Source organism: Natator depressus, chromosome 20 (assembly GCF_965152275.1).
Source record: "Natator depressus isolate rNatDep1 chromosome 20, rNatDep2.hap1, whole genome shotgun sequence".
In the NCBI taxonomy this organism is placed as follows: Eukaryota; Metazoa; Chordata; order Testudines; family Cheloniidae; genus Natator; species Natator depressus.
In genome coordinates this window covers 12,977,839-13,088,335 of record NC_134253.1, presented here as the reverse complement: position 1 = coordinate 13,088,335, position 110,497 = coordinate 12,977,839, and the positions used below count along the sequence as shown (strand labels likewise).

Here is a 110,497-nt window from a genome sequence, read left to right as displayed (position 1 = left end):
GCCTCCTGTGCGGTTCCAGACTGAGCCCTGTCAGCCCGGTGGAGAGACCTGGCGACACGGCCAGTCTGGAGGCCGGCCTAGCCCGAGCCTGGTGTCCCTCGCACACCCGCTTTACTCTAAGCACGCGCCCCGCCCCCTTGCCTTTGTTTGTCACATGAAGCACGTGCCTCAGTCTTTGTGGGATCGGGGCCCGAGGTGACCTGAATATGCCAGCACATTTTCCCTTTTCCCCAGTGATGTTGCATGTGGCAGGAGGAGCAGCGGCCGCCGCCGTGAGTGACTTGTGCTGTTTGCTGCACAGCCCACCCTGCTCCAGGAGATGGGGGCCGAGGTGAGATGAGTTTGGTAGGTCTCGTGTCCACATCACTAGTGAGGATGTGCCCTGCTGCAGGGGCTCTGAGACAGGCGAGGAGAATGAGCTGAGGCCTGAAAAAGCTCCCATGTGGCGAGAGATTGAGAAGGCTGGGATTATTCTCCCCCAGCGGGGAAAGAAAGAAGAGGGGCTGGAGTGCAGGCCGTAATGACAGGCCGAGGGAGGGGAGCTTCTGTCCTCCCTGACTCCCAGCATGAGAAGGAGAGCACACACGATGAAACATAAAGAACTGATCCAGGGGAAAACTTTCCTCCCAAGGTGGGATTAATCTGTGGAACTCACTGCCACAGGGAGACTCAGAGGTCAAGAACTGAGCAAGATTCAAGGAGGGACTGGCCTTTTCTGTGGATACGACTGTAGAGAGTTGGAAGACGAGTTCTGTGTAGCTAGAAAGCTGGTCTCTCTCACCAACAGAAGCTGGTCCAGGGGTAGATATTACCTCCCCCACCTTGTCTCTCAAAGTTGGACTAGCTGATCCTAGCAAAAATGTGGGAAGGGATATTAAACCTCAGGCTTGGCTCCTGGTGCTTACAGTGGGGGAGGTTTTCCGAGTGTCTCTCCTCTCTCAGGACCTGCATTTTGTTCTATTTACTCCTTAGTGCTAAGAGATGGGGGGGGGAGGTTAGCACAGACTGTCCCCCCCAAACCTGCAGGGACCCAGAGATACCAGGATGGCTCCTTAGTGACTGAGTAAATGTGGCTGGAGAGGGGTGTGTGTTTGGAAGTGTGGGACTGACTCTTGGGAGGATTGGGGGGGGGGCTGAGTCTCCAGGGGTTGTGATGGGCTGAGGCTTGGGGTGTGTGTGTGTGGAATCCAGCACCTTCTCCCAGTGCTAATATTAAAAAAAACAAACCAAACAAAGAAACCTAAATCAAATCTGGCCGGGAAGTGCAAAGGGGGGGGGAAGGGCGGGGGAGGGAACAATGGGCAGGTGGCGGGGGGGGGGGGGGAAGGGAAGGTGGAATGACTCAGTGAGTGCTGGACCCAGCAGCTACTTTATAAAGAGGGAAGGAGGTGAGCTGCCACACGCACGCGCACACACACACACACACACAGAGTCACATTCACACAGTCCCCCCATACACAAACAGGTATACGTGCACACACGGTTACATCTGCACAACCATTTGCAACCCCCTGCCCTGCATGTACACACACACCCTTAAACAGGCACCGAAAGAATCACACAACCATCTGCATACAGGTGCACTCACACTTGTCCGATTGTACCCCATTAATTGAGAACCCCTGGGACACATACAGGTGTGCACGCTCACACCCACTCGTGTTTTAACACAGTTACAGTCACGACTATAAACATGCAAATGTATACACACCCAACCCAACCATACAAACACAACACACTGCTATGACACACATACAGAGTCCTTCCTAAACACAGGACAACATGAACACCTATGTGCACACACAGGCATTGACACATCTGCACACACGGTCTCTAGCCATGCACACAAATGTATTCAGACACACATCCTGCACACACACACCCTTACCTCTCCATGACCCCAGTGCGCCCCCAGCCCAGCCCTGCCAGCGGCTGCGGCCCCCCCAAGGCCCTGCCCCGCGCCTCTCCTGGGGCCGTTATTGATTTCCCAGGACAGCTGCCGCATGAAGCTCCCGCGCCTCCAATGTGCTGAGACAGATCAGAGCTGGTGGCTGCTGTTAGTATTCCAGGCACTCACCAGTGGCTCGGGTCTGGAGGGAAGGCCCTGCTATGGGGGAGGACAGCCCAGGTCACCCTCGCTCTGCATACCCCAACCCCCCGCACTCCTCATGCCCCGACCCCCGACACACACGCTCCTCATACCCCAACCTTCCCCACTCCTCATACCCCAACCCCTCACACACACACGCTCCTCATACCCTGACCTCCCCCACTTCTCATACCCCAACCCCTCAGACACACACACACTCCTCATACCCCAACCCCCCGCACTCCTCATGCCTCGACCCCCAACACACACGCTCCTCATACCCCAACCTCCCCCACTCCTCATACCCCAACCCCTCACACACACACACACACACTCCTCATACCCCAACCCCCTGCACTCATCATACCCCAACCCCCTGCACTCCTCATACCCCAACCCCTCACACACACACTCCTCATACCCCAAACTCCCCCACTCCTCATACCCCAACCCCCTGCACTCCTCGTGCCCCGATCCCCGACACACACACTCCTCATACCCCAACCCCCGCACTCCTCATACCCCAACCCCTCACACACACACACACACACACTCCTCATACCCCAACCTCCGCATTCCTCATACTCTGACCCCAACACACACACACACACTCCTCATACCCCAACCCCCTGCACTCCTCATACCCCAACCCCCACCACTCCTCATACCCCAACCTCCCCCACTCCTCATACCCCAACCCCCTGCACTCCTCATACCCCAATCTCTCTCTCTCTCTCACACACACACACACTCCTCGTACTCCAACCCCCTGCACACCTCAGACCCGAACCCCCAACCACCAACACACACCCCCCCACTCCTCATACCCCAACTCTCCCCTGCTCCCCATACCCCAGCATGCATCCCCCCACTCTGCATACCCCAACATACCCAAACCCCAACCTGCTCCTCGTACCGCAACCCCAACCCCACCCCCAAACCGCTCTGTGAACCCCAACCTTCCCCCACTCCTCGTACCCCAACCCCAAAACACACACCCTTGCTCCGCATACCCCAACACCTCACACTCCTCACACCCCAACCCCCTTCTACTCCTTATTCCCCCAAATCCCCTCCACTCTGTGTACCCCAAACCTCCCCCAACCCTCCCCCACTCCTCATACCCCCACCCCCAACACACACACCCCAACCCACTCTCATACCCCAACCCCCAACACACACCCTCCTCATACCCCAACCCACCACCCCACTCCTCAGACCCCAACTCCCCAACCTGCGCTGCATACCCCAACCCCCCACCCCCATACCCCAACCCACCAACCCGCTCCTCATACTGCAACCCCAACCCATCAACCCCCCAACCTGCTCCTCATATCGCAACCCCCAACACACCCCTCACTCCTCATACCCCAACCCAACCCATCAACCCCCCAACCTGCTCCTCATATCGCAACCCCCAACACACACACCCACTCCTCATACCCCAACCCTCCCCCACTCCTCATACCCCAAATCCCCAACACACCAACCCTCCAACTTCACCTCATACCTCATCCTCCACCCGACACACCAACCCCCCCCCCCCATACATTCTCCGCGCCTATACACCATCCCACTGAATACTCCAGACACTCCAGCTCAGGGACTTGAGATTCGCTCAATACATCCTGGGTATCCGGGGACTCTGGCCTGACCTGGGGATGGGTCAGATGGGGGCAAACAAAGCATGAAGCTTTTTGTGTGTGCCTGAAAGGGGGTGGCAAACTGGGGAGCCTGACGGACAGCGTGTGTGTCAGTGTGTGTCTATCTGTCTCAACATAGCTGTCTGTGTGGGGGGGGGAAGGGGGGCTGTCTCTCAGTGTGTGTGTGTATAGTTGGACGTCCCACAGTGTGTGTGTGGTGGGGGGGGGGGTTGTCTTTGAATGTGTGTGTGTGTGACTGTCTCTCAGAGTGTGTGTGACTGTCCTGCAGTGTGTGTCTGTCCTTCAGCATGCGTTTGTCTGTCTCTCAGTGTGTGGCTGTCTGTCCCGCAGTGGGTGTGTATCTGTCACACAGTGTGTGTGTGTGTGTCTGTCTGTTCCGCAGTGGGTGTCAGTCGGCTGGCGGGGGGCAGGTCTCCGCCAGCCCGGCCCGGCCCGGCGCGGCAAGGTGCGCTCGCTCACCTGGGCCCTGCCGGGTAACGCAGCCCTGGGCGGCCCGGCCCCCACCGCTCGCTGGCTGCTCCTTTCGCTCTGGCCGCTGCCATTGGCTCTGGAGTTGGCAGCACAGCCAATCGCGGGCCGGGCAGGCGAGTCGCCCCGGGGGTCCCTGCCCAGGAGCCGCGCTGCCTGCTCCGGGCTCACATTGTTGGTGCTGCGGCTTCGGCTTCTCTGTGCACGGACCCCGCTGCCCATCTCCGCGCCCGGCCCGGGGAGCCCCTCACCGCCCCCCCGACCGCTGGGGCTGCCTGACCCCCCACCCCGGATCTCTGGGCTGCTCGCCCCGCTCCTCAGGATCGCTGGGACTGGCCGACCCCCCCCCTACACCTGGATCGCTGGGGCTGCCTGACCCCCCCCGCACACACACACACACCTGGATCGCTGGGGCTGCCTGACCCCCTACCCCGGATCGCTGGGCTGCCCGCCCCGCTCCTCTGGATCGCTGGGACTGGCCGACCCCCCCCATACACCTGGATCGCTGGGGCTGCCTGACCCCCCCACACACACACACACACTCACCTGGATCGCTGGGGCTGGCCGACCCCCCCCCACACACACCTGGATCGCTGGGGCTGCGCCCGGAGCCCGCGGGATGATTCTGGGTGAGTGGATGTTCTGTCCGTCCGTCCGTGTGCCGGCGACCCCCTCCCCAGCTCTCTGATCCGGCCCGATTCGTGACTCCCTAGCCTGGGGGTTGGACCGGCTGCGCCTGTCGGACCGCTGTGCTGGGGGAAGGGGGCAGTATCGCCCCCGGGATGGTGCTGATCGGACGGGCCTGAAACTTCCCTGGGAGGGGGGCAGTTTACACAGAGCTGGGGGGGGGGGAGGGCGACAGTTGTGCGGAATTCGCCTGGACGCCCACTCCTTCCCCTACCCCACTGCCTGTCCCCTCCTCTGCCCCCATTATCTAAACCCCTCCTCCTCCGGACTCCCACTCTACCACCTACCCCATCTCTCCTGCTCCATACCCCTCCCCTTTGCTCCCTCCTTCCCACCCCCCCACCCCCCGGCCTCCTACCTCATCCCCCACCCCCGCCTTAGCCCTCCGGGGCACAATATGGAACTTTTTGTCATTTCAGACCAGTTCTGCTTCCAGTGTGTGTGTGTGACTGGGGGCGGGGGGGGCGGGGGATATCGGGGCTGGAGAGAGGGCACTGGAGGAGTGGGGAGTGTGGGCGGGGCACAAGGGGATAGGGGCGGTCAGACCGATCTGATCTCCAAGGCTATTACTTAACACGATCCTGCCTTTCCTCCTCGCTCCCCCGGGCCAGGCTCTGGCAGCTGTGCCGGTGCGGGGGGGAGGGGGGGTCCCTTGGCTGCCGTGACCCGCCGGGGGCTGCTGGTTCTGCGGGGGGGGGGGGTGCTCGGCGGATTGTGCCCCTCATGGCTGAAGCTTGAAGCATCATCTCTGACCTAGATCCTGGCTCCATCCTCCCTGTCCCTGCACAGCCCCCCCTCCCGTGACCTCAGGATCGGGATCCCCAAAGCAGCCTCCACCCAGAGATGCTGTCACCTCTGGAGGGAGGCAGAAGTGGGGGAGGGGTGGAAGATGCTCTTCTCCAGCCTTGTGGGTGGCTGGGCTACAGGCTCCATCGCTCTCTAGTCCTGGGAGCGGGGGGGGGGCCAGGCCTGGAGCTTGGCCTGCAGGAGCAGCGCCCCAGATGAAGTTCAAAGCAGTCGGGAGTGAGAAGCAAAGGAGCCGCTGAAGTGTGGAGCTGCTGACTCTGTCCCGTCCCCGTGCCCCCCAGTACCCCCATCCCATCCCTTTGCCCCCTGGCACCCCCTGTCGCATTCCTCTGCACCGATCCCATCCCCCTACCCCCAGTACCCCCATCCCATCCCCCTGCCCCCCGGTACCCCCATCCCATCCCTCTGCCCCCTGTCATGTCCCTCTGCCCCCCGGCAGCCCCCTGTCATGTCCCTCTGCCCTGTCCTGTCCCGTCCCTCTGCCCCCTGTCATGTCCCTCTGCCCCCCAGCATTTCCTGTTGCATCCCTCTGCCCCTGTCCCATCTCTCTGCCACCGTCCCATCCCTCTCCCCCCAGCACCTACCATCCCATCCGTCTGCCCCCCGGCACCCCATCCCTCTGCCCCTGCTCTGTCCCTCTTTCCCCTGACACCCCTGTGCCATCCCCGTGCCCCATCCTGTTCCTCTCCCCCCGACACGTCCCATCCCTCTGCCCCCATCCTGTCCCTCTGCCCCCCGTCATCCCCCTCTCCCCATAAGTTCAGTCAGAACGAGGGCCAGAGCAGGCAGGTGATAAACCAGCATCACCCACCCACCCAGCTCTGCTGGTGCCCCTCAGTCCCGACCTGCAGCCCCCTGTTATCCCAGCCCTGGGTTCCCCCCATCCCCTGAGCTCAGCCAGTGCCCCTCAGTCCCGCTGTATCTCACGTCGGTTGTGGGGAGGTTTGGGAGGGGGTGGAAGTGGCCCTTGCGGATGACAAAGCCCCCCCAAGTCCTTTGCTGGGGGTTGGCTTACTGGTCTCTAGATGTTATGGGGGCTGCTGGAAGGGGGCGTTCAGGGAGTCTGTAACCTCCACCCCTGGAAGCAGGCACTGCCCTCGCTGCTGAGTCTGTGTTCACCCCTGCCCTGGCTGTGTCAAAAGCCGTTACTTGTGAGGAGCCCGGGCGGGGGGATGGGCCCCCCCAGGCTCCCAAAGACTCTTAGGTCAGCCCCCTGACCCATGGCTCTATTGGGCCCCAACCTCCCCCATCTTCCCCTTGGCTCTAATGGTGTCAGTGGGGTCCCCTGCTCTGGATGGCTGGGGTGGCCACGCCGGGAGAAATGCCCTGTTGGCAGCTCTGGTCTTGGCTGGAACCAACCCAGAAAGACTGCGGTGGGGAGGGGACCAGGGCCCCCAACATGGAGGTGGAGGAGGACCACAGCGCCTGATTCAGCTGAGGTGGACCCCTGGGCCGAGACTTCTCTCAGCTCGCTCCGAGAGCCCTGCAGTAGCACTTGGGCTGGGAATGGGTCTGCCCGGGGGTCTGGAGCTGTCCATGCCCGGGGCTGTCCCTATGCCTGGGGCTGTCTGTCTGGGCTCATCTCTTGCTCGCTCGCTCTCTCCCACCTCCTGTCACCCTCCCTCTCTTTCAGTGCTTGGTCTCATGCCTCTGACTCCCTTGTGTGTGTGACATGGACTCAGGCAGAGCCCCAGATATTTCCCAGGTAGGTGCCAGAGACACTCCCAGGATCCTGTTTGGCAGCAGCGCCCGGGGGGTCCCGTGGCAGGGCGGCGCTCGGCGGCAGCGCCCGGGGTGTCCCGTGGCGGGGCGACGCTCGGCGGCAGCACCTGGGGGGTTCCGTGGTGGGGCGGCGCTCGGCGATAGCGCCGGGGGGTCCTGTGTTGGGGCGGCACTCGGCAGCAGCGCCTGGGGGGTCCCGTGGCAGGGCGGCGCTCGGCGGCAGCGCCCGGGGGGTCCCGTGGCAGGGCGGCACTTGGCGATAGCGCCGGGGGAGTCCCGTGGTGGGGTGGCACTCGGTGGCAGCGCCCGGAGGGTCCCCTGGCGGGACGGCGCTCGGCGATAGCGCCCGGGGGGGTCCCGTGGTGGGGAGGCGCTTGGCGGCAGCGCCCGGGGGTCCCGTGGCAGGGAGGCGCTCAGCGGCAGTGCCTGGGGGTCCCGTGGCAGGGAGGCGCTCAGCGGCAGCGCCCTGGGGGTCCCTTGGCAGGGAGGCGCTCGGCAGCAGCACCCGGGGGGTCCCGTGGCAGGGAGGCGCTCGGCGGCAGCACCCGGGGGGTCCCGTGGCAGGGAGGCGCTCGGCGGCAGCGCCCGGGGGGTCCCGTGGCAGGGAGGCGCTCGGCGGCAGCTCCCGGGGGGTCCCGTGGCGGGACGGCGCTCGGCGGCAGCACCTGGGGGGTTCCGTGGTGGGGCGGCGCTCGGCGATAGCGCCGGGGGGTCCCGTGTTGGGGCGGCACTCGGCAGCAGCGCCTGGGGGGTCCCGTGGCAGGGCGGCGCTCGGCGGCAGCGCCCGGGGGGTCCCGTGGCAGGGCGGCACTTGGCGATAGCGCCGGGGGAGTCCCGTGGTGGGGTGGCACTCGGTGGCAGCGCCCGGAGGGTCCCCTGGCGGGACGGCGCTCGGCGATAGCGCCCGGGGGGGTCCCGTGGTGGGGAGGCGCTTGGCGGCAGCGCCCGGGGGTCCCGTGGCAGGGAGGCGCTCAGCGGCAGCGCCCTGGGGGTCCCTTGGCAGGGAGGCGCTCGGCAGCAGCACCCGGGGGGTCCCGTGGCAGGGAGGCGCTCGGCGGCAGCACCCGGGGGGTCCCGTGGCAGGGAGGCGCTCGGCGGCAGCGCCCGGGGGGTCCCGTGGCAGGGAGGCGCTCGGCGGCAGCTCCCGGGGGGTCCCGTGGCGGGACGGCGCTCGGTGGCAGCGCCTGGGGGGTCCCGTAGTGGGGAGGTGCTCGGTGGCAGCGCCCGGGGGGTCCTGTCATGGGCCGGCGCTCTGCGGCAGCGCCAGGAGGTCTCATCGCAGGATGGTGCTCAGTGGCTCTGGTGGGGGGTCCCGTCGTGGGGTGGCGATGGTGGCAGCACCGCGGCATCCTGTTGCAGGGCAGCGATTGGTAGCAGTGCCGGAGGGTCCCGTCACAGGGCGGCTCTTGGTGGCTGTGGGGGGGGGTACCGTTGGGGGGCAGCGCTTGGTGGCAGTGTCGGTGGGTCTTGTTGCTGGGTGATGTTCTGTGCCAGTGCCAGGGGGTCCCATTGCAGGGCAGTGCTCGGCGGCAGTGCAGGGGGTGCCATCACAGGGCGACTCTCGGTGGTGGTGCCCGGCAGGGGTTTGGACTATGATCTTTCCCAGCCCTCTCCCCCATCAGTCTAGGCAGGTGCACAAAGCCCAAGGAGAAGGGCTCAGCTCTGGCATGGCTGTGGGGCTGCAGTGAGGGGATCCCCCCAGTTCCACCCCACTTCTGGCTCCTGCCTGTGACTCTGTCGCAGGCCTTGCTCCAGGGGCAGACCCAGGGAACCCCCAGGTCCTGCCCAGCTGACACCAAGGTTCCAGCATGGTGCCAGGGAGCATAATACTGCAGGAACCAGGGTGGGGGGGTTGCAGGGGCACCATGCTGTGGGGATGGGGACAGGGGCCTGGTGGGGGCCTCGTGCTGCAGGGACCAGGGTGGGGGTGGCAGGATAGGGTAGGGTGACCAGACAGCAAGTGTGAAAAATCAGGACCGGGGTGGGGGGTAATAGGCGGCTATATAAGACAAAGCCCCAAATATTGGGACTGTCCCTATAAAATCGGGACATCTGGTCACCCTAGGATAGGGGCATGGTGGGGGCCTCATGCTGCAGGGATCAGGGCGGGGGCATAGCAGGGGGCCTGGTGAGAGAACCAGCTTTCTGATGAGATGTGAAACTCGGGCGTCCGTGGCCCGTGCTGCTCCCGCAGCACCTTGCCCAGAGCTGGCGTTCCTGGCGTGTCCTGGCCTGTCCCGGGAGCGTTCCGCCCCCTGCCATGCCAGCCGTTCTGCTGTTGGACATGGGACCATGCTAAACTGCTGCGTTGGGCTCACTGTACCGCCCCCGCCCCGCCCGGAGGCGTGTGTGACTGTTGGGGCTCAGCAGCGTCCCCCATGGTGGGTGCTGACCGTGGTGGGCAACCCGGTTTCAGCCCCAAGCGTACTCGCTAGGGAAACCTAGAGAATCGCTCCTGTTGGCAGGCTTTGGGGGGGTGTCTCTGTCTGAGGCCGAGCGTGGTAACAGAACCAGGGCTGGCGCCCGCGGGAGCTGAAAGAAGGGCCAGTGCCCCGTCCTTCAGCTGCCCTGTGCCAGGGTGGGAGACACATGGCAGGGCCCCTCCCACAACCAGAGGGGGTGCTGGGCCCCGGACGAGGAGCTGGGCATGCAGCAAGTCATGGAGTGGCACCCCCGCCTCCCCCGGCTCCCTCTGCTGAGCAGGCTGAGGGGGGGACTGCCCCTGCTAACCCTGAGACCCCGCCTGTCCCAGGGTCTGAGGGATCCCAGCCCAATTCCCCGGCCATGCTGCCCTGGCTGCACCATAACACCCTCCCCCAACTCTGCAGACCAGCACCCATCCCCAGGGCCCCATAATGGGGAGGGAGCCCAAGGCTCGCAGGGCCGTGTTCATCTCATCAGCATCTGGGATTGATAGCATGGGGCAAGGGGAGCTACCCAAGGAATTACCTGCATGCAGACACCCAGCTGGGCAGAGAACAGCGGCTGAGCCAGGCAGAAGGAGCTGGGCACGGCAGGGTCGGGATTGAGGGGCACTGGCAGACCTGGGGGGGGATGGGGAAAGCCCAGGGCTGGGCAAGCAGGGTGCTGCGGGTCAGGATTGAGGGGGTGAGGCCGTATTAGATTGTCCAGCACAGGGTATCGAATATGTCAGTTGGTGTGGAAGAACTCCGTGTGAATTAGCAGAGTGTGTGTGTGTGTGTGCGTGTGCGTGCATGTCAGCATGTGTATGTGTCAGTGTATCAACATGTCTGTGTGTGTGTGAGTGTCTGTCTATGTTCATGTGTATGAGCAGGGTCCCCCGCACGGCGGGGCCAGCTTGGCTAGCAGGAGGGAGAGGGGGGCAGAACTGGTACATTGTTGGCAGGGGGTGCGCAGGAGGAGTGAATTTGGGGAGATGTAGCGTATTGGGGTGAGACCAAACAAAGCCGTGGGGGGCAGCAGGCTGGGAACCCCAGCAGGTTAGAACAAGAACAAACAACCGTGCTCTTTCCTGCCTGTCTGGTGCCTGGGGGCGTTGGCAGCAGGGGCAGGGTGCGGAGAGCTCCCTGTGGAGTGCTGGGGCTGGGACATGGTGGGGGAGGACACCCCTGGGGGAGGGTGGGGACCTGCACCAAACACTGCACCGCCCCACATGAGTGCTTCCCCTGGCTGCCAGCCATTGCCCATTGTGATGTCAGCTGGGCAGGGACCACGGGACCCCTCGCTCAGCAGGTGTCATGGTCGCTTCAGTGCTCAGTGGGCAGAGCGGAAGCGGGGAGTACAGGGCACGTGGGTGGAGGGAGACGGGCCCCGGGCTGGTTTTGGGGGCTAAAGGCCTTGGCTGTGTGCCCACCTCCAGTCACTGTAAACAGACCGCCTATTGGGTTCAGCGTCCTGGGGGCACGTCTCTGCTCCAAGGGTCCAGCAGGGGGTGCTGCAGGGCAAGACGGGGGCACTTCAGTGGAAATATGTGGTGTGGGGGGACCATGAGTGAGTAAGTGGGTGGCCTTGGCAGAGCCACTTTGGGGAGGCCCAGAACTGGCACATTAGGGGGGCTGTGGGTCAGGACTGAGGGGCACCGGCAGAGCTCTGTGCAGGAGCGGGAGGAAGCCCACAGCTGGGCTAGCAGGCGGCGGCAGGTGGGAACTGAGGGACACCGGCAGAGCTCTGTGATGGGGAAAGGGAGAGCCCTGGGCTGTGCTGGCAGGGGGCCGTGGATCGGAGAACTGGAGGGAGCTGTGCCTGGTTACCTTGACTCTGCCCATTTTCCCATCTCTACGGTTCCACGGTTTCGTGACCCTGGGGCATTACAGGGGCACTTGGGGTTTGCAACCTCCCGACAAACTCGTCTTTTTCCCTGCACAGTGAAATCTCCCTGCCGGGCCGTGCTGTACTCCGTGTATTTGGCTCGGCCCGGGGCTGCAGCCCCCTCACCAGGCTCCGCGTGGCAGGCAAGCCTGATCTAGGCTACACTCACTGGGCACTTAAGTGGCTGTCACAACCTAGGTTTGTTTTGGTAGGGTGCTCAGTGGGTGTCACACACTGGATTGTGTTGGTAAGGTGCTCCGTCAATGTCAGACACTGCATTGTTTTGGTAGGGTGCTCAGTGGGTGTCTCACACTGGATTGTGTTGGTAGGGTTCTCAGTGGGTGTCTCACACTGGATTGTGTTGGTAAGGTGCTCCGTCGATGTCAGACACTGCATTGTTTTGGTAGGGTGCTCAGTGGGTGTCACACACTGGATTGTGTTGGTAAGGTGCTCAGTGGGTGTCACACACTGGATTCAGAGTAACAGCCATGTTAGTCTGTATTCGCAAAAAGAAAAGGAGTACTTGTGGCACCTTAGAGACTAACCAATTTATTTGAGCATAAGCTTTCGTGAGCTACAGCTCACTTCATATGCATCCGATGAAGTGAGCTGTAGCTCACGAAAGCTTATGCTCAAATAAATTGGTTAGTCTCTAAGGTGCCACAAGTACTCCTTTTCTTTTTACACACTGGATTGTTATGGTAGGGTTCTCAGAGGGTGTCACACACTGGATTGTTTTGGTAGGGTGCCAGACACTGCATTATTATGGTAGGGTTCTCAGTGGGTGTCTCACACTGGATTGTCTCGGCGAGGTGCTCAGTGGGTGTGTCATGGGGCGAGACTCACCCCTGTGGCGCCTCCTGCTGGTCTCTCAGGGAATTAGCTCCTCCAGAGCACCTTCTGCAGGCTGGTGTCCCACTTGTCGCTGGCCCCCGTGTCCCTCCCAGACCCTGGTGCCCCTTTTTCCCAGGGTGCTGCCCCTTGGCAGTACCCCCACAGTCTCTGGGTCTTCCCTCCCCACAGAACCCCCACCCACTATCCCCACCTCGCTTCAGTCTTTGGCTACTGCCAGTCACCACTGAGCCCCCGCACACGGGGGTGGACTGCAGTGTGTAAGCCAGTCATCACAGGCAAGGGGGGTTTGGACCTGCTGCCTCAGCCTACCCATGGGCTGCCCTGTTGCAACCCCGGTACCTATCTCAGGCCATCTGCCAGGCCTGCAGGTTTTCCAGTCTGGGCCTCCCAGCTCCTCTGGCCTTCCCCAGCCCCGCTTCACCTCAGGTACCCTGGTCCGCTCCCCAGCAGCCAGGCCCATCTCACTCAACAGCTAGAGGAGACTCTCTGCTCCTGGCCCACGGCCCTCTTATAAGGGCCAGCTGAGCCCTGACTGGGGTGTGGCCACAGCTGAGCCTGCTTCCCCCAGTCAGCCTGGGAACTGCTTGCTCCCAGCCATAGCCCTCTCCTGGGCTGTTTTAAGGCCGGAGCGGGTGACCACCCCGCTACAGGGTGTTACACCCTGGATTATTTTGGTAGGGTGTTCTGTGGGTATCACACACTAGATTGTTACGATAGCGTTCTCAGTGAGTGTCTCACACTAGATTCTTATTGTAGGGTGCTGAGTGGGTGTCACTCACTGGATAGTTTTGGTAGGGTGCTCAGTGGGCCGTGTGCACTGCAATGTTATTGTAGGATTGCTAGATATTTGATGTGGCGTTGAAGTCGGTAAGCAGTGCTGTGGGGAGTGGGAACTGAGGGACCTTGGCTTGGTTGTTGAGTCTGTCCCCTCCCCCTTCTTCCCACCCCCAACTGGAGGCCGGTTGCTCTTGGCTGTACCGCGACACCCGCCGGCCTTTATATAAGCAGGTTGTTGTGGCTTAACGGGTTATTTTTATCTCTGAGCAGAGTCGTGCTGATGGGTTCCCTTTTCAGTTCCTTCCTCCACTGTCAGCAGCCAGAAGGCCAGCCTGGCTGGGCTGAGCTGGGCCCACCTTGGTACTTGGGGAGAGCTTGGTTCCCGGTGGCTGACTGCGGTGCCCTCCCATCCTCACTTGCACCAAATCATCAGTGCCGTGCCAGGGCCGTGATCTTGAGCCTGGCAGTTCGCCCTGCAGCACGGCTGCCCCTTTGCCACAATGCCTGCGGCTCTGGGGCCGGGCCAGCCCTGCCACTTCCAGAAGGGATGGCACTGAACCCCAGATCTCACCTCCCCGTGGGAGGCTCCCATCCCCGGGTGCCAGCCCCCTGTGCTCAGGACCCGCCCTGCACCACAGATTCCTAGCTGCTGTTAATGGCCTCAATGGCTCGCTGCCCCCAAGTCCCTCACCGCCAGGGTGACCCAGCTTGTCTCTTGGGGGTGCCCTGGCTCATCACAGACAATGCCAGAGAAAGCGCTGGCAGGGAGGAGCTGACGGAGGAGAAGGGAGCGTCATTTCCCTGCAGGCAGCGGCTCAGGGCCTGAATCCGTGGGGCCATGCCCCAGGGTCCACGTTGGACTGGGCCATTCGACCTCCCCTGCCCAGGGAGGGGCGTGAATCTGAATGAATGGCCCCTGCTGGTGTCTGCGGGGCCTGAAGCAGGAGGGCCAGGAGCCACCAGCTGCCCCCGCACCAGAGCCGTTCGCCAGAGGCCACCAGTGAGACACAGCCCGCAGCAAGGGGGCGCCTGGCTCAGTTTTGCCCCAGCTTTGTGGGCGGTAGCTCAGCCATGGCCTATCGGGGGGCACCATGCTCCTTAGCCAGGTCACCCAGCACTGCCTGCCTGGAGCCGGAAGGGGCAGCCCCTCTCCCATGGGGAGAGCTGGGAGCTTGTCTCTCTGGTGTAGGGGCCATGGCATTGGGGCACAGGAGGGCTGGGGACATGATAGGTCAGGGCACCAGGCCTCCCACAAGGTGGTTGGCACAGCTCCATGCAAGGCCACCTGGGAAGGCTGCTTGTGATCTGGGCAGGAGAGTGCCCCCTGCAGGGGATACATGGTGCTGCTTGTTACCCACCTGAGGTTTGCAAGTGTGTCAGCATCACTAACCCTTATGGCAAAAAGGGAGAAACTGAGTCACACGGTGGCAGGAGTCTGGGCTTGGGATAGAACCCAGGAATCCTGGCTTCCAACCCCAGTTGTTGCTTCCTCTCACCCCACCCCTGCTCTTGCCCCCTCCGCCCCCGGGGCATGGTGCTGCCATCTGGTGGGTGCTGACTCCCCACCCCAGAATGGGGCCTTTGTGGTGAGGGGCTGGTTTGGGTGGCAGGCGAGGCAGGGCCTTCCCTGGGCCAGGTATGTGTGTTTGTGTGGGCGGCGGGGGGCTGATCTGGGGAGTGGAACTGCTGAGGGATTGTGTGCCTTGGGGCTGCATGGCTGTGCAGTGATCCTGAGGGGGTGGGAGGGATGGGGATTGGGGTTGTGCGGGCAGTGGGGGAATGGCTGGGGAAGGGAGGTGCTGAGATCTTCAGAGGGTTGGGGGGTCTCTGGGAGTGGCTGGGGGAGCGGCTGGGGGAGGGTGGGAGTGGGAGTCTGTCACAGACTCCCCAGGCGATGCTCTGGAACTGCTCCCTACGTAGCCAGGCAGGACTCTGGGGAAGTCTCCTTTCTGTGAGCAGACTGTCTGCAGGACACAGAGCTCACACAGCTTCCACCTTCCTGGGTCTGACCTCGGAGCATTCAGCATCCTCTCTCCCCTCCGTGTGCTTCCCACAGCGAATCTGCCCAGGTGGGGTCCTGGGAAGCCAGAGGGTCCTGCACCCCAACTCCGCAGTCAGACGTGACTCTCAGCCAGCCAGTAAAACAGAGGTTTATTAGACGACAGGAACATGGTCTAAAACAGAGCTTGTAGGTGCAGAGAACAGGACCCCTCAGCTGGGTCCATTTGGGGGGCAGTGAGCCAGACAACCCCATCTGCACTTCACTCCTTATCCCCAGCCAGCCCCAACTGAAAACTCTCTCCAGCCTCTTCTCCTCTGGGCTTTGTCCCTTTCCCGGGCCAGGATGTCACCTGATTCCTTTGTTCTCCAACCCTTTAGCTCTCACCTTGCAGGGGGGAAGGGCCAGGCCATGGGCTGCCAGGAAACAGGGTGTTGGCCATTCTCTGTGTCCAGACCCCTGCACACACCTGCCCTCTAGGGCTCATACACCCTTATCCCACCACCTAGATACTTAAGAACTGCATAGGGGAAACTGAGGCACCCCCACAATATTCAGAGGCAACATGAAGAACAGTCCCACTTTGTCACATCTCTCCCCCCTTCGAGACTGAACTGAGCAGGGTCACTTTAGCCGGTGACCTGGGGAAGTTCAAAGCCACCAACGTTCCCATGGATGCCCCAGCATCTCTCCTGTTCCTTGGTGGGAGTTACACCAGGCTCTTCCAGTTTCACGCCCTCCCTTAGGTTGGGGGTGGTCAATAGCACTCGCATGCCGCATGTGGGAAGGTTTATGCGGCCCGTGTCCTTTTGCCACCCCAAAACCCCTGGGGGTCAAACTGGGATCGGGTCTTCTCCCAGCGCTCCAGTCTGGAGGCCTGCAATTCGGGCTCTCTTGGTTAAGAGCCCCCATCTTGACCTGGGCCACATACTGTTCACTTACAGAACTAGCATGGAGACATCCCTTTCTCAACAACCTTGTCTCCCGAACAAGCTGGCCAAACACAGCCACTTGGTTATAGGACTGTTTAACTTTCTTAACAGCTTTCACTCCATCTGAGACCTTCTCAAAGCTATCCACACTGGATCTTTCAACAGGGAAGTCAGTGGCTTCAGTCACAACAGAAAATTTCTGGCTGTTAGGAACTGAAACTTTCTTGATTAAATCCCTTTCACACCCTTCAGTTGCTTGCAAAGACTACCATGAGGATTCCTTTCCCTAGGGGCTTTTCTATGCAACAATTCACTCTTCACAGAAATTCTGCCCTTACCCTCTTCACCTAGGGCTTGCTCTAGAGGAACACTTTCCTGAGCAACAACAGACTCTTTCTGGGTCTCCCTTACATCCAGAATTACCTCTGGCCCATCCGGCAGATTCCTACACAATCCCCTTTCAGGCAAACTGACAGACTCCCTAGATAAAAGGTTAGAAGCATTCTCCTTCCCTTTGCCACACACAAGTTCAGGAATCTTTTCCTTCTTGCCAAAGGTTTGCACACCCTCAGTAGGTAACACAATCACATCACCTTTATGCTCTCCTTGTGCCCTGGCTAGGATCTCACCCTGATTAGACAGGGTTGCTACACCCTTTCCCAGCAACACACTAGCAACAGGCAAAATACAAGCACCAGAATTGTCTGGTCTCTGGGAATTTACATAGACACTGATTGGATGGGACCTAGTTGCAGGGCCATTCTCCTGAGCAGACACAAACTTAAGACCATTCCCTTCCTGGGCTTTAGCTGAATCCAGAACCAACTCTGAGACAACTGCACTATCCTCAACCATCACAGGCTGAAAGGCCCCTTCTGTCTGCTCCACAGACAAAGAGCCAGAGACACATTCTCCTTTCCCAGACACACAGCTTGGGATCTCATTCCCCTGGTCCCAGCACACAAGGCTGTTCACAGACAACTGCTTGGAGACCGGGGTAGCTCCCTCCATAGGCAAGTCAATACCCCTGACAGACACAGGCACATTTCCTTCACTGTCACAATTCTCCACCCAGCTAACACGTAAGGTACAGGTTTCAGAGTAACAGCCATGTTAGTCTGTATTCGCAAAAAGAAAAGGAGTACTTGTGGCACCTTAGAGACTAACCAATTTATTTGAGCATAAGCTTTCGTGAGCTACAGCTCACTTCATCGGATGCATACTGTGGAAAGTACAGAAGATCTTTTTATACATACAAACCATGAAAAAATGGGTGTTTACCACTACAAAAGGTTTTCTCTCCCCCCACCCCACTCTCCTGCTGGTAATAGCTTATCTAAAGTGATCACTCTCCTTACAATGTGTATGATAATCAAGGTGGGCCATTTCCAGCACAAATCCAGGGTTTAACAAGAACCTTAACAAGGTAAGGTACAGGGACGCTCATCTTCCACTCTCCTCGTCTTCCCACACTGCTGACTAGACACAGCCATCAGCTCACAAGGCTGCCTAGACTCATCCAGACTTTCCTTACCAAGCACCTTGCCACTCCCAACAGATCCCCTGCCCTGCCCTGCCTGTGTCTCCCCCCACTCAGCTGGGGTCTCAGCTCCCACTGTGCTCAGCGCTGCCCTTGCTGTCCCAGTGGGATAGGCAGTGAGCTCGCTGCTTTCCTCACTGCATCAGAGCCAGCGTGAGCCCCCTTTCCGGTGTGCAAGGGGGCGGGGAGCATCTCTCTGTCCCACCCAGCCCCAGGGGTCTCGTCACAGGCAGGCAGGTACCCTGAGCGTAGCGGCTCCTCCCCCCTGCCAGCCAGGTCACCTGCATTTTCACTGACCATTTCCCTCTCCACCGATTGGTTCCCTGGATACAAATTCAAACCCTCCGCAGTTACAGGAGCAGGGTCTGGATCCTGTCCCAAAGAGAGACAGTCACCCTACAACAGGGTCTCACAGCTGGTATCCTGGAGAACCCCAACAACCAGCCAGCCCCACCCCTCCTGGGTCTGCACAGGGATCTGGACCATAGGGAGGACGAGGGGCTTCATCCCTGGGTCCCTCACACAGCCCCTCAGCATCTGAGGCTGCACCACCCAGGGCCTGACAACAATTCTCTCTGTCCCAGGATCTCGCCACCCCAGGAATGTCTCCCCATTGACCATCACCTTCTGCTCCCACTGGGGGTCTGAGGGGCCTGGCCCCAGGAAACTCCACACAGACATATGTTGGGACCAGGAGTGGGAGCCTGACCACCTCCCCACCCATCTGGCTGACGGAGTCTATGGCCTCGGGACACAGCAAGGGAGCTAGACACCAGGGCTTTTCCGCAGGGTCTTCCTCGTTCAAATCACCAGACTGCTCAAAGGCAGTGAGGTGGGCATCCACATCCCCCCCTCCTTAACCAGGGGCAACAATTTAGTCTCGAGGTTCCCTGCGGAACTGGCACCCCGGGGTCTGTTCCCACTCACCCCTGGGAGGTCCCCTATGACTCTCCGCTCCACCATCGCCAGTTCATGCTGCTGCTGCTTCTGCAGCTCTTTCTTGGACTCTCGCTGACTCTCACAGTCCTCTTGCTCTCTCGGACTCAGCTCCAATCCAGTCTGTCTCCGATCCCCCGATGGGGCACCCGATTGTGAAGACCCTCGTCTGGTCAGGGACAGGAGTCTAGGGGATGCCTGGCTCGCACTCCAGCTGCTCCCAGATCCTGCTATAGCCCCATTGGGGTCAGGAATCTGTTCCTTAGGGTGGTCATCCTCCTCCAGCTGCACGATTAACTGTGCTTTGGTGAACTTTCCAATGTGCAACCCTCTCTTTCTGCACAGGGTTACAATGTCCTTCTTAAGGAGATGGTGACAGGCCATCACTCCGCTCTTCCCAAGTTGTTGTGAACTCACAGGCCTGTGTGCTCTCAGCTCCCCGCGGTTTCCAGGGAGAACCTCTAGTGTGCCAGCCCTTCTCGAGGTCACCACCTCTTTGCCAGGGTCGAGCTGCAGACTCCTCTGCCCCTGGGATTGCTTGCTACAATCCCCAAGGGAACCATGTTACTACTAAAGTCCTTCTCTCTCCCAGGGCCAAGTCGCAGGCTCCTCCGCCCCTGAGACTGCTCACTGCAGTCCCCAGGGGGACCCCATTACTGCACAGTCCTTATCGCTGGTCACACACTCCCAGGGGTTAACCGCCCCCCGAAACCGCTCCTCTCTGAGCCTTCAGCATGCCTGGTCCTCGTCAATCCCCCTTCGTTTTACTGCTCCCCAGTCACTTACTGCAGGAAGCGCCATCCACGGGGTGCAGTAGATCCCACCTCTGCCACCAGTTGTCACGGAGTCCCTGGGCGATGCTCTGGAACTGCTCCCCATGAAGCCAGTCAGGACTCTGGGGAAGTCTCCTTTCTGTGAGCTGATTATCTGCAGGACACACAGCTCAAACAGCTTCCACCTTCCTGGGTCTGACCTCGGAGCATTCAGCATCCTCTCTGCCCCTCTGTGCACTTCCCACAGCGAGTCCGCCCAGGCGGGGTCCTGGGGAAGCCAGAGGGCCCTGCACTCCAACTCCACAGTCAGACGTGACTCTCAGCCAGCCAGTAAAACAGAGGTTTATTAGATGACAGGAACATGGTCTAACACAGAGCTTGTAGGTGCAGAGAACAGGACCCCTCAGCTGGGTCTATTTTGTGGGGCAGTGAGCCAGACAACCACGTCTGCACTTCACTCCTTGTCACCAGCCAGCCCCAAACTGAAAACTCTCTCCAGCCCCTCCTCCTCTGGGCTTTGTCCCTTTCCGGGCCAGGATGTCACCTGATTCCTTTGTTCTCCAACCCTTTAGCTCTCACCTTGCAGGGGGGAAGGGCCCAGGCCATCAGTTGCCAGGAAACAAGGTGTCGGCCATTCTCTGTGTCCAGACCCCTGCACACACCTGCCCTCTAGGGCTCTGCAACGATGATACACCCTTATCCCACCACCTAGATACTTAAGAACTGCATAGGGGAAACTGAGGCACCCCCACAATATTCAGATGAAACATAAAGAACAGTCCCACTTCGTCACAGAGTCTTTGGGGGTCTTCTGGGCAGGGGGGAGGGGGACTGGTTAATCCTGCTTCTTCTGGTGGGTGCCTGGCGGTGGGGCAGGGAAGCGGCTCTGCCTCCAGCAACACCAAGGCAGTAGTGGGCACTAGGCCTGGCCCCGGGGCAGCTCTGCCGGATGGGTCCTGCTGACTCCTCATGGCACCGCTGCCTGGGCCATTGGCGCCATTCCGGGGATCCTGGCTGGACAGAGGCCAAGCTCTGGTGCATCCCCAAGCCGCTGCCTGGCACCTGCACCACGGGGGAAGTGAACCTGCTGCCCCCCAGCCTCCTGCGCCGCCCCTCAGGCTACAGGAGCAACTCCATTGGCTGGCAGCAGCAGCGGACAGTTATCTTCTAGTGGGTCAGAAGAGAGGTGGCACATGGTTTGCTAGAGAGTTATGCTGGCATCTGCAGGGGTGCCAGGGGGCACTGGAGATGTTGGGGCATTGGCAGGGGTGCTGGGAATTTGGGGGGCACAGGGATGCGAGGGGACATGGCTGTACTGGAGCTGGTGGGGGAAGGTGGGGTGTTGGAGGAGGCTGAGTTCTGGAGTGGGGGGATGTGCATTGTCCTAGGGCAGGATCCCCATTCCAGCCCCACAGGATGGGGTGCCCAGCGCTCACCCCACACTGGCGCTGCAAGACACAGTTCCAGGCAGGCTGATGGCACAGCCAGTAGCGGTGCCAGCCTGGGGGTACTGAGCAGGCCCAGCCGGGTGAGGGTCACCTTCCTCCAGGCACTTGGCATCATCTGCTGCCTTGGCAACCCTTCTGAGACCTTCCCAATTAGCACCTGGCTCAGCTGGATTTGGTCCCTCTGGGCCTCGCTGTGTGGAGGGTCCAAGAGGGGATTAGGGCTCAAGCACTGGCCAAACACCTGCCCTGGAATTGTGGCCCTGCTGGGATCCTGAGGAAATCAGAACGGACCCCTTATCCTACACACACAGCCCTCAAGAGCCCCAGCCCCCCAAGGACTCCATCCCCCCAAGGGCTCCCACACCAGGCCCCCAAGAGCCCCAGCCCCTGCCCTCCACCCCCAGCCTGGCTCAAGGCCTGAGGAAGTTGCAGGAACTTAGCTGGGAACTTTCTCTTTTGCAGGATCTCCTGCACCACGTTGCTCTCCCCCTCCCCTCAGCGGGCAGTGCCAGATGCCCCAGTGAGTGAGTCTCTCACCGGGCCCTGGGGGCTCCGGCCCTGGCTGGGCAGGCGTCAGATCTGGGAAGTTGCCCAGCTGCCGGTGGCTGTGCCTGACTATGGGCGGGGGAGACCCGTGGCCCTGTGGCAGAGACGCAGGCTCAGGACTTGCTGGGGCAGGGCAGTCGGCTTCCAGGGCTCCGGTATCCCCCCAGGGCATTAGGGACAGGGAGACCCTGCCCCGTCATGGGTCTGCTGCCCTCAGCCCCCACAGCAGCAACTGCTCCCAGCCGCACTGGTGCAGGGTCGGACACCCATCTGCCAGGGCCACATTGTCCTGGGCACTGGCCAGGGGGCAATTCAAAACTTGGGGTTCCCCTGGCACCTTCCCCTGAGAAACACCCAGCCGTTCATAGGCAGGGATATCAACAGCCCCCAAGGGGCAGCTGGATATCACCCCACAGTCGAGAGGAGAAACTGAGGCACAGAGAGGGGAAGAATGCACCCAAGTTCACAGAGCCATAAATAGAACCCAGGAGTCCTGACACCCTGCCCCCCTGCTCTGACCACTAAACCCCACTCCCCTTGCAGAGCTGGGGATAGAACCCAGGGCTGATCCCTGGGATAGCCCCGCAGCTCCGTGGGGCACAGGGGTGGTCAGACTCCAGCAGGTGACTGTGAAATGAGTTTGCCAGGCCTCAGGCCTGTCTGTCGTGTGAGAGAAGGGATGAGACAGAGCCCCCCAGGATGGATAGCCAGGGGCCTGCTCCCCCAATTCCCCCTCCCTGGGGTCTGGACAGCAAGCAGAGCTCTGGTGGGGCTTGGGGGGGATTCTGCCTCCTGCCCCAAGGGGGGACAGAACTGGGGCTGCCACTCCTGGGACTGGCCCTGATGGGGATTTGTGCTGGGAGCAGGATTCCGTTGTCCCCTTGCTGGCTTGGGGAGAGGAGCAGTAGTCAGGACTCCTGGGTTCAGTATCCCCTGGGTGTTGCCTGGGGTCCAAGTCTCCTGGCAGATCGCAGGTCTCTCTGGTTGTGTGGGCCTGAGGGGGCAATGGCACCCGAGTGGTGGGGTGGGCGGGTAATGAGGCCTTGCGGTGCCAGCGAGCCATGCCCTGGGCGGAGCAGGCCAGGGAGGGGGCAGCATTACTGACTTCAGGGCCAGCCTTGTGTCCCCAGGGTATAACCGGGGCTCGGTCTGGGTGTGGGGAGCCGTCATTGCCGGCCTAGGGAGGCATTCGCTCTGGGCCCAGTGCTGGAACCAGGCTGAGGCCTGCTAACCCCCGCAGCCTTCAGCCCCACCATGGCACACGCCCCCTCACCCAGGGCCTACGAGACCCCATGGAAGAGCCTGGCTGAGGGGGTTGCCCCAATGCTGACGTTCAGACGGGGCGGCGGGATTGATGCCAAGGAGAGGGCTCCTCCGGGAGAAGTTGGGGGGCTCACATGGGGGGCTGGGCAACAGGCTTATCTGGGAGAGTCTCCAATTCGAGCGGCTCTCCCACCCCATCCCGCTGCCCGCTGGGTGCCCGCTCAACCCCCCATGGTGATGGAGCTGCTCCTGCTCTTCTCAGCCACGCTCCCAGCCCCTGCCAGCTGCCGTGCTGGCAGCGGAGAAATGGGGCCAGTTTGTCAGGAACAATCAGGGTCTTTTCCGCCCGGCTGCTCCCAGGCTGCGCAGAGACGGGCCTAGCCGGATGGGCAAGGGGGGCCAGCAGGCTCTCGGCGGCCAGCGCACCAGGGCGGGGGGTGGGTGGGGGGCGTGCACCAGAGCTCGCACCAGAGCCCACCCTGCTATGTGGAAGGGCCAGGGGTTCACTGAGCCAGGGCCAAATCTGCTGGCACGCTTGGGGGGAAGGGGGCGTGAGTGAGCTGGGGCTGGCTGCTGCACAGGGTCCCCCAAAGTGCTATGTACCCCACACCCTGTGGGCATCATGCCCAGCCAGGCAGCCCTGGGGCCTGGGCCCTGCCGCACATCACTCAATCCAGACTGGGCATCCCCAGACCGCAGGGGTAGGAGTCCCACTCCCAGCCCCCCATCCCAGCCTCGTGCATGCCCAGAGGCTGCGGTTTAGGGGAGGGGGCATTGCGGGTGGGCAGCAGGGCTGGCCTTGGGCTCGCACATAAGGGGCGGCAGGGCCAGGCCGGTCCTCACTCCACCCCACCACAGTGGGCACCAGTTCCCACCCTCCACTGTGCACCACCAAGTGCCTAGGCTGGCTCCGGGGGGACGGTTCCTGGTCCTCCCCCCACGCCTCCTGTGCCCATCGGCCAGCCACAGGGCTGTTCACCCAGCCCTAAATACAGTGATGCGCCCAAGGCCGGGGCATGTGCTGGGTGGGTGCTGAGACCCCTCCTCCCCACCTGCCTGGCTCATAGGGGTGCAGTGGGTCAGGCCCAGAGATCTGATCGGAACTAATGGGGGAGGGGGGCTGGACCCAGGGATTTCTTCTGGGCCTCTCCAGTGACTCCACAGCCCCCCGGCTTCTCCCCTCGCTCTTAATATGCATGGTGCCCCATTGCATCCTGGGACTTCTGTTTCTGACTGGCAGTGGGGCCCTGACAGCCCCTCCCCCCATCATGGGGGTTGTGGTTGGGGAGCGGGGGAGAACCACAGACACTGGCCCTTCATTCAGCACCTTTTGCCAGTCAGGGAGAGACCGGGTGGCAGGGGAGCAAAGTGGCACTGCCAGCCTTAGCATGTGACTGGTGCACATGGCTGCACTGCCATGGGGAGGGTCTTGGGGGAGAGCAGCAAAAAGGGGAATGTGATAGTCTGGGGTTAAAGCAGGGGGCTGGGAGCCAGGACACGTGGGTTCTGACCCTGGGAGGGGAGCAGAGTCTAGTGGTTAGAGCAGGGGGGCTGGGAGCCAGGACGCCTGGGTTCTTCCTAAGCTCCAGTGGCTGAAAGTTGATCAGACAGAAACTGACGTGTGAGTTTCCCCCAGGGAGGGGAATTTCCCTTGGGCTGTGAAGGAGTCGCTGGTGCTGGCCATGCTCCCGTGTAGCCGGGATGTTTTTTTTCTAAGATCTGCTGTGGGTGCAGCAGGAATCCCCTGGGTGCAGCCCTGGGGCCTCTGCCAGCAGGGCCCTTGGGCTAGGAGCCTCGGGTCCCAGCTGAGGGGGGCTCCAGCTGTTGCCCTGGTCTAGCGGGCTCTGCCCCTGGGAGTCAGGTCCCACGCCCTATGTCCAGGCTGGCACCTCTCCGACCGGAGCTGTTTCAGGCGCAGACAGGGCTGTGCACACCCCAGGCTGGGCCCTGTGGTGGGTCGTGGCACCACAGGGAGGCGAGAGGGCACTGGGCCCAGACTGCGCTGGCCTGGTTGGTGGGCGGGGGCCTGGCACAGGCAGGGTCGGGGGTTCTCCTATAGTCAGGGCAGCACCACACAGGCTGGGGAGTCCTGCCAGCTCTGGAGCAGGGCCAGGGGAAGCTGGGGACTCAGGAGGGGTGCACAGGAGCTGTACGCAGCCCCCCAGGACACAAGGACACGCTGAGTGCAGGACCCTGGCTCTGGGTGGGGGGTGAATGTGCCTTTTTCCCTGCTGTGGAGCCCCCTGCCTTTCATCTCCGCCTCACTGCCCCCATAGCAGGGTCTGCACCGTCCCCCTCCACCCACTCCAGGGCGCATGAAGCATGGGAGGCAAACACAGGAGACCTGGCACCGCAACTGCTCAGAGGGGCTGTGGGGGGATCATTGGGGAGAAGGCCACAGATTCCCCCCCGAAAGCAGGTTCTACTCTAGCCGGGCTGGGAGATGACTTTCAAGCCCCCCTCTGTATTTGGGGAGGGGAATGTGGGGGGCTCCGCTGGGGAGGGGCCAGTCCCCCTGGAGCCCTTGGGAATCTGGTCTTTAAGTTCCATGGGATCAGGGACCAGAGTATGACCCTGCTGGCAACTGTCCCAGAGACAGAGTGCTGCGAGCGCTGGGCTGGGGGCCAGGATGCCTGGGTTCCATGCCCAGCTCTGGGAGGGGAGTGGGATCTGGTGGGTTAGAACGGAGGGTGGGGGGCTGGGAGTCAAGATTCCTGGGTTCCGTGCCCAGCTCTGAGAGGGGAGTGGAATTAGAACCGGGGATGGGGGGTGTCTGTGATTCAGGACTCCTGGGTTCTGTTCCTGACTCGCTGTTACCGTGGGTAACCTCCCACCCCCTCCATGCCTCAGTATCCCCAGCCATGTAATGGGCCTGCCTCCCAGGGAGGGGTGTCTGGAGAGCTCCTATGGGGGCAGCTGGTGCTGTGCAGAGTCCCCAGACTTATATCGCTCCACCTGCCCCCTGGCGGGCTCTGTTCCTGCCGCAGACCCAGCCCTGTCACCCTGAATGGGTCTCCTCTTTGCTGGAGCAGGCTGTGTGGGCAGGGCCCAGAATGCCCACCCCAGAGACTCTCCCCGGGGTGGGATCAGGGGTGACTCCACCGTCAACACCTGTCTCTTGGACCAAAAGGGCTGGGACAGCAGGGCCTGCGGGTCAGGATTGAGGAGCCCTGGCAGAGGTGTGGTGGGGAGCCCAGGGGGCTGTGGGTTGGGATTAGGGGCACCCGCAGAGCTAGGGGTGAAGAGCCCAGGTGTCTGCGGGTCGGGATTGAGGGGCATTGGCAGAGGAGTGGTGCGGGGAGCCCATGGGGCTGTGAGTCGGGATTATGGGGCATTGGCAGAGCTGGGGGGAGCCCATGGGCTTGTGAGTCGGGATTGAGGGGCATTGGCAGAGCTGGGGGGAGCCCTGGGGGCTGTGGGTCGGGATTGAGGGGCATTGGCAGAGCTAGGGGGGAGCCCTGGGGCTGTGAGTCGGGATTGAGGGGCATTGGCAGAGCTGGGGGGAGCCCATGGGGCTGTGGGTCAGGATTGAGGGGCATTGGCAGAGCTGGGGGGAGCCCTGGGGGCTGCGGGTCTGGATTGAGGGGCATTGGCAGAGGAGTAGTGGGGGGGAGCCCATGGGGCTGTATGTCGGGATTGAGGGGCATTGGCAGAGGAGTGGTGGGGGTGCTCTGGGGGCTGTGGGTCAGGATTGAGGGCATTGGCAGAGCTGGGGGGAGCCCTGGGGGCTGTGAGTCGGGATTGAGGGGCATTGGCAGAGCTGGGGGGAGCCCATGGGGCTGTGGGTCGGGATTGAGGGGCATTGGCAGAGCTGGGGGAGCCCGGGGGGCTGTGGGTTGGGATTGAGGGCAGAGCTGAGCAGTGCAGGAGCCATTCGCCACCCCAGCTCCTCGTCCATCCTCACCCCCAGGCCCTGCGTCCCAGCAGGCGTCATACCCGGCAGCCTGGCCTGGTGCCTGTGTCCTCCTCACCCCACCCTGGGCGCACCCTGCATCCCCACCAGCTGCCCCACCCAGAGACATGCAGGTCATGGGTGAGCTGGGGGGCAGGGCTTGGGGGGCAGAACTGGGGTGAACTGGGGGAGGTGGCTGGGGGGGCAGAGCTGTAGGTCAGCTGGGGGGCAGCTTCGCAGGCTCCTCTGGGCAAGGCCATGCAGGTCGCCATGGTTACGATTCCCTAGGATGTTCCCCACCCTTGGAAGTAAAATTACAACTAGGGTGTGTCCAGGAGCTCCACTGCCCCCTGCTGGCGGGATTCACATCTGCTGAGTGTCATAGGCCCTGTACACCCAGTAGCAATGGGGATTCCTCTGTCACCTGGTCTGTGGGAGCAGGAGGATCCTGGCTCTGACCCGCCTGTCACTGGGAAGCTCCGAGGTGCGGTGGGTGGCATAAGGTACAAACGTGAGGGCCCGAATGAGCCTGCATGTGTTACAGGTGGTCCCATTTCCTTGCCCCCAAAGGGTCCCAAAGCACTTACTGGATAAGGCACAAACACACTGGCAAACTGCAGCCACCTCTGGGATGATATAGAGCAGCAATTTAATGTTCACAACATCTCTGAACAGCTGCTTAGGACTGGACAGGGCGGAGAGAATGCAGTGAACCAAGGGGGGCTATGGGTCTGGATTGAGGAGTGTTGGCAGAGCTGGGGGGGGGAGCTCACGGCTGGGGTACTGAGGGGCTGTGGGTAGGGAATGAGGAGCTCTGGCAGAGCTGAGGGGGGTAGCCCAGGGCTGGGATAATGGGGGGCTGCTGGTCGGGATTGAGGAGTGCCTGTAGAGCTGTGCTGTAGCCAGGAATTTGAGTACACCATGTTTGGCCACAAAATGCAATTGAAGAACGTAGCAAGTGCACAGCCCTGCTGTGGGGAGTGGGGGGGGGGAATGTGGGGGGCCATGGGGGAAGCGGGGAGGGGTGGGGGGCACAGATTCCCACAAAACGGGTACTTAGAGAAACCCAAGAACCAGAGTCCTTCAGGCCCGCAATCTGCAGAGAGCCCGCACGGGGGAGGGGCTGATAGGAGCTGGGTGTGAGCCTGGACGGGCCACAGAGCTCGAAGTAGAGACTCCCAGGGCAAAGCTGGCCACTGCACAGAGCAGGGTGGGGGCTCAGCAGGGGGCGCTCTCCCCTGGCAGTCAGTGGGGCACTAGGGGGCGCTGTGCTGCAGGGAGCAGGGTTGGGGGCTCCGCAGGGGGCGCTCTCCCCTGGCAGTCAGTAGGGCACTTGGGGGCTGTGCTGCAGGGAGCGGGATCAGCAGGGGGCACTCTCCCCGGCGCTCTCCCCTGGCATTAGGACTCTGGCAAGGGGGCCGTGCTGTGTGGTTGGGGCTTGTTCAGCCCCACAGGATCTATGGCCGTTCCTGGCAGGAGCTGGGACCCCTGGGCTCTGGCCTGACTCCGCAATTCTCCTGCCCCTCCCTCCACTCCGGGAAGTCTGGTCCCAGGGGCAGCGCCGCGCAGATTCAGGAGGTTCGAGCAGCTGGCTGGACGGGGATCGCTCCCATCCCTTGCCCCTGCAAGCTCTGTCTGCCCTGAGCAACCGCAAGTGTCCCCCCACGGCCCTGCCTGAGTGGGGCAGGAGCAGGAGAAGGGAGGCCTCTGGGGTGGGGGAGGGGCAGGCTCTGCAAAAGGTCATGAACTGAACTTGCTTCCCACACATTGGTGAGGCCTCTCCGGAATATCAACCACGGAGATGCAGAGCAGGAGCTGTGGAGAGAACCCAGGAGTCCTGGCTCCTGTTCCAACCCCCCGCTGTAACCACTAGACCCCACTTCCCTCTCAGAGCCAGGGAGAGAGCCCAGGAGTCCTGGCTCCCAGCCCCCGACTCTGCCCCTGGCTCTCCAGTTGATCCCCTCGATGTCCGTGCTGTGTGGGGCTTGGGCAGCAATGGAATCAGTGCCCCCCACCCCCGCGTGTCCATGCCAGGCTGCCCGCTGGGCCGTGGGAGCCGGCATGCAGGCAGCTGTGGGGCGAGGGAACCGAGCTGTCATCTCCCGTCACGCCTCTCCTAAGCCGGGCTCCCCGCCCCCCCCACCCCCCCGCCGCACGCCTGCCCCACTTTTGAGCGCCTTTAATTGGCTGCTGTTCCCAAAGCCCGTTAGCGACCGGGGAGGAGGGGCGGCTGCGGGCGGGCGGGAGAAGGGGACACTGGGTTCTGTCCCCAGCCGAGCCCTGTCCAGACCCAGCGCCGGGGGCAGCAGCAGGGACCCGGCCTGCGCAGGTAAGCGCTCGGTGCCTGGCCCGGGAGCAGGCAGATTAGCTGGACAATGGGCGTCTGGAGTCTCCTGTCATGCCTGTCAGGGTTGCTCAGCTCAGCACCCGCCACGCTTGGTAGCTGGACCTAGGCTGACTCCCTCAGCCTGGCCCCCCCACAGCACCGCTTTGCTTGGAGCCGCCGCAACGATGATTGGAGGGGCAGGCAGGGCGGGGGCTGGGAGGCGGAGGTCACCCCAGGGCACTGGCCGGGACCAGGGCTCTAGCTTGAGCAGTCGGAGCTCTGGGCAGGAGGGAGGGGAGGTGCTGTGGGGGAGGGGTGATCAGGCCTCTCCCACCCCCATGCTGCTTTTTGACCCCTCCCTGGTGGCTGGGGGGCTGTTTACTGTGTCTGGGCTGTGGAGGGAGGGGAGCCTGGTCTCCACAGTGCCCCCTAGGGTAACACGCTGGCACTGAGCATGGGAGAAGGGACCCCTGTCACCCTCTAGTGGCAGGGCCCATGCAGGGGGCCAGGGCCCTGGGGAAGCGCGTCTCCTGGCTGGGGGGTGTGGGGCAGCCGGTCCCAGGGTCTTGGCCCAGCTGGGGGTCACCTGGTTGCAGGGGTTACAGGGCATTGGGGCATAGACGTGCCTCAGTGACAGCTCCCTGATGACCAGTGCCAGGGAGCCCGGCATCCGGGTAGGGCCGAGTCCCTGCAACGGAGTCTTGCTAGGAGAACTGATGAATGGCTCCTCGATACCCAGGGCAGGGGCAGCACCAGCCTGGAGCCTCGTCACTGATCCAAGGGGAGTGACCCCCAGGGGTGGGGATGACCCAGCTTAGACACGGGCCTGGAGATGCTGGGGCACTTGTGGCTTAGCCTGAGGGGCATTGGCAGAGCTGGGGGGACAGAGTTGGGATGGCAAGGGGCTGCAGGTCAGGATTGAGGGACAATGGCAGAGCTGGGGGGCAGGGCTGGGATGGCAGGGGGCTATGGGTCGGGATTGAGGAGCAACAGCAGAGCTGGGGGCAGGGCTGGGATGACAGGGGGCTGCAGGTCGGGTTCTGCAGACTCGTCTCCGATGCAGACTGGGGGTCACAGATTGCGCCCCCTGCACTGAGGTATCTGGCACTGTCAGGTTCACAGGCTTGGGTGGTACCCAGTGTGTGGGGAACTGGTGCTGGTGCAGCGGATGCATGTGTCAGCGTGACGGGGTCTCTGCCCGGGGAGGTAGGAGATGGTTTCAGCCCCTTTTGCAAGGGGCACTTGTTGCCAGCGGTGGGAGAAGAAGCAGTGAACAGCAACAATGGGGCCCTTCACAGCATCTTCCAGCTGGGCCATTGCATCAGAGGGGAAATTGAGGCACAGGGAGGGGCAGGGATGTGCCTAGCACATTTTACAGCTGGGGACAAAACCCAGGAGTCCTGACTGTCAGCACCCCTGCTCTAGCCACTAGACCCCACTCCCCTCCCAGAGCCGGGGATAGAACCCAGGAGTCCCACCCACCCCTTCAGTCTCTGCCCATCCTTGGGACTTGGGGACAGCCCTGCCCATCACACCCACCCTCACCTTCTGGGGAGCTAACAGCCTGGAGACCCGTCCCAAGCCCCAGCTTTGCTCCCTCACCGCCGAGACCCTGTCAGAGCTGCCACCCCCCACCCCCACCCCCGCCCCCTTGGGAATTGTGGTGTCATTTTTTATTAACGCATTGAGCAGCCTTGTTAGGGGAGCTGGTCTCATTAGCTGCCCCACCCCCAGAGGGGAACCCTCGGTGGCTTTGCCTGGGGGTCTGGACAGGGCTCATGTGCCAGCCCCCTCCTGCCTCCCCGAGTGGCATTGTGGGGCAGAGCCACAGCTGCATTTGGGCCCTGTGCTGGTGCAGGGCTCTGAGCTGGGCGGGGGGCGCTTGGGGGGGTGGTGGGGCTGAGAACTGTCTCAGAGGGGGCCCTGGATCAGTATCTGCTCCCCTCCCCGGCTGTGTCCCAGGCCCTCAGTCCCCCAGGCATCTCGCCAACGTGCCACCCCCAGGAGCCGCAGAGCTGCTCTGAGCCATGGCAGCCGCTGGCACCCAACCTGATCGAGGAGGGGGCTGTGCTGCCCCTTTGGCAGCTCCCCCGGCCAGAGCCCAACACACTGGATTGACCCAGCAGACTGTAAGGGGCCCAGCCAGTAGGGGGCTCAGCAGGGGGCGCTGTGCTGCAGGGAGTGAGGGGCTCAGCAGGGGGCGCTGTGCAGCAGGGAGCGAGGGGCTCAGCAGGGGGTACTGTTCTGTAGGGAGCAGGGCAGGGGTGAGCAGGGGGCACTGTGCTGCGGGGAGTGGGGTGGGGGCTCAGTAGAGGGCATGGTGCTGCAGGGAGCAGGGCGGGGGTCAGCAGGGGGCGCTGTGCTGTATAGAGTGGGGTCGGGGATCAGCAGGGATCAGTTCTCCTAAGAGATACCCAAGGGCCGTGTTCCCCAGCTGTGGTGATGCCAGAGCACCAGGTCCTCCCAAGAGCAGCTGTTCCTGTGCCCAGCCACGTTCGAAGTGCCCTGCTAGGGAGGGCCCCTGGTTCAGGGTAGAAGAACGTCCCCCATGTCTCTGCCTCTCATGCTCAGCCATTGAGGCCAAGGGTGACTTGCACTGTGCATGGATCCCGACAGCACAGGGTGGGGTGGCCCTGTGTGGGGTGGGAGGGAGCTGCTCCCCCTGCCCCCAGCAAACGAAGCTCCGAATGTCACCCAGGCCTTTGGGGTTGCGTCTGCACCGTGTGCCGGCACCTCGCCTGGGCTAAGGAACTCTGCACCGTGACGGCCACCGCACACTCCCACACTACTGCCGCAGGAGCTGCATCTATGGGGGATGGGCAACCCCCTCAGGCACGGGGCTCCGAGTCCTGGTCCCTGCCCGCTCTCATGAGGTGCCTTCAAAGGGAAGCAGCTGGTGCAGATTCCATCTCTGGCTATTGCACCCCTGGCTCTGTCCCTGCAGAGTGTTGCTGCGGATGGATCAGTGGCTGTCATGCTCCGCCCCAGAGGGGGCTGAAAAATAGTGTAGATCCCTGAGTGGAATGTGCTTTGGGGTGGAGAAAGGTCGTTACCTTAAGGACAGGGACTAATTAGCGCCCATTGATGAGGGAGGGAGCCCCCTGCTCTGTGTATGCCCTGGCTGCACATCGAGGGGGCCACCCATGAGCACAGCTCAGCCCCCACCGCTGTGCTCATTGGGAGGTGCTGTGCAGAGGCGGGGGCCGGGGGGAGTCAGTTCCCCTTTGTGGGCAGCAGGAGCTGAGCTGTGAGTAGGAGCTGGAGGGAAGCAGCATCTCTCAGGCCTGCAAAAGCGGATCCAACCCTGCTGTGCCCAGCCCAGGGGCTGGGAGGTTACATGGGCTCTGGCGTTTGCTGTTGGGGCTGAGAAGCGAGTGCTCAGGGGAGGCATGTGGCTGGCTGTTGGGGTGGCTGTGATGCCCAGGGTGAGTGTAACCTGCTGTCATTGGCTGCGCTTGAATCTGGGTGCTGGGCTAGAAGCAAGGGCTCTGTTGTTGGAGCTGCAGGAGTGGCTCTGTTAGCTGGCAGCAGCGGCAGTGGCAGTAGGTTGTTATCTTTGCTTGGCCCAGCCACTGAAGGAGGAGATTTTACAAGCTTGTTGTGGGGTAACCAGCCAGTGAGATTTCGCAGGCTGAAAACAGTGCGGATGAGAGAGGCAGGTTGGGCTTGTGCTGGGCTCGGGGGACTGGGCCCAGGAAGTCACCGAATCTCTCTAGGGCTTGGTTTGCACTGAAAGGTTACCTCGGCCAAGCTCCCAGTGAAAACCCACCCCCGGCCCACTGGGCTTGGCCGACCTCCCCCCACTGGAGACGCAGCCGAAGAGCCGCATGGCGAGGGGGGCACAGAGCTCCCTGGCTGCCCTGAGGGGGAATTAGGGAGAATGGTGTTCCTTCGTTCATCTTGTCTATCCAGACCCTGAGCTCAGTGGGTGGGATTGTCGGGGGGAAGGGGGCACACTGCAGCCAGGTGCTAATAGCAGCAGCAGCCCCTCCAATAACAGGTGGCTCAATTCCCCTCCCCCCTCCCAACCCGATTTTCAGATCCGAAGTTCTCAAAACTTAACACTTAGGCCCCTGGTCAGGTTCAGCTGGCTCGGAGCTAAAGCAGCAGCCACACCAGCTGGCTGGAGGCTCCAGCTGCTTCCCAGCCCCGATTTCACCCCCAGCCCAGCCCAGCAATGTGCGGGATTATGAAGGCTTTGCCATTAACTGCCATCACCCAGCTCTGCTGCGTGGCCTCCTCCCTGAACACCCGCTTCTCTCCAATCCCAGACCTGGCCATCCCGTCGCACTGTGTGGTGCTACCACAGAGCCGGGGGCTGGAGCCCCCGTTACTGGAGGGGCTGCTGCTCTTAGCGCCTGGCTGTGGGATGCTTCATGCCCCCCACCCCCGAGGGAGCTCGCAGCTGCCCACTCTGCAGCACCCCGCCACATCAGGAAACTGCCTTAGGCTTGGCACTCTGCCTCCCCCGCGGCCTCCCAGCGTAGGGTGGCCACTTCCCTTTGGGTTAACCTGCAGGATGTTCTCGTACCTGCCCCCCCTACCCAGCAGCATAGGGTCAGCGTGGCACTCAGGTAGTTCGGGGCGCTTTATGACACGATGACCTGGATGCAAATACAGGGAGCCATTCAGTGTCCCCATTTACCTATAGGGGAGCCAGAGAGCAGCATATGCAGATTAGCTGGCCAGCAGGTAGGCGCATGGGCGCACGCCGCCTCCACTTTACCTGCAGAGGGTGCCAGGAGTGTCTGTTCCCCCAGGCTGGCTAGCGGTGGTGTGGACATCCAGCGCCCGCACAGGCGTCCACTCACAGACCCCAGCAGGGTTTGCTGCAGGGACCTCGGTGCCTGGGTCTGCAGCATGTTCAGTCCGGGCCAGGTCACTCCAGCCCCGTCACGTTTCACAACCCATCAGTCTCGCGGCCAAACCCCGGGGGACAGGGAGGGGTTTGCAGGGACAGGGGGCGAGAGTGCTGGGGTGGGAATTCAGATCAGCCTTGGGGCCTTTCTCCCTCTCGCCCCTCCCCCCCGACCTTGGGGACTTTCTCCCGACCCCTATTGTCTCGGGGACTTTTCTCCTGACCTCCACCCCGAGGCTCTCGTGCTCAGTCCCTCAGGTCTCTGCTGACTCCGGCGCCCCCGAGATGGGGGATCAGAAACCAGGTCATTGTCTAGCTCCGTGACTGAACTGGGGCAGGGCGGTGGGGGTTGCACCCTGTACCAGAGCCAGCATGGACTCGCTGGGGCCGTGCTCGAGTGGGGAGGGGCAGGGCGCAGGGGAGGGGAGGACTCCGGGTTAGGTGGGCCCATTGCTGGCATGGGCATGGCATGGGCATGGCAGGCAGGGGAGCAGTGGGTACTCAGGGAGAAGGATCTGATCTGTGGCATTAGTGGTGGAAGGGAAATACTGGGCTATTGGGCCCATGGGGCTGGTGGGGTATGGTTGGGCGGGGGAGGAGGGGGCTAGTGGGCTAAATGAGCCCCTGGGTTTGATTTGGGGGGCAGGGGGACATGGGGCTCAAGGCACCATGCTCTGCACCCGCTGAGCTCCAGCTCCAGCCCATCCTCTGCCCCCTTTTCCTCGGCTGCGCTGGGTTCCCCGCTTGTGTCCCCGACCCCTCCCTGCTGCTCAGGATTGGCCGGGGCTGTTAGCCAGGCCGTGCTAACAGGTGGGCCAGGGGATTTCCCATCTGCTCTGATGGGGCTGGTGCTCACATGGGTAAGGTGCCGGGCTGGGGGCAGGACTCCTGGGTTCTCTGCTGTGTGAGATGCTGCCCCCACCTGAGTGTCCCAGTAGAACAATGGGGGTAATAATGCTCCTTCCCCCTTCCCCTTGTAGGGAGCCATGGGAGCTATGATGTGGGGCAGGGCCCAGCAGCTGGCCTGAGTCTGTCGTGGGGGGGGGTGGGCAGACCCTCGTGCAGGACTCCTGGGGGCTCCCCTAGAGGTGCTGGGCTAGCCCTGTGGGTGTGCTTCCCCCGGCACAGTGGGACCCGTCCCTCCAGCCCCATGTCATAGGGCAGCCTGGCCTTGGCCCTCAGATCAGCCTGGTGCTGCTCAGGACCGTGTGACTCTTGGGGCTGCAGGGGGATCGCGCCTGCGCTGCTAGTCCGGGCGGTTCTGACCAGAGGAAACATGGTCCCGGAGCCCCCCATGGTGCTGGGAGCCCAGCGCCAGCTGCAACTGTCCAGGGAAGGGAAGCAAAACTGACCGTGATGGTTTGGCTCTTGCTGGCAGATCCCAGGCCTTGCCAGGGTGTGGGGGGCTCTCTGGTGATGCTAGGGTGTGGGAGGGGAGGGGATGCCCCCGAGACAGAGACACCACCCTGAGCCTGGGACTCCGGGGTGAGAGCGGGGGGAGAGTTGCAAAGGGCTTTGCAGCTCTAATCTCGCTGCACTGGGGCAGGCATTTCTCCTGCACGGCGGCTGCCTGAGCAGCACAGCCCGCTCGACCCAGCCCGGACCAAGGGGGCTGCCCACCCCCATCCCACCTCCCCAGACACATTCAGCTAGCTGTGCTGCCAGGGGCACTGCCAGCCACTCCTCTGCCCCCCAGGGCCTGGGCTCCCAGCAGTAATCGCTGCAGGACCCTTTGGCCTGCCAGCCAGGACCTGCCCACAGGGGTTGGCAATGCCAGGAGGCCCTGCAGCCTCTCTGCCTTGGTGCCCCCGTTCTCTGCCAGGTAACTGGTAAGACAAGCTCAGAGATACCCTCTGGGGCTGCGCTCAGGGGCAGGCCCAGCTGCCCTCCCAAGGTGCACAGGTGCGACTGAGCCAAAGTGCAGAGCACCTGCAGAGCTGTAGGGCAGCTACCTCCCCTCCACCGGGCCCCTTTGCTGCATGGGGCTGTTGCTGGGGTGTGGTGCGTGTGACGGGCTGGATCACAGAAACACCCTGGGGGTTGCCAATTGATGTACTAAGACTACTTCTGCCACTGCTTTCCTGCCCTGGTAGTGCCCTGCCTGGTCAGAGCCATCCCTGCTAGCCTGCTGCAAACCCAGACCCAGGTCTGAGCCACGTCCCCTAACAGCTGTAGGCTTAACTGAAAGCAGCTTACAGAAGCGTTCCTGTCTTTGACACTCATATGCCCAACTCCTAATGGGGTCCAAACCCCAAATAAATCCATTTTACCTGTATAAAGCTTATACAGGGTAAACTCAGAAATTGTTTGCCCTCTATAAGACTGATCGAGAGATATGCACAGCTGTTTGCCCTCCCCCCCCAAGTATTAATACACACCCTGGGTTAATTAAGAAGTAAAAAGTGATTTTATTAAATACAGAAAGTAGGATTTAAGTGGTTCTAAGTAGTAACAGACAGAACAAAGTGAATTACCAAGCAAAATAAAATAAAACCCGCAAATCTATGTCTAATCAAACTGAATACAGATAAAAATGTCACCATTAGAGATGTTTCAATAAGTTTCTTTCACAGACTGGACGCCTTCCTAGTCTGGGCACAATTCTTTCCCCTGGTACAGCCCTTGTTCCAGCTCAGGTGGTAGCTAGGGGATTTCTCATGATTGCAGCCCCCTTTGTTCTGTTCCACCCCCTTATACATCTTTGGCACAAGGCAGGAATCCTTTGTCCCTCTGGGTTCCCACCTCTCCTTCTCAATGAAAAAACACCAGGTTAAAGATGGATTCCAGTTCAGGTGACATGATCCCAAGCCGTCGTTCCTCCCAGCCTGACTCACAGGAAGGCCGTCCTGCAAACAGAGCCATCCACAGTCAATTGTCCTGGCTGATGGGAGCCATCAAATTCCAAACCACCATTAATGGCTCACTCTTTGCATAATTACAATAGGTCCTCAGAGTTATATTTCATATTTCTAATTTCAGATACAAGAGTGATACATTTATACAAATAGGATGCCCACACTCAGTAGATTATAAGCTTTGTAATGATACCTTACAAGCGACCTTTTGCTTGAAGCATATTTTAGTTACATCATAGAATCATAGGTTTCAGAGTAACAGCCGTGTTAGTCTGTATTCGCAAAAAGAAGGTGCCACAATTTATTTGAGCATAAGCTTTCGTGAGCTACAGCTCACCTCATCGGATGTGTGAGCTGTAGCTCACGAAAGCTTATGCTCAAATAAATTGGTTAGTCTCTAAGGTGCCACAAGTACTCCTTTTCTTTTTTCATAGAATCATAGAATATCAGGGTTGGAAGGGACCTCAGGAGGTCATCTAGTCCAACCCGCTTCTCAAAGCAGGACCGATCTCCAACTAAATCATCCCAGCCAGGGCTTTGTCAAGCCAGGCCTTAAAAATATTTAAGGAAGGAGATTCCACCACCTCCCTAGGTAACGCATTCCAGTGTTTCACCACCCTCCTAGTGAAAAGGTTTTTCCTAATATCCAACCTAAACCTCCCCCACTGCAACTTGAGACCATTACTCCTTGTTCTGTTATCAGCTACCACTGAGAACAGTGTATATCATATTCACACTCATCAGCATACTTTCATAAAATCATATAGAATCAACGTCACAGTGTGTGCCAGAGCACACAGTTGCGCGGGGGGGCCGTCGAGCGTCACGTGTGCAAGGGGGGCCCGTCGTGTGTCAGGGGTGCATGGCCATGCATGTGGGAGCATGCGTACAGCGTGGCAGGCCTGCTGCAGTACATTCTGGGAGATCATTCCACTGGCCCGTGACCTGAGGTGCATGTCCCTCGCCCTCTGCCCTACCAGACTCCCAGCACAGCCTCAGCCAGAGCAGCCCCTGCCCTTATCAGCAGGCATGAGCAGGACTGCACTGCCCTGTCCCACCACCAGGGGGCACCATGCCACCAAGACAGGAAGTGGGGATCGGAGCCTAGAGCCCTGCGGTGTCTGTGCAGAGTAGGGGAGGGGATTAAAGAGCTCGGCTCCACGGGGCCTTTCTGGAGATGAAGAGACCTGGACAGACCCAGACAGGCCTCTCACCCGGCCCTACCCAGACGGGCGCCTCTCAACCGGCCACACCCTGACGAGTGCCACTTGCCCTGGCCCTCCCAGACTGTGCTGCACGCAGATGGGCATGTGTCCCCCGCCACACATGCTAACATGGAACCCCCACTCATGTTCACCTGCAAGTGGAAAAATATGCACGCTTACACACGTGTGTGCACTGTCCCCCGAGTGCTGCTCAGCCCCATCCCATAGTCCCCTGTTATCCCAGCCCTGGGGTCCCCCACACCCAGCTCTGCTGGTGCCCCTCAGTCCCGACTCGCAGCCTGTTTGGCTTGCTGTGAAAGCCCAGCATGTTCTCTGGTCTCTTGGTCTCTGAGTCCCTTTAGGGCTGGGCCAGGCTCTGCCCGCTGGTGGGGGAGTGAGGAGCACTCGCCTGCACCCAGAGGGCTGGCCCCAGCCCTGTGGCCAATGTACCTGGGTGCTGCAATCAGGGAGCCGCTCCCAGGCCTGGCACAGACTGGCCCAGGAGGCTGGAGACTGGCCTGCGGGGCTCAGGCCTGGATCCTGCCTGGGCCAACCAGGCCAGAGTCCCTTGCCCCGTCCTGGGGGCTCCCTCCGCAGGCGGGTCAGGCCAGGGGGGCTGCGAACCGTTGAACCAAACCGTAAACCCTGGCTAGGATGGAAACCACTTTGAGCCTGGTGTGTGGCCACCCCCCTCCCCCCAGTTCCAGCACCTATGGGCCAGGCCATCACCCCAGGGTGAGCTTGTGCCCCAGGCTGTTTAGCATGTGTGGGAGCCTGGCACTCCCTGGTGTCAGCTGCAGGTTGCAGCTGCTGCTCCCAGGGCCTGTGGTTTGGGAGCTGAACGTTGGATCCCTGCGGATGATGGGAATCCCCCCCACACACACACACTGCAGACGTGGCTCCCGCCGGTCCCCCCCATGCTGCTCCTAACACTCTCTCCTTGTCTCTTGTCTAGGGAGCCTGAGCCGGGCAGCCCCGCTCCCCACCATGCTGCGCGCGCCCCCCGCCATGATCCAGCCACCACTGGACATCAAGCACTTCCTGCCCTTCCCCATGGAGGCGCAGCCAGCCGTGGGCCTGTTCCCGGGATTCAGCACGGTAAGGCCCTGGCTGCCACCATGCCCTGCCCTGCAGGCTCGGGTAGGACTCTGCCTCACTTCTCCACTTTCCCCTCCCCCTGTCCGGGTAGGCGAGGGCTGGGGGAACCCCCGGCAGCAGGGGAGATGGGGATGCACCTGGGGGGAGCGGGGAGGGACAGGGTGCCCCTGCAGGGATCCTGACCCGGGGCAGGGCTGGGGGCTCTGAGAGTTACAGCTGGGGGGAGTGTTAGAGCATAGATCCCCGCCAAGCCCTGCCCAGGCCTCATGGACAGACAGGGATGGATTTACCAAGGGCTTTAGGTGCCCATGCCCCATGCATCCCCCCCAGGTGGTGCCCATACCCCACACAACCCCTCCCCCATCAGAGTGTTCATGCCCCACATGTCCTCTGCCCCAGGGGTGCCATACCCTATACATCCCCTGCACCAGGGGTGCCCATACCTTGACATCCCCTGCCCCCCAGGGGGTGCTGTTGTATTACTTTAAATGGAATATATGGGTTCAATGAGTGCAAGGGGTCATCATGCCCCAGTCTGTGTCCAGCATCAGACACGGTTCGGGGTTTGGTTATCAGAGCTCTCAGCTGGGCAGTGCCATGGCAAACGCCCCCAGAACAGCCCGGGAAGTCTGTACGAAAGCCCAGGGGAAGAAGAAAAGCCAGTGAAAGCCTTTGAGCTGTAAGGTATTAAAGGCTTTTCTCAGACCAGCGCCCCTTGATGCCCGGCCCTGGCCCTTCAGCGAGGCGGGTGACAAGAAAATCCGTGTCTGACTGCCAGACTCCTGGATGGACCAGCCATGGGAGTAACTGGCCTTGGAGGGGAAGCTGGGGGGATGGATGGAGCCGCTGGCTGAGCTGGGCTGGAGCTGCTGATGCTGTTGTTAAAGTCCATCCCGTTTCCCTGCAGACAAAACAAAACAAACGCCCACAGAGGGGAAGGAGACCAGCAGCGTCTCTCTCCTTTGCAGTGTTACGCCCTGGCCCACGGGCTGATGAGCCAAGCCGAGACCCGTCAAACTTGGGACATTGCTCCTCTCTTCCCCTGGGCTCAGGCTTGCAGCCGTGTTGCAAAATATAACGTCTTGGCAGCGAAGCCAGACTCTGATGAGCCAGACAGTAAACAGGGAGGTGAGAAAAGAGGAGCAGTATAATGGGGAAGGGAAAGAGACACATGGCAGCGGGTGTGCGGGGGTGGGGTGGGGGGGGACACACAAAGTCTCATGTCCCATGTGGTGTTTGGGATTTAGCTGGAGGTGTTGATGGCAGTGGGTCCCCCTCTGGGCAGGTCCATGAGCCCTGGCCCGGGCAGACAGGCAGGGGGTCCCTCTCTGGGTGTGTCCACGAGCCCCTGGCCCGGGCAGAAAGGCAGGGGGTCCCTCTCTGGGTGTGTCCACGAGCCCCTGGCCCGGGCAGACAGGCAGGGAGTCCCTCTCTGGGTGTGTCCACGAGCCCCCGGCCCGGGCAGATCCACTTGCGCTGGCGCGTGAACGAGCAGGGTGGACAGAGACTCAGGCCAGCCACCCGAGCTCAGACTCACGGGCTGGGAGGGGTCAGGAGCCTGAAGTGCCGCCCGCCCACTGTCCGCCTGCCTGTGTTTAGCGCACACGAGAGCAGGGCTGCTGGGGGCGTCTGTCAGGGTCAGCAGGGTGCTGGTGGGTCCCATGGCAGCCAGGATGGCACCGCTCTCCCCTTCCCCTCCTTTCAGCCAGCTCTTGGTGCGGTCACATCCATCCGGCTGCTCCTCCGGCCCCACCCCCGGCCTCCAAAGGCTCTTCCTTTAAAGAGCCCAACACTAGGGAGTGGTGGGGGGACTCACTGGTGCTCCCATTCATTTGTCCACCACTTAGGCCTAATTTCCGACACGCCAGTGCTGCGGGGCTGGTTTCCAGGCCACGCGACTCCGGGTCCCAGGCGGGATCTTCACAAGCCCTGGAGTTCGATCCGTGTCGCGGTCGCCCTTGTTCAGCCTTTCCCATGACTGGGATGGTTATGGGCATTCATCTCACTGGCCTGCTCTGCGGGGAGCCCTGTCCGCACAGCCCAGCCAGGCTTGGCCCATAGACCTGGCCTCAGCTGGGGGCCCAGCTGCACCCCCTTGGCAGAGACTCACCCAGGCCCCCAGACTCCAGCTGTGGTGAAGGTGCTGCTGGCACCGCATGCCCTGGGCTGGGCTCAGGGTAGGGCCCCTCACCCAGGCCCCCAGAGCTTTGCAGTGGCACATACCCAGTGCTGGGCTGATGGGAAATCGCTGGGTCACGCTCCGCTCATGACACCCATTAACTGGAGCCAGGCTCCCCACAGCGCTGTTGTCCCCAGGCTCAGCCCCACGGGGAGGGGGCAGCCGACAGTAGGAAAAGGTCCCCTCCCTGGGATAACGCTGGCCTAGAACCCTGAAGGGCCTGGGAAGCCATGGCCAGGGCCTACTAGCCACCCTGGCATTTTATAGCCACAGGAGGCAGCCAGTGTCTGTCTGTCTAACTGTCTGTGTCAGTGCTGGGGAGATGAGTGCCCTTCGGAGCAGCGGGGCTAGGGCTGTGTGCCCACCATACCTGGCTGGCCTCGCCCCTCTGTCCTAGAGTAGCTTGGGGCTGGGGTTGACCCTCACAGCTCTCTCTCTGCCAGCCCCAGGGTGCCCTTGCCCGCCAGCCTGGTCCAGGTCTGTGGGGCAAGGTGATCCCAGGAGGGCGCAGTGTCAGCCATAGGACACCAAACAAGCATTCTCCTTTCGGTGGAGCGCTGGCACTTTATATCATGCCCGCCATCTGGAAATTAGCTCTTTAGAGATATGAGGGCCCAGATGCTGTGGTGATGGGCAACTCAGGGAGAAGGGATTTTGGCAATCTGGCTTCCCCTTCAGATACCCTGTTTGAAGATGGGCAAAAAATATCCAACACGTTTGTTAGACAGCTGGAGAGCACTGGAGAGTAGGACACCTTGGTTCTATCTGTGGGCAGGGAGTGGGGGCTAGTGGGTTAGAGCAGGGGGGCTTGGCATTAGGACTCCTAGGTCCTTTTCCTGGCTCTGGGTGGGGAGTGTGGGTTAAAGCGGGGTGGGGGGGGGACTCCTGGGTTCAATCAGTGGCTCTGGGAGAGCAGTGGAGTCTAGTAGGTTAGAGCAGGGGGGCTGGGAGCCAGGACTCCTGGGTTCTATCCCTTGCTCTGGAAGAGGAGAGTGCTTTACTGATTAGAGGTGGGATAACTGAAGCAGGTATGTTTGGCACAGTTAATCTGAAAGGTGATGGGGCTGAGTGGATAAGACTTGTGTCTGCTGTAATAAGAGACTCAGATTCGGTTACCAGTTGGCTTAAACTCACCTTGTGTAACCTCACTATGAGCATCTCTGTAAAATGGGGGTCTAATACTTGGGGGAGAAGGTGCTGGTGAATATTGAGAACTGTTAAATGTGCAGAAGAATCCCTAGGAGTCAGTAGAGGTGAGACCATAACTGAGGCCATCTGGCTCCCAGCTTAGTGCACCTGGGGCAGTGTCTGGCTCAGTGTGTGCAGAGCCCTGCTTGGTACTGGGGCAGAACATCCACTGCTGAGTATTTTACAAAGCCCAGTTCCCTTGAGGGCTCCAGCCAGGACTGGAATAGTTGAGGTGGGGGCTGCGGTTCAGGAGTGAGGGGCACTGGCAGGCCTGGGGACATTGTGCTGGATCTGTTGCTAGGGTCCCCACTAAGCAGAAGGCCCTGCCGTGCTCTCCAAACTGGCTGCAGAACTTACTCAGCCTGAGGGCTTGGGCCTGCTGTTGCCCATCACCCTTGTCTCTGGGCATCTTTCTTCCACACCATACAGATCAGCAGCAGCTAGGGCACCTTACTGGGTCTGTCTCTCCTTTTTGGGGGGCTGCTTGGGGTGGGTCTTGGAGTGTTTGTCTGTGTTCTGGGGTCATTTGGGTTTGGTTTTAAAAGTTTTAAAGGTAGTTCCCAAAGCGACCAGTTCAGGTCTGTCCCTTTCCCTTTGGACTCTGCTGGCCTTTCCATAGCTTACATCCAGCCACCACTGAAATGCAGCCACCTCTGGGGTGAGTGTGGCACAGGCAATGTTCAGCAGACACAAATGGTGGGTCTGGCATCCATTTGGAACCCCAGGTAAGTGGGAAGGCAGAAGGGAGCCCGGGCCCCAGGCGAACACTGAGCTGTGGATCTGTGACATGGCCCAGCTTCAGAGCAGGGATGTGAGGTGGCTGTGTTGGGTGGCCGAGGCCCAGGGATCGGAGGCTGCTGGTTGTCTGCCCATAGGGTTAGTGCAGAGAGCTGAGCGCACCCAAGCCCACTGCTGACACCATAACCATGCAGCAGCTGCTGCTCTGCTAGGCACAGGAGCCCCTGCCACAGGACTGCAGCATGGGGAGGGGCCACTGGGACTCCTGCAGCTGGGGACGGGAGCGTCCTGCTGTCCCTGGCTGCCAAGCTTAGGGCAGCTCCCTGGGCAACATTTTATGTAAGGAGAACGTTTGTATATTTGCACCTAACTTGCATATGGGCATAAATGGGGAGCGTCTCCTGCAGGGGACCAGGTCTGGGGCAGTTCTGCCTCCCTGATGGCCCCAGCAGCTCCCGGCTGAGTTGGTCCATTAGTTCAAAGCATTAGGGGGAGTTTGTGATGTAGGAGCTGGAGCTGAGACCCTCCCCAAGCCCACCTTGTTGCCGAACGTCCCTCAATAATCCCTGCTGCGCTGGGCTGATCCAGGCAGTGACCAGCAGGCCTGGGGCTCTGTGGCTTACTAGCAACGCCCCAAGGCAGCTGGTCCCCCTCAGCGGTGACCTCCCCCATGCACAGAGCTGGCTCTCAGGGAAGACACATTTATTAAACCTGGTTCTGCTCTCTGGGGAGCTGGCCCAGGCCGGGCTTTCTGATCCCTGTCTCCTCCCAGCAAACGGCTAAGGAGGGGCCCCTCCCTCTTCTGAACGAGTTGGCGCCCATTAACCAAAACACTCAGAATACACCAGTAAAACAAACAGTGACCTCACCTCTGAACACAACCTTCCCCAAAGCACAGCCACTTCACAGGCACCGTTCTTACATCTGTCTCCCCTGAATGGGCACCCTTCCCTGGCCCAGCCCCGCGGGCTGCCACCTTCCGGAGGGGAATCGCTGCAGACAGCTGGGTGCTGGGATCAGAGAGGAGGATCATCCTAGAGAAGGCGACAAACCACACGGCACCCCAGCTGCACACAGGTATTTGTGACCAGGCTGGGGCCGAGGCTGCCCGGCTTTGGCAGCAGGGTGCAGCCTACTGGTTAAAGGCTCCATAGCCGAGTGTAACAATGGGACTGGGTCCTCTGCAAAGCACGAGCCTGGGCTCTCTGGCACTAAAAGCTCAAGCCACTGCCACTCAACTTAAAGGACAACTCCCTGCGGCAGATTCCTAAACCTCTCCATGCGATCTGGCCAGTGGAAAGGGACGGAAACCCATCTGTCGTCACGTGGGGTAGACAAGCACATAATGTGGCAGCTGCCCCTGAAAGGCAGCGTGGCAAAGTGGGTGCAGCTGTTTTAGAGTGCTGGGCTGTCTCCCAGCTCTGCCTGAAGTTCCCTTGTCCAGCCCCTCAGCTGTCTTGGGGAAGCGAGCTGCCTCCGTCGCAGAGGGGGGCTCTGGGGCCTTGGTGGTGAAGGGTGCAGAAGACTCGAGCACAGTCTGTAGAAGGGCTGGGAGTTGGCTGCTCTGCTCCAGGCTAGGGGCTGTGCGGAGCAGTGGTGTAGCTAGGACAGGAAATCTGGGTGGGCCCTGACTTTCAGGTGGGTAGGCAATGAAGGGGAGCAGGAGGGATGGGGGGCTCGCCTCCCCACACCCCCTCTAGCAGGTCCTTACCGCTTAGCAGGCACCAGAAGATGAGGCTGCCCAGGGCACACAGGCTGCGGGGTGCACCCACCGGGGTTTGAGCTCCAGCCACCCCTCCCGACCCTGGCTCGGTGTTCGTCCGCCCAGCTGGCCGCATCCCTCTCTTGCCAGCACTGTGCGCTGGTGCTCCGGTCTCCGGCCCCAGCACTAGCCCTGCCCAGACCCACCCTGACGCGGCACCCCCCCACCTGGGACGACTCCCTCCCCCACAGTCTGTGGATTCGGGGGGCTTTCGCCCTGTTTTGGGTGGGTCTGGATGCTAAGTGAGTGGGCCACGGACCACCCAGGCCCACCCGTGGCTACGGTCCTGGTGCAGAGAAGGACTCTCCATCTGTAAGCACTTCACTGGGCCTGCACAACAGCCCTTGACTGATGCACGAGTGTCATGAGCGCTGCCGGGCTGTGGCTGACCAGCAGGGAGCCTCGACAGCTGTGTGCCATGGGAAAATGCTGAATTAGGCTTTTTACAGTTTGTGAAAAAAGAGAAACCTCTGAACCCTGTTTAACGAGTCTCCATCAGCTGGCTCCCTGTATTCACTGAACTGGGGCTCACAGCCTGACTCTGGGCAACAGGACTTGGGCCGACAGCCCTGGGTGGCAGGGTTTGGGCCATGGGCAGCTCGGTTTGGGCTGTGGCTGTCAGGTGAAGCCCGAGCCCTGCCACGCAAGGCTAACAGCAGGAGCCCCGTGGCCCAGGGTTGAAGTTCTCCGGATCATCCAAATTTTTGATTATCCGATCTGGGCCCTGTCCCCTTAGATCAGACAAATGGGGTTCATGGGGTTCCACTGGTCCCTCCCCATATTGTGGTAGGGAAAGTAAAGTTCCGTGTTTCATTTTAATTGCAGAAAAACACAGATTTTTATGGGGGTTTTTAATGGGAGAATTTTTGGGGTTTTTTATCATGGAAAACTGGATTCCCTGCTGGTCAGCGAGCATGTAAGTGTGGGAGGAGAGGGTGCCCATTAGATGGCCCTGGGGATGGCTCAGCCACCTGAGAGCAGGACCTGCCTGTTGCTAACTCCCCTATCCCCACAGTGTCAGTGGTCTGCCAGGTAGCAGGGTGCTGCCGAGTTCCTGACTCAGCTGGGGATGGGGCAGCTCAGCTCGGCAGCTTTAGGCAGCGAGGACCCTTCCTGTCTCTCTCACTTGCGCTGGGGCCTGGGAGCCCCTGGCTCGGTGTGGGGAACCAGCCAGCCCTGCACAGGGAGGGCTGGGAGAAGCATGTGTTCATCAGGCCTCAGCCCACAGGAGGGACTGCTGTTGCTGTAGATCAGAGGCCCATTACATTAGCGGTTATGTATAGATTACAATAATATATGAGCTGTTGGTGGAGCAGACGCCTGGCTTCCACAAGGGCCTGATTAGATCATTATGGCACCCAGCCGGCTCCCCGCCCAGCTGCGCTAGCTACACCTGGGCTCCCCCACTCCATGCACCCCAGCAGGAGTGGCCTGCACCCACGCAGCAGAGGGGTCCTGTTCTAGCGCATTGGGGGGAGCTCAGGGCCCCCTGCTGTCTCTGGCTGCTGCATGGCAGGGGGGTCCCCGTGTGGGTCAGCGGTGGGGGGGAGAGTGTAGGGAGCAGGAACTTTGGCTCTTCCAGCCTGAAGGAACGAGGTCCTTGGGGGCTGGCGCTGCCCAGGCTGGGCGAAGGCCAGAGGCGAAGTGTTCAGGGAAATGGGTTGAGCCATCTAGGACCCTGCTGCCATGGGCACCAGTCCCGACCCCACAGTTAACCCAAGTCCCGCCTGGCAGGTAGGGCTCAGCCGCCATCTGGGGCAGGGCCAGGGGCGTTGCGTCTCTCAGGCCCCCAGCGGTGCAGAGAGACCAGGGGCCGGTTCAAATGCGGCCGGGGCAGTTGGGTCATTTGCCTCCCCAGCCAGCGCAACTCCGGGGGGGCGGATGGAAGTGCCCGGCCCCGCCGGACTGTGCCCCTGGGGCTGTACCGGGCTGAGCGCTCACCGCCCTGCCCCCAGGTGCCCCCCCCCGGGCTGAGCGCACGGCCCGGGCCGGCTCCCAGGGCGGAGCGGAGCTTGGCGGCGCGCCGGGGTGGGCGCCTCTTGCTCGCTCCGCCCCGGGCCGGCGGCTCCGCCCGCTGCCGGGCTGCGCCGGGGACTCGGCCGGGATCAGCGCCGCGGCTGGGGGAGCGTGGCGTCGCCCCCGCCGGGCGGGGTAAGGGAGCGTGACGCGTTGCGGGACCGGCTCGCCGGAGGCTGCCCCGGGGGGCGGCAGGTGTCTCGGACGGGGGGTGCGGACCGTCCGGCTCCCGATCCCCCCCACTGTGCGTTCATCCCCCAGGGTCCCTGCCCAGCCCCGCAAGGCCGGACGGTCGGACCCCCGCGCCCTTCTCCGGCCCCCGCTCCGTCCTCCCCGGCTCCCCGCATCCACCTGCACTCCTTTCCGCGTCCCGCAGCCCCCCCGCACCCCTCCCCGCAGCACACTGCACTCCGCTTGCCTCGCTGCAGCGCCCCCTGGCTCCCCGCAGCCCCCCTGCACCCCCTTCCCTGGCTCCCGCAGCCCCCCCCCCTTTCCTGATGGTGATTTTGCTAATGTATTTTTGAGACGCAGAACGTGTTTCCCGTCTCCTCTGTGCTTGGGTCCCCGGGAGTGTCACCGCCCCACACCCTGCTCGGGCTCCCTCCATGGGGACCTCCAAGCGCCAGACAGGCCCTCCTGCACCAGCGCTGCAGACTGCCCTGAGCGGAGCGCCCCACTTCCACAGAGAGGTAGGGATCCCCCCGTGGCTGAGCCACCCCAGCTCCCATCACAGCATCCAGCAGCTGGTCCCTAGCTGTATCTGGGACCAGCCCAGCGGTTTGATGTCTGCTCAGCCAAAGGCGGGTGGCTGGGTGGTGGGAGGTACCTTTGACTCCCAGGAAGCCCCAGGGGGTGCTCTCTTGTTCCACTTTCCTTGCAGCGCCCTCTGTGGGTTTTCACTGCCTACCAGGAACCAGGGGCTGTGGGAGGTTTGGAAACATGCGGTGACTCGCTTTGCTTTGCAGCCCCCAGGCAGATGGAGAATTGCCCCTGTTTTACAGCTAGGGAAACTGAGGCACAGAGATGGACTCACCCGAGGTCACTCAGCTGATACTGGCCTGTCAGGGATGCTGAGCCCACAAGATCCCAGCTACAAGGGGGCTCAACCTCTCTGGAAATCCATCCCTGGGACCCCCTGAGCATAGTGATCCCCTGCCCTAGCTACTGAACCCCACTCCTCTCTCAGAGCTGGGAACAGAACCCAGGAGTCCTGACTCCCAGTTCCTTCCCTAACCACTAGACCCCACTCCCCTTCCCCATAGGTGAAACTAGAACCCAGGCATCCTGGCTCCCAGCCTCCTGCTCCGTACAGTGACAGAAGCTCTCGGAGGTGAGTGCGTGAGGAACGTGCTGGGGGGGGGGACTGTGTGTGAAAGCGGAACCGCAGGGGTCTTGTGGGGAGCACTTGCCAAGAGGGGCCTTTCCCAGGCAGCCGTGCAAGCCTATCTGGGCGAAGAGCCCTCTGCTAGCCGGGTGTCTCTGCTAAAGCTCTCGAGAGTTGGCAGCTCTGGAGGTAATTCCCCTCCCCACCCCCAGAGGGGATGGCTCATGGCCCTCAGCCGGGGGCTGTGTGGGGAACTCAGCAGACCCCCCCAGTTCCACACACCCCCTGAAGGAACCATTATAAACCAGCCCTTTCTCTTTTGCCCCGTCCAGCTAGGGCCTAGTCCCTGCTTGCTGGCAGCAATTCCCCCGACTCTGGCTCCTGAGAACCCGAACGCTGCATGACTGGTAATTGAGCTCCAAATGCTTCAGCCTGCTGGCTCCTCGTTGCTGCGCCTGCTTTTAGAGGTGGGGTGAACTGAAGCAGAGAGAGGGGAAGGGACTGGCCAGGAAAAGAACCCAGGAGTCCGGGCTCCCAGGTCCGCCTCTCGCTGCTCCCGCACTGTGGTTTCACGCTGCCTGTTACCCAGGCTCCTGTCCAGGCAGCGCTGTTAGGATATGCCTGGACAGACGGCCAGGGGAAGAGGTGAGAAGGCAGAGCGATGCAGAGCCGCAGCTCTGGAGCTGCAGTGGAGGATGCTCTTGCGCCGAGAGGGGCTGGGGACAGAAGCAGACAGAGAAGGCAGAGTGCAGCAGTGCCAAGTCCTTGGGCTGGTTTCTTTGGAACAGGGGCAGGGGATGACTCGGGCAGGGCCATTAGCACATCTAATCGTGGCCAGGAACATGAAAGAAGCTGCCCCATTCCGGTCTGGGAGACGGGTCAGCGCCGGGGGAGCTATTCCTGACTCTGGGTTTATTCCAAGCCATTATGTACTAGCCCTGGGGAGTTGCTTGCTGGCTGTCGGTGACAAGATGTAGCTACATCCCCTTCCTGGTGGGCCAGCACCGTGCTTTATAGGCTGTGTGATGCCTGCGGATGCCACTGGCCTCCATTCTGCTGCCCCCATTCCCAGGGCTGGCTTTCTGCTGGGCGGGAGTGTGGGAGGAGGGGAATTGTCACACGCTTCCAGGACCCTGTGGATCTTGCTGAGCTGTGGAAGCCCAAGGGCTGCCAATAATGAGATGGGCTGGTTTAATGTGCCTGTGAAATCTTGCCAGAGCCCAAGGGTCTCGTGGCTCTTTGCGCCCCAGTGAAATGCAGCCACCTCTGGGGTGGAGCTCTGCAGGCAGCAGCGAGGAGAGGGGGAGCCTCTGGGAGAGCAGGCAGGAGCAGGATTCAAAGGGGGCCTCCCAGGCATGCCATGATTCTACCAGCCTGTGCCACTGTGTGGAATTGTATTTTGCTAATCCACTCGGGGTGCCCACACCAGGCACTGACCGAGAAAGACAGGCCTGGCGATGTGGGGGAAACTAGCCAATGATAGCGCATTCAAATATTACCCCTGGGGAGCTCTTAGCTCAGCCTCACTCCTTTAAAGCAAGTGAACCCAGTCCTCCCTCCCATGCCAGCCTGTCTCTTCCCACTGCCCAGGAAGCCTTATCTGATGGCTAGAGCACAGGACTGGGAGTCAGGACTCCTGGGTTCTATCGCCAGCTCTGGGAGGAGGGTGGGGTCTAGTGGTTAGAGCAGGGGGCTGGGAGTCAGGATTCCTGGGGCCTGTTCCTGGCTCATGCTGTGACCGTGGGCTCATCCCTTCATGTGCCTCAGTTTCCTCATCTGTCCCAAGAGGGTAGTGGAGCCTCCTGGCATCAGAGTACAGGGCTTTGTTTCCCCATTTGCAAAGTGCTGTGAGGGCCTGTCCCGGATCCCAGGATCAGTGCTACACCCCAGCTGTGGGATAGGCCTTTGGAGGGACCCCTTTGATGTGCCGGACATCTCACTTCCTCCAGGGCAGCCATAGGGCCTTCCAGCCTCCTGAGACGGACTGTCAGGGCTCTAGCCCTCCTGCCCTCTGAGCTCTGCTCAGAGACTCCACCTGAGCCAGGCTCCTGGTGCAGCCGGGTCCCCACCTCAGGGCCGGACGCCCCTCCATCGCCTCCCCCAGCCCAACTGTGTCCCCTGGAGCCCAGCACTGTAGTCCTCAGCCAGGGGCCCCACCAAGCTGTAGGTCAGGCTCTGTCTGTCAGTCTGCCCTCCTTGGTGAGAGCCTCAACTCCTTCCAGCAGCCAACTCTTATCCACACACCTTTGCTGTCCTTTGTTCTCTGCTGGGTCTGTGCCCAGCTTCCCTGGGGTGAGGGGGGGGAATCCATTTCCCTGGGGTGCTGGGAGTCAGCGTCCTGGTGTTTGGCTTTGCCATTGTCTTCACAGATTCATCATTGATGAGGGGTCGCCTCGGCCAGTCCTTTTTAATGACCCATCCCAACTCAGGCCGCCAGTGACATTGGTCTCCCCGCCAGCCCTGAGAGCAAACAGTCCCTTCCCCCACTCAGTAGCCATGTGAAATACAGGGGAAACTGAGGCACACAGGGCTTCCTAAAAACATTATTAAAATTCCCCCTTGGCGCTCTGGGCCAGGCGGGGAGGGGGTTTGAGCCCAGCCATAGGGCTGTGTGCGGGACTTGGGCCATGCTGCTGGGCTAGGCGGGGAGATGGGGGGACAGCAAGGCCGGCAGGATGGCACGGGCCAGCTCTTGTGCCCATCCAGTGAGGTTTGAAAGTCTTTGGCTGCTAATCGAGACGTGGCAGGAGGCTCTCCCCTGGGAGCGAGTCCAGGACTGGGCCGCCGTGGCTAGAGAGAGGAGGGACCCTCTGATCCCTAGGCTGGATTTCACTGTCACGGAAGGACATGGCAGGGCTGTGGGAGCTGGCTGCCCCTGTGATACTAGAATCCAAGGGACTGCCCCCGGCTGGGCCATTGACACATCCTGCCAATGATGGGAACAGCCCAGCCCTGGTGGGTCTGTGCAGGACCCAGTGGTAGGGTCCCTGTGATATCCCAGCTTGTGTATGTAGGAGATGTGCTGCCCCCTAGAGGCTGGGCCTGCTACTGCTGCTGTGTTGTGGAGCTGGAGGGCTTGGGTTCTAGTCCCAGCTTGGGGCTGGTAATGCCTGGGTGTGGCCTGGAGCATGCAGGACAGTTATAGGTCAAGGGGGCTGAGACTCTCGGTAAGCCCCTCGTCTGCCCAGGGGAGGGGGCTGTGACCCAGTGGCTTAGGGCAGAACTGACTACGGGGCGGGGATTAGTTCCATGCTGCAGGACGGACCAAGAAGAGCGGCTGAGCCTTCCCAGGGTGGATGGGAGCTCGGCACCCCTTGGCTGGCCTCGGCCCTGGGAAGGGGCACAGCGGGAACAGCGTGTCCCCGCGCTGCTGGCCAGGCTGGCGAGGCACCAAGGCTCCTGGACCCAGTTCTGTTCCAGCGTGGGCTGGCGGTGAGGACAGGGGCCATGTCAGGACTCTTTCCTGTCTCTGCCACTGGCTTTGTGTGACCCTGGACTGTGCTTGGACTGGAAGGTGGAGGACATGGGCATAGTCCCCTCTTACCAGGGTTCCCTCACCCTGGCCGAAGGGGATGTTGGTCTGGGAGCAGCAGGGCCAGGGCCCCCAGTGGAGGGAGCTGGTGCTGGGCTTGGTGCAGCCGAGGGGCCAGAAGCTGTGTGGGGAGCTCGGCCCTGGGGGTGCGGGCTAGCAGGGATCCCCACCCAGAGGCTGCAGTCGGTGTGAAAGGGCCCTGGCAGCCCCAGAGCTTGCTCCCTTCCCTGCATTGCAGGTCTGGGGCCTCCAGGCTTTGCTGCCACACATGCATCCTTCTCCCTCAGCAGCCAGTGGGCATCCCTCCACCAGGGCCAGATCCTCTCACCCCTGAGCGGCCCCACTGCAGGGGCTGGATCTGCAGGCTCCCAAAGTCACCTTTCCAGGCTGCACTGGACTGACAGTGCATCTCCCTCCTCCAGTGCAGGTGACTCTGGCAGAGGCCTTAGTGCTCCTGGGGTCGGGGGAACAAAGCTGGGGCTCCACAGGGCACGGTAGGTGGGGCGAACAGATCCAGGGCTCGGCGGGGTGGGGGGAAGCAGGTCTGGGGTTCCGTGGGGCAGGGGGGAGCGGAGCTGGGGCTCTGTGGGGTGCAGCAGAGCAGAGCCAAAGATCCATTGCAGGGAACATACAAGGCTCATTACTGTGGCTGCTGCCCTCCCCGCACCAGCTCTCTCTGTTTTAGCCTGGGCTGTGGCTGGCTGGGGGGGGGACAGGGGCCAGCTTGGTGGGTGGGGGCACAGGGGGCGCTTAGTTGGCTCAACTCACAGGCTAGATGAGGTGGAGGCAGAAATCCCTGCCCCCCACCCCAAATAGCACCCTGTAGTGGGGGTGCTGGGAGGGGCGATCCATGGGAGCTGGCTGTGTCGGGGAGGGTGGGCTGGGTGGGGCCTCTGACCAGATAAACCCCCTAATCCCCTGGGAGGGAGTGTGCAGATGTTCGCTCTGGCCCTGTGCCCCGTGGCTCAGCGCCCCCTAGTCTGCTGTGGGAGCCCCGTGCCGGATTAGCTGAGTGGAAATCCGCCTGCCGTGGTTAACCCTCAGTGCTCCTGGCTCTGCCCGTCAGCAGGACCTGAGGAGGGCTGGGGGCAATTAAATATTAGGAGACAGGTGGCCAGGGAGCCAAGGGGGCATGTGCAAATTACCGCCCAGGGCTGCATGGAGCTGGGAGGGAGATGTGCCCGTAGGCAGCAGCCTGGGCTCAGGACAGCAGGAGCCTGCAGCGAGACGGCCTCTGGGTCCTGGCGCAGAGAGTGCCAGGCCCATACCCAGGCTCTGTTGTGGGGGCTTGTGGAGGCTGCCCTGCAGCTCCCCTTGTGCTCCCCTCGGAGAGGAAGGGTGGCCTTGTGTCTAGCGCGCTCCTCTGTCCGTTTAGGAGACCTGGGTCAGTTCCCTGGTTTGCCACAGACGTTCTCTTTGAGTTTGGCCAAATCCAACCCGTTGCTCCTTTCCAGAGTCAGCCGCCCCATGGGGCCCTGCAGCCAGCACCCAGGGTCACACAACGGGGCAGTGGCAAGAAGGGAACCCAGGAGTCCTGACTCATCCCTGCTCTAACAACAAAGCTGCGCTCCCTCCCCTGCTGGGCATGGAATAGAACCCAGGGTCCTGGCTCCTTGCCTGCCTCCCTGCCCTAGTTAATAGGTCTCTGGGTCGCAGCTGCTTATCTGGTTACAAGGAACATTGGTGGGGTTGGTGGGATGTGTTGGGGAGGATCTGGGCTGCGAGGGTCCCAGTGTGGGGTGGGGTGTGAGCATGAGGGTGTGCCCAGCGTGGGTTGGGGCCGGGGGCATTGTCCTCCATACAGTACAGAATCGTGCTTTGTTCAGTTCTGTCTTACTTATGGCCCCTGTCACTGTGGCATCTGGATGCATCACAGGCTTTATCCCCAAACTCTCCTGTGAGGTTGGGCTGGGCAGGACCTGAGCTGGGCAGGGCAGGATAGGGCTGGGCTACGCTGGCCAGGGCTGTCATCCTCATGTCCCAGAGGGGAGCCGGGGCCCAGAGGGGCTGCCTGAGTCTCCAGGGCCACCAGGGCAGTCGGTGGCAGATCAGGAAGTTGAACCCGTTGTCCCACAGCCCAGGCAAGCCCTCTAACCACTGGGCCAGCCTTTCCCCATTCCCCTTTGTCTGCACCTTGTCCTGAGGCTGGATCCCCGGGTTCATGGCCAGATCTGGGGGCTGAGCGGGAGCTCAGAGGGGTGCTGGTGACCCAGCCAGGCCAACCCCAGCCCACCACTTGGGGCTGCAGCTGAGACTTAAATCCCCAACTCTGGTTGTGCAGACACGGGTGCTGCTGGTCCCCCTCCCCAGCGCTGGGGTGTGAACCCCGGGGAGAGGCTGGACTCCAGCTCTGAGAGCAGCACTCCGCCCCCATCCTCCCGGCTGGCTCCGGAACCTCTTCACTTCCTGTCCTAAAGTGGGCGGGGGCACTGTTGGGAGCTGTTTGAACAGCTGCCCTGTGAAACAAGTCCAGCTCCCAGGGGCTGGGGAGGAGAGGAGCCAGGCCGGCCACGGTTCTGCCCCGAAAGCCGGGGCTGGCCCTGAGTTCCAGCCCTCGCCGCACGTGAGCAGCAGAGCAGCCCCTCTCCTCCCGGGCTGCTGGGAAGGGCAGGACAGGGCCAAGGAGGGAAATTCCTCTCGCGCTAGCGAATGCTGGAACAGCTGCCGGGCTTGGCTGGGAGCGCGATGGCTCAGCTGCCCTGGTGACCTTCCAGCGCTCAGCATGGGGGAGATTGCGACTGCAGGGAGCCGAATGCATCGCCTGCCCCAGCCCCTCCAGCTCCTGGGGCCACTCAGCCTCCACGGGCAGCTCATGAGCTAAGCAGGGCACCTGGCATCCCTGCCTGCATGGGAGAGCTAGGAAAACCCATCTGCTGGGGGCTCAGCAGGGGGCGCTCTCTCCTCACTCAGAGCTGAACATGGTGAGGTGCTAGGGGGCGCTGTGCTGCAGGGGGCTGGATGGGGGGGCTCAGCAGGGGGCGCTGTGCTGCAGAGAGCAGGGCAGAGGCTCAGCAGGGGGCGCTGTGCTGAAGGGGTCCAGACAGGGGCTCAGCAGGGGGCGCTCTCACCTCCCAATCAGGGCTGAACCCAGTATAGTCTTGGGGGGCGCTGTGCTGCATGGAGTGTGGTGGGGGCTCAGCAGGGGGGCGCTCTCCCATTGTAGTCAGTTCTGAACCTTGCACAGCTCTATGGCCGCTGTGCTGCAGGCAATGGGTAGGGGCCTCAGCAGGGGGCGCTGGGCTGCAGGCAGCAGGGCAGGGGCTCAGCAGGGGGCGCTGTGCCCTCACAGTCGGGACTGAACCCAGTGTCCCAGTATGGGGCTCAGGGCTGCTATTTGTCAAATGAGTTGTCAAAGCGGGGCACCAGTCACCTCTGGCCATTGCAGATCCCCTGTGTGTTCCCGAACGAGCTGGGTGGGTACATCCCATCTCCCCCTGTGTTTTCAGTTAGGTACGTCACTATCCTTCATGTCCTGCCCTAGTCTGTTGTGCAGCGATGCTGTGTGTGGTTCACGCTGGCTGTGCCCCACCGCTGAAACAGATGCATTTCAGCATGGGGTTAAGGGGGGGTTGAGGTAGCTAGTACTGTGGAAGTCCATTAAAATCAATTCGGGGGGGTGTATGTAGAGGGACCCCTCCTTCCCCATGGAGTGGATCAGGGAGAGTCAGGCGCAGGAGGGGGGTAAGCAGGCAGTTGAGAAGGTGAGGGGCAGAGGGGGAGCAAGGAACAGGCTGGGGTGGGTCAGAAGTGCTGGGTGAGAGCCGTGGGGCGAAAGCTGTGGTGTAGGCTGGGGGAGAGGCAGGCTGGGGTGTGCTGGACAGAGGAGGTTTATGTGGGCAGGACAGGTCCATGCCTGCAGGGGGGTGGGGGAAGATAGGCCTGTGTGTGCTCAGAAGTGGGGGGGACAGGGCTATGTGTGCAGGAAGGAGGGTTGGGGGGCTGGCCTAGTCATGCTGGGAGGGGATGTAACCTCTGGCCCCCAGGGGGTTGGGGGTCCCTGTCACAGAACGCTGGATGGTAGCGCTGGAGATGGCTGGAGGTGTAGAATCATAGAATAATAGTATCATAGAATATCAGGGTTGGAAGGGACCTCAGGAGGTCATCTAGTCCAACCCGCTTCTCAAAGCAGGACCGATCCCCAATTAAATCATCCCAGCCAGGGCTTTGTCAAGCCTGACCTTAAAAACTTCTAAGGAAGGAGATTCCACCACCTCCCTAGGTAACGCATTCCAGTGTTTCACCACCCTCCTAGTGAAAAAGTTTTTCCTAATATCCAACCTAAATCTCCCCCACTGCAACTTGAGACCATTACTCCTTGTCCTGTCATCTGCTACCACTGAGAACAGTCTAGAGCCATCCTCTTTGGAACCCCCTTTCAGGTAGTTGAAAGCAGCTATCAAATCCCCCCTCATTCTTCTCTTCCACAGACTAAACAATCCCAGTTCCCTCAGCCTCTCCTCATAACTCATGTGTTCCAGTCCCCTAATCATTTTTGGGACATTTCAAGAGTCCACTGGACTCTTTCCAATCTTTCCACATCCTTCTTGTAGTGTGAGGCCCAAAACTAGACACAGTACTCCAGATGAGGCCTCACCAATGTCGAATAGAGGGGAACAATCACGTCCCTCGATCTGCTGACAATGCCCCTACTTATACATCCCAAAATGCCATTGGCCTTCTTGGCAACAAGGGCACGCTGTTGACTCATATCCAGCTTCTCGTCCACTGTCACCCCTAGGTCCTTTTCTGCAGAACTGCTCCCTAGCCATTCGGTCCCTAGTCTGTAGCGGTGCATGGGATTCTTCCATCCTAAATGCAGGACTCTGCACTTGTCCTTGTTGAACCTCGTCAGATTTCTTTTGGCCCAATCCTCCAATTTGTCTGGGTCCCTCTGTATCCTATCCCTACGCTCCAGAACATCTACCTGTAGCACAAGGTGCCCCCCACCCCCGGCTCCGTGGGGGTGTCAGAGCTGGGCTCCATGGGGGTGGTAGTGCCAGGCTCGGGGTGGGGGGGATGGTGGGGCCGGGCTCTGGGGGTGGGGTGGTAGGGCTGGGCTCCGGGGGAGGGGTGTGGTAGGACTGGGCTCTGGGGGGTGGTAGCGCCAGGCTCTGGTGGGTGGGGGGTGGTAGGACTGCGCTCTGGAGGGTGGTAGGACTGGGCTCGGGGGCGGGGGATGGTAGGGCCAGGCTCTGTAAGGGTGGTAGGGCCGGCCTCTGGGGGGGGCAGGATGGTAGCGCTGGTCTCAGGGAGGAGGGAGGGGATGGTAGCGCCAGGCTCTGGGGTGGGGGGTGGTAGGACCAGGCTCTGTAGGGGTGGTAGCGCTGGGCTCTGGGGGCGGGTGGGGTGGTAGGGCCGAGCTCTTGGGGGGGGTGGGATGGTAGCGCCGGGCTCTGGCGTGGGGGGTGGTAGGACCAGGCTCTGTAGGGGTGGTAGCGCTGGGCTCTGGGGGGGGGGCTTGGCCAGCCAGTTAGCGCCGCACGGCTTTGTCACCACCCAATCAGAGCGCTGCGTTCGCTAATCATTCGGGGTAAAAGCTGGAATAAACAAAATACAGCCAATGGGAAAGTGGCGCGTTCAGTGTGCGGCGATGTGGGGCTGAAGCAATGGGTCTCGGGGAGGCCTAGTGGACAGAACAGAGGGCTGGGAGTCAGGATTGCTGGGCTCTATCCCAGCTCTGGGAGGGGAGTGGGGTCTAATGGTCAGAGCAGAGGATGTGGGTGGTGGGGGGGAGGATGCCTGAGTTCTATTCCTAGTTGTACCTCTGACCGACTGTGCGACCCATCCTCCCTCTGGGGCAGCCGGTATCGTGGCACCCAACAGAGTGTGTTGGGAGGAGTCTGACCTGCAAGCAGGGCCCAGACTCCTGGGTGGCAGCACATCCTGGGGTGTCAGTGGGGGACTAGGGCAGTGATGGGCCCCGGGGCAGGTGATGGGGGACTAGGGCAGGTGAGGGGCCCAGGGGCAAGTGATTGGGGACTAGGGTGGGTGAGGGGCCTCAGGGTGGGTGATGGGAGACTTGGGGGGTGAGGGGCCCAGGGGCAGGTGGTGGGGGACGAGGGCAGGTGATGGGCCGTGGGGTGGGTGATGGGGGACGAGGGCAGGTGAGGAGCCCCCATGGCGGGTGATGGGGGACTAGGGATGGTGATGGGCCCTGGGGCGGTGAGGGGCCTTAGGGCGGGTGTTGGGGGACTAGGGCAGGTGATGGGCCCTGGGGCGGATGATGGGGGATTAGGGCAGGTGATGGGACCTGGGGCAGGTGATGGGACCTGGGGCAGGTGATGGGGGACAAGGGCGGGTGATGAGGGACTAATGTGGGTGATGAGGGACTAGGGCAGTGATGGGCCCTAGAGCAGGTGAGGGCTCCCGGGGCAGGGGAGCCTGCCTGGGATGCTGGAGCAAGGGAAGTGGCCCGCAGGATCTGTGGGGACACCCTGCAAGTCCGGCCTCCCATCAGACACAGCCTGGAGCTGGATCCAGCCCCTGCCAGCTCCTCCAGGGCTGGGGCGGCTGCATGTTCCCTGCCCGTTCTCTGCCCGGCGACCCTGCTTCCCAGAGGGGACTGAGCCAACCCAGGCCTTCTCCTGAGCTCCCTTCCCGGACTTCAGCATCAGGAGCTGCAGGCTGCCCCGGGGTGGGGGTGAGATAGCGGGGTCCCTGCAGGGGCCTATATCTCGGCAGCCAGCCCCCCGGTTCTGGCACATCCCTGTTCCCAGCACCCGCAACTGGCGCCCGCCCCCGCTCCCTGCAATCATAGGATGTGTTTGCAGCTGGAATTTTAATATGCTCCAGTTACTGCAGCAAATGGAAAGTGGTGGGACTGGGGGAAGCGCAGGTGGCAGGGCTGGTGGCACTGGGGATCAGCAGGGGCAGAGCTGGGCCCTTGGGGGGTGCTGGGGCGGGCAAGGTGCTAGGTTGGAGGTTTTGGGGAGGGCAGGGTGCTAGTGTGTGTATCTTGGTGGGAAGGAGGAGCCCCCAGAGTGTGTATCGGAGGCAGGAGAGCCATGGTTGTGGGGAGGCGGAGCTACCAGCATGTGTATTGGGGGAGGGCAGGGGGACTGTGGCTGGGGGGGAGGGGCAGCTGCCAATGTGTATTGGGGTAGGGGGGCAGTGGCTGGGGGAAAGGGAAGCTGCGAGCGAGCAAGCATGTGTACCAGGGGAGCAGCCAGCGGGGGCTGTGGTTGGAGGGAGGGTGAACTGCCAGCTCCCCCAGGAGCAAGGGAGGGGCCCAAGGTGCTGTTTGGAGCTGGATCGCGGCGGGGCTGTTTGGATCTAGGGGCTGGGCTGGCCCATTACAGAGACTCCATGCATCCCTGTCGGGGGAGCGCTGGGCTGTACGCTGCTCAGGGGGCAGGGGAGCCCAACATGGGCAGGGGAGGGAGCAGTCTGTCTGCAGATGATGAATGGACCTGCTGGCTGAGTACCATGTCTTCTAATGTTTAGGCAGGTAACAGCCTACTGCTTCTGCCAGCTAATGGAGTGACCCCTGGAGCTCCTGTGGTGGGAGGGGTCGGGGGGAGTGCCCCTTGGCCCATTCCCTCCATGCATTGGTCTGCTGGCTGCATCCCCTGCTCCACTACCACCCTGCCCCATGGACACTGGCAGAGCTGGGAGGTGGGGCCAGGGGTAGCTGGGGTGGGTCACTGAGCTCCCTCTATGAATGGTCAGCGGGGCCCCAGTTGGTGATGTTTCTTGTTGGAGAGAGAGACCCACCCATGGGAGTTTAGTCCAGCTTCCCTGGGAGCAGTTCCCCCAGTCGCTGCAGGAGGAGACCCCCCAGGGTGGGGCAGGCAGAGCCCCCAAAGTTATGCCCAGGGCTCTGTGGGTGCCCAGTTCCCCGTGGCTCCTCACAGCATCACTCTCCCCACAGATGGATCCAGTGCAGAAGGCGGTGATTAACCACACCTTCGGGGCACCCCTCAGCAAGGCCCGGCGCCCCGTCATCTCCTGCAACGTCTGCCAGATCCGCTTCAACTCAGAGGTGAGTCCCCTGCTGCATCAGCTCCTGGCAAAGGCCCCCCGCCCCATGAGCCGGGATCGCCAGCCCCAAGGCAGCTGGACCCAGAACCTATCGCAGATCCACAGCTGGGTGCTGCGGCCCCAGCTTTGGACCAGTCTCCGGGAGGCCCCCTTCAGTAACCCAGACCCCTAGGGTGTCATTCTTCCCCCAGGGCAAGCCACACGGCTTCACTGAGGACCTCGGGGCCTTCACCCTGTGGGCCAGCACCACAGGGATGCCCGGCCGGCGCAGCCACACACTTGGCTCACTTGGACCGGGGTCCTTGGCTAGCAGAGTCCATCGTGGGCAGCCCAAGCCCCTCTGAACCCCCTGAACCCCCCACTCCTGCAGCAGCCAGCACTTAGCCCCAGCCTGGGCTCCCGAGTGGGAGGGGCTCAGCCCCCTCTGCAGAGGCCTGAGTCCGTATCTCTCTGGGGCCTTGCTTGCTAGGTGGCCATGTCTTGGCGATTGGGTTTGCCCTGAGGTGGGGATCAAGGCCCAGACAGCTTGGTGATACCCACCTGCATCTTAGCCTGCCCCGAGAGCACACAGGCCTCCCCCCATCACTAGGGAGCAGTGTTGCACATAGGGGAAACTGAGGCACAGCTCAGCTTCTTAAAAATATTACCCAAACTTCCCGCTTGGTCACAGGGCCGATGAGGGCTAGGCTCTGCTTGGACCCCAGGGACGTGACCCAAGGTGGGGGATGGCAGAGTTGGTCTGGGTCCCACAGGAGGGGCGGGCCAGGCTAAGCTGCGCCAGGCCAGGAAGGGGACTGTTCAGACCAGGCTGGCTCCTCGACCACCAATGGACGTGGGAGCTGCTGAGAGCTCGTCTGTCTGTCCTGTGTGTTCCCTGGTGGGTGGGATGGGGTCAGACCCTTTCCCCTCCCCCCGCAGCCTGGCCCCTGTCTGACACTGACCTTCCCCCTGGGGCTCACTCTAGCTCCTTGTTCCTTTGGCCCTGTTGATCCCTCCCTCATTCCAGGGGGTAAATTGAGTCACAGAGTGAGTGGCTGGTGTGTGAGCACATAGAAATTCAGTGACAGAACAAGGATAGGACCAGGAGTCTTGGCTCACCTCACCCGCTCTAACCACTCAGCTCCACCTCCTCAGACTCCAGCAGGGTGGTGGGAGGTTGGGAGGGGAACGCTGGCTGGTGGAAGCTTGAGGGTTAGGACACCGGGGTTCTCTTCCCAGCTCTCCCGCTGGCTCAGCATGACCTTGGCTGGTGCTGGCCCCGCGCTGGGCCTGATGTTCCCTGCCTGTAACGGATCCACAGTCACCCTGCCCTGCCCAGGAGCGTTGTGGGACCATGCGGAAAGTGCTGTCCGGCAGGCAGTGTGCGTGTGCGTGGGGGTGGGGGGGGCGGGGGGTGCATGCAGGGAGCAGTCAGGGCGCGGTCCAGGGGTCAGCACTGACCGGGAGGGGAGAGCCCCTGACCGAGCCCTGCACCACTCCCCCCAGCACAGTGCCCCCTTGCGCCGGGTTCAGCACTGACCGGGAGGGGAGACCCCCGACGAGCCCCCTCCCGCCAGCACAGCACCTCCTAGCACCATGGTCAGCACTAACCAGGAGGGGAAAGCCCCCAAGGAGCCCCCTCCCCCCAGCACAGCACCCCCTAGCACCAGGGTCAGCACTAACCGGGAGGGGAGAGCCCCCGACGAGCCCCCTCCCCCCAGCACAGTGCCCCCTTGCGCCGGGTTCAGCACTGACCGGGAGGGGAGACCCCCGACGAGCCCCCTCCCCCCAGCACAGCACCCCATTGTCAGCACTGACAGGGAGAGGAGTGCCCCCGACTGAGCCTACCCTCCACTCCCTCCAGCACAGTGCCCCCTAGTGCCAGGGTCAGCCCTGACCAGGAGGGGAGAGTCCCTGACGAGCCTTCTCCCCCCAGCACAGTGCCCCCTAGCGCCAGGGTCAGCCCTGACCGGGAGGGGAGAGCCCCCGACAAGCCCCCTCCCCCCAGCACAGCACCCCGGGGTCAGCACTGACTGGGAGGGGAAAGCGCGCCTTGCTGAGCCCCCCCACCCCTCCGAGCACCCCTGGGCTCTGTTCGGTCGCCCAGCCCTGCCCCGGCTCCGCTCCCCACTGCGTCAGGCCCTTGGCCCTGGGGCCAGGGTCTCGGGGGCGGGGTTATTTGCTGCTCTGTGGTTCGAGCTGGGCTGGAGTGGGTTGGCGGTGGGGCCCAGCTGGGGCGAGGCATGTCCGAGGCTGGGCCCCTTGGGCAGAGCCCAGGGAATGGGGTACCAGGGGCTAGCAGTGCCCCCTGCAGGCTGGGCACCACTTTACCTGCATTGCCCCAGGCCAGCTGTGCAGAGCTAGTTCAGCAGGAGAGATTTCGCCCCCCCTCCCCCCCGCAGCATTGTCCTGCGTCAGTGCAGCTGTTATTCCTGTCTGCTCCGGCAACCAGGCCAGGATCTGCTCCCAGCCCCTGGCTGGCCGCTCCAGAGGTGGTGTGGGAGGGGGATCTCCTCCCCCCAGGATGCACTTAGAGCCCCCCGGCCCTCGGGGGTGCAGTTTGGGGCCAGTGGGTATCCACCAGAGCGAAGGGTGCCAGTCCTAGTGGGGGATGGGGGCGGCTGCTGCCACAGCTGTCCTTTGGCACAAGGCACTGAAAGTTTAAACCCTCGGAAACATGTCCCGAAAACGGGTGACATCTCCCCACGGGCACCAACGCCCCACAGCCAGTCCCACGGCCAGCCCCACGGCCTGCCAGCAGCACCAGGGCACCGGCAGATCTGGGGGGAGCCCAGGGCTGAGATAGCAGGGGCTGCGGGTCGGGATTGAGGGGCACCGGCAGAGCTGGGGCGGGAGCCCAGGGCTGAGATAGCAGGGACTGCGGGTCGGGATTGAGGGGCACCAGCAGAGCTGGGGTGGGGGGCAGAGCCCAGGGCTGCGATAGCAGGGGCTGCGGGTCAGGATTGAGGGGCACCGGCAGAGCTGGGGTGGGGGGCGGAGCCCAGGGCTGCGATAGCAGGGGCTGCGGGTCGGGATTGAGGGGCACCGGCAGAGCCCCAGGGTTCGTCCCTCTCCCAGCAGCAACCAGGGGCTGTGGACCCGCAGCGCTGTCCTCACGCCTCGCTGCATGCTGGGGGGGGGGGGGGAGGGGCTGCGCCAGGGGCCCTTGGCCCGTGGCTGGGGATTAGCTGAGCTGTGGTTTGTTGTTGTCTCCCAGCTGTGGGGCTGCAGCCACATCTCAGGCTGTGACCCCAGGTGGAGCGGAGGCGCCGAGTCCTGGGATAAATAAACAAGGCTGAGTGCGGCTAGAAGCAGCCTCCGCCGGGGCGGCTACAGCCAGGTGTTCCCCCCAGCGCCCTCTCTGGGCAGGGTACAGCCCAGCGCTTCCCCCCAGCGCTCCCTCCGGGCGGCGTTCAACCCAGCGCTCCCCCCTCAGCAACCCCTCCGGGCAGGGTACAGCTCAGTGCTGCCCCGCAGAGCCCCCTCCGGGCGGCATTCAGCCCAGCGCTCCCCCCCAGCGCCCCCTCTGCGGCGTTCAGCCCAGCGCTTCCCCCCAGCACCCCCTCCGAGCAGTGTACAGCCCAGCGCCCCCTTCGGGCTGCGTACAGCCCAGCGCTCCCCTCCAGCGCCCCACACTCCCAGCTCTCTGCCCCATGCCCAGGACAGTCCCATCTCTGCCCCTGGGTGGCCTCTGCCGGCTCTGGTAGCCAATGTGGCTGGGGAGGGCCATGTCTCTCCAGCTGGGCAGGGTGGGGTTCAGGGGATCTCCCAGGGCGCCCCGGGAGCAAGCCCCAGAACAATGAGACTCGTTAGGCGCAGAAGAGAATCCAAACTGGGCGTGGCTGCAGCAAGAGCCTCTGCCATGTGGGGGTGCTGTGAAGGCAGCACATCCACCCCAGGGCGTTAGCAGCACCCCAGTCATTCCCTCTCATGGCTCCCACCGCCCTGCTCTAACCAGTGGGCCCCTCACCTTCCCAGAGCAGAGCATGGAACCCAGGAGTCCTGGCTCCCAGCCCCCCTTTCTATCCACTAGATCCCGAGGCTCTCCCCTCTGGCCCAGTTGCTGAGTGCTCCAGGCCCTAGTGGGGAGCTGCATGGGGGCAGGAGCCGCTCTGGCTGCAATGTGCTGGACCCTCCCCTGCCTCAGGCTGTCAGAGCTCCCAGCTGGGATCTTTCATGGGAGGGTCTTGCCAGCAATGACTGGGAGAGGGAATTGTGTACCCCTCCCCCCCAGCCGGCCTCACTTCCAGTTACTGGGGAGGGACCCTGAGCTAGGGTAGTGGGGGGCTGCGGGTCGGGATTGAGGGGCACCATAGAGCTGGCAGGGGGAGCCCAGGGATGGGAAAGCAGGGGGCTGCAGGTCAGGATTGAGGGGCACCATAGAATTGGCGGGGGAGCCCAGGACTGGGGTAGTGGGGGGCTCTGTGTTGTGTGGATTCTCTGGCCCTTTTCCAGGAGCCTTGGGGGGCTACTCCCAATGCTCCCCTCTGGCCTGTGGCTCTGGAAGCACCGCCCTGTCTGTGTGTCCTTGGGGGTCTGGGCTCTGACAGTGGGTCCCTGCCCCCCCCTCCGCACACTGCCCGGCTGGCGGAGGTGGCAGGCGGGCAGGCGCGTCTGGGTCACACACACTCAGGGCTGGGTGGGGCAGAGCTGACCCAGGGCCCCCTCCCGCGCCTCCGCAGCCCCGTGCTGTGTTGCCTGCAGGCCAGGGGCTGCTCCCCCATGGTGCTGAGCCAGGCCCTAGGCGCTGAGCTGGCTGGAGCTCAGGATGGGGTGTGGCCAGCTGGGAGCATTTGGGGCCCATTCTGCCCCAAGGGGCCCACGGGTCTGTGCTGGCTGCAGGGAGGGCCCCCCGGACTCCTCACCTCCCCCACACACACACACACACACTCTGGCCCCTGGGGGGATGTGCATGAAGTGAGATGGGGTGTGATAGTGGTGCCAGCCCCGATCTCCATGGGAGGGGGTTAATGGAGGGGGAGAACTTGTCAGCCGTCATGGGGGTGAGGGGGCCAAGCAACTGGGGGGGGGTGTTGTAGGCAGCATTGGGGGGCTGCTGAAGGGAAGGGTAGGTCAGGGAGCTATGGGGGGAAGGTCAGGGGTTGATGTGGGGGGGCCGCACTGTGGGGGAAGTGTCAGGTCGGGGGTTGGTGTTGGGGGGGCCACACTGTGGGGGAGCGTCGGGGGTTGATTTGGGGGGGCCGTACTCTGGGGGGAGGGTCAGGGGTTTATGGGGGGGCTGCACTGTGGGGGAAGTGTCAGGTTGGGGATTGATGTGGGGGGCTGCACTGTGGGGGGAGGATTGGGGTTGATGTAGGGGGCCGCACTGTGGGAGAAGTGTCAGGTCACAGATTGATGCGGGGGGCCACAGTGTGGGGGAAGAATCGGAGGTTGATATGAGGGGCCACATTGTGGGGGGAGGGACAGGGGTTGGCGTGGGGGGGCCACACTGTAAGAGGGAGGGTCGGGGGTTGATGTGGTGGGGCTGTGCTGTGGGGGAGGGTCGGGGGTTGGTGTAGGGGGCCACACTCTGGGGGGAGGGTCAGGGGTTTATGCGGGGACCGCACTGTGGAGGAAGTGTCAGGTGGGGGGTTGATGTGGGGGACTGCCCTGGGAGCTTGGGGAGGTTGGAGGGCAGGGCAAGGGAGGATGGGGGCAGGGTGGGGGCCGTTCTGCCGGGGTTTCCCAGGGCGCCCTGACCCCCCTCTCCCCGCAGAGCCAGGCCGAGGCGCACTACAAGGGGAACCGACACGCCCGGCGCGTCAAGGGCATGGAGGCGGCCAAGACGCGGCAGAAGGAGTCGGGGCCCCGTGAGGGCAACAAGCAGGGACCCGTGGGCAGCCCCATGTCCAGCATCAGTGAGAGCGACTCGGACAAGCCAGGTGATCCCTGCCCCCCGCCCCCACGGGCCTTTCCCACTTCCCCCCTGGGGCCTCGGCAACCATGTCCCCACCAGCCGGCGGGGGGGATGGGAGCTTTGATCACACACGGCGCTAACCCTCCCCTTAGCACCTTCCCCACCCTCTTGGTCTTGTGCTGGTGCCGGAGGGGATAATGGGGCACCCCTGGGGTTGGGGGGCTGGGGGATCCTGCCCCAGGCAGCAGTAGTGCCTCAGGGAGGACCCATTCTCGGCACAGGGCTGGGGGCAGTCCCAGCAGTGCCCTGCGCGGCAGCCGCCAGCCTGCACTGACGGGCGGAAATGAGGCTGGTTCTGGGGTGGGACGTCGGCGGCTCAGTGGTGCCCAGCAACGGTGCCCTGGGAGCAGGGAGCAATTCCATCCCATCCCCAACCGCACACAGGCCAGCCCCGGCCCATCCTCCAAGTCCAGCTCTGGGGCAGCTCCCTCTGCAGTGGAAACCCAAGCTGGCTCGTCAGCCGAGCCAGGCGGCTAATTAAATAGCATCAAATTAAAAATTGATTGCAGTTGCAACAGGCGGGTAATGGAGCTGCGTGGCGCCCGGAAGCCAGGTGGCTCTGCAGAGCCTGGCGCTGCGGTGCTACCGGATAATGAACTCGTGCCCTCCCCCCCACACCCCTGCCCATCCCCATACCACTGCCAAGGCCGAGGTCACGGCTTGCACCTGCAGCTGGCGCCGTGTTCATGGGGGCGGCAGGGAGGGGACAGACTGGATCCAGATCCTGTTCTCCCCTGGGCATCCCATCCTTAGAGCCAACAGCAAACTAGGCTGCAACAGAGGGGCCCGGGGGCATCAGGTTTGGCGGGCACTGGCAGAGCTGGGAGCAGGAAGCCCAGGGCTGCAATGGCAGGGGGCTGGGGGGCACTGGCAGAGCTGGGGGGGCAGGGGACTGTGGGGCACTGGCAGAGCTGGAGGGCAGAAAGGCCAGGCCAGGACTGGGATGGCAGGGAGCTGGGGGGCACTGGCAGAGCTGGGGGCAGGAAGCCCAGGGCTGGGATGGTAGGGGACTGGGGGGCACTGGCAGAGCTGCGGGGCAGGAAGGGCAGGGCCGTGGGGCAGGTGCTCTCATGTCTGCCCTGGTTTGGGGCCATCCTGGATGGAGGGGAGGGCACCCCCTGTGGAGTCACTCTCCTCCCTCCTGGCAGCACCCCAGTGTTAGCAGATCTCCCCCCAAACCTCTGCCCACCCCCCATAACCTGGCGTGGGAGCCCAGACAGGGCCCAGCCCCCTCTCCATTCTGCCCTAGCTCCTTGCACAGGGAGGCTGGGGGGAGGAGGGATCACCCCCTGCTGCTAGTGCCCCAGTTGTGGGACCCCAGTGGGCCCATGGGTGCTTCCAGCCGGCTCCAAGCTCTGCCCCCCCCCCCCATGTGAGCTGGTTACCGGAGCCGTGCTACCCTGCGTGCCCTGGGTCTGGAAGCTTTCCTCATGAGTGGAACTGGGGCCGGGGGGAAGTTTAGTGGGGCCCCATGAATTATAGAGCAGAAATCGCACTCTGGGCCTTGTGCTCGGGAGGGGGGGCGGGAAGGGCAGCTCTGGGGGGGAGTGTATGGGGTGGCTGGGTGAGGTGGGGAAGGAGGGTGACATGGGCTGGGCCAGTGTGGGAGGAGGCTAGGTATGGGGAGGGTCATACGGGGGGCTGGGCTGAGGGGAAAGGAGACTGGGCCAGCGTGGGAGGAGGCTAGGTGTGTGTGTGTGGGGGGGGAGGCTAGGTGTGGGGGGCTGGGCCAGTGCAGGGGGGAGGCTAGGTGTGTGGGGGGGCTGGGCTGGGGGGGAAGGAGACTGGGCCAGCGCGGGAGGGGAGGCTAGGTGGGGGGGGGGCTGTATTTGTGGCAACCTGGGCCCAGGAGAGCCGGGAGAGCCCGTCTGAAGGCGCCGTGGGCTCTGCCACGGCCTGGGCAGGTTCGTTCTCGGAGCCGATCGATGGCATTACCCAGCCGTGCTAAGTGATAGATCCCTCCCTCTGCGGCGTGGGGCAGGCACGCGGCCAGGCTGAGCGGGGGCAGGGCTGGCACGGGAGCCCACCACAAAACACTACAGGGTCTGCAGGGAGCAGTGGGGGGCTCAGTAGGGGGCGCTCTCCACTCGCAGGCAGGGCTGACCCCAGTGTGGCGCTCAGGGGCGCTGGGCTGCAGGGAGCGGGGAGGAGGGGCTCAGCAGGGGCGCTCTGCCTCAGGCAGGGCTGATCCCAGCATGGCGCTAGGGGGCACTGGGCTGCAGAAGGCGCCATCCTTGGGATGAGCTGTAGTGTCCTGACTGCTCGGGGCCATGATAGATTCCCTGGCTCTCTTCAGAGTCCCCCCTGTCTTGGCCAGATTCCAGTGTCTCTTCAGCCCGTCTCATCCGAGCCCCCCGCACTTCCCTGTGGATGCCAGCATCCGTCCTCACTTCCTGGCAGCCTGTTGTGCACTGTTAGCCAGCTGCCATGCCCCACCCCAGAGGTGGCTGCATTTCAGTGCGGGGGAAGCTCTGGGAGGTAAAGCCCTAGAGCGCTGGCAGCCTCTGCTGGACCCTGCTGGTCTGGAGGCAGCAGGTCGGCCCCTGGCGGAGGAGCGAGGAAGGCGGACGTCTGCGCTGCTGCTACTGGGCCCTGCCCTTGGCACCGGCTCCTGCTCAGCGTCTGTCTGTCTCGCTCAGTCCCAGACCTGATCCGCCGTCGCCATGGCTCTTGACCCTCCACCCCACCCCGGCCATGCTGGGCACCGCCCCACCCCCCTCCCATGGCAGCCCTGCCTGGAGCGGGGTGGGCAGCTCCCAGTCTTTCTGAGCCGCTGGGGGCTAGGAGGGGCTGAACCCCCAAGGAGGCCCTGTTCCCCACAGCCCTGGCACCCAGCATGGGGAACGTGTGTGAGCAGAGCTGGCTGGGCCCAATGTCTGTCCGCTCTCACTGTAAAGGGTTCCCAGGGGTCCCCTCCTCCCGGCACCAAGGGGTCTGTGCCCTCCAGGCCCCTAGGCTGGGGACGTCACCTTGGGCTTTGCTTTGGGGCTGATCTCTGTGCCCGGACAATCACTGGGCCTGTCGCCACGGGCAGCACGACAGTGGGATGTCTGTGTGCCCCAGTGCCGGCTGGGAAACCTGGGCATTTCCCCAGTGCACCCGGGAGCATGGGCATGGAGCAATGCATGCTGGGATTCATGGACACAGCCTGCTGGGAGGAGGGGACCGGCCAGGCCAGGCCCACGGGCTTGGTCCTGGGGTCCCAGCTCCTCGGGGCCGGGTACAGGAACCACCCCTGAGCCAGGCTGGCCCTTGGAGGGAAGTGGGGTCTTAGAAAGTGCTTAGAATGGGGGCGGTGGTGGGGTTCTATCCCTGCCTCTGGGAGGGGAATGGGGTCTAGTGGTTAGCGGCGGGGGGGAGCCAAGAGAGCCAGGACTTCTGGGTTTTGTTCCTAGCTCTGCTCCTGCCTGACTTCCCTTCTCCTTGCCTCAGTTTCCTCCTCTGCAGAGCAGAGACGATGCTCCTGACCCACTTCCTAGGGTGCCCCTGGATGCCAGTGAGGGCAGAGGGTTCATCCCCTTCCTCTTAGCATGCCCCCATGCAGGGGTTCCAGTTGGGGGGCAGAGACCCACATGGATGCAATGGGTCCAGGGCCCTGTGCCCCAGTGGTGGACCGAGTTCCTCCCACCCCTACCGCTGGCAGCTCTTCCACATGGCTGCCCTGAGCTCATTCCTGGCCACCAGACTTCACAGCTGCTTTGCCAGGGCCCAGGCATGGCCCCGCTGGCCCCTGAGGGCTGTGGGATGGGGAGGGGGAGGCCCATGGCTGGGGGGACAGGACTAGCAGCTGGGCTGCCCTGGAGCCCCTCAGCATGTACGTGTCTCTTCTCCCTTTTTTCCCTCCAAGCTAAGGTGCCTGGCACAGCGAGGGCACCGGGAGCCCAGGCTCGGACATGTATGGTCCAGCCTGGTGCCCCAGAACCTGTCCTGCACCCAACCCCAGCTGGCCCCTCATGGGCAGTCAATGGGGGAGGGCCCTGGGCTCCTGTCGGGCCCCATGGGAGCTGCTCCCCCATGGTGCTCACGCAGAGTTCAGCCCATGCCCCTGGCTCAGTTGGCATGACCTGGTGGCCCAGCCGGGCTGGTTTGGGTAGAGAAGGTGATGCCCCTCAGGCCCAACCCACAGCCCCCAGCCTGGGGCTACACCACACACAGCTGTGCCGAGGCCCCTGAATCCCAGCCCCAGTGCCCCTCTACAGGCCGCCCCTTTGCCAGCCCGACTCCTGCCAGCCTCTGCTCCTCCCCATGCTGCCCCGGGGGATGAGCAGCAAGTGCTAATGGTGCCACTGGTCACCCACACTGCAACAGCGGGGCATGCGCTGGTCCGGACCCAAGATTATGCCCTCCGCAGGCACCGTGGGGGGCAGCCTCCCCCTGCTAGCTGGCTGGGCTCCCCCTGGCTGGCCAGCTGGTGGCTCCACTGCACCTGGGGGGCAGGGGGACCTGTGGGGTGTTCAGGGATTGGCAGGATGCAGGGGGCAGAGGTTGCAGCCAGTCCTCTCCCTGCCGCACAGCTGCTGAGCCTGTCCTGGTCCCCATCTCGCATCCAGGCATCCCAACGGGCTGACCCCTTCTACCGTGGGGCACAGACCCCAAGGATCCAGCTGTGCCTACAATCCTGCCTGGCTCCCCACCCCACACAAGCTCTGAATTTTCTCTTCTCTCCTGCAGCTGAGCAGCAGAACGGGCTGGGGGTGACAGTGCCCTCGGCGCCCACCTCGCCCTTCAAGCCCCCCTACCTGGCGTCTCCGGTCCCGGCCGTGCCGCCCTACCAGGCCTCCTTTGCCGAAGCGAGCCAGGAGCCCAGGGGCACGCTGGCCAAGGGGGATGTGGCATCAGCGCCCGCTGACACCTGTGTGCCCAGCAGCAACAGCAGCGTGGGGCCAGGGGCGGCCTCCAAGTCAGACGAGGAGAAGGCCAAGAAGCTGCTGTACTGTGCCCTCTGCAAGGTGGCTGTGAACTCCCTGTCGCAGCTGGAGGCTCACAACAAAGGTACAGGGCCGGGGGGCAGGCAGCCCTGCTGTGGAACAGGGGCTCCACCCTGGGCTGTGCCAGCAGGGGCCATGTGGCGCCTCGTCCTGCGGGGGCTGTTCTGCCGGGTGCTGCCAGGCCCAACAATGCTGCCGTGTTTTTAGAGACTAAAATAACCATGTCCTTGCCCCAGGGCTGGGCCCTGCACGGTGCTGCGCAGCAAAGTTCAGGTCCTTTCTGAAACAGCTCCAAGGTTCCACAATCAGGGATGTGAGCAGGGTGGTACAGGGCAGCACCGGGCCAGCAGGGGAACCTGGGCATTTCCCAGACCAGGGGCAGCACCGGGGCACATGCCCTAGGGCAGAACTCTATGTAATTATGTGGCTCCCCCAGCCCTGGGCTCCACCTCCCCCAGCTCTGCCAATGCCCCCAATCCCAACCCACAGCCACCTGGTAGCCCAGCCCTGGGCTCCCCTCAGCTCTGCCAGTGCCCCCAATCCCGACCCGCAACCCCCTACTAGCCCAACCCTGGGCTCCACCCCCTAGCTCTGCCAGTGCCCCCAATCCCAACCCGCAGCCCCTGCTAGCCCAGCCCTGGGCTCCACCCCCCAGCTTTGCCAGTGTCCCCAATCCAAACCTGCAACCCCTGCTAGCCCAGCCCTGGGCTCCCCTCAGCTCTGCCAGTGCCCCCAATCCTGACCCGCAGCCTCCTGCTAGCCCAACCCTGGGCTCCACCCCCCAGCTCTGCCGGTGCCCCCAATCCTGACCCGCAACCCCCTGCTAGCCCAGCCCTGGGCTCCATCCCCCAGCTCTGCCAGTGCCCCTCAATTCCAACCCGCAGCCCCCTGCTAGTCCAGCCCTGGGCTCCCCCCAATCCCCAGCTCTGCCAGTGCCCCTCAATCCCAACCCCCCCAGCATTCTCCCTGAGTCCTGCAACCCCAGCCCTTCTTTACCAGTTTGGAATTTCCCAGCATGCCCAGCTGCTGGGGCTCAGCCCAGGGAGCCTCTAATTTGCAGAAGCAGCCGGGGCTGGGCCTCCAGAGCCTGGCAGAGAGACGGGCCTGGGCCCTGGCCTGAGCTCCCGGCGCCCCTCCCCGGGGACCCGCATTTCCTGCCCCGCGCCAGCTCCCAGCCCTGGAAAAACAGAGCAAGGGCCACAGTGAGCCCAGCCGACCCCGCCCTGCGGCTGCAACGTGCTTCCCGTCCAGCCACCCCCCCGGCTCCTCCGGCCACCCCTCCCAAGCTCATCCAGCCCCCCCGCTCGCTTAGCCCCATCCAGCCACACCCCGCTCATCCAGCCCCCCTGGCTTGTCTAGCCCCCACCACCCCCAACTCTTCCAGCCACACCCTGCTCATCCAGCTACGCCCCGGCTCATCTAGCCCCCCACAGCTCGTCCAGCCCACCCCCCAGCTCATCCAGCTATGCCCCAGCTCGTCTAGCCCCCCCCAGCTCATCCAGCCGCACCCCGCTCATCCAGCCCCCCGGCTCTTCTAGCCCCCACCGCCCTCAGCTCTTCCAGCCACACCCTGCTCATACAGCTACCCCCCAGCTCATCTAGCCCCCCCCAGCTCATCCAGCCACACCCCGCTCGTCCAGCCACCTCCCAGTTGTGCAGCTAGCCCCCCACATCAGCTCATCCAGCCGCCCCCTCACAGCCATACCCCGCCCCCATCTGTCCTGCGGGCACACCAACTAGTAAGGGTCTCTGTGGGTTGAGACTGAGCGACATTGACTGAGCTGTGTGAGGGAGGCCAGGGCTACAGTAGCAGGGGGCTGTGGGTCGGGATTGGGGGGCATGGGCACAACTGTGTGTGTGGGGAGCCAGGGCTGGGACAGCAGAGTGGGGTGAGCTGTGGATTGGGGCAAGTGAGCTGGGCAGGGGACGTTTGTGACCAGCTTCCCGCCCCTCAGGGAGTGCCCAGGGAATTCCCCACGTGCCCCCTGCCGGTAGCCCGGTCTGTACTGGGCGTGCGAGGGGCGGCAGCCAGGCTTCTGAGCAGGGACTTTCTGTGGGGAGCATCCGTGCTGCGCCAAGCAGCCCTAGCCCCAGGGACTTGCCCTGGCCTGGGCCACTGGCTGTGACTGAGCTGAGCACGGGGCCAAGACGGGGGGGGGAGGGGGCTTCTGCCCTCGGATTGGTCCAGCAAAGAGCCAGCAAACTCAGTCCATCCAAAGTGAAATTAATCAAGGCTCCAGCCTCTCCAGCAGGGGGCACTGTGGAGAGCAGGACGGGAGCGCTGGCTGTCCAAGGAGCTTCCGGCTCCTCCAGCCCCAGCCATTCCCAGCAGAGGGCGCTGTGGGGAGTGGGGTGGGAGCACTGGTCATAGGGCCAGGTTGCTCCCACCACTGTCCCCCCTCACTCCCCCCCCCCCCCCAGGTACCAAGCACAAAACCATCCTGGAGGCGCGCAGCGGACTGGGGCCCATCAAGGCATACCCACGGCTGAGCCCCACGGCCAGCGGGGAGCCAGGCAGCCAGGACCCCAATGCTCAGGAGCGCACCTTCCACTGTGAGATCTGCAACGTCAAGGTCAACTCGGAGATCCAGCTCAAACAGGTGGGGCACTGCTGGGGACCCCCATATCCTCCCAGCCTCCCCACCCCACCATCACTCCTCCCCCTTAGCCCCTACCCCCAGGGCATGTGGGGTGGTGGCAGGCCGGTCTCCCATGTCTGGGCAGGGAGCAGGGTCTAGTGGTTGGAGCAAGGGGCTGGGGCCAGGACTCCTGGGTTCCATGCCCAGCTCTGGGAGGGGAACAGGGTCTAGTGGTTGGAGCAGAGGACTGGGGCCAGGACTCCTGGGTTCCATGCCCAGCTCGGGGAGGGGAGCAGGGTCTAGTGGTTGGAGCAGGGGGCTGTGGCCAGGACTCCTGGGTTCTATGCCCAGCTCGGGGAGGGGAGCAGGGTCTAGTGGTTGGATCAGGGGACTGAGGCCAGGACTCCTGGGTTCCATGCCCAGCTCTGGGAGGGGAGCAGGGTCTAGCAGCTCAAGGCAGGGCTCTGACTCTCTCCTCTCCCCCCACAGCACATTTCCAGCCGGAGACACCGGGATGGGGTAGCCGGGAAGCCCAACCCCCTGCTGAGCCGGCACAAGAAGCAGCGCAGCTCAGCCGAGCTGGGGGTGAGCGGAGAGGCGGGGGTTAGGGAAAGTGGGTGAGGTGAGCTGAGAGGCAGGGGGGTGGGGGTGGGGTGAGCTGAAAGGCGGGGGTGAGCGGAGAGGCGGGGGTGGGGTGAGCTGAGAGGTGGGGGTGGGGGACAGCTTAGAGGCTGGGGGGTGGGAGTGGGGGTGAGCTGAGAGGCTGGGGGGTGCTCCCTTCACCTTGCTGGGCCCAACTGCATAGAGAATTGGGGCTAGTCACGAGGGGGGCTGGAGCTTCCTAGGAGTGCAGGGGCCGAGGGGGCAGGAGCACTGCAGCAAGGGCGTTAGTTGGAGGTAGAGATTCCATGGACAGATGGATGGACGGATGGGTATTCTGCAAGCCATGGACACGGATGGGTGCCATAGACGGATGGATGCAGTGGGCAGGCAGCTGGAGGGTGGCTGACAAATATGGCCCCCTGTACGCCCTGGCCTGTCCTGGCCGGCCCCCATGGGTGGTCACCCCACCCACCCAGTGCTCTGTCTGTGGGCACCCCCCAGCCCGGTGTTGTGTCTGTGGGTGCCCCTCCCCCCCATGCCTAGCACTCTCTGTGGGTGCCCCCTCAGCCCAGCACTCTCTGTGCCCCCCCATACTCGGCGCTCTCTGTGGGCGCCCCCTGAGCCCGCCTCTCTCTCTCTTGCAGGGCCCCCTGGCCTTCCCCAAGGACCTGCCGAAGTCGCTGGCGGCCGGACTCCTGCCCAGCCCCTTAGCCATGGCGGCCGCGATGGCAGCCGCGGCCTCTGCCCCCCTGACTCTGCGTCCAACGCCCCCACTCCTGCAAGGGCCCCCCCTGACGCACCCGCTGCTGCGTCCGGCCCCGGGGCCCATCAGAACTGCTCACGGGCCCATCCTCTTCTCACCGTACTGACGCCCGCCGCTGTGCCCCTCGATGCCCACCTCCGCTGGACCCGCCTGGTGCTCGCCCAAGCTCCCGGGGGCTGGGCAGGGGCTGGGCGGGGCTTGGGGCCTTTCGTTTGTGGCTTTTTAACTGGAATTCGGATCCTTTTTCCCCAGAAGAAAAGGGACAAGCCCATCCCCCGCCTGCCCCCCCAGCTCCATCCCCCCAGACCCAGCCAACTCTGCACAAGTGCTGGGCCCCCCGGGGAAGTGGCCGAGGGGACCCCCACAGGCCCCTTCATTGCTCTTTTCTCCCTAGTACCAAGGGTGGGGGGGGATCTGAATCTTGGGAGAAGGACAGGGGAAGGGAGAAGCCCCCCCGTCAGACTCCATGGAGTGTCAGGTTGGGGGGTGACCCCAGATTGGGGGGAAGGTCCCCCTGTACCTCAGGGAACTGATCGCAAGCAATCTCTTTTGTATCTCTCTGCGGGGAGGCGCCCCCGTCCCTCCCAGAGCTGGGGGGCTCCCTACAGCCCCCAAGCAGGATCCATGCGGGGGCAGGGAGCCCCCCAGACACACAAGCCATGTCCACTTGCACTGAGAGGCACAAAGCTGGGAGCCCAGGGATGCCCTTCCACCCCGGGCTCGCGGCCCGTCCGGCCCGCCAGGAGAATGGACACCATTGCAATAACGTTGGGGCCTGGGCCACCCCATGTACATAGCGCCCCCCCCGTGCTTCCTCCCACTGCCCACCGCGGCCCCCGGCCAGCAGCCTGCGGCCCACACTGTGCCCCCACACCCGCCCCTCTGCCCTTCGGAGCAGGAGCTTTGTGTCTAGAGGTAGCGCCCTCCCCCCCGGAGCCACTGGCTGGGCCTGGCCTGAGCCCCCTGCTTTGGGGCCAGGAGTGGGCGATGTGAGCGCAGCCTTTGAGGAGAAGCCCTTAGCTTGGGTGATTTTATCAGCTGTGCTGAGAATGAGGGGGGTCTCTCAGCTGGCAGGGTGGGGGGCTGGGGCTGGCCGCCCTGTGGGGTAGGACTAGATGGGGGTCCCTCCAAGCAGCACGCTATGGGGCACCTGCTCGGATGCTGCAGGGGCGGAGCCCCGGCTGGACCCTGGAGGTCTGATCCAAGTGAAGCAGGGGAACCCAGCCTGGGTGGCTTGGGTACCCGGCTCTCACCTCCCTGGGGCTGCAGCCCACGCTAGGCCTTGGCCATGCCCCCGTCCCATGGCCTGAGGGGCTCAGCCCAGGTAATGGGCACAAGCTGAATCACCCTTTGCCCTGCCGTGGGGCCCCTGCTACCCCAACAGGGAGTGGGGGTGGGGGTCCCTGTGCCAGGGAGCAGGTGGCGCCCCAAGTTCCAACCAGGACACCTCCCCTCCTACCCCCCATGTTAGGGGATCTGCTGGCCAGACCCTAGCTCAAATACATGGGATGGAGAGGCTGGGGTTAGGGTGTGCAGGGGATAGGGGGTGCCCCTTGAAGGCCAGGGGAAGGGATGGGGTGCCCATCAGGTGCCAGGGGAAAGGATAGGGTGCAGACGGGCCACAGGAGGAGATGGGGGCACATTGGGGGGACAGGGGCACATCAGGGAAAGGGATGTGTGGGGTGCCCCTCGTGGGGGCAGGGGAAGGGATGGGATGGGAGGTGCCCGTCGGGGGGCAGGGGAAGGGATAGAGTGCCCAGGAGAGGGGTGGGGGGTGCCCAGGGGAGCTCCAAGTGCCACTGGAAAACTGCTGCCCCAGACGCAGACTTGCACAGGGCTGTTGTGATGCCGTTACCATGGTGGCCGCCCCCCAGCACCCCCGCACCCCCCCATGGGGCCACCGGAAGCCATTCAGAGGGGGGCTGTGAGCCAGCAGCCTGACCAGGGCGGAAGCCTTAGCGAGAGAGGCCAGGTCATTTCCGGGAGATTAACCAGGCCTCCTCCCCTCCCCCGCTAGGCCCCCCAGCCATTAAATCCCAGACACTTGTTAAATGCCTGGGGCTGGCAGTGCCAGGTGGGGGGGGGTAATACCAAAACAGCCCCTCATCCTTACCCCCGGCCTGGTCCCCATGGTTGCCCCTTTGGTGCCTAGTGGTCTCCCAGCAAAGGGCTTGTGTGACAGGCTAGCACCCCCCGCTGGGTGACAGTCACTGCCCCCAAAGCCCTGGCTGCCAGAGGAGAATTGCTCTCCGCCCCCAGCAGTGCAGGGCCCATGACTCCTCGGCAGGCCACTTGCCCAAATACAGCCTCTGATTGTCTGGAGAGATTCAGCTCCCATGGCCCCCTTGACCCTGTGGGATGCTGGTCTCCACTGACGCAGGGGACGCTGATCTGAGCTGTGGGGCCAGGGATGTCCGCTCCAGGCCCAGGGTGGGGGCTCGAACCAGCTTCCACCACCAAGGGGTTGGCTGGGGGCTGATCTTGCCCTTGGGCCACGCCCTGCATGGTCAGGGACAAGGGGTCCTGCCCCTCTATCTCCTTAGCTGTGGGGCAGGCACTTGATGGGGCTGACTGCTGCCTGCACGCCCCCCTCCCCTCCAGCCCACAGTTTGTGGGGGGGAGGAATGCCTCAGAGCTCAGCACCCTGGGACAATTGGGGCGGGGGGGGGCTGGGGTTAGGCTCCTGGCCAGACACCTGCTCCTGCCCCCACCGGCTCAGAGCTCAGCATCAGAGCCCCCCGAGCTTGCACCTGCGGTTCCCAACCCTGCCAGCAAAACTGTGATAAAGCAAAAGCAATAGACAAGGTGGGGGGCCCTAGGCCTGATGAGCGCCTCTGCTGGGGTGGGGTGGGGTCCAGGGCACATGCTCCCTGCATTACCTCAGCCAAGCACTGTCCTCCGCGGGGCGCTCGGGTGAGATCCTGCACGCCCCCCACCGCCCTCCCAGGCTTTACCTCCACCCCGAACGTCTCTCTGTCCGTCCTGTGCTGGATTCTTGCCGTGACACTGATGTGTTTCTGCTCGAGCCCCCTGCACCCTGACAACAATAAAGTTCAAGGTTTGACTCCACAATACCCAGGTTAGCTGTGTGTGTCTGTCGCTGCGCTGGCCCCTGTGCCCTATAGCGCCCACCCCGGCACTCCACCCCACCCCCACTCAGCTCCCTGGGACTCTACAGGCTGCACCCACCCAGGGCTAGAACCCAGGAGCCCCCCAGCCCCAGTACAGGAGGTGAAGGAGTAACCCACGCACTGGGAGCCACAAGACAAATTTGGCCCAGGCCCCACGGCCCCCAGCGAGGAGCCTGCACTGCACCGGGCAGGGCCAGGACGCTGGGGTCTGGTCTGGGCCTTGAGCCCGGTTCAGCTCTTGCTGGCTCTGTGGGGCAATGCCCGATCCCCCGAGGCAAGGAGCAGAGGAGCTGGCCCGTAGCATCCCCACAAGCACAGCAGCCCCAGGCAGTAAAGTGGGAGCATTAATCTTGGTTAAGGGGGCATGGAGAAAGCCTGAGACTGGGCCAAGGATAAGTGGCAGAGCTGGGGCCAGTCCCCAGGAATCCTGGCTCCCAGCCCCTCTCCCTCCAACCACCCACTTGCTTTTGCCCCCTAGGTTCCACATCCCTCCCAGAGCTGGGGCTAGAACCCAGGAGTCCTGACTCCCAGCCTCCCCTGCTCTAACCACTAGCCCCCACTCCCCTCCCACAAGCAGGGTTGTGAGTGGCTGGTGCCCTGGTCTAAATGGTGCTTGCTGGTTGGCTCTGAGCTCTGCCTTGTGTACACAGATCCCTGCCCATGGCACGGCCGGTCCCTGCATCCATTGAGCGCCAGACATGTGGGCACATTGCGCCCATGCTCAGCTCCAAGGCCAGACCCGGCCTGTGGGGGAAGGAATGTGACTCAGGCCTGGCAGGATCACCTGGCCCTAGAGGGTGCTGAGGCCACAGTGGGTTGTGCCTAGGGGCAGGGGTGCAGCTGGGCAGGTGCCTAGGGCATTTGGTCACAACCCCCCAGAGAGGCTGCAGAGAGACACTGGCCCCTGGCAGCCTCCTAGCTCCACTGACTGGTTGGGGAGCAGGGGGACAGCAATGCCCCCCCTCTGGGGGGCACACGGTGGAGCCCAGGAGATACAAGCCGGAGGCCCAGCTGGAGAGGAGCCGACAGACTGGGGCCCTGAGTCCCGGGGAGAGCCTGGCAGAGTCCTGTTGGGGCTCCTCTGTGCCCAGGGCATGATGGGAGTGAGGCACCCAGGGGAAGGGTGGCCCTGGTGCCAGCTCTGGGGCCATGCCATGTCCCACTCAGGGCATGTGCAACCGCTGACCTCATCCATTTTATCCTCAGTTTTCCGGGGGGGGCATGACCCTGGCACTCAGGGGACGGACGACGCTCAGCAGCCAAGGATGGCAGCAGAGCCCTGGGGGGTGGAGGCTGGGACTGACTCTGAGACCCTCCCCCCCCCCAAGGAGCCTAGGGAGTGAGACCAGGAAGACAGGGCAGGGATTGATCCCGCCAGGCTGCCGCCAGAGTAACCAGATGCCCCACACTGGAGGTCTCTTGGGAAGTGCCCACCTCCCCATGCCCCCCCTTCCCTCCCATTTATGCCCCAGTCGGGTGCTGGCCCCTTTGCCCTGATTCTAAGGGCCACGCAAAGACATGGGCACCTGGTGGCTTCTGCCCTAAAAGCCGGGCCCTGCATTCATGCACCCTCCAGCAGGTGGCGCTGCTGCCCTATACAACATTGACAGCAGTGCCTGGGGTGGCACTAATACCCCAAGGCGCAGGGGCAGTGTCGCCCCCAGTGACCGCACTAGGGAGGAAGGAGCCTGGAAGAGTGGTTAGAGCAGTGGGCAGAGACCGGACTCCTGGGTTCTTCCCCAGTGCTTAGGGCAGGAAGTGGAGTTTACTGGGTTAGAGTGTGGCGGAAGTGGGGGGAGGGCGGCGGAAGTGGGGGGAGGGCTGTGAGCTCGGACTCCTGGGTTCTGCAGTGATAGCCCCCAGAGCAGGGACAGGACCCTGGGGAACCGCCCTCCCACACAGGCCAAGAACCAGGTGGCACCAGCGCCTGCAGGGAAAAGAGTGCCCCCTACCCCCAGCTCTCAGGGCTTGTGAGACCCCTCGCCCCACCCCAGGTCAAAACCAGAACTGTCCCCCTCCCGCTATCACAGTGTTACAGACAATACCCCCAGCGCCCCCCCAACCCCTTCCCCCACAGTACACACGACGTCCCCTGCCCCTCCCCACCTTCATAGCCAGGCCCCTCCAGGGCTCCCCCTCCCACCACGGTCCTGGGGGATGGGCCCAGGGGCTGAGTCCTCCCCGCCCAGTCATGGGAGAACATGGGTGGGTGCCCTCAGTGCCCCACCCAGGTCTGAGTGGGGGCAGCTCCCCAGCCCAGCCCCAGAGGGAGTGAAGGGGCCTGGACACATGTGCCACAGCCTGGACCCAGCAATGGGCCATGAGTGCCACCTGGTGATACTCGGCTGCCCTGGGGCCTGTGGGCACAACAGCCCCAGTCTTCCCTCATGCCCTGCCCTGCCCTGCTGGGAACCACCCGGGGATCCCACCCCCGGCTCAGCCAGGCCTTGGCCTCTCGGCAGTGGGTGATTAGTGCCGGGAGGGGCCCCTGTCTCATCAGGAGCTGGGCTGAGGCCCTCGCACTCGACTCACGCCAAGCGGGCATCACGTGGGAGCAGCTGTTGTTGGTCTTTCCTGTGGGGAGAGGCCTGGCCTGCTCCTGCCCCCCACCCGACTCCAGTTTCTGAGCCCACAAACCCAGCATCAGCATCTCCCCAGCCCCTGCCCCCTGTGATCAAAGCCCTGCATCTCCAGCCAGCTGTGTGGGTCTCTCAGGGCATATGGAGCGCATAGGCCCTTCCCTGTGTCTCCAAGCCACAGTGGGGCCATGCGCCAGCCCCTCTCCCCCTCCCCTTTCCCCCACCCATGGCTGGGTCAGGGCCTGTCAGCCAGCCTGCCCCTGCTCATTTGCTTTGTAAATTGTGTGTACTGGCATCTGGTGGAGACGCCGGATCTATAGGCCCCATCAATCACTCATTTCAGCTGCATGCCCGGGCAGCCTGCCCACCCTGGGACCGGAGGAGCACTGGGCTTCCATGCCAGGTCCAGCATTCACACAGATGAATTACATCCCACTGGCTGGGGGGAGGAGTAGGGGCTAGTGGTTTGAACAGGGGAGTTAGGAACCAGGACACCTGGGTTCTATTCTGGGTTCTGGGAAGTGAGTGGGTCTAATGGTTAGAGAAGTAGGGGCTTGGAAGCCAGGATTTCTGGGTTCTCATCTCAGCTGTGTGGCCATCCCCTCTCTGTGCTTCAGTTTCCCGATTGGTACAATGGAGCTAATGATGCTTATTTACCCAGCTCCCAGGCCTGGTTCTGTTCTAGCCTCCCTGGCTCTGATGTCCGTCTGGAATGCCTCCATGGAGCCCTGGCCCCTCTGAGGCAGACTCAGGTCCTGCCTCTCCAACCCCTCGACCCTTCGATTGGGAGAACTATTAACCCTTGTGGGTTCGATTTGTGCCAATGTAAAGGAACAAAAAGCCACAAGCAGCTCACGGGGCGGGAGGAGCGGAGCTGTCATTCAGCCTGACTGGAGAGCACCCACAGTCCCCCAGGTGTTGCACAGCCGGTTTCAGAGATCACGTGCTCAAATGCAGCAGAACAGGCATCCCTCTTGCCAAGCGAGGCCCCAGCAATGCCCTCCAATTAGAGGGATCCCAGGAGCTGCCCCCACCCCAGAAGCAGCCGCTTTCCAGCAGAAGTCCCGTGTACATACAGTTTGCGACACTCTTGGGGGTGTCATTCCCCAATCCAAGGTCACTGAGGAGTAGATGTTCCTGCCCCGGTGTCTTCAGCTCAAGACTGCACAGCTCTTTCTAAAGAACACACTCTAGCTCGACCATCAGATCAGGGCTGGGAGCAGGAATTGCTGGGGGAAGGTCCCTGCCCTGGGTGTCCCAGCTCTCTTCTTCCTGACACCACCACCCAGATCTGGTCACTTAGGTTGTGGCAAACAGGCCAGTCTGCATGAAGGCTGGCTCCCAGAGCCTGGGCTGGCTGCATTTCCTGAGTCGAACTCTGCGGCACAGGGCAGGGCCTGGGCTGGGCTGCATTACGAGGGGCACTGCCATGGCACTATGACAGGGGCTGTGGCAACACAGTGATGGGAACCTGGGAGGCAGTGACCATGAGATGGTCGAGTTCAGGATCCTGACACAAGGAAGAAAGGAGAGCAGCAGAATACGGACCCTGGACTTCAGAACAGCAGACTTTGACTCCCTCAGGGAACTGATGGGCAGGATCCCCTGGGAGAATAACATGAGGGGGAAAGGAGTCCAGGAGAGCTGGCTGTATTTTAAAGAATCCTTATTGAGGTTGCAGGAACAAACCATCCTGACGTGTAGAAAGAATAATAAATATGGCAGGCGACCAGCTTGGCTTAACAGTGAAATCCTTGCTGATCTTAAACCATAAAAGAAGCTTACAAGAAGTGGAAGCTTGGACAAATGACCAGGGAGGAGTATAAAAGTATTGCTCGGGGATGTAGGAGTGAAATCAGGAAGGCCAAATCACCCTTGGAGTTGCAGCTTGCAAGGGATGTTAAGAGTAACAAGAAGGGTTTCTACAGGTATGTGAGCAACAAGAAGAAGGTCAAGGAAAGTGTGGGCCCCTTACTGAATGAGGGAGGCAACCTAGTGACAGAGGATGTGGAAAAAGCGAATGTACTCAATGCTTTTTTTGCCTCTGTCTTCACGAACAAGGTCAGCTCCCAGACTACTGCACTAGGCAGCACAGCATGGGGAGGAGGTGACCAGCCCTCTGTGGAGAAAGAAGTGGTTCGGGGCTATTAGAAAAGCTGGGCGAGCACAAGTCCATGGGGCCAGATGCGTTGCATCCGAGAGTGCTAAAGGAGTTGGCGGATGTGATTGCAGAGCCATTGGCCATTCTCTTTGAAAACTCATGGCGATCGGGGGAAGTCCCGGAGGACTGGAAAAAGGCTAATGTAGTGCCCATCTTTAAAAAAGGGAAGAAGGAGGATCCGGGGAACTACAGGCCAGTCAGCCTCACCTCAGTCCCTGGAAAAATCATGGAGCAGGTCCTCAAGGAATCAATTCTGATGCACTTAGAGGAGAGGAAAGTGATCAGGAACAGTCAGCATGGATTCACCAAGGGCAAGTCATGCCTGACTAATCTATGATGAGATAACTGGCTCTGTGGATGAGGGGAAAGCAGTGGACGTATTATTTCTGGATTTTAGCAAAGCTTTTGACACGGTCTCCCACAGTATTCTTGCCAGCAAGTTAAAGAAGTATGGGCTGGATGAATGCACTATAAGGTGGGTAGAAAGCTGGCTAGATTGTTGGGCTCAACGGGTAGTGATCAATGGCTCCATGTCTAGTTGGCAGCCGGTATCAAGTGGAGTGCCCCAAGGGTCGGTCCTGGGGCCGGTTTTGTTCAATGTCTTCATTAATGATCTGGAGGATGGCGTGGATGGCACCCTCAGCAAGTTTGCAGATGACACTAAACTGGGAGGAGAGGTAGATACACTGGAGGGTGGGGATAGGATACAGAGGGACCTAGACAAGTTGGAGGATTGGGCCAAAAGAAATCTGATGAGGTTCAACAAGGACAAGTGCAGAGTCCTGCACTTAGGACGGAAGAATCCAATGCACCGCTACAGACTAGGGACCGAATGGCTCGGCAGCAGTTCTGCAGAAAAGGACCTAGGGGTTACAGTGGACGAGAAGCTGGATATGAGTCAACAGTGTGCCCTTGTTGCCAAGAAGGCTAACGGCATTTTGGGCTGTATAAGTAGGAACACTGTCAGCAGATCAAGGGATGTGATCATTCCCCTCTATCTGGCATTGGTGAAGCCTCATCTGGAGTACTGTGTCCAGTTTTGGGCCCCACACTACAAGAAGGACGTGGAAAAATTGGAGAAAGTCCAGCGAAGGGCAACAAAAATTGTTAGGAGACTGGAGCACATGACTTACGAGGAGAGACTGAGGGAACTGGGATTGTTTAGTCTGCAGAAGAGAAGAATGAGGGGGGATTTGATAGCTGCTTTCAACTACCTGAAAGGGGGTTCCAAAGAGGATGGATCTAGACTGTTCTTAGTGGTACCAGATGACAGAACGAAAGAGTAATGGTCTTAAGTTGCAGTGAGGAAGGTTTAGGTTGGATACTAGGAAAAACTTTTTCACTAGGAGGGTGGTGAAGCACTGGAATGGGTTATCTAGGGAGGTTGTGGAATCTCTTTCCTTAGAGGTTTTTAAGGCCCGGCTTGACAAAGCTCTGGCTGGCATGATTTAGTTGGGGACGGGTCCTGCTTTGAGCAGCGGGTTGGATTAGGTGACCCCCTAGGTCTCTTCCAACCCTGATATTCTATGATTCTATGAACACCACCGATCCAGCCAGACAGAGCCACTAGGCTGGACCGTCACTAGGTCATTTATTTAAAGGGCCCTGCCAGAGAAAGACAGTGGGGTTTGGGCCCCGTTTGGGTGGCTTCATGATGAGGCAGAATTATAATAACAACCTGGAGCTCTTGTCTCAATGTGCTTTCCAAGTGGGACACACAATCATTATCCCCACTGTACAGCTGGAGAAACTGAGGCACGCGGAATGGAAGTGACGTTCAAGCTCCCCATGCAGGCCAGTGCTAGAGCCAGGACTAGAACCCAGTGTCCTGAGCCCCAGTCCATTGCTTTAGCCACTGGGCCAGTGTTTCTCAAACGTGGCCACCAGAGGATTTTTTTTGCTGTCAAGACAGCCTCCAAAACATGGGGAGAATTGGGGTCGATTGAAGAGCATTGCCCCCCAAAACCATATACGTTGATAGTAGAGAGCACAATTTAAAGGTTCGACCGCCCCCCAAAGATCTCAAGTCACGCACGCCCCCCACAAATAGGAGAGCCCTCCCCCTTACGCTCGATCTCCCCTCCCAGAAAACAGCAGCCCCTCCCTGCAGTGCCCAGCTGTCGCTCCTGAATTGCTGTTACCAAGGGCAGTGAGATGTGCTGCCCTGGTGTTTGCACTGGCATGGCCAGCAGGGATCAGCGCCCTGCACCGCGCAGCCTTCTCGGGAGCAGCGCCTCGGAAGACAGATGGGGCCAGTGTGCCCGGCGCCGGAGGCACCTCGTCAGTGGAGGCAGCTGCGGCCTTCAGTCACCAAGATGCTCCCTTGTCCAGCAACCACGCTCCTGCCTAGCCCAGGGCACCAGGACCTTGGGGATCCGCAGGAGGCTGGTGTGCTCCCTGCCCACCTTCTCGGTGCAGGCTCCTGCTGAAGGGCCGTGGGAGGCAGAGACAGAGCCGGGAACATATCTGTGGATATTTATTTGTTTTTCCTAAATTTAATTCAATATTGCAGGAAAAATTGTCAGCGCGGCCCCAGCAAGAGTTGGTGGTCGCACTCTGAGGCCACCCCTGCACTAGGCTACACTGCCAGGCCTGGATGTTTTCCCCACGCGGCTCTCCTTTTCTGCCCATATTGAACGCTAGCAATGACTCGGTCTTTGCTTGGGCAGGGGCTCTGGGGTGGGCCCTGTGATGAAGGCCCGTGGCATGCCCCACTCTTCGGTGACTTTATCAAAGAGATCTTTTCTCCCACTGTGCACTGGACGTTTGAGTTAAATCACAGCCGACACTGCACAGCTCCTGAACAGAGCAGAACAGCTGACGCTGAGTGAAACCTGCCCACCCTGGCTCCTGCTGCCCCAGGGCCAGAACCCCGCCCGTTCTCCAGCCGTCCCCAGACAGTCCTGGGAAAACAAGGAGCTAGATTTATTGGGTGAAAAGCCAAGCAAAAAAAAAGCCACAACCTGTGGCCTCTGTCCCATAAAGAGGCAAGAAAGCCGGCTCACCCTCTGCAGAATGGGAAGTGCCTGGTCCCAGCCCCACCTACCAGGGGCCGGGCAGGGCTCCTAGCTGGGAGGTGCCCCGGGTTCCAATTAAACCTAGAACCGAGCTGGGCATGGCAAGCCCACGGGGTGGTTTTTCCAGTTCTGCCAGAACCTGTCCCCTCCCCCGCCACACCCCTCGCTGGCTGAGATTGGTGCGAGCAGCCACCACAGCACCGTGCCTGCCATCGGGTCATCTCAGCCCCGCGCTGTGGGGCACAGAGGGGAGGCCCAGTGCTGGGACTGGAGGTGCTTTCCTAGGCGGCACCTGCAGGGGGCACCCATGCTGTCATCGGAGGCAAATGCCCCAGCTGGATGGTGAGTGCTGCTCATTGTAGGCTGTCCTGTGGCCCATCGCTGTAGCATCTGGGCACTGGGCTGAACTCATGCTCAGTTGCTCCTGGTGTGAAGTGGCTGGACAGGGGTCAAGCAGGAAGCATGTGACACAGACAGAAATAGAGCCCAGGTCCCCTGATTTCCGGCCCTAACCACAGGAGTGTTCTTCCTGTGGGCTTGCGAGCTCTGCTCAGGGGTGTGGGGCACTGGCCACAGCCTGAGATTCAGCTGATGGGTCGAGGCCGGAGGGGGAGCGAGGCTGACAGCCCCAGGTGAGGTGCGGCTCACCCCAGCCCTCTGCAGAGACACCACTCGGAGGGCTGGGCTAGCATGGAGTCTGGCTCCACCAGAGGCCCCAGGCTCTCAGCTGGCATGTGGGGGTAAAGCTCTGACTGTGGGGGGGCCCCGAAAGGACAGGGCAGGCAGCCGGCAGCGCTCCGGGAACAGGCAGGCGTCGGCACATGCAGGGTCCCTGGGGTTGTGCCAGCCTCAGCCGGGGATGGGCACAAGGAAACACTGTTCCCTGCGGTTCTGAAGCGCTGGCTCGCTCAGCTCCTCACGGCCCAAATGCTCCCAGTGCGAATGGTTTGTATCCCCGTTCCCATTCCGGTTCTCCTGGGGAGTCCTAGCTGTCACACGCCGGATGATCGGATTCATTAGCCGAGATGTTACCCGTAGAAATGGGAGAAGAATCCCTGATCTCCGTGGGCAGCGTGTCCTGCCCGGGGAACGGCTGGTCCCTGGTTCCTGCGCTAATGGTTTGACGGTATCAAAACCAAAAGCTTCCACTAGCTCCAACCTGCTGGTTCTGATCTGGGACAGACCCACGGTGGGATTCCCAGCTCGGCCTGTCACTAGGGCCATCACCAGAGAGCCTGGCGGCCCACTCAGTCCTGGCATCTCTGCCAGCCAGGCCCCAGGACCTGCCTGATGCCCTGGTGGCTTGGAACTGGCCTGAGGCACCCCGCTCCCCCATTCCTTACTGCTGAGTGGCCATCAGATGGGAACCACTCTCAGGGACCAGGGCTGCCTTCTACCTCATGTCTCAGCCTGTGGCCGGGCAAGTCCCCTCCACCATAGCTGGGCATGGGGCCATGTGGGCTGGGGGTCATTGCAGGGCAGGAGCAGTGTGAGATGGGGTAGGGGCAGCTCAGGGCACAGCATGTGGGCAGATGGGGCAGTGGGGAGAGCTAGGGTCTGCTCTTATTGGCCAGGCCTTTGCGTGGTCACCCCAAGGGCCTTGCCACCATTGCCAGCAATCTCAGCTTGTCCTTTTCCAGGCTGTAGCTTGGGGGAGCCGGAGCTGTTTGGGGGAAGGGAGTGAAAACACTTATTACACTGAGCGGCCATGGGGTGGCACTGGGGGGCAGCTGGGGCAGGGGTTCGGAGCAGGATGTTGGCAAGGCTGGTGCTGCGCTCAGCCCTGTGGGGGGCTCGGAGCTGGACTCGGGCAGGGCTGGTGCTGCACTCAGCCCAGTGCCGCGTGGGAGGCCTGGGGGGGCTCGGAGCCGCATTTGGGAGGGGCTCGCACTGTGTTCAGCCTCGCGGGCGGCTCTGGGGGGTTGGCGGGGCTAGGAGCTGGACTCGGGCGGGGCCCGTGCTGCGCTCAGCCCAGTGCCACGTGGCACACACTGTGGAATGCGTTTGGATTAGGCCGGACAGACACACTTCAGCACTGGGTTTGTTTATGTTACTCCGTTTCCCCCTCACGCCAACTCAAAGGCAAATAAAGAAATGCAGCCTCCCCAGGTTCTGAGACCCCCCTCAGCACGCGAGCCCCTCCCGGCACTCTGGGCCAACCCACCAGGCCCACGCCAGCTCCCTCTGCAAAGGGCAAAGTCTGGAGAAGAACCAGCCTTCTGCCCTGCGGGGGAGTCAGCAAAGGCTGGTGCCCCCAGAGAAGGGGAGAAGGGGGGGGAGGGATAGCTCAGTGGTTTGAGCATTGGCCTGCTAAACCCAGGGTTGTGAGTTCAATCCTTGAGGGGGCCATTTAGGGATCTGGGGCAAAAATTGGGGATTGGTCCTGCTTTGAGCAGGGGGTTAGACTAGATGACCTCCTGTGGTCCCTTCCAACCCTGATATTCTATGATTCTATGAAAACAAAGCCAGTGTAGCCGCAGGCCGGGCCCCCCAACGGATCCAGCGCTGACTCTGCTGGGCCCTGCAGATGCTCCCCTAGGCCCAGATACTCCTCACAGGGGAGGCCCCCAACTCCCTGGGACCCTCACGTCCCTGCCGGGGGCAGCCTGGAGAAAAGCCTTACAGATCTCCCCAGCCAATCGGATGCTTGAATGCCCCAAAGCCCATGTGAAGGGATACCCTGGTGACACAAACCCCCCCAGCTCGGGTCACTAGTGGGGACCAAACCAGCCCCTTAGGGCACCATGCACCCTAATAAGCTAGCAGAGTAACTCCTGCAGCTAGCAGCAGTAGTAGGCGCTTATCCTTCACATGGGCCAGCCCCAGAGAGGCTCACTACAGACCACCAGAATATAGCAACAGCATAAATCAAGGCCGGAGCCACATGGGGGTTTAGAGCTTGTGCCCAAGATGCAGCCACTGAGCATTTACCAGCAACAAGGTAGAATGCCAGCCCCCGAAGTCAGGGCGCGCAGACTCGTGCTGAACATGGCAGGGCCTCTGGGCTGGCGCTGACAGTGGCAGGGCCCCCGAGCAGGTGCTGGATTTGGCAGGGCTGGATGTGGCAGATGCTGGATGTGGCAGGGCCCCCGGGTGAGCGCTGAACATGGTAGGGCCCCCGGGTGGGCTCCCTGTGGCGTGAGGAAGACTGCAGGCTCCCATGCATTTAATATCAGAAGCCGGCAATGGCCTGTGGAGTGGGGTGGGCATTGCAGGCAGTGGCGGTGGCTTAGCCACTGGGCCAACAGGGCCCGTGCCCAGGAGTCCTGGCCGATTGAGGGCCCTGGAAAAATTGGGTCTGGCGCATGAGGGTTTATGGCTATATCCAAGTCTCTGGCTTAAATGTGCATGTCCACAGCATCCACATGGAGCCCTTCCGTTAACCGTGCTACCTTGGCCTCAATGAGTCCCAGTGGCAGGCAGTTCCGCAGGTTAATGTGTTGTGTAAATCTGTGCTTTACTGGCATTAATTCATCTGGGAGCCCTAGAGTTTTCGCTGGTTAAAAACAGTTCTCTAAAGAGAACTCAGCAGGCCTGTAGCAAACCGCAGGCGGAGAGCAGCGGGAGAAGTTCTTGGAGCATGCGGCTGGCCGGATTTCCGTGCAGCCAACTGAAGGGGGAAGTGGTCTGGCTGCCCTCAGGTATGGCAAACCCAGCTTGAGCCATGCATTGGGCAGAGTGTGGGCTAGCACCCCAGTGCATGCTGGGAAATCACCAGTCACCCCCACCGAACCCTGCAGAGAAGGGCCCCTTCCAGCTGCAATGCCCCTTTGGCCAAGGGCTGCTGTGCCGTGTGGATGAGCTCCAAGTGCCACCTCCCTCGAGGCTCTGTTCTGAGAGCCATGGCCCGTGGGGCAATAAAATGGGGGCAGGCGAGTGGGGGCAGGATGGGGGTGCTCAACTCCACAAGGGATAGGGAAATGGGGGGCGGGGCAGGATGGGGGATGCTCAGCTCCAAAAGGGAAGGGGAAGTGGTGGGGGTGGGGTAGGGGGTGCTCAGCTCCACAAGGGAAGGGGAAGTGGTGGGGGGTGCTCAGTCTACAGGGGAAGGGGAAGTGGGGGGGAGCAGGGGGTGCTTAGCTCCACAAGGGAAGGGGAATCATAGAATATCAGGGTTGGAAGGGACCTCAGGAGGTCATCTAGTCCAACCCCCTGCTCAAAGCAGGACCAATCCCCAATTTTTGCCCCCGATCCCTAAATGGCCCCCTCAAGGATTGAACTCACAACCCTGGGTTTAGCAGGCCAATGCTCAAACCACTGAGCTATAAGTCGGGGGGTGGGGTGGAGGGTGCTCAGCTGCACAAGGGAAGGGAAAGTCGGCGGGGGGAGGTGCTCAGTCTACAGGGGAAGGGAAAGTGGGGGGCAGGGAGTGTTCAGCTCCACTAGGGAAGGGAAGTAGGGGGCAGGGTGGGAGGGTGCTCAGCTCCCTGCCGGAGATCTCTCACATCCCTTGGGGGAGTTCCCAGGGACACCAGCGCTTCGCCCTTCTCCCCCACGGGTCTCTGACTGGTTCTTACAGCTCTTGTCGGACCTTCCTGTGAGTGCTGGTGGCCTAATGGTTAGAGCATAGGCCTGGGAGCCAGCTCTGGGCACCATTCCCCTGCTGCTGAGTGGGTTATTTCACTGGCACTTCTCCCACGCTTTGAGCCCTGGCATGAGTGGCAGAGTGCCCGCTGTGTCTCACCCCCGGGAGCCAGCTGGGTAGCTGGGCCTGTGACGGAAGAGACTCGCCTGGGGTCGGTCAGTGGGGGAAAGAACCCAGGAGTCCTGACTGCCTCTCTCTAAGAGAATAGAACCCCGGCATCCTGGGTGCCAATCCCTGCTTCTAACCATCCAACAGCCGCCCCGGAACTTGTACTCACACCAGTTGGGCTCGCAGGCTGCGCTGCCCCCTGCTGGCGCTAACCACCAAGGTGTGTGAATGGCAGCTGCTGGCGGCAGGGCACTGGAGCTGCCCTGCCCAGCCACTAATTGGCTGGGGCTTGCCAGCGGGTGGCACTGCTGGGGTCCATGGGCGCTGTGGTGTCTGGCACCCGTGTGGCTGGGGCTCGTTGGCAGGGGGTGGGGCGGGAGAAATGGGGTCTCCCTTCCCCTGAGGGGAAGCCTGGCTCTGAGCACCGGGGCTGCTGGTGCCCGCGTGGGGGGGTCTGCAGCTTGGAGCCTCTTGCCAATTGCAGATGCTCCTGGGGGAGCCTGGCCCATCAGCTCTCGGGATGTGGCAGCTCCTGAACCCTGGCCTAAGGGGGCACAAGAGCTGCTGACAGCAATCGGGGGGGAGCTGGCACCCTCTGGCCACCCCACAACTCCATGACAGGACTTCAAATAACTCCCTACCCTGCTGCCCCCTCCCATGCAGCCCCATGGCTGGGGAGGGGGCCAGTAAGGGGCTCCGCAGGAGGGGACCCCTGCCCCCCAGCAGACAGAATCCACCCCCTCCGGGACAGAGCCCTGAGCAGTCACCTGTAGGCTCTGCAATGGGCCAGTCTAACATGGGGGCTCGGGACTCGGCTAAGGGCTGGCTGGGCCACATCTCACCTTCCCCCGGTGTGGGGTGTGGAGGGAGGGCTGGGGCTTTGGCTCATTGCCAGGCCCTTGTGTGACTGCTGGGGCAGGCCAGGCCTTAGGGTAACCCCGTGTGGCTCCCACAGCCAGGAGCCAGGCAGAGCCACGGGGTGTCCGCAGGCAGCCACTTCAGCGCTGAACCCCTTCGTAGCCAGCCCAGCCCTGCCCTGGCCCCTGCCAGGGCCCCTTGCAAGCACCAGCCCCCTGAGCCCCCCGGCGCCCCCTTCTGGCAGGGACCATGCAGGCCCCCGACCCAACACGGTGCACTTGCCCTGGTGCTCTCGGGAGCACTGTGTGTTCAGCTGTGATTGACGCCTCCACCCCAACCTCAGCTGCTGTGTTCAATCTCCTCTCTCCAAACAAAGCCCGCAGCCCTGCAGCTCACGCCAGCACCCAGGAAGGAGGAAGTTACCTCACTGGCTTTGGCAACTCAGGGCTTTCCTCTCTTGCTGCCGGGGCGTGAAGCCCATAAATAGCTGGCGGATGAGGCTGTGCCGGCAGATCGCTCCAAGCACAGCTGGACACATCTGCCCCTCGGCTTGGTAAGGTTTTGACCCTCCTGGATGGTCTGCGCCTAGCCGTGGGGGGCTGGGCTCACCATAGTGCAGCCCCTGTGCCTCCGGGTGGTCCAGCAGGGGGCGGTGTGCAGCCAGCATTGGCGCTGATCAGATCTGTGCAGGGGCTGGGTCATGGACCGGCTCTGGCTGATGGTGCTGGGAGCCCTGCTGGGGGAACTCTTATAGCCAGAGCGGGCACCGTGCCTGGGGCAAGGGAGGGTGGCGCAGGCAGGGCAGGCACCGGGTTTGATGGCAGGCTAGGGGGTGGCTAGGAAACAGGGTCCGTGGGAGGGAGAGGGGCTGGCTGGTCTCCTAGGCCTTTTGCCTGATTGCCAGAGTCCTCGGCTCCTTGCAGCTTATTGGGTTTGGGGGAAGGGGCAGCACTCAGGGTGCCCAGGGCCCATGACGTCCCCAGTGCGGTGACTCATGGGCTAAGGGGGCTACTGAGGGAGGAGATGGGAATCTGGCCTTTCACACCCAGATGGGAGCTGGTGTGGGGGGAGCAGGCCCCAGTCCTGGCTGCCAAGCAGGCTAATTGAGCTGGGGTGTGAGCTGAGCCTGCTCCGGCAGGGCTCTGCCCCAGAGCCAGCTGGGCTTCTCCGTACGATGCTTGGTCCCTTTCACACGCGGCTCTGGGCTCAGTGGGGCTGTTCCTATGGAGCGAGGAGCCTTGTTACCAGTCCCTGCTGCTCACTGAATCCTTCTTGGGGCCATGCCCCTCCCCCCCCCCGCCACAGAGCCAGGGCTTTGCCCTCTGGACTCGAGCCAGCAGGCCCCGGTGGGGCGAACGGGCCGGGTCTCAGGGTGGTTGCAGAGCAAAGGCCAGAGCGAGATCTGGAGTAGGCTGCACTACAGCTGGGGTCTCCTACACTGTGCCAGCCCCGAGTCCTCTGCGTCAGCTAGGAGACAGAGTCCCCCCAGGCCAGGGAGCATGTCTCCTCCCCAGAGGGTCACAGACCCTGCCCCCTTCCCTGTGTCTATTCAGACTGAGCTCTGGGGGCAGGGACTGTCTCAGGCTGCGTCTGTGCAGCGCCCGGCGTGATGAGCTCGGGGGGGTCGTGTAATGATGCCCTCCGGGGAAAGGGGTGCAGATTCCTGTGCATTCGCTGGAACGTGTGAGCAGAGCGCTTGGCTCCAGGCTGATGGGGCTCGTTTTGCTGCTCCCCCCAGGTAGCCTGACACCCCGGCATGCCCAGGGATGCGGAGCCAGGTGGGACCTCACCTGCTCTGCAGACATCTGAGACATCGGTTTCCATGGAAACGCCCCAATTAGACCCAGGATGGAAAGAATGGGGCCGTGTTTGATCTTCCTTTGGGGAGGCTGCCAGGGGCCTGCACTCGCTGGTGCATTATTCCAGGGTCCTGCCCAGGCCTGCCCGGGATCCAGCATCTGCTTCCTGCTCTCCCCCACCCGGGGCAGTGTGGGGCCCGGGGCTGTGGCTGGAGGGGAAATGGTGTGTCACAACAGGGGCCTCTGTCACGGACTCACAGGACTCGTGCACTCTTGGCTCCATACGGTCCCTGGGAGGAACCCCCTTCAGTGCGACAGCCCTGCTCAGGGGTCTACTCTTTCCCTGGGGTTAAGCCCCTCTGCCTCCTGGAACTGCACCTCTCTGAGCCTCAGCACGCCTGTCTCTGCCGTGGGCCCCTTCAGGGAGTCCCCTCGCTCTGGACCCCCAGGGCCTCCACTCCCAGAGGGAATAATGCCACCCTGTTCTCTAGACTGGAGTGACTCTCGGTCAGCGTAACACAGGAGGGTTTATTGAGCGTCTGAACCCAGCACAGGAAACTCTCAGGCCTGGCCTCCCTCAGCACAGCACATCTAGGTCTGTCCCGCATGCAGGTGGGCGCTGGCTGCTCCCTCCTCCTGGCACAGAGACCCCCTCCTTCCAGCCGAGGCATCCGATATCACCAGCCCCAACAGCTTCTCCCCGACCTTTGTCTTCCGTCCCAGGTAAATTAGTCGCTGGGGCCCTCTCTCTGGCTGGAACTGGTTGGTCAGGTCGCCGGGGTCCTCTCTCCTCAGCCCTTTGTCCTCCCACTGGTCAGAATCTGCTGACTGCCAAGCTGGGGTGGGCCTCTTAGTCACCAATTGTTAGGGTTCCCCATCTCCAGGCCATTGTTGGGGGGTCCCGGCTGCTACGTGAGGGCACACCTGGTCCTCTGCAACAACAAACCCTCTCCCACCACCTTGTTAAACATGAAGCACACAGGGAAACTGAGGCGCGCACACGCTATTCATGTAAAACACTACAAAAATCCCCAACTTCATCACAGCCTCCCTGGCCAGGTGCTGAACAGACATGGAGTGAGAGAGACTTCCTGCCCCCCAGAGCTCACAATCTAAACAGACACAAGGGGGAGGGGAAACTGAGGCACAAAGCAGGAAAGTGACGTGTCCATGGGCACTCAGCGGGTCAGTGGCAGAGCTGGGAATGGAGCTGGTCCCGAGTCCCAGCCCCATGGCCGCCCAATAGGATGTGCTGCCTCTTTAACTATACAGCCATGTCAGGGCGGTGGGGCCCTGGGGAGGGGTCTGGGTCCCAGCCATGGGGGAGGCCAATCCAGCTCATAGCAGCCAGGAAAGACCTCCGTGTTTCTAGTGGCCTGATGCTTATGTGTTAGGATGGGCTCCAGCCCCAGATACTTTAATAGGAGGATCTGTGCGCCCTTTCTCTGCCCTCCCTTCCCCGCACTCCTCCGTCCTGCCTCTCCTCACCTCCACCCCAGCTCTGCCTCCCCTCCCCTTCCCCAGCTCTCCCAGCCCTCTCTGCTTACAGCTCCCTTTGGGCTGGACCTGAGCTGAGCAGCTCACCCTCCCCAGACCCAAGGCTGCCAGGGCCCAGCCAGCTGGGGTGCAGGGGCAGGAGCCTTCTGGCTGCCCTAACTCATGCCCTGGCCTGGGTTTTGCTGTGGCTGGCAAACAGAGCACAGGGATATCCTGACCTGCTGCCTCTTCCCAGCTGGCCCAGCCCAGTTGGTGCCCCCAGCCCTGGTGACCTGGGGCACAGCTATGCGATGTCTTTCCTGTCTGTGCCTCCCCAGATGGGGGAGACACTTTAAATGTGTGGCTGATTCTGGCTCAGCAGGGGCATTGCAGGGAGGGGCTCCTGGGGCAGGGGGCTGTGCTTTGCCTGACCCCCTTTTCTTTTACTTCAGTTCCTAGAAGCCAAGGATCTAGGCCAGGACTGTGCTCCAGGACCTGACCCCTCCCCAAGACCCGGTCCTCCCACTCCCTGAGATGATGGCGAACATCACCATGGATAACTTCTCGTGCTACGAGGCGTCCATCGTGGGGTACCGCTACGTGGCCGTGAGCTGGGGCGTGGTGGTCACCGTGGTGGGCACGCTGGGCAACGTGCTGACCCTCCTGGCCTTTGCGGCCGACGCCAAGGTGCAGACCCGCTTCAACCTGCTCATCGTCAACCTGACGCTGGCCGACCTGCTGTACTGTGCCGTGCTGCAGCCCTTCTCCGTGGACTCCTACCTGCACCTGCACTGGAGGGCCGGCCCCAGCTTCTGCCGTGTCTTCGGCATGCTGCTCTTCGTCTCCAACTCAGTCTCCATCCTGACGCTCTGCCTCATCGCCGTCAGCCGCTACATGCTCATTGCCAACCCAGCCCTCTTCAACCGGGTCTTCTCGCGCCTGGGCGTGGGGCTCGTGGCCCTGGGCGCCTGGGTCCTTGGCTTCGCCAGCTTCGCCCCGCTCTGGCCCGTCTTCGTGCTGGTGCCCAAGGTCTGCACCTGCAGCTTCCACCGCATCAGGGGCCGGCCCTACAGCACTATCCTGATGGCCTTCTACTTTGTGGTGGGCCTCAGCTGCGTGGGCATCTTCTACTTCCTCATCCACCGCAAGGTGAAGGGGGCGTCCCATGCCATGGACCGCTACAAGCTGAAGAAGGCCAGCCTGAAGGGGGCTTATGTCGCTGGGGCCAGCTTGGCCACGCCAGGCCAGTTTGTGGAGCTGGACAGCGGTGTGGACACGGGCGTCTCCCAGCCCTCCAGCATCTCGGAGCAGGGCCACACCTCCAAGACGCTGGTTATGGAAAATGGCCCAGCCCCAGCCCTCACCCCAGCCCCTGCCCCCGCTCCTGCCCCTGCTACTGCCCCCGCTCCTGCCCCCGCAGCTCAAAAGCTCAAAAGCCTGCCCTCCCAGCCCAAGGACAGCAACAAGGAATTCCGGAAGGTCACCCGCATGTGCTTCGTGGTCTTCCTCTTCTTTGTCCTCAGCTACATCCCCTTCCTCCTCCTCAACATCTTCGATGCCAAGAACCGGGCGCCCACATGGTTGCACATGGTGTCCGCCAACCTGACCTGGCTGAACAGCTGCATCAACCCTGTGCTGTACGCCGCCATGAACCGCCAGTTCCGCGAGGCCTACACGCGTGTGATCTCCACCATCTCGCGCCGCCTCCGGTGCCTCTGAGGGCTGGGATGGCAGGGGGGGCAGGGCTGCCCCAGATCAGAAAGCTGCCTTGGCGCTGCCCTGCCCCCCTGGGGGACCCCATATCCTGTCTTGCCCCAGGGGAGGACATTGGACCCAAGCACAGACTCATGCCAGATGCAAGCTTTGCCCTGCCCCAGTGCCTCCTGCTGGTGGCAAGAGGAAGTGCCCTGTCTCTAGGGGGGTGGCAGGGGCAGGTTGGTGCTGAGCCCTGCCCCACATGGGCCGCCAGTTATGGGCTCTGCACTGCCTTCGCAGAGTGCTAGCATGGACTGTCCCTTTACCCACCATCCTTGGCCTGGTGAGGTGGTAGAGGCTGGCTGGGCCCTGCCTTCCCAGCTCTATTTATTGTCTGTTCCTGATTTACACCTTGTCATTTTTCTATCACTACCTCAATAAGTGGATCCCTGTGTGTCTAGTATTGGCTGCATTGCCTGTTCCCAGCCAGTGAACAAGCCCTCCATCGGCTGTGGGGTGGGGAGGCCTGGGGCCGGGGCCAACCATAGGTCTGGGCTATGTGCGTATCCAAGCACCAAGTGTGGGGAGGGGATGGGAAGGGGAGGAGATATGTCATAAACACAGAGATAAGGATAACATAAAATCCCTCCTGGGAAGCTGTACTAAATTGCTTTACCTGTAAGGGGTTAAGAAGCTCAAATAACCTGGCTGGCACCTGACCAAAAGGACCAATAAGGAAAGAAGATACTTTCAAATCGGGGGGTGGGGGGGGGTTGTGCTCTCTTTTTTTGTTCTCTCTCTTAACGCAGAGAGAGAGACCAGGCAGGTAAAATGTCTCCTGAAACATACCTGAAATGATTCATCTAAGATTACAAAAATTGTAAGCAAGGGCAAGGAAATACATTAAATTATCTTTTGTTTTAGCTTGTGAATTTTCCCTATGCTAAAAGGTAGTTTTATTCCTGTTTTTTAAAACTGTGAAGCTAAGTCCAGAGGGGAGTCCTCTGCATTTTAAATCTTTTTATTTCCCTGTAAAGTTACCTTCCATCCTGATTTTGCCGAGGTTCTTTTGCTTTTTTCTTTATAATAAAGTCCTTCTTGTAAGAACCTGATTGATTTTAGTGTCCTAAAGATAAAAGGTCTGATCTGTACTTACATTAAAACCAATTGGTTGATATATTATTCTTAAGCCTCCCCAGGAAAGGGGATGAAGGAGCTTGGGTGGATATTTTGGGGGACTAGGGACTCCAAGTGACCCTTTCCTGAATTTTTGTGTAAATCACTTGGTGGTGGCAGCAATACTGTCCAAGGAGATGGAAAGGAAGTTGTGCCTTGGGGAAGTTTTCAACCTAAGCTGGTGGAATATAAGCTTAGGGGACTCTTTCATGCAGGTCCCCACATCTGTACCCCAGAGTTCAGAGTGGGGAGGGAACCCTGACAGGATATTAATGGGGTCCTGGGTTTTTCTAGGTCCAACCCACCCCAAGGCAATACCAACAGCTCTGCCCTCAGCCTGGGGCCTCCAACTGGCTATGTGCTGCCTAGAACCCCAAACTCTCTGAAGGGCTGGGGCTGGGGGTGTGTGTGGACTGGCTTGCCTCTCCCCTGACCACAGTGCCTCGCTGTGGGGGATGGGCCCCGGGGCAGGGAGCCATGGCGAGCCTTTGCTTTGTGTGGGACTGTCAGCTCTAGACGGAGAGTAAATATGGAAGGGAACGGGACCCATGGCAGGGCTGGGCCACACAGGGGTGGGGGTTGGGGCTGTGCGGGGGGGGGGGGGAACTGGGGCAGCGGGGGGGGAGGGAGGACTGGGGTTAGATCCTGTTCCGTTGCTGCCTCTTTATCCACAAAGAGGACTCCTGCCCTGATGATTAATGGGGAGAGGCCCCTGCCCCACTCACTGTGGGATAAGGTTGGCCCCTAGGTCCACCAGAGTGGAGCTGGGCCCCATGGCCAAGCACCCCCACCACCCCAGGCTGACAGAGAGATGTGGCCCTGATTTGCCAGTCCCCAGCCAGGCTGGTGCAAGGGGCTGCAGGGCAGGTAGCGGCCCTGGGGAACAACGCCTGGCACAGGGCTGGGGTATGTCAGTTGTGAGGTGGCCTCGGGAGCACAGCGTCCATTCGGGCACAAACAGGCTGAAGCCAAAGGGATGGCACCTGGTTCTGAGCCAGCCGGAAGCTCAGCCCTGCCGGGGCGGTTCCCCTGGGGATCCTGCTGGGACCCCCATCACCTCCCTCTCCTTGCTGCCTCTCAGGACCCCCCTCCCAGCCCCCACCAAGGCTCTTTGCTAGTCTCACCTCCTTCCTCTCTCGTGCAGCTCAGGGGTCATCACCGGCTGGGGGCTCACTCTGGGCTCATGCAGCCAGCAAAGAGGGGCTGAGCCTGCTCTCTCCATTGCCTGCTGATGCCTGGGCCCCTGGCAAGAGATGGCAGTGCCCGCCTAGCCACCCCTAAGGCACGGGCCACAGACCCGTTTCCTCCGCACCAGCCACACACCCCCGTGCATCATTCTGCCAGTGCAGGGAACTGCGCCCTAGGCCTGGACCCCCCAACAGAGCCCCCCAGACCTGTAACCTGACCCCCACCAGAGCCTGCCCCCAGGCCTGGAACCCCCAGTCACAGCCCACCCCCCCACCCCCCGCCTGAGGCCTGACACTTGCCCCCACATAGAGCCCCTGAGGTCTGGAACCACCTCCACAACCAGAGATGGCAGCTGCTGTGAGTCAGGATCAGGGTCCGTTAGGGGCATGACACGGTATGCATGGGGCGGGGGGGCTGTTGAAGCAGCCGCAATGCCCCCTGGAGCTCCCCTCTGTGGGGCAGGGGGCCTGTTGCTGGGTCTCCCCTAGTGCCTGGGGAGTGAGATTCACACACACAACCTGGCAGAGCATCCCCAGCTCAGCGCACCCCCACTATATGCATGAGCTGCCTGGCACCCCCAGCCCCTATGAGCTTCCAGTCACCTCCAGCCCCCCTCCCTCCCTCCGTGTGTTGCTCCAGCGTCCTGGCCCCATGCTGCATGGGTGGCCTGGACTTGCCCGAAGAGATTGCACAAGGCTCCGAGTTGCATCCGCCCCTTTGTTCTCTGCTGACAGGGTGGGGAGAGGGGTCCCCAGGCTTGCATATTGCACAGGGCAGGGAGAGGAGGGGAATGAGATTCTTGCGTTCCAAGTTTACTAACAGGCTGTGACGAAATGGGGGATTTTCTTGGTTTTTTTCAATGGTTTGCATGCAGAGGGGGTGGGACTCAGTTTCCCTGGGTGTTATTGGTTTAACAAGGTGATGGAAGAGGGAGTTTGTTGTTACAGAAGGCCAGCGAATGGCCTGGAGAATGGATACCCCAGCGACTGGTGACCCAGTGACCGGGAGGCCCAGCTTGGGAGTCACAGCTGGGTTCTGGCCAGTGGGAGTACAATGGGCTGCGGAGAGAGGACCCCGGTGACCCGACCAGCCAGTTCCAGCCAGTGGGGAACAAAAGACAGCTGAGAGGAGAGGCCAGGCCATCCTGTTTACCTGGAGAGAAGACAAAGGACAGAGGCGGCGCTTGGGGGCAGGTGATATTGACGCCCAGCTCGAAAGCGAGGGGTCTCCAGGCTGGGAGGAGGGAGCCCGCAAGAGCCCACCTGCATGCGGGACAGACCTAGATGTGCTGTGCTGAGGGAGGCCAGGCCTGAGAGTTTCCTGTGCTGGGTTCAGACGCTCAATAAACCCTCCTGTTTTATGCTGGCTGAGAGTCGTGCTGGTCTAGAGAACAGGGTTGCATTATTCCCTCTGGGAGTGGAGGCCCCTGGGGTCCAGAGAGAGTGGGGCCCACGGCGAGAAACAGGCCTGCTAAGGCTCAGAGAGGTACAGTTCCAGGAGGCGAAGGGGCTTAACCCCCATGAGAGTGTGGACCCCCGAGAAGAGCTGTCCCACTGAAGGGGGTTCCCCCCAGGGACCGCATGGGGCCAAGAGTGGGCATGACCTGTGAGTCCATGACAACGTGGTAGCAGAGGATGGTTGGCAGATGCACCCTGTGGACGGCTGGCTGCGAGCGCAGGCACTTTGCAGGGAGTGGCTGCCAGCGATAAAACAAGGGAACTGAATGAACCAGCGCAGGAATGGCCTATACCCAGCTCCGTAAGAGGGAGCTGGCACGTCTGTGCAGGGAGAGAGGGCTGAGCATGGGGAGGGTCTCTAAGGAGCAGCTGATGGCTCAGCTTGTAGAGAATGACCAGTCTGAGGAACAGGCTCCAGATCCCAGGGGGGCTCCCGGGGTGCCCAGAGAGCCGGGGAGTAGTCGTGGGGGCAGTCCGTGTAGCAGCCGGGAGTCTACCGGACCTGACTCCCCAGTCAGCCCAGGGGGACCCTTTGAGAAGGCTTGTGATCTGAACCAGATTGACCCAGCAGACAGGCTCCACTCTCTGACCCCCCTGCTGGGTCCCAAGGCCATAAAGCCGAGGGGGGACTATGACCTGTTCAAACAGGCTTTGCTGCTGAAGTTTGAACTGACCCCCGAGGCGTACAGGAAACGATTCCGGGGTGTATGCAAGACACCAAGGGTCACCTACAAGGAGGTCGCCAATCTGCTGGGGGAATATCTCCGCAAGTGGGGGAAGGGCACAGGGGCCACTACTGCAGAGGAGGTGTGTAACCTGGTAGGGTTGGGGCAGCTGTATGACATCTGCCCTCCAGACCTTAAGGTGTGGTTAGTGGACCGGAAGCCTAAAGATCTGCGCAGTGCGGGGGCACTGGAGGATGAGTTTGTGAACAGCAGATCGGGGGATCCCCTACATTGGGGACTCAGAAGGGGAGTCACACAGACACCTCTCAAGGGTGGGACTCCAGGAAGCCCAACTCAGGTGTGCCCATGAAGGCCGGGTGGGCTTACCCCCGTTGTGGGACTTGAGGGACCTGAAATGTAATTACTGTGGCCAAAAAGAACACAAGGTGGCGCAATGCCTGAAGAAGAAGGAAATGGCCGCCAAGCAGAACCCGCGGGGTGTCAACTGGGTGGAAGCCCACCGAGAGGGGGCACCGCCAGTCCAGGGGGCCGCAATCGATAGGGTTATGCCATGGGGAGGGGACAGCCAGGCTAGGACAGCAGGGGAAGGCGGGGCTCCAGGTCCACAGTGCCCATACTCAATCCGCCGGGTGAGGGTGGGACAGGCCCCGGGGAACAATTGCCACGTCATCCCCATTGAGGTCGGGGGAGGGAGCGTCCAGGGGTTCTGGGACATGGGCACAAAGGTGACACTGGCGTAGCCCCAGGTGATGGACCCAGACCAGCGAGCAACCGATGCATATGTGACCCTGAGAGGAGTGTTTGGGCCCCCCGCAAGGTGCCTGTAGTGAGGATACACCTGAAATCGGGGGCTAAGGAGGGACCCAAAGAGGTTGTGGTGCACAATCACCTGCCTACCGAGGTGCTAATGGGTCCTGACTCGGAGGCCTGGCCAGATGGCACTCACAGCGCCCTGGTCCTTACCTGGTTCCAGTGCCAGCGAGGGACATGGGACCTCCTGAAGTGGGGGACCGAAGCACTGAGGGTAGGGCTTGACAGGGCTGGGCTGGCGCCTCTGTCCCAAGGTGGGGAAACTGAGGCACCGCCAACCAGGGCTGTACCCTCAAACCCAGGAGCTGAATTCCAGATGAAGCTGCAGGAGGATCCCTCCTTAAAGAAGCTGAGGGCCCTTGCTGGCCACAGCGGTGCAGGATCCCAGGGGGAGGACCACCAGGAGAGATTCCTGTGGGAGAAGGGATTCCTGTACCAGGAATGGGCCAGTTCAGGGCAAAATGAACTTTGGAAAACCAGGAGGCAATTGGTGGTCCCCCAGAGGTACCACCACAGACTGTTGTACTTGGCCCACGATATTCCCCTTGGCCCAGAGTCTTTGACGCTGTCTAACAGTATTGCAGGTCCTGTGACTCCTGCCGGAGGATGGGGAAGGATAAGTGTAAAGCAGCTCTGAGACCTTTGCCCATCATAGAGGAGCCTTTCTAGAAGGTGGCCATGGACATAGTGGGGCCCCTCAGCAGGGCAAGCCGGTCAGGGAAGAAATACATTCTGGTGGTGGTAGATTTCGCTATGCGCTACCCCGAGGCAGTGGCCATGTCCTCTATCGAGGCAGACACCGTGGCAGACGTGCTGCTGACCATTTTCAGCAGAGTGGGGTTCCCCAAGGAGGTTCTTACAGACCAGGGGTCCAACTTCATATCAACCCTGCTCCAGTGCTTGTGGGATAATTTTGGGGGCTCCGACACACCTTGGCCTCGGCGTGTCACCCTCAGTCAAATGGGCTGGTGGACAGGTTCAATGGGACCCTAAAGATGATGCTGAAAACATTTAGGGACCAGCACCCACAGCATACAGGGAAGTGCCACAGGAATCCACAGGGTTTTCCCCGTGTCACGGAGTCCCTGGGCGATGCTCTGGAACTGCTCCCCATGAAGCCAGTCAGGACTCTGGGGAAGTCGCCTTTCTGTGAGCAGCCTGTCGTCAGGACACACAGCTCACACAGCTTCCACCTTCCTGGATCTGACCTCGGAGCATTCAGCATCCTCTGCCCCTCCGTGCGCTTCCCACAGCGAGTCCGCTCAGGCGGGGCTCCTGGGGAAGCCAGAGGGTCCTGCACCCCAACTTCGCAGTCAGACAGGACTCTCAGCCAGCCAGTAAAACAGAGGTTTATTAGACGACAGGAACATGGTCTAAAACAGAGCTTGTAGGTGCAGAGAACAGGACCCCTCAGCTGGGTCCATTTTGGGGGGCAGTGAGCCAGACAGCCACAGTCTGCACTTCACTCCATGTCCCAGCCAGCCCCCAACTGAAACTCCCTCCAGCCCCTCCTCCTCTGGGCTTTGTCCCTTTCCCGGGCCAGGAGGTCACCTGATTCCTTTGTTCTCCAATCCTTTAGCTCTCACCTTGCAGGGGGGAAGGTCCCAGGCCATCAGTTGCCAGGAAACAGGGTGTCGGCCATCCTCTGTGTCCAGACCCCTGCACACACCTGCCCTCTAGGGCTCTGCAGTGATCATACACCCTTACCCCACCACCTAGATACTTAAGAACTGCATAGGGGAAACTGAGGCACCCCCACACTATTCAGAGGAAACATTAAGAACAGTCCCACTTCGTCACACCCCATTCCAGTTGCTGTATGGGAGGAGAGTGAGGGGACCCCTCGACTTGATGAGGGCTGAGTGGGAGAGGAAGGCCTCCTCTGATGGAGTATGTACTGACCTTCTGGGAAAAGCTTGCGGAGCTCATGGGCTTGGCCAGGGGAAACCTAGCCAGGGCACAGAGGAAGCAGAAGGTCTGGTATGACCGCTCAGCACGTGCCTGCTCCTATGCTACCAGGGACCAGGGGATGCGTCTCATCCCCATGAGGAAGCACAAGCTGCAAGCTGCCTGGGATGGCCCCTTCAAGGTCATCAGACAGGAAAATGAAGTGAAATATGTCGTGGAACTGTCCATCCGGGCACACCGCCACCGGGAGCACCATGTCAACATGATGAAGCCATACTGGGACAGGGAGAAGTTGGGGCTGGCTGGGTGTGGGCAGTGGGAGGAGAAGGGAGAGGATCCCCTGGTGGGACTCCTCCCTGAGGTGGGGGCTGGCCCCTCGCTGGAATCAATTCTCCTCTCAGACCAGCTAACCCCTGCGCAGCAGGCAGAGATCAGAGAGGTGCTGCCTTCACACCTGCAGCTGTTCTCCAGCCAACCTGGGCTCACTAACCTGGCTGTTCACCGGGTGGAGACGGGAGCCAACTTTCCCATCAGGTGTTCCCCATTCAGGGTCACTAGGAAAACAGCCCAGGACCTGGAGAGAGAGGTTGGAGACATGCTGGCTTTAGGGGTGATCCAGCCGTCCTCCAGCCCCTGGGCCTCTCCCATGGTGCTGGTCCCCAAGAAGGATGGGTCGATCCGGTTCTGTGTGGACTATTGGAAACTCAATGCCATCACCGTGTCCGATGCCTACGCCATGCCTAGGACTGATGAGATCCTAGATAAGTTGGGGGCTGCCCAGTACCTCACTAGCATGGATCTTACCAAAGGCTACTGGCAGATGCCTTTGGACCCAGAGGCCAGGGCGAAGTTTGCCTTCACCATCCCAGTAGGGCTCTTCGAGTTCCTGGTTCTGCCTTTTGGTCTCAAGGGGGCACCTGCCACCTTCCAGTGCCTGGTAGATCAGTTACTAAGGGGGATGGAGGACTTTGTTCTAGCGCAGTGGGACTCAAACTTTTTTACTGGTGACCCCTTTCACATTGCAAGCCTCTGAGTGCGACCCCCCCTTGTAAATTAAAAACACTTTTTAATATATTTAACACCATTATAAATGCTGGAGGCAAGCGGGGTTTGGGATGGAGGTTGACAGCTCGCGATCCCCCATGTAATGACCTTATGACCCCCCTGAGGGATCCTGACCCCCAGTTTGAGAACCCCTGCTCTAGCGTATATTGATGATATCTGTGTATTTACCCAAACCTGGGAGGACCATGTGTCCCAGGTGAAGGGGGTGCTGGGTCACCTCCAGGATGCAGGACTGACCATAAAAGCTGGAAAGTGCAAGGTGGGGATGGCAGAGGTGTCATACCTGGGCCACAAGGTGGGGAGCGGCCACCTGAAGCCGGAGCCAGCCAAAGTGGAGGCAATCAAGGACTGGCCTGCTCCCCAGAGTAAGAAGCAGGTCCAGACTTTCATTGGGATGGTAGGATACTACCGGAGGTTTGTGCCCCACTTTAGCTCCCTGGCAGCTCCCCTCACAGAGCTTTGTAGGAAGGGAAAGCCGGACAACATGGTCTGGACCCAGCGGTGCCAGAAGGCTCTCTGTGCGCTGAAGGGGGCACTCATCCAAAGCCCAGTGCTGGTAAACCCGGATTTTAACAAACCCTTCCTGGTGTTCACTGACGCCTCAGACACGGGGCTGGGTGTGGTGCTGAAGCAAACTGATACTAAGGGGGAGAGACACCCCACTGTGTACTGGAGCAAGAAGCTGCTGCCCCAGGAGCAGCACTATGCGGCCATAGAGAAGGAATGCCTGGCCACGGTGTGGGCCCTTAAAAAACTGCAGCCAGATCTATCTGGGGGGTGCTTCACTGTGTACACTGACCATTCGCCCCTGATGTGGCTGCGCCAAATGAAAGGGGCTAAAGCCAAGCTGCTGACATGGAGCCTGCTCCTCCAGGGTTATGACATGGAGGTGGTCCATGTGAGGGGGAGTGCCAATGCTATAGCCGATGCTTTATCACCGGGTGGGGAGCCCTGAAGTTTCCCAGAGCACTGGCTAAGTGACACCTCTCAGTTCAGACTCGAAGGGGGCAGAGATGTGATGAAGTGGGGGGGTTTTCTTGGTTTTTTTCTTGGTTTTTTCAATGGTTTGCATGCCGAGGGGGTGGGACTCAGTTTCCCTGGGTGTTATTGGTTTAACAAGGTGATGGGAGAGGGAGTTTGTTGTTATAGAGGGCCAGCGAATGGCCTGGAGAACGGATACCCCAGCGACTGGTGACCCAGTGACCAGGAGGCCCAGCTCGGGAGTCACAGCTGGGTCTGGCCAGTGGGAGGACAATGGGCTGTGGAGAGAGGACCCCGGTGACCTGACCAGCCAGTTCCAGCCAGAGGGGATGGCGGAGAGGAGGCCCAGGCGACCCTGTTCACCTGGGACAGAAGACAAAGGACAGGGGAGGAGCTGTGGATGCCCAGCTGGAAAGCCGGGGTCTCAGGATGGGAGAGAGGGAGCCATCAGAGCCCACCTGGATGCAGGGGAGACTTACATGTACTGTGCTGAGGGCAGGGGTGAAAGTAACTGAGGACACTTACCGGTACGGGGCGGGGTGGCTCTTGCCCCTGGAAGGGGCGGGGCCTCGGGCAGAAGGGGCGGGGCTGGGGGGCAGCATAACCCAGTCGGCCCTTCCAGGCCACCTGGCCCGCACTGCCCGGGGCTCCCGTGTTGATTTAAAGGTGCTGCAGTAGCGACAGCAGCGTCCAGAGCCCCGGGCCCTTTTAAATAGCCGGCCTCAGGGCAGCTGCTCCCTTTGCCCCTCCCCCGACCGTCGGCAGCCGGGGGGCAAAAGGGCAGGGACATTAAAACGCTGCAGGGTCCTTTGCCACGGCAGTGCTTTAATGTTGCTGCACCCCCCGTTGGCGGCCCTGCCGGTACGGACCCTACCAGCAGGGCCGCTGACAGGCCGCGGCAGTGCTTTAATATGGGCTGGCTAGGGGCTGGGGCGGGTTCTTACCGGTACGCAGTACCGGCCCGTACCGGCTCACTTGCAACCCTGGCTGAGGGAGGCCAGGCTTGAGGGCCCTGAGAGTTTCCTGTGCTGGGTTCAGACGCTCAATAAACCCTCCTGTGTTACGCTGGCTGTGAATCACTCCTGTCTAGAGAACGGGGTTGCATTATTCCCTCTGGGAGTGGGGGCCCCGGGGGTCCAGAGCAAGGGGACTCCCTGGAGGGGGCCCATGATGAGAGACAGTTGTGCTAAGGCTCAGAGAGGTGCGGCTCCAGGAGGTGGAGGGGACCCCTGAGAGAGAGTGGACCCCCGAGAAGGGCTGTCACACTGAAGGGGGTTCCACCCCAGGGACCACACTGGGCCAAGAGTGGTCATGACCTGGGAGTCTGTGACACAGGCCTAGGCCAGAGATCCCCTACCCTTACCCCAGAGGCATCGGAGTGCAAGGGACAGGAGCTGGGCTGCAGGACTCTGCAAGAAGCAGCATTGCCTAGTGGTCACAGTGCCGGCCTCAGGCACAGGACTCCTGGGTTCTGATCTTGTCTCCGCCATGATCCCACTGTGTGACCTTGGATGGGCCCCTTGCCAGGTGCCCATGAGCGCTGTTACCGGCAGGGGCCTGGTGCCCATAAGCAGTGCTATCCAACAGGGGCCCGATGCCAATGATTACCATCACCCAGAAGGGCCTGGTGCTGGTGAGCTGCGTTGCCTGGCAGAGGGGCCCAGTGCCAATCAGTGTCCTTGCCCAGCAGGGGCCTGGGCTCTGGCCAGCCCCGGGCTCACCCATCTCCCTGTCATGGGCCCCTCTATCACTTTTGAAACTCCTCGGTGTTGTGAAACGGGAAGCAACCGCACCATCATGGGCTCAGCCCTGGCCGGCAGGAAACAACCATGACAGGCCCAGGGCATGCGGGTGTTTCAGCAGCAGCACAGGACACGGCAGGGGATGTTCAGGGGAATGCTCTGCACTGAGTGGGCAGAGAGCCATGGGCCTGGGCCAAGAAGCCGGCCCAGGGCTACACTGAGTATCTGTGCCCCGAGGCTGGAAGGCCAGGACTCAGGCAGCTCTGGGCTCCCCATTTTGGAGAGAAGGGGAATGGCAGGAGTGGTCAGCTTTATTTCCATGTTATTTACCCATAATTCCACCTACCAAGTTTGGTGGTTTATGTTGCATTTTTGTGTCTGTTATAAACATATCTTTTAAAAATAAACCATTACCCCAGTTGTGACCAACACAGAGCCCTGGCGTCATGTCATGTCTGCCTTGGGGGAAAGGTCACCCCAACCATACAACCCCTGGGCTTTGGTTGGGCAGGGAACTTTGGGACACACTGGGAGACAAGTAATGGGTACTAAAGAGTTTGAGAGGAGAGGAGAGGAGACATTTTTATGATGGCTTCTGGGTGGGTGAGGAAGCAAAAGCTTGGGGGTAGGAAAAAGGTAGCTACTCTGTGAGGGGCTATACTTAACACCAGGGTTTGGGGTTTGTCTGGGCTGGGTGCTTAGTGAGATAGAGTCTGCCCAAACTCCTGGTATCCTGACTTGAGTTTTTTGCATATCTGTCTAGATCTGCAAAAACAGCAAGGAGTCCTTGTGGCACCTTAGAGACTAACACATTTATTTGGGTATAAGCTTTCATGAGCTAGAACCCACTTCATCAGATGCATAGAATGGAAAATACAGTAAGTAGGTATAAGTAGATAGCACATGAGAATATTGAAGTTGCCTTACCAAGCTGGGGGTCAGTGCTAATGAGACAATTCAATTGAAGTGAAAGTGGGCTATTATCAACAGGAGGAAAAATCATTTTTGCAGTGGTAATCACAGTGGCCCATTTCAAACAGTTGACAAGAAGGTGTGAGTAACAGTAGGGGGAAATTAGCACGGGGAAATTAGTTTTTACTTTTTGTAGTGACCCATCCACTCCCAGTCTTTATTCAGGCCTAATTTGATGGTGCCCAGTTTGCAAATTAATTCCAGTTCTGCAGTTTCTCATTGGAGTCTGTTTTTGAAGTTTTTTTGTTGAAGAATTGTCACTTTTAAGTCTGTTATGGAGTGTGTCCAGGGAGGTTGAAGTGTTCTCCGACTGGTTTTTGAATGTTATAATTCTTGACGTCTGATGTGTGTCCATTTATTCTTTTGCATAGAGACTGTCCGGTTTGGCCAATGTACATGGCAGAGGGGCATTGCTGGCACATGATGGCATAGATCACATTGGTAGATGCGAACGTGAACAAGCTCCTGATAGTGTGGCTGATGTGATTAGGTCCTATGATGGTGTCCCCTGAATAGATATGCGGACAGAGTTGGCAATGGGGTTTGTTGCAGGGATTGGTTCCTGGGTTAGTGTTTTTGTTGTGTGGTGTGTAGTTGGTGGTGAGTATTTGCTTCAGGTTGGAGGGCTGTCTGTAAGCAAGGATTGGCCTGTCTCCCAAGGTCTGTGAGAGTGAGGGATCATCCTTCAGGATAGATTGTAGATCCTTGATGATGCACTGGAGTGGTTTTAGTTGGGGGCTGAACTTTAATTGAATTGTCTCGTTAGAACTGGCCCCCCACTTGGTAAGGCAACTCCCATCTTTTCATGTACTGTGTATATATATTCTGCCTACTGTATTTTCCACTCCATGCATCTGATGAAGTGGGTTTTAGCCCACGAAAGCTTATGCCCAAATAAATTTGTTTGTCTCTAAGGTGCCACAAGGACTCCTCGTTGTTTTTGCTGACACAGACTAACACGGCTACCCCTCTGAAACCTGTCTAGATCTGGTGAGTCCTCTGGGCCCTTCCCTGTCCTTGATAACAGATTTCCCTAGTCTGGGTTCCAGGAGGTCTCTGTGTGCAGTGTATGGGGGGATCCAGGAGGACTCTGTGTGCGGGGGAGGAGGAATCCAGGAGGACTCCATGTGCAGAGGAGGGGGGATCCAGGAGGTCTCTGCGTGCAGGGGAGGGGGGATCCAGGAGGTCTCTGCGTGCGGGGGAGGGGGGATGGGAATCGCCTGCAGAAGGGAGCAGGGCTGGTTTATCTGATTTCCACGAGGGGGACCCAGACGTCGTGGCCCCAGCCCTTGTAGCTGCTGTTGGCCCCTGGCTGAGGGCCGCATGCGCAGGGAGGCAGGGTCTGTCTGCTCACAGCCTGGCCCCACCTGGCTTTCTGAGCCCCCTGCTGTCCGCCCAAGTCTGACCCCCCCAGAGACTAGAGCTGGGGGCAGGGCAGATCCCAAAGCACCGCAGGAGGGACCCTGGCAGCACAGCTCATGCTCGCAGCCTCAGGACTCTCGGTGCCACCATGAAACAGCCCAGTTCAGCCTCAGTGTGGGCCGGGAGGGGCCCAGCACTGGAACCGCAGGGGGGCCTCAGCTCAAGAAGGAGACATGGGGCAGGGAGCCTGGGGCTGGGAGAGGAGAGGGCAGTGGGTTGGGATTGAGGAGTAGCAGCCGCAGAGCTGTGTGTGTGGGGGGAAGCCCAGGGCTGGGATAGCTGGGGCTGCAGGTCGGGATTGAGGGACACCGGCAGAGCTGGGGGGAGCCCAGGGCTGAGCTAGCAGGGGGCTGCGGGTCGGGATTGAGGGACACCGGCAGAGCTGGGGGGAGCCCAGGGCTGGGATAGCAGGGGCTGCGGGTCGGGATTGAGGGACACTGGCAGAGCTGGGGGGAGCCTAGGGCTGGGATAGCAGGGGCTGCGGGTTGAGACTGAGGGGCACCAGCAGAGCTGGGGGATGGAGCCCAGAGATGGGATAGCAGGGGCTGCAGGTCAGGATTGAGGGGCACTGCCAGAGCTGGGGGGAGGGGGAGCCCAGAGCTAGGCTAAGCTGGGGGGCTGCAGGGAGTTCCAGACTCCAGGGGATTCTCTGTTTGTCTTTCACATGCACAAAACTTGCCCCCATTCCCGTCTTGCTGAGCCGAGAGGCTCTGTGGAGGGTCACGTCCCACATGACCCTGCCTGGTGTTGCTGGTCAAGGGAGAAGAGACTCAATGTTCCCGCTGGCCCATGCGAGACTCTTGTCGCCGGGAGGGTGACACCAGCCCCAGGGGATGTGGCATCAACTCTGTTTCCTTCTGCAGATTCCGGGCAGGACGTTTCCTTCCCCATAAATTTTCCAGTGACTCAGCAACGCCTGCAGAGCCCGGCACCTCCGGCTTTCCAGTAGGGGTGACATGGGGCTGTGACGGCGTCGGTCCAACAGTGCTCGCCGGGACTCCCACACGGGGGGCTGGCATGGCCCACGCTTCCCTTGCCGCCTCTTGTGCCTGCTTCCCTTGGAGAACAAACCAGCCTCTTCGGGGGCCCCCAGCACTGCCACCCTGCAACGCCCTCCTGCGGGGAGCATTGAGACCCCTTCCCCTCATCACTGCCCCATTCCC

The 110,497-nt window shown here is 61.7% G+C and overlaps 2 protein-coding genes across 8 annotated transcripts; both read left to right on the top strand.

Annotated features, from left to right (window-relative positions):
* The first annotated feature begins 4,799 nt into the window (after nucleotides 1-4,799).
* ZNF385A (zinc finger protein 385A) lies at nucleotides 4,800-74,746 on the top strand. Of its 7 annotated transcripts, none has more exons than XM_074934834.1 (8): nucleotides 4,823-4,850; nucleotides 38,888-39,030; nucleotides 59,640-59,750; nucleotides 65,445-65,610; nucleotides 70,317-70,637; nucleotides 72,995-73,173; nucleotides 73,642-73,737; nucleotides 74,400-74,746. In XM_074934834.1, exons 1-8 carry the CDS (start codon nucleotides 4,841-4,843, stop codon nucleotides 74,622-74,624), a joined length of 1,251 nt encoding a protein of 416 aa, XP_074790935.1. In that variant the 5' UTR covers nucleotides 4,823-4,840; the 3' UTR covers nucleotides 74,625-74,746. The 7 variants fall into 7 exon arrangements, with proteins under 7 accessions (XP_074790940.1, XP_074790935.1, XP_074790934.1 ...); XM_074934833.1 differs by lacking the exon at nucleotides 4,823-4,850 and adding an exon at nucleotides 28,923-29,017 and having other exon boundaries at nucleotides 38,888-39,072; nucleotides 74,400-74,745; XM_074934837.1 differs by lacking the exons at nucleotides 4,823-4,850; nucleotides 38,888-39,030 and adding exons at nucleotides 46,961-47,048; nucleotides 48,176-48,243 and having other exon boundaries at nucleotides 74,400-74,740.
* A 12,106-nt stretch (nucleotides 74,747-86,852) lies between these two features.
* Nucleotides 86,853-95,978, top strand: GPR84 (G protein-coupled receptor 84). The gene is given in 4 exon segments (XM_074935578.1): nucleotides 86,853-86,905; nucleotides 91,334-91,510; nucleotides 94,692-94,726; nucleotides 94,729-95,978. Coding segments are annotated over 4 exon segments (1,488 nt in total). The 3' UTR covers nucleotides 95,952-95,978.
* Nucleotides 95,979-110,497: the final 14,519 nt, after the last annotated feature.

Excerpts from the sequence above, each read along its gene's own strand:
- ZNF385A (XM_074934834.1), top strand. Across the intron at positions 39,031-59,639 it reads TGTTCCCGGGATTCAGCACG|ATGGATCCAGTGCAGAAGGC; the intron begins GTAAGGCCCTGG and ends CTCTCCCCACAG. Across the intron at positions 65,611-70,316 it reads GAGCGACTCGGACAAGCCAG|CTGAGCAGCAGAACGGGCTG; the intron begins GTGATCCCTGCC and ends TCTCTCCTGCAG.